The sequence below is a fragment of the Spermophilus citellus genome, assembly GCF_964194105.1.
Source record: "Spermophilus citellus genome assembly, chromosome: 6".
Taxonomy (NCBI): domain Eukaryota; kingdom Metazoa; phylum Chordata; class Mammalia; order Rodentia; family Sciuridae; genus Spermophilus; species Spermophilus citellus.
This window is the reverse complement of record NC_138187.1, coordinates 89,499,258-89,642,413: the sequence shown is the minus strand read 5'-3', so window position 1 is coordinate 89,642,413 and position 143,156 is coordinate 89,499,258. Positions and strand designations below refer to the sequence as shown.

Below are 143,156 nucleotides of genomic sequence, written 5' to 3'. Positions count from 1 at the left end.
TTGTGGGATTACAGGCGTGCACCACCATACCCTAATATAGAAATAATTTCTAAATGTGACATTTTGCTTTATCTTCTAGCCAGTCTTACGCTAGTCATCTTATCTTGCCCTTGGCTATTCCTCCTAAGTACAGTAGATGATCTCATAAGGGTTCTTAAATTTATAAAAATCTTTCATTGGAAATATATTGTTATTTAGAAAAAAATAGTTATCTTCATTATCTGAAACTTCATACTTATATTTTTACAGACCACTGTTTTAAATAAGCCTAGTTATAAGATATGTAGCAGTACAGATCAGGGATAACAGTACTAGAGAAACTAGCATTTCCCTGAGAGTTAACTAAAAGATATCCTGGATTATGCTTACGTTTCTTGTCTTTTTTTTTTTTTTTTTTTTTTTTTGTACCAGGTATTAAACTCACAAATAATTGACCACTTAGCCACATTGCCAGCCCTATCTTGTATTTTATTTAGATACAGGGTCTCACTAAGTTGCTTACGCCTCAGCCTCCTGAGCCACTGGGATTACAGGCGTGTTACCATACCTAGCTTGTATTTCTTTTTATATTTGTATTTCTTTGATCTAAACATCTCCACAGCTTCCATCTGAAGGCCTACTCATTGTATGTGACCTCATCAGGACCTTTGTTGAATTTATACTTTCTTTCTCCAGGAGATTATTGTGGTGTCCAACTTATACTATAGTTGATAATATCTACTGTAAGGACCCTTATCCATTTTCCCCCTCCTAGTGGCACAGTAGCACATAAGATCATGCAGAAGTATGGCTTCCGAGAAGGCCAGGGTCTGGGGAAGCACGAGCAGGGGCTGAGCACTGCATTGTCAGTGGAGAAGACCAGCAAGCGGGGCGGCAAGATCATTGTGGGTGATGCCACGGAGAAGGGCGAGTCTCAAGGTAAGTTCACAGAGAAGTCTTGATCCTTCAACCCAGAGGGAGAGAGATCAACCCTCCCTTCTGGCAAAATACGGTAATTTGTGAATGATGCACTTCTACTTCTGTTTGGGAAGGCAAGAATCTTGAGAATGATCTTCGTTTTTCAGAATAGAGGTAGAGAAAATAAGTTCATACCTACCTTGACTAGACAGAGTCCTTTTAACTTGATAAAATATTTGTTTTCATAGCATTTAGATTAGAGACATGCACATTTTATCAGTGATTATATCTGCTCTACCTCCATCTTCTTCAATAGCTCTTTACTTTTTCCTATCTTTTCATTATAGATGTAGTTGCTCATTTTCTTAGAGATTATTTGCTCTATAAGATCTTATATTACTTTCTAGTCTGTTCTAATTGGTGTTTTTATTTTCATTTGATTCTTATAGTCAATTCTATACTGGGAACATTTGGGAATGAGACAAACATGGCATTTTAAGTAAAAAATTGAGTTGATTTTGAGTTAACTTAGCTGAATTCCCTTTCCTAAAATAGGAAAAAACACTTCTGGTAGCCCTATTGCATAGCTTATATAGGAAGCAGCCAGTCAGTGTAATTGTTAGTACCAGAAGCCAACAGTTATCCCAATATCTGAATTAGCAAGTGGCTAGATAATTAACTGCTTAATGTCCTAGGCTAGTGATCTTGGACTTTAAACTCCAAGGTAAAACTCACCAGTAAGGATTGTAATCCATATGCTCTGTCAGGAAGAGCACAAAGAGCACAAAATTGCAGGTAATGGTAGACACTAGAAACTTCCAGAAAATATTATGAAAACATACCAAAGCAAAGCAAATGTTTTGTAGCAGAGACTGATTGCATAGATGCTTGTATGTCTTAGTGACAAAAATGATGGAGATTGCTGTTGGAATTAGTCATTATAATAGTTCTATAACATGTCTGATGATGTTTTGATACAGATGCATCCAAGAAGTCAGATTCAAATCCATTAACTGAAATACTTAAGTGTCCTACTAAAGTGGTCCTACTGAGGGTAAGAAGCAAAAGAAAGGAACCCCTCCCTGTCTGTCTACCTTGATTTTTGTGTCACCCTGTTCTACTCTATCCTATATGCTTTCACCTCCACCAATGTAAAAGTTAAAAATGAAACTGAAAAAATAATACTTTTGCAAATAATGCCTTTGGGAATCCCATATAAGACTGATTTTTAGATTCGTTTCTAAGCTGAATACAGTGTTTGAGAAGTCAGTGACCAATTACTTTAAAATACTTGAAATTGCTAGAACTTCCACTTAGTTCATACATTTTGGTGCTTGCATAGATGCTCATTTAACTTTTCAAAGCCTAATGTATGTGTAAAGGAATGCCATCTGCTTGAAGGATATATTTTTTATTGTGTCATTTGGGGTTAAGAACAGTTGACACTGAAAAATATTCTTATTTATAAAACTTACATATTCGTAAATTATACTTGTTGAAATTTTTTTTTTTTTTTTTTTTTTTTTTTGTTTATAGAACATGGTTGGTGCAGGAGAGGTAGATGAAGACTTGGAAGTTGAAACCAAGGAAGAATGTGAAAAATATGGCAAAGTTGGAAAATGTGTGATATTTGAAGTAAGAGAGTTTTGGGTTTTTTGTTATTGTTATTATTGTTGGTTTGTTTATAAGTTTACTCCAACACAAATAATATCTCAATTGATAACTTTACTCATTGTACTTTAATTTCTTTTCCAGATTCCTGGTGCCCCTGATGATGAAGCAGTACGAATATTTTTAGAATTTGAGAGAGTGGAATCAGCAATTAAAGGTAAACTGCACAGCTAAATATTAAAGAATTTTTAAAAGTTGAATTTGTGACCCTAATCATTATAATTGAAATGATTATTACTATTTGTTTATTTTAAAGTTATTGTTTAAAGTTAATGCATTGTCTTATAGGATACCTGTATTAACTGACTGTCTTTTTGTTTGCCTTTTAGCTGTTGTTGATCTGAATGGGAGGTATTTTGGTGGAAGGGTGGTAAAAGCATGTTTCTACAATTTGGATAAATTCAGGGTCTTGGATTTGGCGGAACAAGTTTGATTTTAAGAACTAGAGTCATCTCTGATGATCCTTAAATGAGCTGCAGACTGAGCAAAGACAGAAAAAGGCAATGGCCTCTGTGGCTGTTGAATACTGAGACTCTTGGAAGGACTTCTAAGATATATGTTGATTGATTTCTTTTTTATTTTGTGATTTTTTAATATAGTATAAAAATACTTTTAAAAATTCTTGTGTGCTTCTCTTTTTTTTAATTGCTAACTTCTGGGTTGATTCTATTCTTGGTTGAGATTTCATGGTAATTCTCAATTGCTTCAGTGATGATGCAGCACTTATATTTAAAAAAAATATAGAAAGTATTGGGACTTGGGATTTGTATTAAATTATCCCTTCTCTCTCTCTCCCTCTCTCTCCCTCTCTCCCCCCCCCACCTCCTGCCCCTTCTTTTAAAAAAGCCTGCAAGTTACTAGACTATAGCTTCATAAATTCTATTATGAAGTATCATCTTGGCATCCTGCCAAAGGTAAAAATGTCTGTTTTCTCTTACAAAATTCTTAGTGACTCCAAGAAAAACTCTTTGCAGCCTGAACTAAGGTTAAAGAATAGTTCAGATCCTACCATGACATGTTTGGATTAATCATTTGTGGTTAAGCTAAGTTAGAATGTAGAGTTCATGATGGGTTTATGAAGTATGCAGGTGGGCTGGGGATGTGGCTCAAGTGGTAGCGCGCTCACCTGGCATGCGTGCGGCCCGGGTTCGATCCTCAGCACCACATACAAACAAAGATGTTGTGTCTGCCAATAACTAAAAAATAAATATTAAGATTCTCTCTCTCTCTCTCTCTCTCTCTCTCTCTCCTCTCAAAAAAAAAAAAAATGAAGTATGCAGGTATGGAAATCAGGAGTTCAGTTTCTATTCATATTTAATTCCTGCAGGAGAAGAGAGGACTGGAGGGGTTGCTGCTTGTGTCCTAGTCTAGGGGTTTATATAGCATTTGAGTCAACACTGTTAGTCCAAATTTATGCTATTCAGCATTTGGGAAAGTACCAGTGCTATTGGTACTTTTGAACATGGACTTATGTTCAGGTCTGCCCCACTTAAATTTTCCCACTATTCCTGGGAAGTGGAAAGTTGAAGTTGTCAGATCATGAATGCTTGGGGTTCTGAGCTTTGGCACTTTGTGGAACACACATCTGCACCGGCCTGCACCTGGATTGCCTTGGCATGACAGGTTATTACCCCTGGCTCACCTCAGGCCTGCTGTAGCCTCTGCCTGTGCCTGCCACCCGTGTTCCACTGTTCCACCACCATTTCTTAGTGGGGATTATTTGGCTGGCTGTGCAAGTGAGCAGTTGGGGAGCCATGTCACTAGTAGGTACATTGCCCAACTATGTTTTGGAAATGGCAGGTTTTCACTGGAAAAATTAACAATAATGTAAATTCTATTGGATGTAATTTCAAAATTTATAAGAATTCGGCCTTGTCATCTACCTAACTGTACTGCCAACCAAATATAATTCTGGAATTGTGGAAAATTGTGCCTTTGAAGTGCAGTTACCTAGTGGCTTAAAAGTTTAGCAGGATCACAGAAGAGGAAACAGATAAAAGTATTTAGTACTGAGGTTCATTGCCAGGGCAAGAAGTATTTCAAGAATCACTCCTTCCTGTGCTTTTTATGTTGCATTCCCAAGTATTGCATGTGACTTTCTTGAAGCGGCAACTAAAGGACGTGAGCCTGTGTTGTCTTTTGGGTTATTAAGACATTAAAGGGTATTGCCACCTTTAGGGGCAAAGAATTTGATATTTCTTTACATCCATGGACTTGGTTTGGAGACATAAGGAATATTCTGGCCCTTCTTAAAAAAAGAATTTTCTACTATTTTTATTAACAAAAGTAACGTTCTATCTTCTGTGGTGTTATTTTACTGAATAAAATTGGACTAACTGGAATTTTGTGATAAAAGTGCACATTATAAAATAAGTTTGGATTAAAAAGTAAAAGAATTCTAGAGTTTTTTTTTTTTTAAGTATTTTTTAGTTGTTGATGGACCTTTATTTTTATTTATTTGTATATGGTGCTGAAAATCGAACCCACTGCCTCATGCACTTTACCACTGAGCCACAACTCCAGCCCCTCTAGGACATTTTTTAAGACAGTAATCAAAAACAACCCTGGAATTTAGATAGTGTTACCTTTGGAATTAGGTATATGAATATTAATGTGTATACCCCTTTTGAGTTTACACTTAATATTATGATGGTAGTACTCTAATGTGCTTAAGGTATAAGTTCCAAACTGCTTTTAATGCTTGCCTTTTTTTTTTTTTTTTTGCTTTTTAATAATATTTTTTATTTACATTATCAACAACTTACATGATCAACAACTGGAGAAATGCAGAAGACTTCATACCACTTTGATTCACATCACCATGGCACAAACTTAGTGAATGTCTTTCTGCTCAGTCTCTTTGATTGTTCTTTTCTAGATTATCCATAACTGCATTCATCATTTAGTGTGTTCTAAATCTTCTACAAGTTCGTGCTTAAGAAATTTGAAATTACTTTTCAGTATTAACTAAAATCCACATTAACTATAATATAAATTTAAAGTTAATTTTGCTACTATACAGCAATTAAGTTCAACATAATAGACATTAGTGACTCTTGGTGGCCTGTCTATGATCTTTTAAAATTACTTCCTGTGTTTGTGGAATTTCTTTCTTTTACTCCCCGCAAGATAAAGACTAAACATTTGCTTTCCATTCTGTCTTGCAGGTTAGATTAGGGTTGTACACTTGAAATCTTCCTCTAGGCACCCTGAATTACTGTTAAAGATCAGTGCAACTGGCATCCAAAGGAATTTATCCAGTTATTCTTGAACTTCCAATGGCATTTGACACAGCCACTCCCTTCTTAAGAATTGTGACCTCTGTACCTGTTACCCTTTATTACCATTTACCCTCTTTATAGGTTATTTTATTTATCCTCCTGGCTTTTAATTTCTTCTTCTATGTGAATAACATCTTAATCTCACCAGTCTTCATTACAGTACTTCAGAACTATATCCAGCTGCCTATTGATCATCATCTGATCATCAGACAACATTACCTGGTTATCTCCTCACCTCAAATACATGTCCTAAACAACTCACTTTCATTTTTTAAAACCCATCATATTAAATTCTCTAATTTGGAGGGAAGCATCTATTATTCAGTTATCTAACTTAGAAACCTTGGCATCTCCTTAGATGTCTACCATTCCTTTTTACCCAGTCCAATATGTAATTGAGACCTGTTGGTTCTGTTTCTTTTCCATTTTTCATATTAACCCAGTATAGTTCCTTTGATTTTTAGACCCTCCTCATCTTCTTCCTAGAATAGGCCAGTGGCCTCTGTCTGCTTTCCTTTCTCTAATTGGGTAAACAATTCCTCAGTTGTTAAGCATTCCCATATATGAAAATCTTTAGTTATTCTCCAAAGCCAATTCTATACTTTGGGGAGTTCTCAGTATCCTTGTGCTTATTCTTATCCCATCACACCTTGAGTTTTAACAGGCAGAATCACTGACAGTTTTTCTTGCTCACTTTCCCTCTACCTAGAGAATTGTCCCTTTTCCCCGTTATTCCAGTTATCTTGTACCTAGTGTATTGCTAGGCATTCGTGCAGTGATATTGGTACCATAGACCTTATAATGAAAAAAAAAAGTCCTCCACTCTATTCTTCCCCTGTGGTAACTTACCTTTTTTAGCTGGATTGCTTCTGGTCTCTGCCTCCATGTTTCTAAATACATCATTGTAAGCCTTCTTCTGCCTCTTCCTAAGCAGATGTCTCAGAATAGTCTGTACTCAATCTCCACCTCCTTAATTTCCATTCAGTCTTCAACCCACTTCAACTCAAGGAGTAAATCCAGAAAAAGATGACAGTGATTCAAGAAATAGGGAACCCTACACAGGGAAGAGGAAAAGTGATTCCTAAGATAATGAAAAGGAAGTCTTAGTCTAATAACTGGGCAAAGAACCCTGAGTTCATATGGGAGCAGAAAAGTAATCTGGGCTCCCCAGCAGGGAAGGTGGAATCAATTACACGCTATGTCTCCATTCTAGGGAAAACATGGTTATACAGTAATAAAAAGCAAGGTATACTACTGGCTTATAGTAGTATATATAAGCCAGTAGTATACTGATTACAAAGACTGATTACAGGTTTGTTTTTTGATGTTGTTTTATCTCTAACTTGAAAGCATGAATACAAAAGAGTAGGAGGAGAGTCTTGGCAAAACTTCCGTTTTCCAAGAAGTCAATAGATTATCAGAATTCTCTTGTCTTTCCCATATTGAATCTGTGGTGTTGGATCCTGTGTCTGTCTTTCTTTACTTCTTCTTTTTTTTTTTTTTTTGTTTTCCTTTCTCCAATAATTTCCTGAGAAGTAACTCCAGGATACGTTGGATATGCTTTTATTTTTTGAGGTCTTGTGTGTCTGAAAATATCTTGATTCTGTCATCATCCTTAATTGATAGTTTAAATGTGAGATTGATTAAAACCCATTTTTCCCTCTGAATTTTAAAGGCAGTATTAGATCATTATTTTTCTGCTTTACCCTTGATAAAATCAATATTCTTATTTGTGACTGTTTTTTCTCTGGAAGGTTTTTGAAATCTGTGTCCTGAAGTTTCATGATTATGTGTTACCCAGAATTTCTTTTCATTCATCATACTGGGCATTTGGGATGAACTCTTTTATTTTTTTAATATTTATTTTTTTAGTTTTAGGTGGATATAATATCTTTATTTTTTTTTTTTATTTTTATGTGGTGCTGAGGATTGAACCCAGTGCCTCACTGGTGCTAAATGAGCACTCTACCACTTGAGCCACAACCCCAGCGCCCCCTGGGATGAACTCTTTTTTTTTTTTTTTGAGAGAGAGAATTTTAATATTTATTTTTGGTTTCCGGAGGACACAACATCTTTATTTGTATGTGGTGCTGAGGATCGAACCCAAGCCGCACGCATGCTAGGCGAGCGCGCTACCGTTTGAGCCACATCTCCAGCCACCCGGGATGAATGCTTTTAATGTAGAAGTTCGTATGTTTGATTTTGGAAGACTTTTTTTTTTAAGAGAGAGAATTTTTTAATATTTATTTTTCAGTTTTCCGTGGACACAACATCTTTATTTTATGTGGTGCTGAGGATTGAACCCAGCGCCCCGCGCATGCCAGGCAAGCGAGTCACCACTTGAGCCACATCCCCAGCCCATGGAAGATTTTATCACTATTTCCTTGATAATTTCTTCCCCTTTCTTCATTGTATTTCTCTTTCTGGATCTTTCATTAGCCACTTTATTTCTGGGTTGATTTATTTAAATCTTTCATTGGTTAACATCTTAAGGCACTTAAGTTAAGGAAGTGGTTGAGCTCAGGACCATAGTCTTTGGAGTCTAGATGTATCTAAGTGATGGAGCTACACATGTTTTATTTTTTTAAAGTATGATATTTTTAAGATCTTTTAAAGAACAATGAACTTAATATTGACATTTTATGTAAACATGTAAATGCTAACAATATGGGAAAACTATCAATTTCCTTCTAAAGTATATTCCTCTTAGTATTCAATTATTACAATAGAGATGTTATTTACTAAAGGAAGAGTAACAGGACCCTCTTCTGTGAAATGCTGTTTAGGTTCCCTTTGTTTTGGTTATCATTAGACATTGACAAAATAGAAACAGTTTTTAAAAGTAACCTAAAACTTCTTTTTTTCTAAGTGTGATAAAGGGAGGATTATAGAAATATTTTATTTGAGGTACTGGGATTTATTTTCATTTTGAAACAGTCTAAGTTGCCAGGGCTGACCTCAAACTTGTGATCTTTCTAGTTGAACCTCCAGGTTGCCGAGATTATAGGTTTGCGCTACTGCTCCCAATTAGGGAAATATTAAAATATGCCTTGAACAAAGAAAGACAATATTGTTATGTTAGTGTCCCTTTAACAGATACATGATCTGCTGATATTTTTAAATAGGCTTTTAGGGCACCAGCAATTTCCGGATTTGGTAACAGCTGGGTTTTAGCAACCACCTTTTTTCCTTCCTCTGTATTCTTATAGTATTAAAAACACTTCTTATTACATTTTGTTATCCTCTTTTCCTGTTGTTTTTCTCCCACATCTTAAGTCTGTCTAAACAGTGGACACATGAAGTTTTCAAAGTTTCTGAAAAGCTACTGTCTACCCATTGATAGGTTTGTAACAAACCCACATGGGTCTATAGTTTGCTAAAACCAGAATTTACATAAGGGGGAGGAAATGCACGATATGAATGTAGTTGCTAAGGGAATTTTACTGATAATTCTGAAGAGGAAAATTCTGAGGTATAAATGGAACTAGGACTAAGAAACAATCATATGAATGTTAAATCATTTTAGAAGTAAACTGCTTGCAATTCAATGAACCATCCTATATGATTATGATCATGGGAATTTTATGAAGATCTATCTGCTTTAAGTTGTTGCAAACTGATTTTTGCATAATTACGATGAAAAATTGGGTTGAAAGGTAAGTTCAGGGTTATTGTTATTTCTATTTTCAGTTTTTGATTAATTTTGATCTTTTAAAAAATAAATGTTTACATAATTATAAAATCAACTGAATACTCAAAACCTTGTAGCAAATTAGATCAGATCCCTGTCCCTACCAGTCCTCAAACAAAACACATTCAACTAATTTAACTCTTATTATGGCATTTGTTTTCCTATTTGTAACTCATTTACTTATAATGCCATTTATTAATGTATTATCTTTAGGCATTTTTTTTTCATCATTTTCTGTTATTGAAAAGGAGGATTTATGTTAACCCAACTCATGGCCCATTTCTTCTTTCTCCATTCTTCCAGTGTATTCACATCAAAATTTGTTGTTAAAGCCATGGTCACTGCTAATTCACTATTACATAAATATTATCCACTTATATAATTTGTAGCATATTTTATTATATAATAATAATTACCCAGTCTTTAAAAATCATTTAGTTTAAATAACTGAAAGTTTCTTCTAATTCTTTTACCACATTGATTTTCTTTTTCTTTTTCGTTTTGGTAGTACTGGGATTATTCTCATATTGTAGATAAGTATTCTACCATTGAGCTACATCCCCAGCCCTTTTAAAATTTTGAGACAGGATCTCTCTAAATTGCCAAGGTTGACCTTGAATTTCAATTCCCCCGCTTTCACCTCTTAAATCACTGGGATTACAGGCAGGCATCCCTGTCCCAGCACTTTCTGTTGGTTTTTTATGTACCATTCAATCCTTTTTTCTCCCAGAAGGTCAGGTTTATCAATTTGTCTTACCAGTTTTGTATTTTTCCTGAAGAACTCTAGCATTTTGACCAGTCCAGACAGGTCACTTTCTCTGTTGCCTGTTTCCAACTTGAGACTTGCCTTTGCTGTGTTTCTGGATCTCTTATTTAGAGTCTTTTTGTCGCCAATATTGGCCCATGTTGTTTTTAAATGGAATTAATCCCTTCTAGAACCTTCATTTAGATGATTTTAGAGCTGAGGCTGTAGCTCAGTGGCAGAGCACTTGCCTAACAAGTGTGAGGCACTGGGTTCGATCCTTAATACCACATAAAAATAAAACAAAGCCAAAAAAAAAAAAAAAGATGATCTTTAGTTTTCTCATGTCTCGAAATGTTTTTATTCTACTCCCATTCTTGATTTTTATTCTTAGTTTGTGTGGCTGGGTTTTAAGTTGTATTCCATCAGACTTCTGAGCTGTTATTTCATTTTATTTTAGTTCGTATAGATGATGTTGAAGAAGCCTAGTGCTATCAAATTTTACTTTAAATGTGACATGTCTTTTTCTCTCTGGAAACATTTAGAATCATTTCTTTGTTCCTAGTGTTCAGAAATATTGTGATGTGGTTGGCTTTTTCAATCTAGAACCTTGTGACTTTGAGATTGTGAAATGAATCTTTTGTATTATGATGATTTTAGCATCATTGTACAGTCTTGTGTTTTCTTTCTAGAACTCCATTTAGTCATGTAGTAGAACTTTGGAATTGGTCTTTTTAAAGCCTCATCTTTTCTTTTTTTCACTTCTTAGAAGTTTCTTTGTCTTAAATTCTCATAGAAATGTTATTTCTAATACATTCTGTCTTCCTTTATTCCTTTTGTAAAAACATGGTGTCCTGGTCTTTTTTCCCCCATACTTTGTCTCTTTGAGGAAATTAGGGTTTTAAAATTGCTTTCAGCAAATATTTATCCATCATCTCCTTTGTAGCAGACAGTGAGTGGCCTGAGCATCTGAGATGTACAGATAGACAAGGTAAGCCAGGTAGGCCACACTAGCTATGAATGATTACCAGATGCCCACATTAATATACATTCAGTCCTTTCTTTACAAATAGATCTCCCAAGTTTTAGCTGGACACAAATTGTCGGGGGTGGGGGGGAAGCTACATTACCCTGCTGGTATTCTGGGAGGTGAGTAGGGTTTCCTCCATTTAATTTAGCAAACAATTTTCTTTGCAACTTCTTGACTTCAGCTTGAAGTATAACCTTCACCCTCCAATGCATCTGATATGCTCAAGCCCAGAACTGCTCTGAATTCCTTGATATGCAATACAAAGCCTTCTGATCTAATTTTCTGTTTACTTCTCCATCCTCATCTCTGACAACTCAAGAACTTTTACCTTTTTATTCATTGGAAGCATTTTACAGCTTCTCCTTGGCATTATCCATATTGTCAGCATCGATACTCTTATGCTTTGGAGCATAAAATAAGGATAATATGGCAGTCTTCCTGATAACTAAAATGGCTACTAAATAACTGGCAGATAGTGTATACAATGTGGATACACAGGACAAATGAATGGTTGACATCTAAGTGGGACAGAGCAGGATGGTGCTGTGAGATTTCAGAACAGTGTACAATTCAAAACTTAAAAATTGCTTACTTTTGAAATTTCCTCAAATTTGGATCACAGTTGGCTGCAGGTAACTACAGAAGGTAACACTGAATAAGGGACTACTATATTAGTTGTTTATCTCTTAGTCACCTAATTTATAAATTAGGTACACTTACAAATTTATTGGAGGTATGTCTATATAGGAAAAAACACAGTATGTGGAATTTGGCATTGCACATGGTAAAAAGTATCCACTGTCAGGTCTGGTCCTGCAAATGGGTCTCTAAGTTGCCCCGCCTGACCTCCAACTGATCCTCCTGCCCCAAGTTGTTGGAATTCTAGGAGTGCACCACCACCCCTAGCATGAACTAAATTTTTAAGAGACGTGCTGACACATTTTCCAGTCTAGGTGTATAGCTAAGTCCCTGCCTCCCTTATGTATTCTGTCCCAAGATGCCCTCGGGTCTCAGTAATCAGTGCTCCCACCTATCTGCATGAGGTGGTAGAAGCATCCCTGTGCTGCTGCTCTTGCAAATCACTCTTTCCTGGGCCTTCTGTAAGACCATATTAAGCCTCCAAAGCTGAAGAACGAATTGGGATTTCCCAGAGAATCGGCTCCTTCACATTGACTCTTATTCTCTGACTCACTGCCCATTTCTTTGTTGAACTGTCAGTGTAGCTGCTGAGGTGAGTGTCCTAGCTACAAAGATCACACTCCTGTTCAGTTCTTCACATTTATGTCTTCTGCCATAGAATGATGCACAGTTGGGGCTGGGGTTGTGACTCAGTAGTAGAGTGCTCGCCTAGCATGTGGGAGGCCCTGGGTTCAATCCTCAGCACCACATAAAAATAAATAAATAAAGGCTTAAAAAGAAAAAAAAAAGAATGATGCACAGTTGTCACGGCCTAGCCACTGCTGATTGAAAAATTTCCCACTATGAAAAGCTCAAATTTTTCAGCTCAGGGTTGTGGAGGTGGGGATGACATCAGAACTAGGGTGAACAGATGAAAACAGTGCAGTGGACAAGCACTACATTGCGACTCCTGCTCATTGTCCCAAGGTAATTCTTAAGCATTTTCCCACATGGTCTTGGAGTTTAAAACACTGAATGGCAGGGCATAGTGCAAGATGGCCTGTTCCTTGAGGTGTCTTCTCACCAATGAATCCCATCCTTGTCCTTGAGAAAATACCTGAGAAGCCAAGTACAGGGACACGCACCTATAATCCCAGTGACTTGGGAGCTGACACATGAGGATCTCAAGTTGGAGGCCAGCCTCAGCAATTTAGTGAGCTAAGCGACTAGCTCACTAAATTGCTAATCAACTAGTGAGACCCTAAGCAACTTAGCAAGATCCTGTTTCAAAAAGGACTAGGGATGTGGCTCAGTGGTAAAGTGCCCCTGGGTTCAATCCCCAGGACCATACACATAAGAAAAGTGAGGGAAATGCCAGGCATGGTGGTGCACACCTGTCATCCCAGCAGTTCTGGAGGCTGAGACAAGAGGATTGTGAGTTCAAAGCCAGCCTCAGCAAAAGTGAGGCATTAAGCAACTCAGTGAGATACTGTCTCTAAAAAAGACATACAAAATAGGGCTGGGAATGTGGCTCAGTGGTAGAGTGCCCCTGAGTTCTATCCCTTATACCCTACCCAACGGCCACCAAAAAAAAAAAAAAAAAAGTGAGGAAATATTTTTCATTCCTTTTTGTTTTGGAGATGGGATCTCACTGTGCTGCCCAGTCTCGTCTCAAAGAAATCCTCTTGCCTCAGCCTCTCTAATAACAGACTGTTGGTGCACACCACCACACCCAGCAGATATTTTTTTTTTATTTTTAATTATTTTTTTTTCAGATGTTCATTACTTTTATTTTTTTTTATTGTTGGTCGTTCAAAACATTACATAGTTCTTAATATATCATATTTCACAGTTTGATTCAAGTGGGTTATGAACTCCCATTTTTACCCCGTATACAGATTGCTGTATCACATCAGTTACACTTCCATTGATTTACATATTGCCATTCTAGTGTCTGATGTATTCTGCTGTCTATCCTATTATCTACTATCCCCCCTCCCCTCCCCTCCCCTCCCCTCCCCTCTTCTCTCTCTACCCCCTCTACTGTAAATCATTTCTTCCACTTGCATTATTCTTCTCTTACCCCTCATTTCCTCTTATATGGAATTTTGTATAACCCTGAGGATCACCTTCCATTTCCATGCGATTTCCCTTCTCACTCCCTTTCGCTCCCACCTCTCATCCCTGTTTAATGTTGATCTTCTTCTCAAGCTCTTCGTCCCTACCCTGTCCTTGGTTACTCCCCTTATATCAAAGAAGTCATTTGGCATTTGTTTTTTAAGGATTGGCTAGCTTCACTTAGCATAATCTGCCCTAATGCCATCCATTTCCCTCCAAATTCTGTGATTTTGTCATTTTTTAATGCAGAGTAATACTCCATTGTGTATAAATGCCACATTTTTTAATCCATTCATCTATTGAAGGGCATCTAGGTTGGTTCCACAATCTTACTATCGTGAATTGTGCTGCTATGAACATAGATGTAGCAGTGTCCCTGTAGCATGCTCTTATTAGGTCTTTAGGGAATAGACCAAGAAGGGGAATAGCTGGGTCAAATGGTGGTTCCATTCCCAGCTTTCCAAGAAATCTCCATACTGCTTTCCAAATTGGCTGCACCAATTTGCAGTCCCACCAACAATGAACAAGTGTACCCTTTTCCCCGCATCCTCTCCAGCACTTGTTGTTATTGGACTTCATAATGGCTGCCAATCTTACTGGAGTGAGATGGTATCTTAGGGTGGTTTTGATTTGCATTTCTCTGACTGCTAGCGATGGTGAGCATTTTTTCATGTACTTGTTGATTTATTGTATGTCTTCCTCTGAGAAGTGTCTGTTCAGGTCCTTGGCCCATTTGTTGATTGGGTTATTTGTTATCTTATTGTCTAATTTTTTGAGTTCTTTGTATACTCTGGATATTAGGGCTCTATCTGAAGTGTGCGGAGTAAAGATTTGTTCCCAGGATGTAGGCTCCCTGTTTACCTCTCTTATTGTTTCTTTTGCTGAGAAAACACTTTTTAGTTTGAGTAAGTCCCAATTGTTGATTATAGTTGTTAACTCTTGCGCTATGGGTGTCCTATTGAGGAATTTGGAGCCCGACCCCACAGTATGTATATCATAGCCAACTTTTTCTTCTATCAGACGCCGTGTCTCTGATTTAATATCAAGCTCCTTGATCCATTTTGAGTTAACTTTTGTGCATGGTGAGAGAAAGGGATTCAGTTTCATTTTGATGCAAATGGATTTCCAATTTTCCCAGCACCATTTGTTGAAGATGCTATCCTTCCTCCATTGCATGCTTTTAGCCCCTTTATCAAATATAAGATAGTTGTAGTTTTGTGGATTGGTTACTGTGTCCTCTATTCTGTACCATTGGTCCACCCGCCTGTTTTGGTACCAGTACCATGCTGTTTTTGTTACTATTGCTCTGTAGTATAGTTTGAAGTCTGGTATCGCTATACCGCCTGATTCACACTTCCTGCTTAGCATTGTTTTTGCTATTCTGGGTCTTTTATTATTCCATATAAATTTCATGATTGTTTTATCTATTTCTACAAGAAATGCTGTTGGGATTTTGATTGGCATTGCATTGAACTTATAGAGAACTTTTGGTAATATCGCCATTTTGATGATGTTAGTTCTGCCTATCCATGAACAGGGTATATTTTTCCATCTTCTGAGGTCTTCTTCTATATCTCTCTTTAGGGTTCTGTAGTTTTCATTGTATAAGTCTTTCACCTCTTTTGTTAGGTTGATTCCCAAGTATTTTATTTTTTGGGGGGATATTGTGAATGGAGTAGTTGTCCTCATTTCCGTTTCAGAGGATTTGCCGCTGATATACAAGAATGCATTTGATTTATGCGTGTTGATTTTATATCCTGCCACTTTGCTGAATTCATTTATTAGCTCTAATAGTTTCTTTGTAGACCCTTTTGGGTCTTCTAGGTATAGAATCATGTCATCTGCAAATAGTGATAATTTAAGTTCTTCTTTTCCTATTTTTATGCCTTTAATTTCTTTCGTCTGTCTAATTGCTCTGGCCAGTGTTTTGAGGACTATGTTGAACAGAAGTGGTGATAGAGGGCATCCCTGTCTTGTTCCAGATTTTAGAGGGAATGCCTTCAATTTTTCTCCATTCAGAATGATGCTGGCCTGTGGCTTATCATAGATTGCTTTTACAATGTTGAGGTATGATCCTGTTATCCCTAATTTTTCTAGAGTTTTGAACATAAAGGGATGCTGTACTTTGTCGAATGCTTTTTCTGCATCTATCGAGATGATCATATGGTTCTTATTTTTAAGTCTATTGATGTGGTGAATAACATTTATTGATTTCCGTATATTGAACCAGCCTTGCATCCCAGGGATGAATCCTACTTGATCATGGTGTATAATTTTTTTGATATGTTTTTGAATCCGATTTGCCAGAATTTTATTGAGGATTTTTGCATCTAGGTTCATTAGAGATATTGGTCTGTAGTTTTCTTTCTTTGAAGTGTCTTTGTCTGGTTTAGGTATCAGGGTGATGTTGGCCTCGTAGAATGTATTTGGAAGTTCTCCCTCTTTTTCTATTTCCTGAAATAGCTTGAAAAGTATTGGTGTTAGTTCCTCTTTAAAGGTTTTGTAAAACTCTGCTGTATACCCATCCGGTCCTGGGCTTTTCTTAGTTGGTAGTCTTTTGATGGTTTCTTCTATTTCCTCTATTGTTATTGGTCTGTTTAGGTTGTCTATATCCTCCTGACTCAATCTGGGCAGATCATATGACTTAAGAAATTTATCGATGCCTTCACTATCTTCTATTTTATTGGAGTATAAGGATTCAAAATAATTTCTGATTATCTTCTGTATTTCTGAAGTGTCTGTTGTGATGTTGCCTTTTTCATCCCGTATGCTAGTAATTTGAGTTCTCTCTCTTCTTCTCTTTGTTAGCATGGCTAAGGGTATGTCGATTTTATTTATTTTTTCAAAGAACCAACTTTTAGTTTTGTCAATTTTTTCAATTGTTTCTTTTGTTTCGATTTCATTAATTTCAGCTCTGATTTTAATTATTTCTTGCCTTCTACTTTTTTTGCTGTTGTTTTGCTCTTCTTTTTCTAGGATTTTGAGATGAAGTATGAGATCATTTATTTGTTGGTTTTTTCTTTTTTTAAGGAATGAACTCCAAGCAATGAATTTTCCTCTTAGAACTGCTTTCAATGTGTCCCATAGATTCCGATATGTTGTGTCTGTGTTTTCATTTAACTCTAAGAAGTTTTTAATTTCCTCCTTGATGTCTTCTATAACCCATTGATCATTCAGTAACCTATTGTTCATTCTCCAAGTGATGCATGATTTTTTCCTTCCTTCTTTTGTCGTTGATTTTCAGTTTCATTCCATTATGATCAGATAAGATGCATGGTATTATCTCTATTCCTTTATATTGTCTAAGAGTTGCCCTGTGACATAATATATGATCTATTTTTGAGAAGGATCCATGTGCTGCTGAGAAAAAAGTGTAACTGCTTGATGTTGGGTGGTATATTCTATATATGTCAATTAAGTCTAGGTTATTAATTGTGTTATTGAGTTCTATAGTTTCCTTATTTAACTTTTGTTTGGAAGATCTGTCCAGTGGTGAGAGAGGTGTGTTGAAGTCTCCCATGATTATTGTATGGTGGTCTATTAGACTCTTGAACTTGAGAAGAGTTTGCTTGATGAACATAGCTGCACCATTGTTTGGGGCATATATATTTATGATTGTTATGTCTTGTTGGTATATGGTTCCCTTGAGCAGTATGTAGTGTCCCTCTTTATCCCTTTTGATTAACTTTGGCTTGAAATCTATTTTATTATATATGAGTATGGACACTCCTGCTTGTTTCCGCAGTCCATATGAGTGATATGATTTTTCTCAACCTTTCACCTTCAGTCTATGTATATCTTTTCCTATCAAATGCGTCTCCTGTAGGCAGCATATTGTTGGGTCTTGTTTTGTGATCCATTCAACTAGCCTGTGTCTCTTAATTGGTGAGTTTAAGCCATTAACATTTAGGGTTATTATTGAGATATGGTTTGTTCTTCCAGCCATATTTTTTTATTAGTGTTACTAAACCTTATTTGTTTTCCTCTTTGATTACTTTCCCCCTTTTACTGTCCTACCTCCCATTGTTGGTTTTCATTGTTATTTTCCATTTCCTCTTCCTGTAATGTTTTGCCAAGGATTTTTTGAAGAGATGGTTTTCTAGCTGCAAATTCTTTTAACTTTTGTTTATCGTGGAAGGTTTTAATTTCATCTTCCATCCTGAAACTTAATTTCGCCATATACACGATTCTTGGTTGGAACCCATTTTCTTTCAGTGTTTGAAATATGTTATTCCAGGATCTTCTAGCTTTCAGAGTCTGTGTTGAGAGATCAGCTGTTATCCTGATTGGTTTACCCCTAAATGTAATCTGCTTCCTTTCTCTTGTAGCTTTTAAAATTCTCTCCTTATTCTGTATGTTGGGCATCTTCATTATAATGTGTCTAGGTGTGGATCTCTTATGATTTTGCACATTCAGCGTCCTATAGGCTTCTAGGATTTGGGATTCTGTCTCATTCTTCAAGTCTGGGAAGTTTTCTCATATTATTTCATTGAATAGATTGTTTATTCCTTTGGTTTGGAGCTCTGTGCCTTCCTGTATCCCAATGACTCTTAAGTTTGGTCTTTTAATGTTATCCCATATTTCTTGGATGTTCTGCTCATGGTTTCTTAGCAGTCTTGCTGAGCTGTCTATGTTCTTTTCAAGTTGAAATACTTTGTCTTCATTGTCTGATGTTCTATCTTCTTTTTTTTTCTTTTTCTTTTTTAAAGAGAGAGTGAGAGAGGAGAGAGAGAGAGAGAGAGAGAATTTTTAATATTTATTTTTTAGTTCTCGGCGGACACAACATCTTTGTTGGTATGTGGTGCTGAGGATCGAACCCGGGCCGCACGCATGCCAGGCGAGCGCGCTCCGCTTGAGCCACATCCCCAGCCCGATGTTCTATCTTCTAAGTGATCTACTCTGCTGATAGTATTCTGAATTTTGTTTTTAAGTTGGTTTATTGCTTCCTGCATTTCTAGGATTTCTATTTGTTTGTTTTTTATTACCTCTATCTCCCTGTGTAATTGATCTTTTGCTTCCTGGATTTGTTTATGTAGTTCCTTGTCAAAGTGATCTTTCATTGTCTGATTTTGCTGTCTCATGTCTTCCTTGAGACTCCAGATCATCTGAAGTATGCATATCCTGAACTTTTTATCTGACATTCCATCTGTTGCAGCTATTACCTCTTCTAAAGTTGAGTTGACCTGCATTGCTTGTGGTCCTTTCTTTCCTTGTCTTTTCATACTGCTCGCATTTCTTTCTGCTTGGTGAAACTGTTGTGTTTTTGAAAATTTCCCCCTATTTATTTATATTGCTCTTGTATAGTTGGAAAATATCCCTTGCAGGGCGGGTAGTGGCTGTGCTCCTCCTCTAATTAGGGTGATCTGTCTATCACGCTGGTCGGTCACAGGTCTGCCCACCCTGCGGGCGCGGGTGGCAGCTCTGCTCTGCCCCCACTCCAATTGTGGTGACGTGTGACGTGTCTACCACGCTGGCAGGCCTCTAGGCCTGTTCCGCCGGTGGGTCGCAGGTCTGCCTACCTTGCGGGCTCGGGCGGCAGTTCTGCTCAGCCCCCACTCCAAATGGGGCTACCTGACTGCCTCTCCAACGGGTCACTGGGCCTTTTCCGGACACGGGCGGCGGCTCTGCTCCACCCCCACTCCAACCAGTGTGACGTGACTGCCTCGGTGCTACGTGTCCACCACGCTGGCAGGCTACCGGGCCTGTCCTGCCAGTTGGTCGCAGGTCTGCCTACCTTGCATGCTCAGACGGCGGTTCTACACAGCCCCTACTCCAAATGGGGTGACTTGGCTACCGCGCCGTCGGGTCGCTGGTCCTGTTCCAGGCGTAGGCGGCTACTCTCTTTGGCCCCAGCTGCAGTTGGGGTGTCGTGATACCACGCCGGCAGGTCACTTGGCCTGTTCTGGGCGCAGGCGGCAGCTCCCCTCTGCCCCTCTGGCCCCCACTGCACCCAGCAGGACCCGGACCGAGAAGCAGTTACCACGGGGTCCCCGTCCCTGGGCCAAAGCCACTCCGGGAGCCAGAACCCGGCCTCTCCGAGCCCAGTGCACGCTCCGCTAGGAGCAGGCTCCAAGGAGTGATCTCCGCGGGTTCCCCAGCCCTGGGCCAAAGCAGCTGCAGGAACCAGAACCCGGCCGCTCAGAGCTCGGTGCACGCTTTGCTAGGAGTATTCTCCACAGGTTCTCTAGCCCTGAGCCTGAGCGATCTGTCTGCGAGACGCAGGCAAATGCCAGCCTGAAATCACCTGTTCCGTAGCTGAATGAGCTGAGATCAGTAGAAAACAGGGATGATTCCATCAGCTCTCCAAGATGGCGGCCGCTGCCCTCCTCCGTGGTCCGACCGGTGTCGAGAACCGAACTGGACCTCTTCTCTCCTCTGTCTCAAAGCCAGAACTCAGCACTAAGCCCGGCCATTACGCCGCTGGCAGGAGCCCCCAGAATCCGCATCGCTGCGCCCGCTCCGGCACCTCGCCGCTTCCCAGCACTCGCCGCAGACTCCAGCCGTGGGGCTATCTGTAGATCAGGCACTGACACCCTTCGTGTGGAGAAATCGCCTGCGTCAGAGCCCCCACAGCCCGAACCTCGCGCGATGGAAATCCCTCTACTAGATTCTGGAGCACCTCAATTTCGCTGGAATTTCCCAACAAGACAGCCTTCAGCTGTTTCACCTCGTCTTTCTCCCGCACAGTGACGCGGCGCACGGGGGTGATGCACCCCTTCGTCGCCATCTTCTCTTCTCTCTATTTTTAATTATTTTTAAAAAAAGTTTTTAGATGGATTCACTGTGTTTCCCAAGTTGCCCTTAAACTCTAGATCTTGATTTAGCCTTCTGGATAGCCGGGGTCACAATCTGACTTTACCTGAGGAAATGAATAATTTCCACTTTAATAATGAATACCAGGTTTCCTGTAGACCTCATATGGACAATTGCTTTATAAAATTTATGAATACACTTAGCCAGAAGGGTGGCATATAATTTCTACATTTTGCTACATTTCACCAATTATTATTTTTATAACAATGACTCTGCAGGAATAAGGTGATACTTAACAGCATTTGGACAAAGCATTTTTTTTTTTGAGAAAAATAAATCTTCCTCCTCACATGTCCTTTCAGGCTTCCCACCAGTCACCCACACAGCCTTTCATTGTGCATAGCAAGTCCCCTCCTGCTAATGACAACCTTTGGGGCAAACCCAGAAGTAGTTTGCAAAGACTGAAATAACATCTCTAATTGGTGGTGCCATCAAATTTGCTGTGCTCTTCAGTGGCCCACCCAAGTTTGTGCTAAAACACATCATCTTCCCAGGGTGCAAAGGGGAAGAAGAGGCTGTGGTGTGCCGTTGAGCTTTTTGATATTTCAAAAATATGAATTAAAAATCAGGTTAAGGGAGACAGAGATAGAACCTGCTTTTCCCAGTTGTTTCTTCTACGTAGAGCAAGGGAAATTTTTTTTTTTTTTTGTGTGTGTGTGTGTGTGTATAATTGTTTTATACCAGTTAACATCAAAGAGGTTTTTTTTTTTTTTTTTTTTTTTTTTTTTTTTTTTTTATTTTTTATTTTTTAATTGGATGTTCACAACTTTACAAAGCTCATGACCAATCATATTTCATAAAATAGAATCAATTGGGTTATGAACTCCCATTTTTTCCCCAAATACAGATTGCAGAATCACATTGGTTACACATCACATCAAAGAGGTTTATTAAATGCTTCTATGAGTTTTTTTTAAGTATTAGATATTACAAAACCATGTGGACATGGTTCTAAAATATGTGAACATTGATGCTAGTAAACAGATAAAGGTCTAATATATTTGGCCTGAAAATACACGTTTGGGGCTTAGAGAAATGACAACTTTTTCTCCTTACAACTTGTATCACCTTAAACAAAAAATTAAAATGAAAATTCCAAAGCACAAATGCTTTCTTGAAGCCATTTCCATACCTAAACTTTAACTTAAAATGTGGAGTTTGCATGGTTTTCCTATTCCCCCCCCCCTTTTTTTTTTCCTTTTGGTATTAAGGATTGAACCCAGGGGTGCTTTTCCACTGAGCTACATCCCCAGCCCTTTTTTAAAATTTTAACTTATTTACTTGGTACCAGGGATTGAATCCAGCAGTGCTTAACCACACTGAGGTATATTTCCAACCCTTTTTATTTTTTATGTGAGATAGGGTCTCACTAAATTGCATAAAGCCTTGCTAAGTTGCTGATGCTGACTTTGAACTTGAGATCCTCCTGTCTCAGGCTCCTGAACCACTAGGATTACAGTTGTGTACCACACCCAGCTTATTTTTTGTTTTGAGACAGAGTCTCACTAAATTGCTGAAGCTGCCCTCCAACTTGTGATCCTCCTACTTCAGCCTCTAAAGTCACTGGGATTACAGCATGTGCCACTGTGTCCTGCAGTTTTCCTGATCTTGAAAGGCAAATATTAAGCCAAAGGTAGATCCCTAAGCATCCTTGATCAGGTGGCAAAGCCATGACATTGAACTGACCTACAAAACAAGTAAGTTCATTTAGTAAAACGTTTTAAAATTTACTCAAAGCAAATGTTTTAGACAAGCATTTGCTTTGAGTAAGTTTTATGAATCAGGATAAGAGAGCACCTTAAATATACCAGCTTTGAGTCATTTTGAACAGGCCCTAAAAAGCCATGAGAGCTGTTCCTTATCACACAGGTGGCCATCTCTGAGCTGGTAGCATGCAAACCCAATCGCCTTCTTGTTAGCCCTCTGCTTTTCCAGCTGCTCCAACACGATATATTCTTTTTGTTGAGATAAAGTAGAAATAGCTGGGATCTTGTGGGAAAAGTTGTTACCTTCCTGGTAAAAAGGAATGTATGGCTGGTGCTACTTCTTTATTCCCAGCTTCAACCTTGAATGTGTGGACTGATGCCTGGAGACACAGCAGTGATCTTAGACTTCCCAGGTCATCATGGTTGATAGAATAGCACATAACTGAGCCTCGCTTGCCTCTGGGCTTCTTATACAAGAAGAGACACCTTTTGTTAAGTGACAGTAAATTGTGGTTTCTGTTACTTAAAAACAAAGAATCCCTAACTGATAATGGAATTAGCTGTCTGAAGAGTGTCTCCAGTGAACAGATCCTAAAATGTTGCATCAGCTAAGTGGAGAAGGTGATAGGCAGGAGAGTTTCAACTGTTTTGAGGATGGAAGTTTAGGAACCCTTGACATTAGATGGTAAATAGTTACACTGTCACCTATTGACAGACCCAGAAATTAAAGCTACAGTGTAAGGGGAAACAGAAAAGTTAGATTGTTGATTTATTTATTAAGTGAAGTCTCTGCTATTGGCCTGCAATCTAAATTGACTAAGGTCCCAAGTATGGAGACTTGCAAAGAGTGAGAAAAACCTCAATGTGTCCGAATATGGAGCCAATTTAAACAAGGTCAATTAAAAGTTGTCATTCTTTATTTGATGTGTTGGAACAGACTACTTGTCTTTTAGCTGCAATTGATTGAATCATAAGGATCTAAATCTAGCCTTAAAGAAGACTGAATAGCATCCATATATGCAAGAGTCAGTAAGTTGAACGGAATAACTTGCCATGACTCTGGGCTAGTCTTCTAAACCCTTAAGGAGGTGGTGTGTTCTATATAAAGAGGACTTGGACAGGCTTCTGAAAAGTCCAAACCAGTTCTCTTTCCCAAACCTTTCTGTATTTTACTTTTTAGAAACATTAAGTTTCTAAACTTTTGCAACTAATCAATAAGACAATCAGAAATCTACTGGAGGAGGGGTTCCAGGAGTACATCCCTTTCCAGACAAAAGGGACAGACTGCTGCTATGCATAGGCCAAACATAGATGTGATGTTTGTCACTTAGCAACCATGTTGTAACCTTGAGGGAAAGGTCAAGTGAATCACAAAGAGGATAGCCTTGACATTATTGCTATCAAGCAGTCTCAAACTTGCTACCTCCAGACTTTCACCTGTGACAAAATACATCACAATTTGTTTAGGCCTCTGTAAGTCAGAATTTTATTTACATGTTGCCAAAAGCATTTCTGACACACACACACACACACACTCTCACACAATGCAAGATTCCACTCTATTGGCAAAGACCATTAGGTTAAGTTAGTGAACCTCTCTGAGCCAATACTGGTTTCACATCATAAGCTTCTTACCCTGGAGGGAGGTTTGGGATGAATGGGGAGGCCGCTCCCCACCCTCAAATAATCCCCTCAGTCTGATGCCTGAACTCCTGCCTGCAGAGTCGCATAGGATTTGGGTGTGGTGTCTAAACAAACACACAGCCAGAATGGGGTCCTGCAGCTGCCGTCAGAAGGATAGCACCCCAAACCTTGTCCGACTGTGGTTTATCCAATACTGATCCTCTATCCCAGAATCCTTATCTGAAAATTTCCACAGATCTCCCTTTCAGAATTCTTATAGTCCTCTTCAAGCATTCCATTTTTGGTGCCTTTAAAACAACGGTTTTCTCTTCGCCTTATCTGCAAGTCACTCCTGCAAGTCTCTGGCCTTTTCTACCTGACCCTTCTCCACCTGCGTCTCGGGAGCCCCTCAATGCTCGCACAGTGCAGACCAGTCTTCAGTATTCTCTCCCGGAGCTGGGCTCCGCCTATTGCAGTAAAAGCAGCGCTTTTGCGATGACTGGTGATCTCTAGGATCAGCAGAGTGTGTGGTGCGGACCTTTGTTCTTTACCTTTTTTTGTGGGCGTGGCGGGGTGTATGTGTGTGCTGAGAATTGAACCCCGGGGATGCTACCGCTGGGCTACATCCCCAACCTTTTAAATTTTTCTTTTCATTTCCCTTTCTTTCCTCTCCCTCTCTTTCTTTCACTCCTTCTTTCAACAAGTCTCTGGCCTTGAACTTACCGTTCTCCTGCCTCGGCTCCCCAAGTCGCTGGGATTTTTTTCTATACTTTTGTTCGTCTGCATTAAACCCAGTGTTTCTGGCGGGGCTGGGGATGTTTTTCTTTCTCTGGAACAGAGAGAAAATCATATGATGTAAAGATATAAAGATCCCAAAGATGCACAGGCACTTTACCATCACATCCTTCCCACCTTTGGCCGCCTTTGCGCCCGACTCCCTCACTTCCCGTCTCATTTCACTGTCTAGTCAGTAGTTAAATTGGAAGGGTCCTTTCCTAATTCCAGATTAAGCAGAAGGAAAACGCTGCTAGACTGATCTCTTTAGTTGGAATTTTGGCAATGATTTATTTGCATACCAGAATTAATGTAGCCCCGCAATTATTCTGTGAGGAAAGGAGCGATTTGGTTTTCTTACATCTGCCCTAACATAGCTGTGGGGCAAAGGTGACAAAGAAGGTTGCTGTTCACTTTTCCACACTCGGTTGATGATAGCCTGAACCAGGGCATGGTCGAGTACAGTGATGACTACAGCAGGCACCCACTAGTTAACGCCTCCCCCATCCTGGCGCTGAATAAAGGTCGGTGGGTCTGGAAACCTGAGTGGCTAGGGCTTTCTCCAGTGGAAGACAGAACTCCTGGCATAGTGGCTCCAACACTATCCTTTTTTGTCAGAAAGTATTAATTTCTAGGTAACCTCTTTTCCTTTTAAGGGTCCCTCACTTGTTGGTAATGACATAATTGTTTCTTTATTGGGTAAGTTTCTTTTGATATTGGAGAAGTTTCTATGTAAGTAGAGAAATGTGAAGTAAACTCACTGTTGATATTTTAGGGTTAAATTTAGATCATATATGTGTACTTGGCTTTTGTGTCGCCCTGGGATTGAAACCAGGGCCTTGATCATGTTAGGCAATGCGTTACCACTGAGCTACATGCCCAGTCCTATATTTTGCATTTAAAGAATTTGAAATTTTAAGAGAATAGAGCATATTGGAGTATGCTACATTTAATTTGTGATTCCAATTTAAATTGAAAAATTGAGTAATTGATATTGATTTGTGATTTAAACTAAAAAATTAAATATAATTTAAATATTATGAGCAGTATGGGATCAAGAGAAGTTAAAAGTGACCATATTTAATTGATTAAGTATAGTTTGAGCGAACTGAAGTAATTAAAAGGACAAAATATTAATTTCATAAATGCAGTTAAACTCTTTAAGGAAGTTCAAATAACTAAATTTCTGATAACTAAATTTCAGTTATCAATGTTTCCCTTAACAGTGACTATTAATTTTTTCTATTTCATAAAATAAAGTTATAAATACAATCACAGAGTTTTAAGTTGAACATAGGGGCTTAAGAAAAAGGATCGGGGGCTGGAGATGTAGCCTAGGAGTAGAGTGTTTGCTTGGCATGCACTAGCATGCACAAGGCCCTGGGTTTGATCTCAAGCACCGAAAAAAAAAATTCAAATTTTGAATTTGAATAAAATGAATATTGATCAAAAATTAAAATAATTCCAAGCAGTCTTTTGTATATATAAAAGCCACCCTTAATTATAATAAAAACATAAAACTTGATTTTTTTTTTACAGTTTTTAAAAGTCATTTGCTTCTTACATTTGGCCAATGACAAATACTCTGCATTTCATGGGGAAGGAAACAGGTAAAGGAAGGAAAAGAGCAGAAGCCCCGAAAGGACAACAATGTCCTGTGTTAGATTTGGTCATCTCCTCTCCCCTTTCTTTCTTTCTGTTTTTTTTTTTCTTTTTTTTTTTTTTTAAAGAGAGAGAGAGAGAGAGAGAGAATTTTTAATATTTATTTTTTAGTTCTCGGCGGACACAACATCTTTGTTGGTATGTGGTGCTGAGGATCGAACCCGGGCCGCACGCATGCCAGACGAGCGCGCTACCGCTTGAGCCACATCCCCAGCCCTTTTTTTTTCTTTTTAATAGTTTTAGTTGTAGATGGACACAATCCTTTATTTTGTTTAGTTTTTTTTTTTTTTTAAATACTGTGGTGCTAGGGATTGAACCCATTGCCTCACATGTGATCTACCACTGAGCCACAACCCCAGCCCACATCCTCTCCCCTTTCACCCACTGGCCTGGCTCTTGTCTGTTGTTAGTTTGGCCGTTGTTAGTACAGGTAAAATGAAATGCTATAACAATTACCTTTTTCTTCTGGAAGTGTGCTATGGTTTGGATATGAGGTGTCCCCTAAAACCTCCTGTTATGCAGGAATATTCATAGGTGAAATGGTTGGATTTCGAGAGCTGTAACCTAATCAGTCCATCCTACTAGTTTGAATGGACCGAGTGGGTGTAGGCAGTTGGAGTGTGGCTGGAGGAGGTGGGTCATTGCGGGTGTGCTCTGGAAGGGTGCGTCTTCCCTATACCCCCTCATCCCCTCTTTTCACTCTCTTTGCTTCTTGGCCACCATGTCTTGACAGCTTTCCTCTATTACACCCTTCCCCAACAATGTTCTGATTCCCTTGGGCCCAGAGCAATAGACTAGGTTGACTATGGGCTACACTCTGAATTGTGAGCCCAAATACACTTGCCCTCCTCTAGTTCATTGTTTTGATCACAGTGATGAGAAGCTAATGCAAGATGACTATATGGTTAATTTGAAATCACTGTCTGTCTTCAGAAGACAGTATCCTATTCTTGGAAGTAAGGCTATGGAAAGCAATCACTTAGCCCCAGAGACTGATCCTGATTCGTGGGGGAAAGCCAGCCAGGCTCCTCAGCCATAAACAGAAAACTAAGACTCTATTCACAAAGGCCAAAGGCCCTGGGTTCCCAGCTAAGCTAACACCTGAGAACTGTGATGTCGTTACCTTAGGACATGGCTGGAGGAAAGAACAGAGTTGCCGGGAGAAAGGCCTAGACTGAGGGCTCTGTTCTGTCCTTGTCTGACTGAGCAACCAGGGCAAGTCACTCCCCTAGCTGAGGCCAGCTTCATCCTGAAATGGGGTGAATGTTTGCCTCTCCCTGAATCACAAGTTTGTCAGGGTGCTATGAAAAAAAAAAAAAAGACAAGCATGAAATCTCTCTATAACATTAAAAAGAAAGAGAAAACTTCACAGCAAAAGAAATGAGAGAAGAGCCAGGTATAATGGTGCATGCCTGTAATCCCAGCAGCTCAAGAAGCTGAGGCAGAAGAATTGAAAGTTCAGAGCCAATCTCAGCAATTTAGTGAGGCCCTAAGCAACTTAGCAAGACCCTGTCTCAAAATAAAAAATAAGGTCTAGGGTTGTGGCTCAGTGGCTAAGTGCCACTGAGTAAAATCCTTGGTACAAAAGAAAATGGAGAAGAAAAAACAATCTACAGAATGGAGGAAAATATCTGCAAACTATACATCTGACAAGGAGTTTCTATCCAAAATATATAAAGAGCTCCAGAGAGTGGGATTGGGGGCAAAGAGAAGAGGAAAGAATGAAAAAGAAAAACATTTAAAATTAGATAGTAGGCTGGGTGTGGTGTTGTCACCTGTAACCCTTGAAACTCCAGAGGCTGAGGCAGAAGATCACAAGTTCAAGGCCAGCCTCAGCACCTTAGCAGGATCCTGTCTCAAAATACAAAATAAAAAGGACTGGGGATGTAGCTCAGTGGTAGAGTGTCCCTGGGTTCAATCCCCAATATCAATCAATCAATCAATCAATCAATCAATAAAAAAGAAAAGAAAGAAAAATAACAAGAAAGCCTGGTTTCCATACTCAACGCCAGGACAAGCCTTCCAAGAGAAGACTGGTTCCAGTTGAGAGTCCCTCAGGACTCTGATGCTTTCAATGGCTCCATCTTCAGTGCAACCCCATCCTTTGGTTCAGTGGCTTCAAAGGCCCCAAGCAAACCGTGTGAACAGCTTAGAGCTTTCCACTCACTTTGAAGCCTCCCAGGAGTTACTCTTCCCCTCTGCAGTGTGTCAGCTGAGGGGCATGCATTCCCAGCTGCCCTGGCTGTGGCTGCTGAAGTTGCAAGGACAGCTGAACAATAGGCACAGCGTGCTCCCCTCCATCAGGAACATTAATCACAGATTTGAACTACATCCTGATCCTGGAAATTTCACCTAAGGGCAGGAGAAAGGATAATTGATTGCATTCCACCAGAGCCAAGGCTGTACATAGGAGCTCAGTTCAAACAGGAAGATTAATTGGGAGAAAACTGATACATTCTCTGAGAGGCATCTTTCATAGAGGCCAGTCAGGCTCTCCTGGGTGCACTGGGGAGCCCACACACTCACTGCTTGGGCTCATTCCCTCCCAAGGTAATCCTGTGTTATCAATTAATAGCTATTTATTTGGTTTAAAGAATTATTGTGTATAGCTGCGTGTGGTGGGCATGCCTGTGATCCCAGTGGCTTGGGAGGCTGAAACAAGGGGATCACAAATTTGAGGCCAGCCTCAGCATTTTAGTGAGGCCCTAAGCAACTTTGCAAGACTTTGTCTCAAAATAAAAAATAGTGCTGGAGATATAAATTAGTGGTAAAGTGACTCTAAGTTTGATCCCCAGTACCCCTTCCGAAAAAAAATTCTCTCTAGTGGCAGAATTCTAATAAGACTCCCAGATTTCCAGGGAGTTCTTGTATATAAACCTCTGCCTGAGTATTTAGTCCAGTGCCAACTAGGTCTGGCCCTGAAGAGATTTGCAGATATAACTAGATGCCAATCAGGTGACCTTAAGATAGGGAGAAAATATAGGTGCCTGAGTTCTGTAAGGCAGAGTTTTCTCTAGCAGGACCCAAAAACTGAGGTCAGAGTTCAAAGTACAGGAAGGACTCAACTGCCCCTTGCCACTTCAAGAGGGATGGTGCCACATAGCAAGGAATGAGAGTGACTTCTAGTAGTGGACCCTGATAATAGCCAACATGGGAAAAACAGAAGAGTGAGGGGAATAAGGTGTTCTTTTTTGTGATTTGTGGTTCTGTGGGTAGGTCTACCAAAAGGGAGGGCTGCCCTGTATAGGGGATCTTGAACCCTATGCATTTCCTCTTTAGTTCTCGAAGCACCAAAAGTAACAGAACTACTGCTCTGGGAACTCTGCCAGAAGGCTAGAGATGCAGATCCTTGGGACCTACCCAGCACTTACTTACTCACTGAGAAACCAGGGTGTGGCCCCAGGAGCTGCTTAAACAGCCCTTCAGGTGATTCTCATGTCTACTCAGTTTTGAGAGCCTCCAGTAACCAAATCACTACTTAAGGTGACCATTTGTAAAACAGAACAGAAGGAGGTAGAGGTTGGGGAGCCCGTGTTGAGCCTGACCAGCCATTCTTGTAGCTTACCCGTACTTCCTAGCAATTATGTTAGATTTTAAAAACACTTTGATATGCTAAGAGTGCCTTAGGAGCAGAGGAGTATTCAAATCAATATCCATTAGAGTGAGAACAGAAATGTCAGTGGGCACATGTCAAAGTTCGGTGAGTAATGGTGAAATTACATGGTTCTGTGACTCATAGCGTATTGTTGAAGAAGCCTCGGGATATATTGTCTTCTCTTTCATTTCTTTCTTCTTTTCTGGTACTGGGGATTAAACCCAGCTGTGCTTTACCACTGAGCCACATCCTTAGCCCTTTTTATTTTTTATTTTGAGAAGATATTTCACTAAATTGCTTCGAGCCTTTCTAAATGCTGGCTGGCCAAAACTTGCAATCCTCCTGCCTCAGCCTCCGTAGTTGATGGAATAACAGGTGTGCACCACTGTGCTCAACTTGGTGAGATACTCTCCATTTAAAATGGTTTCAAATATTTTTCCTGGCCTGCAAATTAGAGGAACTTCCCCACCACCGTGTCCACTTCCTCCAGAACTGGCTGTGAGTAGATGGGTCTTCAGCCCTGGCTAGCTCTGAAGACTCAGTTCTCTACTGCCTGCCCATCACAGGGTAAATCTGCTGAGGCTGCTCCTTTCAGGAAAAATCTGTGTGCTGTTATCTGAACAGGGAAGAGAAAGAAGCCAGCAAACAGTTACATTGTTATTTTTCTTCTACATGGAATTAAACAGATTCAAAGTAGAGAGATCAGAACACAATAGTCTGAACTGTTTTTATTCACAACTTTTCTGAAACCACATGTGTAGGTTTTTTACTTACCGATAACCAGTTCTGGAGCCCAGACAGACAGCCTACAGTCCAATCCAATTCTGACCCAGCCTGAAGTAAGATGTCACAATTTCAAGAGTTCAGTACCACAAGACCCAAGGAAATATTGGTACCCAGCTTACCCTCACTTCTGTCCAATTTGGCTACAAACTTCCTTCACCTACCAGCCTCCCACCTTTCACTTCATGTTTAGTTTTGCTAGAACAGCTCACAAAGCACAAGAAATCATTTTGCTATTACTTTGGTTTATTACAAAGGACACAACTTGGGAGCAGCCACCAGGAAGAGATGCAGAGGGCAAGGTAAGTGGGAGTAGGGCAGGAGTGTCTATGCCCTCCAAGTGTTCACCAACCATGGAGTTTTCTGAGTTCCCTCTTTAGGGTTTTGAATGGAGGCTTCACTGACTATGCATGATGGGTCAAACCATTCACTGATGGTGATTAAATCCATTTCCAGCCCCTCTTCCCTCCCCCAAGTCAGGGGCTTGAGCTGAAAGTTCCAACCCTTTCATTAGGCCTTAGTTTTTCCGGCCACCAGCTCCTATGCTGAAGCCACAGTTCCCAGTTCTCACAGGAGCATATAAAGGACACTTATCACTCTGGAAATTCCAGGGGCTTCAGAAGTGTTGGGTCAGGAACTTGGATCAAAGACCGAGTACCATATATTTTTCTTCCTGTATCACACCAGCCACGTTTCCCTGTGAACAAGTGAGTCCATGGGGGCAAGGTGCCAACTAGAAGGAATGAGACCCACCCACATCAGAGGGCAGTACTGTGGCTTTACTGAAAGGGTGAAGTTTCTAAACTGCAAAGCATGGGTTAAATTCCTGAGGCAGTTAGGACAAGGCCCTACTGGCCATTTAGTTGAATTATGGCCTGGGGTCCTGTGCAACTCCCCACGTAAGCATTCAAGACCCTGTGCAGCTTGTCACACAGATATTTAGGGTCCAAACCAATCAGTTTAAATGTAACCCCCTCCTTAGGAATGACCTATCACTCCAGCCAGCCCTGTTCCCGCCAATGAATGTACTAATCAAGTCTAAAAATTATTGTTTGATTTTCCCGCGATGTAAGGTGATTTGTTAAAGGAGACTGTGATGTATGCAAAGCCCCCCCCCTCCCCAAAAGGTGTACTTAAGCATTGTTCAACCCCTGCTCTGGGCTCTGGGCTGCTCTCCTTTCTCGAGTGGGCACGGAGCCCTAGCATGCTGGTTCAATAAATCCCCTTTTGCCAATTGCATGAAGCCAGTCTCTTGTGGTCTCTTCCTCCGACGTTTCCCCGGTCCCTTACATTACTATGACAGCCACTGCAGCACATCTGACCCAATCTTTATCTAGACCAGGTGGCTTTAGATAAAATTTGCATTCTGTGACTACCAAGTCCCTGGAGCTAAGTCCATGTTCACTTGACATTATAATTCAGCCAGGGAAAAGGGCAGAGGAAGCTGATAATCACTGATAGCACTGAATCTGGGTCTGGTCCCAGGAAAACCCACTTCCTGCTTTGACACCCACATTGTCAATGAAGGTGGGCTGAGAGCACATGACCCAGCTCTCCAGCCAGGTCCAGGAGGCAATGTTTGTTCAGAAGGCCCTGCAGCTGTATTCCAGGTTAAGTAACAAGATACTGTCTAAGGCCATATTACTTCCTTCTCATTGGCATTATCTTTCTTCAAAATGTAGGGAAAGGTGGTGCACACCTCTAATCTCAATGACTCAGGAGGCTGAGGCAGAAGGATTGTGAGTTCAAGGTTAGCTCAGGGGGCTGAGGATGTGGCTCAAGCGGTAGCACACTCGTCTGGCATGCGTGTGGCCCGGGTTCGATCCTCAGCACCACATACAAACAAAGATGTTGTGTCTGCCGAAAACTAGAAAATACATATTAAAAAAATTCTCTCTCTCTCTCTCTTCTCTCTCTCTTAAAAAAAAAAAAAAGGTTAGCTCAGGGAATTTGGCAAGATTCTGTCTCAAAATAATAAAAATTTTTGAAAAGGGGCTGGGAGGGATGAGGATGTAGCTCAGTACTTGCCCAGCATGCCTGAGGCTCTGGGTTCAATCACCAACACTGGGGAGGGGGGAAGTAGGGGTGGTACTACAGTGGTAGAGAATACCTGGGTTCAATCCCCAATAGGCGAAATGCAGGCGAGTCATGTCAATGGTTACCCATAAAACATCACAGGCTAGGAAACCAATTCTAATAAAAAAGAAGAAAAATGCCACCATGCTTACTGGCTGTTAACTTTCTAACTCAGCTCACCAGGATTGTTCCCTTTTTTCACTACATGGAGAGTGGGCCAATTGCTGTCTGCATGGGCGTTTTAAGTATAAGATGAGGACACTGTTACTAACATCACTTCTTCAAAGTGCAAACTATAATAGCACTCCTCACAGGAATTAAATTCCCTCTTAACGGACCCAAAAGAGGATTTATCTTTGAGACATTCGGGTTCCCCAAACAATAAGACATTTCCTCAGGTGCTGGCCTTTACAAAGGCAAAATAAGTCATAGGGTGAGGGCGACCCCGCCCTCCCCGCTGAGCCCAAGTGACACTAATAACTTCTCTTGATGGATTTACTGAACCCCATAAGGGACTGTATTCAGGCTCTGGGGAAAGAGTAGTGACAAAAGAGAAAACAAGGATTCCCTTCGCGGGTCTTACAAACAAGCAATTGTTAAGTTTATTGGAGTGGCAAGTGCTAGGGCAAGAAGCAGAGCGCGGGGACAGTGCTAAACGGCAGAGGGAAGGTTACCCATTAGGAACTAATGTCCTTTCTGGGCTACTCCCGCCAGCCCTCTAATTTGAATACGAATTAGCCATTTGGGTCCCCTGTGCCCGTCTTCTGTGCCCAAAGAACAGGAAGGTAACAATGGGATAGAATTCCCCAAGTCCCTTTCCAGGATGACCGCCCGAGGGAGACTATGAAAGTGCTGGTTTTCTTCCTGCGCAGGAGGGTTCCTTCCGTTTTATAGCATCTGCAAAGACTGGTAGCAGCTCCAGGGCCCCAGCGATTCCGCCTCTGGGGGTGTCGTTGGATCAGGGCGCGACCCAGCGCCGCACCCCGGCCTCACAGCGCAGCCCGCAGGCGACCGGAGCGCACGGGTGACGCCTCCCGCGCTTCCTGCTTCGCCGCGGGGCCTCCTCCGCGCAGTGACGCGCCAGGCTTTGACCAAATATGTTCCTTTCCCCTCCCTCGTCTGCCCCATCACCCACAGGCACCCCGAACCGCGGGGTTGCCGTTTGGACGTAGGCTTGCCTGTGTGTCGCGGGCCAGCCCCGCGGGGAGCGCCCCCTGCGCGATGCCTTTCAGGAAAGGTAGGGTCCCCCCTGGAACACCCCGCCCTCCGCTCCGGGGACCTGCGTGGTGCCTGCGGGCAAGGGCGGGCTCGGGTCCCTGTCAGGTGCGGAAGCCCCGCTCTCGGGGACAACAGCCGTGCAGGGGCTGATGCTGAGACCGCGCCGCTCTGTCCCCGCGGGTCCCACTTTGTCCCCTCGTCTCTGCACTGTCTCTCCAGCTGTGCCTTGGCCCTTTCGCCCCCTCACTGTCCCCTCCGGCGACTCCGCGGCGACACCACGTGCCGGAGCAGGCGGCACACAGCGCCGGGAGTGAGTCGCAGCACTTTCAGCGAATCCAGGAATCCCGCTGCTTAGGTCCTAAAATGCAGACGGAATAGAGGTCGGGAATTTTAGGGTACTCGCTGCGGACGGTCGATTCTGGTGGCTGGAGCTGTGCCGCTTAGTGCGGCTTAGAGCTGGGCTGCGGAGGGGAGGTGGCCACTCGGATGTAAAGCAGATCTGTGCCAGTCCGGTCACTGCCCATTCTCGCCTTCGGACCCCGGGGAAGTCCACCTAGGCTCAGTGCCTTCCTTGGCAAAAATGAGCGCACGAAGAAGGATTGTAAGGACCGGGCGACAGGGCACAGCGAAGTAGACCAATGCCCGAGTGAGGTCAGCCTGGCAGCCGCAGGCAGTACTCATCTTATTCTGTTTCTATGGGCGCTGCGTTCTGCCATGGCCCCTGCATCTGGACTCCCCAAGGCTTTCTCTGCACCTGGTGCAAAGACTCCCAGAAAAGCCCAGAAATGTCTATAGGCTCCTGGAAAGGGTCTCCTGTGTATTTGGCCCCATTTTAAGGTAGGGCAGCGGAGGCCCAGTGACTCCCTCAGTCACAGCTTAAGAGCTGGCCTGGAAAAGGTGTATCCGGGTGAAATTACAGAAAAAGAGAAGAAATATGGTGATAGGGGTAAAAGAGAAAAGGAATACAACCACAGAGCCACCTTCAGAGCACAGCCCAGGGATAGATGTGGGGGGCAGCAGAAATGCTGGAAGAGGGGGGCTCATTTCACATTCAAACCAGGTCTGTGTGACTCCTGCGTTTTCTTTTTGTGTTGAGAGAGCTTGGGCTCAGGTTACCCTTTGTCGCTCAGGACCCAAGACTCTCCACTCTTCTGGGTATGTTGCTCATGGGAACTTAGTGAGTTCTGGAACTGTGTCCTGTGACTCTCTGATCCCTCCAACCAACTTCTTTGTCTCTTATAATTTGGGTCAGTTGTCAGGTTAGTTAGTGCTTTGGTTGCTGGGAAGCTGTATTGGCCTTTGTCCCTTAAGCAGAGGGTACTAAGGTACCATTGTAAACTTCTGGCTGTGAACAGGGCTGACTTATGCTCCCTGGAGATAGGGAGTTAGGGGAGGTGGTGAGAAGGCAAAGTGCTGGTCAAAGAGCAGGGGTGGAGTTCTGTCCCATCCTCAGTCAGCTGTTATACTTAGGCCCACTGTGGCTGAACTCAGTGCCTTTGTTGTTCCATGTGTAAGGGGGCCACTTGGTCTCTTGGCTGTCCTGAGGCTCTCAGAGTCCTGCAGTGTGAAGAATCACTTCTCTAGGAGTTCATCACTTCTCTTGCTAGCTTTGAGCTGTGGTTTCTGGTTGCAAACTCCTAGAAGGCAAAGACATCTGTTCACTTGTCACAGGGTTTGGGGGTTTGCCTTATGAAGATGTCACTTTATGAAAGTACATCTTAGAGTATTATTAGATTACATAGGTCAGAACATGTGCAAACTGCCCCATGAGTTAAGCTTTGCTTCTGTTTGTTGTTTTACTGAAAAGGATTGTAGCATGGTGAAGAGAGGATCACCTTCCCTTCCATGGATGCTACTTCCTAAAGGTCCTGGCATGTGAGAAACAGTGCTTGCTTGGAATCAGTGCTATCTGAGTATTCCAGAAACTATGGTGTGAGCCAACGCACAAATTCTGACAGGCTTTGAGTTGAAGATAGCGCTTCCCAGATTGATTGAGTGGTGAGCTCTTATTTAGCAAGTGGGAATTGCAGGAAATGAGGGTGTGGTTCTCTTGGTGTCCTGAAGCACTGTCCTCTGGGGACAGAGCCCATAGTGAGAGGGAACGCAGCACCCTATCTCTGTGCTGTTCAGAGGATGGGGAGGTATATGTGTACATACTCTTCTATGCTTTTTGAGTTTTGAGCCCTCTGAATGTATTAACTATTTAACATGTGATTTAAAAAATAGGAAATGAAAAGACTTTGCTGCCTTCCTCCCAAAATCAGCCAGATGGAGAAGGCTTCCTCAGTGGGACGGAAGCCCAGAAGGATGGCTGCTAATCCCTTTCCATGAGGCATTTCTGTGTCTTGACAAGCCTCAGACTTGGGATCAGCTTTGTCAGGGGCCTGGCAGAAAACACCAAGTAACGGGCAAGCTGAAAAAAGTTTAATGAAGGGCATATTACAAAGGACTGGGGAATGTATAGGGAGGCTCCAGGGGTTACTGCAGAACCCTGGGCATTCTGTCCCAGGTCTAAAATGTTGAGGGGCAGAACAGTTACTGAGAACAGCTGCCTGATGGGAGCCTTCTCAGAGAATGCAGGCAGCTTATAGGCCAGAAAGTAGGAGCTGGGAGAACTGACACCCATACCTTATCCTCTGCCCCTCTGATCTCATGGCATTGACAGTCAGAGGGCCAGAGCCTGATGGTGTTGTCCATACAGGTTAGCCTGCTGGGACATGGTGCTGGATACTGGAGAGTGGATCTGGTGGGACAACAGATAATCACTCAAAGATCTTAGGTCCTGGCAAGGCATGGTGGCACATACCTATAATCCTAGAGACTCTGGATGCTGAGGCAGAGATGAAGGCCAGCCTGAGCAACTTAGTGAGACCCTGTCTCAAAATAAAAAATTAAAAGAACTGGGGATTTAGCTCAATGTTTTAATCCCTTGTCCCAGGGAAAAAAGAAAAAAATAATTATGTCCTGTGCCTTGCCTTTGGAACAAACCCAATGACATCTACTGAATTTCATTAGAGCAAAATTGCGTGAGTATATGCTACCTCATTCATTTATTTATTCATTCATTCATTTTTTTTCCACTGGGGAGTAAACCCAGGGGTTCTTTATAATAAAGTACATAACCAGCCCTTTTTTTAAATATTTATTTATTTATTTTTGTGTAGTGCTGAGGATGGAACCCAGTGCCTCACACATGCTAGGCAAGTTCTCTGTTTTTTTAAAGAGAGAGAGAGAGAGAATTTTTTAATATTTATTTTTTAGTTCTCGGTGGACACAACATCTTTGTTTTTGTATGTGGTGATGAGGACCGAACCCAGGCCGTACTCATGCCAGGCGAGCGCGCTACTGCTTGAGCCACATCCCCAGCCCATAACCAGCTCTTTTTAAAAGATATTTAAAATTTTGAGACAGTGTCTTGCTAAATTGCTTAGGGCCTTGCTAAGTTGCTGATATTGGTCTAAATTTGCAGTACTCCTGCCTCAGCCCCCCAAGATGCTGGGATTACAGATATGTGCCATCGTGCCCAGCTCTCATTCCTTCACTCTCTACATTGAGCACTTACTATGTGCCAGCATGGGCCAGACACTGGGTGAACACAGAAATATGGGGTCCCTACCTTGGAGTTCATCTCCTATGTTCCCCGACAAGTGCCAGGAAGAGTTATTCAGAACACAGAAGTTCTGAGTAAAAAGGTCCCAGCTAAGGGGACTGGACTCTGGATTGAGAGGGATGTGGCCCTGGTTAACCTCACTGGACTGTTGCAGACTGTGGTTCTGGTGGCTGGAACTGAGCCAGAGGGACTTAAACCTGGTATTCTATTTTTCCAACATGGACCAAAATGCTGTGGTACATGCTAGGTAGAAACTGTAATTTGGGGCAGAATAAATGGTAGCAGCTGGAATTGAGCCACGTTGCCCTTGTTCACTTAAGGCTCAAGCAGCAGCTATGGAGGAAAGATGATAGGACACCGTGTTCAGTGCACACTTCTCTTACTGTCTGGTCTCCAGGGTGACCTGGGCAGCAGCTGGAGGGAAGGGCGCCTCCCTGGCTGAGCTGTCTAGGAGAAGTGGGTCTCTAGAAGTTGATTCAATTGGTTTGAATACTGAGAAGTTCGTGTCCTGACATGAAACATGAAAGAGATCCAAGAGAACAAAAAGGAGCAGGAAGCACATCAACTAGACCTGGAAGGAAAGCCATAAATGTCATGATTCAGTCTGGGAGGCTGTGAGGGAGGCTGAGGCACTTTATCCTCTATGAGAATTTTGCCCCTTAAAAAATGAATCTCTTCAGTGGTATAGGTGTGGCTCAGGCTGGGGACAAGGGTCTTGAGGTCTTTCTCATGTCTAGAGTTCTATAAAAATATCTTTGGAAAATGATTTTCTAAGTTTTCTTTGTATGTCCCCACTGTCAGAAGGAACAACATGGAATAATAGCTGAATGTTCTAATATTGTTCTAATAACAATAAGAAATAAAACTAAACTTAGGCGGTCCCTTCTGAATGCTGGGAACTGTGCAGAGTACTTTATGTGTTTCCATTTACCCACCCACCCAGCAGCCCTCAAAAGTTCTTAGTATTATTGCTTCCGTTTGAATGGTAAAAGGAGACTGAAAGACATCAAATAACTTGCTGAGGTCCCTCAGCAAAATCATGTGATAAAAAGAGGTGGGGCTTAAACCTCTTATTCTGCCTTTTCAACAAGGACCACACTGCTATGACATAACACAACATGACATGACATGTGATATCAGGCAGAAATCATGTACAAGAATTCTGCCAATAACAGTCAGCAAGGTTTTACATTAGGGACAAGCAGAGAGACATTCAGACGCCTCAAGTCTTCTGGATCTGTGGGAGGTGCATGCAGATGGAAGCAGACAGAAACAGCCCTGTGTTCTGCATCTTCCCTGGCAGGATGAGGGGGTCCCCAGGCACTGCTGTCATAGGTGCTAAACTCATAAACCCCAGTTGGGATATTGTGGAGAATGAGCCATCCGAATGTCAAGGCCATGGCTACACGATGCAATAACTGGTCACCCTTTGACCACAGAGGTTCGATGGTTGCTAAGGGAGCATGAGGGACAATAAGTGACAGTGTCACCTCCAGGGATGTAGCATTTCTGGAATTTCCGTAGGCCAGATGCTTGCAACAGGAGCTCAACAAAAGCTATGCCAGCATTTTTGGACCCCCCCAATTTTTTGTTTCCTCACTGGTGCAAAGAGCAGATCCTGAAAAGACATCCTTGAGGAGGGAGGCAGGCCAGACACTGATTCTCTCACCCCTTTCCTGGCCACTCTTTTCCTTAGTAGGGTATGTTCTGGGGACTCTCTGTTCTCTCTTGGTATCTAGGAACCTGCTGGCCATGAATTGGGTTCCTTGGTAATTTCAGAGACTTTCTGTAACACCAACTTTAACATGCTCCCCTGGGAAAGGATACCCAAGGAATCAGTTTTGGGAGGGCACCTGACTACCCAACTTAGCCAAGTTTCTTTTCAGATCAGGGTCTTCTGTCTCTAGGTTTCCTTTCCGCTGCTTATCACCCGAATTCCCTGCTGACAATGTCTTTCCAGGCCTTTAATTATTTAGCTGTGTCCACCTAACATTTCCTCGTCACTCTGAAGTGTTCAGGTAGGTTCTTCAGTGTCTAACAGTATCCACCCAGGACCTCCACTGTGTGTGCTAGCTCACCTGTTTCTTCCCTCCTCAGACCCAGCCCACCTTACCAAGTGACTACCACACATCATGCTGTATTACATGCACACACAAATCCATGCACATACATGTGAGCACACTTTTAAAAATATATTTTTTAGTTGTAGGTAGACACAATATCTTTTTATATTTGTATGTGATGGTGAGGATAGATGCATGATAGGCAAGCACTCCACCACTGAGCCACAATTGCAGCCCACATGTGCATACTTCTGACTACTCCTGAAGACCCTTCCTAAATCCACATCTTTTCTGACACCTTTTCTGTTTACTCTAAGCATATGGCAGCTTTTACAAGTATATCCTATCCCATAACCATAATTTAATATTCATTTGTTCTCAAGATGCTTCCTGCATCCAGTTTTGTAAACTATTTTAGTTGGGGTCCCTAACTCATATGGGCCAGGTGGTAGCGAGTGCTTCATAAACTCTGTACTTTGTTAATCTTGATTAATCCATCAACAACTCCATTTTCTTTTGGAATGGGTAGCTGCAGAGCCAAGTTAGGATCTTTAGAAGCCCTAAATACTGTGTCATGTCCCCAAATGTAATTTAAAACAAAGACAATGTCAATAAAAGGAGATGTCAAGTTCTAAACGACATCACTATCTGGTGCCACCAGCATGAGCATGGTCAGCATGCTGGTTAATTCATACTTGGGGGGACTCCTTCAGGTTGGTTTCTTGTAGAGAGCTAAAAATACAAGCTGCTTATGAAGTCCTCAGGAACTGCAGATGTCTGAAATTCCCAAGCTCACATTACATTCCTTTCACCCCTGCAATGAACTGTGAGTCTCTCCCTTAATTTCCTAGGCCAATGGAAATTCCCTGGGTAAGGCCGCCTCTTCATCTGTGATCTAGTACCCACCAGATAGACACTAGTGGTCTTCCTGTTGCATTAGTATCTGTTGTTAATGCCCCTTGGGATTGGAAGGCTCATCACTGTGTTACCCATCTTTCCCATCTGAATGTATGTAGACGAAACTGGAAGTGAATACAGGGGAGATAAGCTACAAAAGTCAATTCAAGAAGGGCAGGGGCTGCTGGGGCTGGGGCTCAGCAGTAGAGCACTTGCCTGGCATGAATGAGGCATTGGGTTCAATTCTCAGCACCACATGTAAATAAATAAAATAAAGGTCTATCAACAACCAAAAAAAGTGGGGGCTGGGGATGTAGCTCATTAGTAGAGTGCTTGCCTCGTATACACAAGGCCCTGGGTTCAATCCCCAGCACCACAAAAAAAAAAAAAAAAAAAAAAAAAGAAAGGCAGGGGACCATAGAGGTGGTGCCAGCTACTTGGGAAGCTGAGGCAGGAGGATTACAAGTTCAAGGCCAACCTTAGCAACTTAGCGAGATCCTGTCTCAAAATAAAAATAAAAAAGGGGCTGGGAGTATAGCTCATTGGTAGAGCATCCCTCAGTTCAATCCCTAGTATTGGGAAGAAAGGAGGAGGAGGAGAAAAGAAGAAGAGAGGGCACAGGCAATGGGGTGAGGTCATGTCTATTCCTAACACCAGCCCTTGCTTGCTCTTCTTCAGGAGTTATGTTCTGAGGGAATGAAAGAGCCTTAGGGTTTGTTTTTTTTTTTTTTTTTTTTAATAATTTCATCTGCCCAACATAAGCAAGGGCTCCTGGGTGACCAAATGTAGAAGCCACTCACTCATTCCACAGGCCCATGGTCATGTTTGCAGATCAGTCAGTTTACAAGTACATTAATCATTTGCCCTTGTGGGACAGTCCTGGAAGCTGCTCAGGCAGGTTGGCACAGGCAGTGGAGGCTGTGATGCGCCATGAGAGGCGGGCTGAAGCACTGGGGCAGTGTCAGGAATGTATACAAAAGTGCCATGGTATCAGGGAGCAAACAGTGGCCTGGGAGCCAGGAAACCAGGTCGTGACAGGTTCACCAGCATTGGGTGTCAGTTGGGTGATCTCAAGAAAGCCACCACGGTCACTGGCCTCTGTTTACCCATCTATCAAAAAAGGAGGTGAGCTAAGATTTCCTTCAGCTCTGGTTGTGACACTGATGTTCCCTAGTTGTTTGGATGCTTGTTACATACACCAGATGTCCATCCTCCCAACTTCGTGGCTAGGCTGCAGGAGACAAAAGGAGTTCCATTTGCACCTGTCCTCCAGAGTCTTTGTCCTGGGCACCTTGGCCTGGTATCTGTTGGTATCTCCAGGTGAAAGGTTAAGTTCTCAGGCAAGTGGCAGAAAAAGAGGTCATGACTGCTTTGGATTCCATGTGCTTGTCTGGCTTTGACTTGAGGACTGAAATTTACATGAAAAGGGCATCTGTTTAGTCAGCTTTTCATGGCTGTGACCAAAAGACTGACAAGAACAACACAGAGAAGGAAAAGTTTATTTCAGCTCCCAGTTTACAGATTCAGTCCATGATTTGCTGGTAGTTCTGGGCTCGAGGTTGGGCAGAACATCATGGTGGAAGGATGTGGCAGAACAAAGCAGTCAGGATACGGCAACTAGGAAGCAGAGAGAGTCCTGCTCACCAGGGTCAAAATATAAACTCCTGAGTCATACCGCTGGTAACCTACTTCCTTACAGCCCAGTGAATCCATATCAGTAGGTTAATCCACTAATGAGGTTTCACCTCATAACTAATCATTTCACTGCTGAAAATTCTCACATTGTCTCTCACAATGAGCTTCATGGATGCAAAGCACATTATCCATATCTCTCTTACTAAGCCTTGTGGAACTGTCTTTTTTGTCAGGCCACCCCAAGCATAAATCTATGGTTCTTCAGATGGCTTCACTGAAAAGCATCTTTTTTTTTTTTTTTTTTTTTTTTTTTTGCCTTCAGTACTGAGGATTGAATCCAGGGGCACTCTACCATTGAGCTACATCCCCAGGTTTTTTTCTTTTTTTTTTTTTTTTTTGAGACAGAGTCTAGTTAAGTTGCTCAGGCTGGCTTAGTACTTTGAACTTTTAATCTTCTGGCCTCAGCCTCCCAAGTTGCTGGGATTACAGGCCTGACCACTGTGCTCAGCAACAAAGCATCCTTTGATAGACTCACAGAATCTAAAGTCATCTAGAAGCAGGTCCCGCTTGCCTTTCTTCAGGAGGGGATGACTATGCACTTTTACAAATGGCTGGAGGAAGAGATTTAATTAATTTTGAAAGTTGGAAGCCTTAGTATTTTCTTTACATGCTTAATTTGTAGGTAAATTAGAAAATGCAGAAAATGAAGATGAACACAAAAATTGCTCATCTTTTTATGACCTGCAGAGGAATAATCCCAAAATTTCCTGCTGGGTGATTAAGACAGTGGAGGGGAACAACACTGAGGAGGGCAATGGAGGATCAGCCTCAATTTGTTGACTGTCCCTCTTCCTGTTTCCCCCAAACCTGTGTATGGCTCCTGACTGTCTTGTGTGCAGGGTCTGAGCATGGCAGCCAGCTCCAGTCCAGGCCCTGGTGGAGGAAGCAAAGGGATGTGTGAAGAACAGAAGGGTCAGGGGGTTGTCCTGCTGCTCCTGGAGCGGCCTCTCCAGATGTTCTCCCAAAGGCATTCTGATGTGACTGCTCTGCAAATACTTCTCTGGCCTGAGGGTTAACTAACTTTGTCAGAAAGGAGAGCCCCTCTAGCCCTGTCCTTGGCCAGATGTATAATAAGTGGATTTCCAGAGGCACCAGGACCCTTGTTTTGGCTCTATTCCCTCACATGCCTGCAGGCTGAGGTGCTGCTGGTGCTTTTTCTTTTCTTTTTTCCTCGCAGTACTGGGAATTGGACCTAGGGATGCTCTACCACTGAGCTACATCCCCAGCCCTTTGATTTATTTTAAAAGGGGTTTCATTAAGTTGCCCAGGCTGGCCTTGAACTTGCAATTTTTCTGCCTCAGCCTGTGTACAAGGTGAGAGTACAAGTTTTAACCTGATTAGTGGCTCTGCTGATGCTTTTGATGAATTCTGCTCTCTCCCAAGATACCGGTTTGGTGCTTTGACTGTCTGCTTAGGATGCTAACCCTGGTGATGGGATCCTGGAAGCTCTCCCCTTGATGATACATAAGCCATCCTAGAGGCTTGTCCAGTTAAAGGGATAGATAAAAAGTCTAATCAGTCAGGGGTGGTAAACAGGAAATTGAGTAGGTACCTCAAAGGAAGTGTGGACTTTGAAACAGGAAGAGAGAAAAAGAAGGTCTGGCCTGGGCATGAGAAAGAACGCTGGATGCTGACAGACTTCAGAGAAAGGTTTGCCCTGTGACTGTCAATGTGGCCAGATGCTGGCTTAGATCCATGGGTGCCAGACTCCTGAGGCTCTTGTTCTGTCTGTACATTATAATCAACTGGAAATCTTTTAAGGGAGTTCAGTTCCCCAGAAATTCTGATTAATAGTTTTGGATTGACGCTTGGACAAAGTTTCATGAAATAATACTTAGACTATATAGTACACTCTGACATTTTCTAGTTTATTCAATTTCATTGAAAAAGAGGCTGCTTCTATTCCAGTAAATTGACCTCAAGATTGCTAATGGACTATAATCCACCATCTGAAGCTACTCTTCTGTGTGTGCTAATTCTGAAGAGGCTGGGAGCTATAACCTCCCTCCTCGGGCTCCCCTGCACCTAGGGCTCTGTTTGATTTAGGTCTGTGGCAAGTTCTGGAAGGTCCAAGGGAGATAGAAGCCCTGCCACAGAGCTTTGCTCCTGACCCTCCTGGAAGCTTTCTGAACCAGGCTGTCACGGGAGGGAGCCGTGGATCTGGGTAAAGTGGGAGTAGGTACCACAATAATCAGCTGTCTGCAAGGGCCAAATTTCCTTAGGGATATTTACAAAAAAGAATTTTGTGAACACACTAAGAAAAAGAAGGTTATAGACCAAGTAGCTGAGAAAATTTGGTAGAAAAAGCAAGAAACACAACAGGAAGCCACTCGGCTTCTCTTTCCTGCTAGTGCCTACCCTAGTCCATGATGAGACTGAAGTCACTTCCGTAAGTTCTGCTATGAATTGGGTGTTTCCTAAAGTCCCATATTTTGAAGGCTTGGTCCCCAGCTCGTGGTACTATTGAGAGGTAGTGGGGCCTTGGAGTGAGTTAAGTCACTGGTGTGCCCTTGAAGGGGATATTGGGACCCCAGCCCCTTCCTCTTCTTATCTTTGCTTCCTGGCTGCCATGAAGTGAACAGTTCCTTCCCCTACATGCTTCCACTCTGATGTATTATGCTGCCACAGCCCAAGAGCCACAGAGCCAACTGTTAATGGGCTGACCAACAGTCAAAAATAAACTTTATCCTTTTTTTTTTTTTTTTTTTTGGTGTTACAGGGGATTAAACCTATAGGGTCTCTATCACTGAGCCACACCCCCAGCCCTTTTTATTTTTTTTTGCAGTGCTAGAAATTAATCCCAGGGCCTCATGCATGGTAGGCAAATGCTTTACCAATGAGCTGTATACAAAGCCCTTTATTTTGAGACAGGGTCTTGCTAACTGCCCAGGCTGGCAACTGCCTCAACCTCCCAAGTTGCTGGGATTATAGGCATGCACCACCTAGCTAACCTTTCCTCTTTATAAGCTGAGTATTTTTCACAGCAACAGAAAGTTGACTAACACACCTACTAATGGCAAGTAATCCAGGCCCAGGGGTAAGTGTTGAGGACACAGAAGTGAATAAAACAGATAAACACCCTGGATGAACAACAGTAAATAGACAAGTAAGTGAATGCAGTGTGTCCAGTGGGTCCAAGTGCCAGGAAAGAAATAGCAGCAAAGAGGCGGGAGAGGGAGAAAGAGCATGGGGGTGGGAGGGCTGCTGTTGTGAGTAGGATGATCCCTGCCAGGTGGCAAATAGGCAGAGACTGAAGGGAGGAAGTGGACAGTGTCCAGTAGGGAAGCGTGAGGCAAAGGCCTGTGGCTGGAGCAGGCAGACTGAGCATTGGAGGCATCTGTGCAGCAGCAGCACAGTGTGTGTGGGAGCTGGGTGGATGAGGGCTCAGGGAGGTAGTGGGCAGGTCATTTAGGTCCTCATCTGCCATGGTAAGGTCTTTGTTTCTTACCCAGAGGGCAGTGCAAAGCCCTTGGAGGGCTGTAGTGGAGATATAACATGAACTAACTTGATGTTGTAAAACATTATGTTCATGGTTATTCTCCTGAGCACAGATTGTAGGGTGATGGCAGTGAAGCAGGGTGCGCAGGTAGGAGTCACTAGGCATCATGCAGGTGACTTTGATCCGAGATGACAGTATCTATGGAAAGAATTAGAAGTGGGATGAGAGGGAGTGCATCAATATGAATTTTAAAGAAGCTGAGAACACTAGTTTCTTTCTAAATAGCTGCACAAGAATTGAGGTGGCATACTGCAGAGAGACCCATTGGCTATAAGGGCAGCAGCCACTTCCTCCATCCATCTTTGGTGGATGCCTTGAAGAGCCTGTATGAGGTCACTGTGACCTCCCTGAGCACCAGTTCAGGGTCAGTGCATAGTTCAAAAGTATTGGACTCAACAAAACAGCCTTCCAGAAAGATCCACTATGCTGAGGGACAATTACCAGACAGACTTCATTTTAACTAGAAAGTGGCTCCTAGGCTGGGTCCTAGCAGTGTACAGTGGTGCCATCCAGCGGTGGGAAAAAGGTGGGTGGGGAGGGGGGGAGAGAGAGAGAGAGAAGGAAGAAACTGGTTTTCGAATTCAGGGCTGATGATCACTGCTACACATAAGAACCTAGGAAAGTTCCAGTGTGGTTTACTTATAGGTACTGAGCATGATATCGTCCAGTGTGGGAGGAAAGCATTTACTACGTTTCCCAGATTCCCATGTTTCTGTGTATTGACAATTAAATTTCTGTTCTTTCCTCCATTTCCATAAACTGTGAAGGGCTCCATTGAGGTGAAGGGTAAAATCCCCCTCAGGAAGGCTTCCTGAGTCAAATCAGCCCAGCCTGGAGCTGACTAAGACTCCAAACTGAGTGACCAGTTTATTCTGGTTTCCAGGACTTACCAGATTTTAGCACCAAAAGTCATAATTCTAGAGACCCTTTTTTCCAGGCAAACCAGAGCAGTTGATCACTTTGACCTCCAGCTAACCTTTGTGCCACAGACTTGGTGACAGCTAGATGTCCTGAGAATCAGTTAAAAACCTCATTCATGATTGAAAAATAAAAAAGAAAGAACCCAAGTTAATTTTATGGCTGTGGACTACCAACCTGAAATTATGGAAGATATTTTCCTAATCAATTTTGCTAAACTGGATTTATTAGAAAATCAAAACAAGAATTTTTATCATCAACTTATTGCTTCATAACAGCAAAGTAATCTCAATCTGATTTTCTTTTTTCTTTTTTAAAGAGAGAGTGAGAGAGGAGAGAGAGAGAGAGAGAATTTTTTAATATTTATTTTTTAGTTTTCGGCGGACACAACATCTTTGTTGGTATGTGGTGCTGAGGATCGAACCCGGGCCGCACGCATGCCAGGCAAGCGCGCTACCGCTTGAGCCACATCCCCAGCCCTCAATCTGATTTTCTTTGTGAAAAATTTAGACTCGAATGTCATCCCTTTATAATAAAAATGAGTCAGCATGCACTCTCTCAGACATCAAATCTGCTATTGTCACATCATTTCCTGTGGCCTAGATATAAATGGAGAATGATAAAGGGAATCTACTTCAAGCTGAAATCATGTTTTGTTTAAATCCTGGATTATATATAAAAGCTTTTTCATGGAAAGCATTTGAATGAAGTGAAAAGGTCATACTGTCACTACTGCTTTATAGGAAATAGATGTCTTAACTGTATAAACTTTTAAAAATCCATTTTGGAATGAACACCAATAAGTAAATCCTAATCCATATTATAGAAGAGCCAACTCTACTTAGCAATGAGACAGTCCTTTTTCTCTCCGAGGCAGTGTACTTTCTCTGTTTTTATAACAACTAATGAGTGACTGTTAATGCCTTTTGAAAACTAGGCAGTGAAAAATAAAAAAAATTTGAATGTCATAACATTTGAGTTTAATAAATAATAAAGAAATTTAACCTCTTTAGTGACAGGAAGATGAAGATCAAGACTACAATGAGAGACACATTTGACCCCTATTTGGCTGGCAGAAATGAAAAGGTGAGATAATTTCACATCTTGTTCAAAATGTGGGTTAAAAAGGTCCCTTATAAATTGTTAGTGGGAGTGGAAATTGAGTACCTTGGAGATAGTTTGGTATTATCTTGTAAAATTGAAATTCACACATCCTAAAATCAGCAATACCATTTGTAGGTGTAGGTGTGTTACTGAGAGAAATAGATGTTAGATGTGATGTTCATAATAATAATAATAAAACACTTTGATAGGAGGATAAATAATTCTTGGTATGTTAACTCAGGGGACATATGTTTATATTTATTTTGTAGTATTAGGAATTTAACTCAAGGATGCTCTACCATTCAACTATACCCTCAGCCCTTTTTTATTTTTGAAATAGGGTCTCACTAAATTTTGGAGGCTAGCCTCAAACATGCCATCCTCTTGCCTCACCCTCCCAAATAGCTGGGATTACAGGTGTGCACCACCATGGCCTTTATTATTTTTTGCAGTACTGGCAAATTGAACCCAGGGGCGCTCTACAACTGAGTTACATCCCCAGCCCCCTCCCCCTTTTTATTTAATATTTTTAATATTTATTTTTTAGTTGTAGTTGGACACAATATATTTATTTATTTTTATGTGGTGCTGAGACTCGAACCCAGGGCCTCACACATGATAAGTGAGCACTTTACTGCTGAGCCACAATCCAGCCCCTCCCCAGCCCCTTTTTAATTTTTTGAGACAGGGTCTTGATGAATTGCCCAGGCTGCCTCAAACTTGTGATCAATCCTCTTGTCTCATCCTCCTGAGTACATGGGATTACATGCATGTGCCACTGCACCTGGCTTGCATCAGCATTTTAAAAAAGGAAAAGCCACTCAATCCAGGAGACATGCCTTTAAGGAGATGGAAAATATTTTAATGCCAGCAGTTAGCATTCTATTGTAAAGAAGAGCTTTCCTCCCCATCAACATTTTGACATGTTAATTTTGTTATTTATAATAGTAGTTATATTATCAGCATGGACTCAGGGATTTTAAAAATTATTGTTCCATGTGTTACAACTTATTTGGAACATTATTCCTTTTGATGCTCAAATTGTCCCAAATTTGGCTGGGAGCTTCTTCGAGCTGGCTATTGTGCTCTTTTGGTACATCCTCATCATTTTTTTGAGTTCCCCTTTATTTATTTATTTTTGCGGTAATTGGGATGGAATACTAGGGTGCTCTATTACTGAGCTATATCTCCAGCCCTTTTTAATTTTTATTTTGAGAAAGGGTCTTACTAAGTTAACAGAGCTGACCTAGAACTTGTGATCCTCCTGACTCAGCCTCCAGAGTCTCTAGAATTACAAGGCATGCCCACCATGCCTGGCATTGAGCTCTTTAATTCCTGGTGTAATCAGATGTTGCAGGCTTGACTTGCACTTCCCAGTCTCAGCCTGGGATCAGCCACTCCTCAAAGAAACTGCTTGCTTTTAGTGGAAAATGATACTTAGAAGCCAGGATCTGGGCTTTCTTGCTTCTGGGATATCTTTGCAGATGTAGAAAACATATTTTTAAAAAACATAAATTCACTTTTTAGAATAAATAAATCTTGAAAAAGTAAAATAGTGTTAAATTCATACTGATCTCTTATTCCAGTTCAGCAACACACAGTTTACCAACACACAGTTCTTGTTCTCTCCTTTCCCCTTTCATATCTGTATTTCCATTTATTTTTATGTTTTCCCTCGGAATATTGTCTTCATCTTGGTTCTCCTTTGCTGCTGGCTGTATTCATTAGAAAAATAACATTCCTCAGGATAACAGCTGACCCCCACCCCAATGAGCGATGGCACTGAGTAGACAGAGATCACACATTCAGTAGTCTTCCTGGGACTTTATAAAATATGCAGGAAGGAGAGTCTGGAAGTACCACTAGCAATATTTTATGTTCTTTCAATTATGGCATAATAAGCGTATATAATTTTGATAACAAAAAGGATACTTCAAGGCAAGAGAGAGAGAGAGAAGCCTATACAGACTGAGTGTTAACCCTTAAGGCCTACCTATACCTGTTGGGAGTCGGGCATTGCGGGGAGGGAGATGAAGAAATATAGGAGAGGACCAAGGACCAAGAGATGGGGACAGCGCGGGGCGCTCCCGCAGAAGGTCAGGACGCTGTCTGTTCAGGGACCTCCCCCCTCCATGCTTTGGGGATACTGAGGCGCCTCCACTAAAGTCTCCCGCGATGAAGTCAGGGGGCCTCACTGTGCTGCACTGCAGAGCATCCCTCCGGAGGTCAGCCGAGGACTCGCGACGGCGGCGGCCGCGGCGGCGGCGGCAGGAAGGGGCGGGGCCTGGAAAGGTTAATCCGCGCGGATTGGCTGCGGCGCGGGGTGCACGAGCCAGTCATCGCGCGCCTCGCCCCGTCGCGGTCGCGCCGCACGCCGTGTTCACGTGCTGCCGCGCCCTGCCCGGCGTGCACCGCGCCGCCTGCCGGCTCCGTGAGCACGGCGTGGACCTGGAGCGGGCCCGGCGTGGCCTGTCGGCTGTCTGGTCTCCGCGCCCTCCTCCTGCGGTCAGGTGTTTTCCTGGCCGGGGGTTATTTTCTGAGAACCCTTGGGAGCGACTGTGCTTAGTAAACACTCTAAAAGAGTCGGACAGGTCCCCGAGTTGGGTGGGGCCGGGATGGGCGTGCGACCCGCGGAAGAGGAAAACAGAGTACTCTGAGTTTCTGTTTTTGCGCTGGGGCGTCTTGGACCGGGGAGGTTGCGTAAGAGCACGGAGTATGTTTATCTTCGGCGTGAGAGTAATACAACTGTTTGGCTCTAGGGTGATGCGCATCCGCGGCTCGTGGACACAATGTTGTGAATAATATCCGTGTAAACCACCCACTGAGACCCCCGGGAAGAGAGTGGGGGCCAGAAAGCACAGCTGTGTTCTGGGTGCAAATTCTGAGAACCCACAGACTGCTCCTAGCCCCTGGTTTGGGGTCCAGACCCCCGCCAAGGACCTAGAATGAATTGGGTGTGTGGCAACACCTGAGTCTTCTTAAAGAGGGCCTGAAGTTGATTTGCGGGAGAGTTACTAAGCTGGGGAGGGGTCAGGAAATGTCATGTGAAGTGTAGTTGAAAGAAGTGGAGATATTTAACTCAGACAAGGCAGCACTTAGGGACATGTGACCTATGTCTGCTAGTATTGGAGAGACCGTGTAAATAAGAGGTTAGACTAATCTCAAGGGGTTAGACATCTTGTTCTCCCTCTGGACAAAACAGATTTTTAAAATTATTTTACAAGAGGTGAATTTGAGGTCAGTTATAAATACTGAGTAGAAATGAACACTTAGGAAGTTAGATCCTGGAGCCAGGTACTGCTATATGTTTTCACTTACTAGCGAGAGAATAGTGGAGCTGAGATTCAATTTTTTTCATCTGCCAAACTCCAAAGCCTTTGCCTTTCCAGGATGCATCTATTTCAATAGAAGAGGTTACTTTGTGAATAATGAAATAGCAGAATGGTTTCTGGATTGATGAATCACACTGTACTGGAGGATTTGTCTGCCTCTGTTAACCTGTGTGATGTTTATCTCAGGTAAAGAGGGAGATTGTCCTGGGCTAGGGGAAGATGCCAGGGCTGGTTACTTAGATGGAGGAGGCATCCAGTCTCACTAGAAAGTTAGACCTTCATTGGTGGATATCTTGTTCTTATAAGTCCTGTAGCAGTTACTAGAGTAATCTTGACTTTGAGTTTAACAAATGTGATCATAGTTATCTCATTGCCTTCCATTTATCTCATTTCCTCCTAGCCTACTCCTCAACCCTCACCCTGACACTTCTTCCCTTTTTCCTCCCCATCTGCCTTTATCAGACTAGAAATGAGACCCATCTAAGGACCAGAGTGAGTAAATTTTACCTGACTACAGTGTAGCCTTTAGGTAACACCATATATAGCAACCTGTAAATTCAGGGAGAAATGCCCATGCTGGTTTGATTCAGCTCTGTGGTCCCCAAGGGTGGGACATTTAAGACTTAGCCTGAAAACAACAACAACAACAAAAAAGTCAGAATAAGAGCAACTAAAAAAAAAAAAAAGACTTAGCCTGTATGGATGCATAATGGAGATAACCTTCTATAAGGGTTTGAATTTAATTTGTTTTATGAATTAAGAGCTTCATACTTTGTTTTTTTAATTTATTTTTAATTTTTTGTGTGGGGGCAGTGGGTGTTGGGGATTGAATCTGGAGGTGCTCTATCTTTGAGCCACACCCCTAGCCCTCCACCCCTTTTTTTGAGACATCATCTGACTATGTTGTTGAGGCTAGCCTCAAACTTGCTATCCTCTTGCCTCAGCATCCCAAGTAGCTAGGATTGTAGGATTACAGGTGTGCACCACTGTGCCTGGCTAATAGCTTCAGAGTTTCTGAAGACAAGCACTTTAGAAGTCTTTTTTTCAAGGGGAATCGAACTCGGGAACACTCGACCACTGAGCCACATCCCCAGCCCTATTTTGTATTTTATTTAGAGACAGGGTCTCACTGAGTTTCTTAGCACCTCGCTGTTGCTGAAGCTGTTTTTGAACTCTTGATCCTCCTGTCTCAGTCCCCTGAGCTTCTGGGATTACAGGCCTGCACTACTGTGCCTGGCTAAAAATCATTTGGTCTCTACTGTGGTTAATTAAATTGTCAAATGTAAACTATTTTAACATCCATTGGAAGAAGATGGGAGTTACAGTATGTGTATAAAGAGGAAATACCTGTTTTTTTCTTGGTTCCTGGCAGGCCTGGTTAGAGTTTCTTATCAAGGAAATGCCAACTAATTCCTTTTCCTCTGGAGGGATGTGCTCAAGGCAGTTTTGGTGTCTAGTCCTGTCTCTGCACTGAGCACTACTTTAAGAGTTCCACAAGGTAGTTCTGAAGATTCTCTTTCCTTCCTTTCTGGAGGTCTCCTGTATTATTCATTCTTAACCCCCTTGGTCTCTTTCCTATCCTCTGCTCTCAGGGTATTAAGGAAGTAGAGATACACTGAGGCAGCCACACCCAGCCCTAAGCAATACTGTAGAGAAGGTGAAATGGTGTTTCTGTTTCTACTGCCTCTTTCTCCCCTTGGAAAGTCCCAAGATTTTTCATCTTTTTCTGCTGTCAAGAGTCCATACTCCTTATTTGTATCATCTTTGAATAGTAAATAGTTGTTTAGTTTGCAGATTGATCTCTAAGGTTGTTAACCCTAAGATGATGTTAATGATGGGCTTTAGGACATCAGCAGTTTAGAGGTGTTGGGACCTAGGTTTAGTCACATTGTGTTATTTCCCTTGCCTGACCCACTGTTCATTTTCATACAAAAGGGCAGCTCATGTAGGGACAGCCATGGAGATGATGGGAAGCCTAGATAGTAATGAGTCAGCTGAACTGTAGAATCTTCTGCTCTGCTCCCACTTACTGAGGTAGATTCCTGGTCATGCTGACCATTTTGTATTCATGAGCCATCATGAAGTGTGCTGCCTCATACATGTATAAAGGTAGGGATTTGTTCAATAGGATTGAATTCCAGGCTTTGTGGTAGAGTGCATATAAAAGAGGCAGAATGGTGGAATGTTGAATATAGGCCTGGAGTCAGCTTCCTGAGTTCAGGTAGGGCCCCACTTCTAAGCAGCTGTGTGGGTTTAGAGAATGTCCCTAGTCTCTCTGCTTCAGTTCCTTAATCTGCCAGTCTCACAGGGTTGTGAGGATTAAATGAGCTACTATATACCAGGTGCTTCAGCCTCCTTGCAGATGCTTGGTGCTTTCTCAGTGGTTATTTCCAGTCTTAAGAGGAGTTCACAGTCCACCAGTGACAGTTCTTCAGTTTCTGCAACCACCTTCTTTATGTGAGTTTAATGGCTGGGAACTAAAAAGACAGGATGGTGAGCACAGCAGCTGCCCCTGCCCCTAGGTATGAACTGTTTTTTCATTTAGCCTCCTTGAAGTGGGGGAAAGGGGTGAACCAGGCCATCTCTAGTGTCTAAAAACTTTCCTCACTCCTCCCAAAGTGCCTCTTCTTGTCTTTCCAGAAGTTTTCTAACAGGATCTCCATTCTTGAACTTCTTGAAACACTGACCTGCTTGGGCAGTAGATAAACCAGGCGTGGGAGTGGAGAGTGAGCATCATCTCCATTTTTTCTCTTGGTCTTGAAGAAGTGTAATGTGGTCTTCCTGGCTACAAAGCAGGGCAGGATCTTAGTTTTAATGAACAGAGGGATACAGGTGGCTTACAACTTGATGATAGTAGGAGATAAGTGTCATTGATGAGTACATAATAGACCTAGTTTCCTTGGGATATTTGATTTTGATCTTGGGATATGCATATCTGTTCCCCAGACTCCTCATGTAATCCTTGGGTTGGATGCAGATGAGCTTGCCATTGCCCTTTGGTACAGTAGAGACAGTGGGCAAGGAACAGGGAGTGTAACCAAAAGCTTGGTCCTCGCCCTCACACCAATCCAATAATGAAGACAAGGTCTTGAGAAAAAGGAAAAAGAAGGTTTATTGCTTTGCTAGGAAAGGAGAAATGCTGCAGTCTGGCTGGGCACAAAATCACGAGCCACTCACAGCCTTGTAGATTCAAACAGCAATTCTTTATTGCTGAACTCACACCGGCACTCTACACACGTTCTGGGCAAAATCCACGTAATCCACCAGGCTCTTATCAGCAGGATACGTCCTATTCCCAGCAGGGTACACCTTAAACCTGGAACCGCCCTAAACCCAAGGAGCTAGATACTCCCTAAAACCTGATCCGCCCTAAACCTGGATCCGCCCTGGTCCTTGAACAAGGTCACCTTACTCAAGCATACCTGCAATGTCACTGCAAATGTCCAAGGCAAGTCCATTTCCACGAGTTCTTCCTCTAAGCAACATGGGGTACGCTGGAAAGGAAATTGTCATACCTACTTGGCTAATGGCTCTCAGCAGAGAAACATAGGGGACTCCTGTCCCAAAGGCTTTGATTCTGCCCATTAGTAGAAACAGGGTGGCTTTAATACAGGTGATTCAGAGAAAATGAGATTAGGGAGGAGATATCAGGAAGGAGAAGTTTAGGGAGAAGAAGATTGGGAAAAAGTAAAACAAACATACAAACAAACATATAAGCTTCAAAGCCACAAGGGATATATATGGTCTAAGCATCAAGTGAACCCTGTTACAGGAAGAGGAGGCTGCTGGTGTCTGGAGGGGCTTACAAATATGTGGAATCTTTAAAAGTGATCCTAAGCATTTGACATCTCTAAATGTTTATGGGCTAGGGAGAAATTCTAGTTATTGAGCTGTGTGAATAAAACTGACCATGTGGCTCAGAGACTGGAGGAGACTGGCTCCTGTCTAACTCCCAATTTTACAAAGTTTATTTCTTGCATATGCATTTCCTTCAGTTTTTCCCAGCTTCTTTTATTTCAGGTTCTTGGATATTGAGAAGATTGAAGTATTGATAGTATGTCTTACCCTCTAGAAAGACTTTTTTTAATTATCTACTTGTAGTGACCTCAAGTTAGTAACATTCTGGAAATCTTTTTTGCATTGAATTTCTTCTGTTTGGGATTTTTTTTTTTTTTTTTGAAGTGGGAGTGGGTCTTTAAAGGGCAGTGTGCCTTGGGCCCACCCTATGGTTCTTTAATGAAGAGACTATCAGGGTCTTTTGTTTTTGTTTCTTATTTATTTTTTAGTTGTTGATGGACACATTACCTTTAGTTTATTTATTTTTATGTGGTGCTGAGGATCGAATCCAGGGCCTCACAGGGCTAGCAAGGGCTCCATCACTTGAGGTACAACCCCGGCCCTGTTTTTAATTTTTTAAAGCAAAAGAATCTTGTTTACCAGAGCTCCAGAAATAGAAACTTAATCCCCAAACATTAGGTGGTGTTCCTAGAAGCAATTTTAAAACCTGTCGTTTAGGTAGTCACTTTATCTTGAGTGACTTCTAAGATTGTTCAGTGATCTAAAATGAGAACAGAAACTGCTTTAACACTAAGGAAGTGGGGGTGGAGGTTGGGTAGAAGCTGGGAAAACCACTTTATGTGAAGCTGGGTGGATGGATCAGAGGAGCAACAGCCTGGCAGAAAGTGCTTTCAGAAAAGCCGGAAGAGATTCCAGATCCAGGGCCAGAATCTGCACAGAGGACTTTCCTCTTAATCCAGCAGCTGGGAAGGCAGTACATGCCTCAAGTCCTTCCTTTGTAGGAAAAAAAAATATTACAACTTACATTTTCATTTTAAGTTTACCCCTTTTATTTATGTTTTATTGTGCACATAAAGTATCAGTGCAGCAGTATGTATATAATTTACAAATAAATATCTTATTTGAGGTTGTAGTTTGTGGTCTGAAAAATTTGGATACCTCTGCTCAAAGTAGTGATGAGAGGGTAGGGAGAACACCAGCACTCCTCAAGCTTGAATGCCTGGGAATCATCTGGAGAATGTGTTCAAATGCAAATCCTTGTTCCATAGGTCCTGGCTCTAGCCCAAAGTTCTGCAGTTGGAGGCTGACTCAGAAAGCATGAATTAGTGCTTTTCCCGTTTTTTGCTGTGGAACTCCATTTAGAGTCTTAGTCATCAAGGGAAACCCCAAAACCACTGGGTATCAGGGACAGACGCTATGACGTCTCCTCCTGGAACACCCAGTGCTGTCCTAGAGACTGAGGAAGCCCCTGCTCAATGCTTACTTCCTTAGTGCAAGAGAATTTGCCAGGATCTTTTCCCATCAGGGTTGTGTCATGTGCTTCCTCATGTTGATTTGCTTCTTGGTCCAGATGGCTTCTTTAGCCCGCTTCAGGGGAGGAGAAGGTACTGGTGAGGAGGAGTGGGCACCGGGCGGCTCAGGGGAGCAGGGAGCAGAAGTCAGGAGCCGCAGCAAGGTTCCTCTTCTACTCTCCATGCTGGGCAGACATGAGTGCTTTACTTTCCTTCTTGCCTCAGACTTAGTAGTCTGTCACACAGCTGCTTCCCATGGGAGCTAACACTGGGAAAGCACACTTAAACACTTCCTTAAAATTGTAGTTCCACCTGGCTGTATTCTTTTACCATTCTCTGTATGAACTGAGGCACCAGTTACTTCACCGATGAAGTAACTTATCTAAGATCACAAGGCAGAACAGGTACTATTTCTTTCTGGTACTTCTATTTTAATTAAAAACTGCCTCTGTTTGGGAGTCAGATTATTAGATTTGAGTTTTGAGATTTAAATTCTCATTAATCAAGTAAGTACAATCTGTCCAGTACTATCCAAGAATTCAGAGATGACTGTGACATAGTGCTCGGCCTTAAGGACTCATGGTCTGCGGAGAGAGACAGGTCAGTAAGGATGTGTTTACAGACTGTTGAGTGCGGTGATGGGTGAGGTCACTACACCAAAGGAATCTTGGGAGGGTTCCATTTCTCTAAGAAGCAGGGTCTGAGAAGATTAGCTGAAGGGAGTGTCCAAGCTGAACCCTGTCAGGTGAATAACCAGCTAGGTACAGATTGGGGAGGGTGTTACCAGCTGGAGGATCAGTATGCAAACATCAGGAACATCTCAATTAAACCAAAAGAGAAATGATGATAATCTGAATAAAGAAGTCTAATTACTTATGCTTGTTTACTGTCTGCCTTCTTGATGTATTGAGCCATTTGCCATGAAATACCCCCCTTCTTTAACGTAGTGAGTATTCTTCGTTTTGATTTTTTTTTGGGGGGAGTGGGGATACTGGGTATTGAACCTGTACAGGTGCTTTATCACTGAACTGCAACCCCAGTCCTTTTATATCGAGATAGATTCTCACTAGGTTGCTTGAGCCTCTTCCTGTCTCAGGCTCCAGAGTGGCTAGGATTGCAGGCATGTGCCACCATAGCTGGCTGGACTATTTAATGCAATTATTAACTGTCTTCAAGCGCACAAGAAACAGAAGTCCCTGTCCTTCCTTATTCCTCTTGGGAGAAAGGTGAGGGACAGGTGTTAGAGGAAGCTATTTTTTCAGTCTATTCTGAACCCTGCAAGTGTAGGTTTAGGTGTGGCCTGCTTTCTAATGATTTCCTCAGTGACAGGCACTGACCTGATGACCTTCTGTACATGGGATTTGCAGAGGGGAGTCTTCAGGTTTGGGGTGCTGGTCACCACACTGTTATGTTTTAAATCTTTTTTGCCACCATGGATTGAATCCAGTTGCTCAACCACTGAGCTACATTCCCAGCCTTTTCTAAATTTTTAAATTTTGAGACAGGGTTGCCCTGAGTTGCTCAGGGCCTTGCTGAGTTGCTCAGGTCGCTTTGAGTTGCTAAGACTGGCTTTGAACTTGCTATCCTCCTGTCTCAGCCTCCCAAACTGCTGGAATTATAGGTGTGCACCACTATGCCCAAACATTGTACTTCTTGTGGCAGGGGCTGGTGGGGAACAGAGTCAGCCATGGGAACTACTGTACCTGCTCTACACCTACCATGGGGCCTCTGTTTTTTTCCTCTTTAATCCCATTCTACCCTAAAAACCCCACTGACCTCATGGTGGCATGTTAGGATGAAGAACTTGTCAATTTACAAAGGGTTTACTTATAAAAGAGGTTCATCGGGAAGTCTCTTGAGAGCAGAATTTCTACCTTTCACTCCAAGCCTAGAGTATACTGGCCAGGAGTGGTTTGACACATCCTCAGTGTGGGAAAGGTGAACATCCTCTGTCTACATCATTTGCATGGAAGGTGTTCTCCTGGACAAATAGTCGCATGCCCTCTTGGTGTGTCCTGTCCCTAGGCAGAGCAGTTTCCCCACAAGTTTCTCAGATCCCTAACAAGTCCTAGTGGCCAATAGGAACGGACTCCTTCATGGTCAAGCTGTGAGAACCAATATCTAACATTCTAAATCTGAGCCAAAGGTGCTGGGTTCTAAGGACCCAGGGCACTTAAGATATTAAGGGCATATGCAGGCCCTTTAAAAGGTTCTTTTCCCTTGTGATCAATGGGGAGATAGAATAAAACCATTCATCTTAAAAGACTGAGGTGGGTGAGGACTGGAGCAATTGACAAGTTCACCCAAGGCCAGATACCTTGTCCGGGAAGAAAAAGAGAACTAGATCTTCCACTTGTGACTGAGATGCTGGGATGTATCTGTCCTGTCTCTCCCCAAAAGCAGGTTGCATTAGTCAGCTTTTTGTGGCTGTGACCAAAATGCCTGACAAGAACAACTTGGAAGAGGAAAAGTTTATTTTGGCTCACAGTTTGAGAGGTTCAGTTCATGGTCAGCCAGCTCCATTGCTTGGGGCCTGTAGTGAGGCAGAACACCATGGTGGAAGGGTGTGGTGGAAGAAGGCCCTCAGCTCCTGATGGCCAGAAAGCAGAGAAGGAGAGGGGAAGAGGCTGCATGGGTAGTTTCTGGGCAGGGAAAAATAGAACCAAAATATTGTTTCAGGAAGATTAGACTGTGGTGTGTACAGTGTATTGGAAAGGAGAGGCAGCAGAGAAGGAGAATGGGAAGAGATGACCTAGGGCTCTAAGTTAGACTTTTAGAGTCAAAATATGAGTGGCGATAGCAGGGATGGAAAAACATAGATAACTGATAAAGGAAACATGGTTGGGCAAGGTGGTACACACCTATAATCCCAGAAACTCAGGAGGCTTTGGCAGAAGGATCACAAGTTAGAGGCCAGCTTCAGCAATTTAGCAGGACCCTTAACAACTTAGCAAGACATTGTCTTAAAATAAAAAATGAAAAGGACTGAGGATGTGGCTTAGTGGTAAAGCACCCCTGGTTTCAGGACCAAAATAATATGAAATTAAATACTTTAAAAAAATGAATAAAAAAATCAAAAAGAATGGGGATGTAATTCAGTAATAAAGCACCCCTGGGTTCAATCCCCAGTACAAAAGAAAAAGGAAGAAAACTAAAAGAAAACATATGAGATAGGATTTGGTGACAAATCAGATATGGGGATGGGAGGGGCAAGGTACCATGTAATGTCAGACCTTCCTCCAAAGCCTAAACTGTTAGGTCATCCTCGTAAGCCTTAGTTTCCTCATCTGAGGGTAAGGGTGTTGGATCTCTGATTCATTCTGGTTTTCTAATTCTAAATACATCATTCCACTGACCCAGACTTGTTTACCAGAAGAAACTGCGACTTTCCTGACCTTCCCCTACCTAGTTGTTTAGCTTAGTTTCTTAATCCCGGGTAAGAGTTCCTAGAAAAGTTATCTTCAGTAAATAATAAACAAGCTGAGTTCCCGTCGGTCTCACAATGCTCTGTCCACCTGCCTGACTGCATCACCCCAGCAGGCAGGGGACGTGCGGCCGCCAGCTCAAGTTCTGCAGGGTGAGGGATTCCATAGCCCGGGCTGACCTCCCAGTCCTGTTGGCTGAGGGCTGCCAGCCAAGGAAACCAAGACCTGAGCCTTGCTTGCCAGGCTTGTCTGCTTGTGGGGAGCCGGGCGACTGGACCACAGGTACCCGGTTGACTTGGGCAAGAGCCAAAGCCTGCATGAGACCTGATAACCTGGAATTAAGTCCTTCCTCTTCATTTCCACTAGAGAAAATGAGGTGCTCAGCAGTACCGTGTGTTCAGGGTTTGGTTCACTTCAGGGTGTGGGAGGCTACGTGGGCTCAGGGATCCTTTTCCACGAGACTCTGCTGGTGGTGCTTAGCAGTGGTCCTTGTGAGTGTGAGAAGCATGAGCCTCAGGAATAGCTTCTGTTTTCTTTTCACTTGAGATGAAATTATCCCTGGCTTCTCAGTTTTACTTCCTCTTTAATTCATGTGCACAAAGAAAATGTCTCTTTCTAGAAGGGAGAAATTTGAAGTTGCTATTAACTGGTGATAAATCTCAGAAAATTGGGAGCTTTCATCTCAGTCTTGTTCCACCACCTGTTGAATTTTACAACTCTTAGTGTTGGTGTAACAGTAAGAATCCCCACTTATCAAGTACTTAGTATGTGCCAAGCAGTACTCTGAGCATTTGTGTGTAGTAACTATCCAAGCTCATGAAATTATGGTGCTAATGAACATCACCTCCATTTTACAGATGGCACAGCTAAGGCATGGGTAGGAGTGAACTAGCTCAGGAATATAGCTCATCAGTGCCAGAGCTGGAACGTGAATCCAAGCTCTGGCTCCAGAGCCCCTTGAGCTTCTCCTGGAATCTGTCTCGTTCCTATGTGTGTAATGCACACTGGGGAAATAATGCAGTGTGTTCCATCAACGTGAATAACTAATCTGTGCTGTCTTCGTGCAGTGAAAGTCTATAGAAGGACCCAGAAGAACAAATCAAAGCTGTCAGGCCAGTAGAAGAATCCTGTGGGCAAATTGTTGAGTGAGTGAAGCCACCAGAAGACATAATGTGCAGTTCCACTGATAGGAAGTTCAAAAACATACCAAGGACTCCACATTGTCAAGACCCTGGTTTCCGTACAGATGGTGATGGGAAAGGGCCCCAGAGCTCTAGTGCTGACCTGGTTTTGGAGCCAGGTGAGGGTTTCACTTTGGAGTTATCAGGCTGTGCATTTTGTATGGATGTAATACTCCAATAATGTTTATTTAAACAATGAACTGGGGAATGGGGGCATAGTTCAGTGGTAGATCCTTGCCCAGCATGTACAAGGCCTTGGATTCAGTCTCCATTATTGGGGGGGGGGACCAAAATAGGTGACAGGAAACCTGGGTTTTACTCCTAACAAACTTGTCAGTGACTCAAACAAGTCACATCTGGGATACGAATGACTTGGACTATCAATACATTGCAGCTCCTATGTCATCTCTTCATACAAACCTAACCTAAAATCTGACTATCAAAAACAGATCTAAGGTGGTGAAGGGACACAGCCTATAATTCCAGCTTCTCAGGAGGCTGAGGCAGGAGGATTGCAAATTCTGGGCTAGCCTCAGCAAATTAGCAGGACGCCGTCTCAATACAATTAAAAAAATGGGTTGGGGGTGTACTCAATGGTAGAGTCTCCTGGGTTCAATCCCTAGTATTGCAAAAAAAAAAAAAAAAAAATCAATACAACAAATAAGTAAAAATAAAAAATAAAATTAAACAGCAAATCTGTGAATTCAGGAGGGGAGTTAGCCTGGGCTCTGGCGAGTGGACAGGAACACCCTGGTTTCAGGCTTTTGCCACTGCAAAAAGTGAACTTCTTGCACCAGGAGGCCACCTCCCAGGGCCTGGCCAACTCTGGGACCCTGGGATCTCCTGATAGCCAGTGTCCTCTTTCAGCTCTTAACTGTTCCCTAGTGGTTTCCTGGAGGCGCATTACTTGGCTCTGCAGAAGCCTGTCATAGGTGGGGCTTGGCTTACCTCTGGTATTCCTCAGAGGGGACAGAACAAAAACACAGAAGGTCCCTGGTGACAGATCCACCATTCACATCTCAGTATGCATTCCTCTTATCAGATAGTTTTTTTCTCTTACATATTCAATAAAATGGAGCTCAATAAAGTAGGGCTTTTGATACAGGGATAGTGTGGAGATTGGTTTTTGGAGCATGGAAAGCTACTGGGAAATGGAGCACATGACGGAGAGCTGTGTGCACCTCGGAGGGTAGGCTGAGGGTGGACACATGTGGATGGCCATATGTGGGTTACAAGGAGGGACAAGTCAGGATGGATACTGTGAAGACCTCAGATGGGAGGGGCAAGGTACTCAGAGAAAACCCCAAGGCTGCAAAGTTGGTTTGGTCCCAACCTTGGTAATAATAGGGAATCTAAAGTCCAGTGATGCCCAGACTTCAGGAAAGAACCTTCTTTATTCAGATACTCCTGTGTCCTTCAGTCTCAGTGGCTTTGGACCGCTATGAGATCCCACAGGCTCATGCCCACCTGCACAGCCGGCCTGTCTGCCTGCCTTCTTTCCCTCCTTCCTTCACTCAACGGATATTGATTGTGCATTATGTGCTGGGCTGGTTTTAGATATCAAGGATCTGTCCGTGACAGAAACAGATAGAAACATCTCAGTCTTCATGGGGAGACATGAACATAAACGAGATAATAGGCCAAACACCTAGGATGTTACGGGTGACAGGGGCCTAGGAGAAGGGAGTCAAGCATCAGTGAGCGTAAGTCCTAGATGACGAGGCCAGGAGGCCTAGCTGAGAGGTGACTCATAGGCCAGAAGCCAGAGGACCTACCTGGGAAGATCAGGGATGGGAGGAGCATCCCAGGCTGCTGTAGGGGCTGTGTGGCCAGAGCCTATTCCCAAGGTCCCTTTCCTCTTCGCCCTCAGGACCAAACATAGCAGTGTCCAGAGAGGGCTCTGGAATGCACCTGGGCATTATTTTGGTGTGGGGCCTGGGGTGGGCATCTTTGCCTTGACTTTGATCTCTGTGTAATGAAGAGGTGGACTTGTCATTAAGGCAATGGCAGCCTGCACTTTGCCAGTTGAAACTGGGGGAAGGTTGAGGGGAGAAGGGCCCTCTGGGGCCCCTCTGTGTGTCTGTCCCACCTCCTCTGTCCAGTTGTCTCTCCTGGTCTTCTGCTTCTGGAAAGTGGGTTAATAGGACAGGGACAGAGGGCACTGGTCACTACCTTTGAAACTGCCTCTGGAAATGGCCTCTGTCCCAGTTTCCCACCAGCTATGGCCTCTGTGCCTCTCTGCCACTTGGGTGTCCTTGAATAGGTATTTCATCTCTCTGAAATTGTTTTCTTATCTCCAGAATAGCAATAACCTCTACCTGGTTAGGTAGTTCTGAAGATTAGAGACAATCTGTTTAAAGTACCCAACACAATGCCTGGTACATTCAATAAAAGGCAGCTATTATTAATATATCAGCAATTAATAAAAACAACAAACACTTCTTAAGATCTGTTGTCTCTCTTGTTTTACCAGGTAGGAAAATGAGGGCACAGAGACGTTAAGCTATTTCTCCAAGGTCATGCATCTAGTAAGTGGGGAAGCTGGAATTTGAACCCAGGCAGTCTGGTTCTCATTTGGGGAGGGGTGACTGATGAAAGGGGAGCTGGCAAAAGCCTGAAATCATACATGCTGTGCTGCTTTTGAGCTGTTTGTTCAAGTTCTTTATTCTTTGCCTAGACCTTTCTGATTACGTATCAATTAACAGTTTGGAGTGGGGACATAGCTTAGTTGGTAGAGTGCTTGCCTCACATGCACAAGGCCCTGAGTTCAATCCCCAGCACCACCCCCACCAAAAAAATTAACAGTTTGTTTGTTTCCTTCTGTGCTGAAAGACTCACCTCTACAAGGAGAAGAAATGGGACAGGAGGCTAAAAAATACATCACTCTGGTAATTGACCAAGAAGTGCTTGGGGAATGATCAGAGAATTTTTCTTCCACTGTGGGATATTGTCATCCTTGGAGACGTTCAGAGGGCTGGTGTGGAGGCCCTGGAAGGTGGTAGACAAGGCAGAGAAGAGAAAGAACCCCCTTACTGCCCACCTTCCACTGTCTCGGGCTTTGCTTTCCACAGGTGAACCAAGGAGCTCAGGCCACCTGAGCAGGATGGGAAGGCCTGCTATTGTCTGAGCAGCTGGCACCCAGAGAACAGAGAGAGAGAGTGTGTGTGTTTGTAGAGGGGACAGGAGGCAGGCAGAAGAAACCTCATTCAGGCCCACTGTAGCCAAATGTGCTAGCTACAGGGTGGAGCCTTAATCCCAGTGTGTGCTCTCATTTGGCAAATGGTGAGGAGACCATTGAGCTACCTGAGTGACAGCCAAGTATATGACATACCTGGATTCTGCGCTGGGGGTGGAGCTCAGTGGGAGAGTGCTGCCTTCAACCTCCAGCTCTGCAAAGGAGGGTGAGGAGGATGGGGGGAGGAGGGAAGGAGGAGGAGGAGGAGGAGGAGAAATGATTGGACTCTTCATATTCAGATTCTAATTGTTCAGCTTCTAAAAATACCTGTGATTAGTTTGGATGGATGGATGAATGTGACAGCCCAAATTCCGGGCCCACAGATGGGTCTAAAGCAATCATATCAAAAGGAGAAAAAGTAAAACATTTTTTTGGTGATAATAACAGTACAAGACCTATTGTAAAAAAGGAAATACCAAGAAAGAAAGACATCATCCACAATTCCACAACAGAGGCATACATTATCAACATCACAATTTAATTCTGCTTTTATTTTTTAGACCTTTATTTTTAAATATTTATTTATTTATTTATTTATTTATTTATTAGTTCTTTTTTTTTAATATTTATTTTTTAGTTCTCGGCAGACACAACATCTTTGTTGGTATGTGGTGCTGAGGATCGAACCCGGGTCGCACGCATGCCAGGCGAGCGTGCTACCGCTTGAGCCACATCCCCAGCCCATATTTATTAGTTCTAATCAGTTATTCATGACAGTAGAAAGCTCTTGAATTCACTGTACACAAATGGAGCCGAATTTTTCACTTCTGGTTGTGCATGAAGTAGAGTCACACCATTCATGCAATCATATTTGTACCTAGGGTAATGATATCCATCTCATTCCACCATGTTTCCTGCCCCTTTGCCCCCTCTCCCCTCCTCTTTGCTCCATCCAAAGTTCCTCCACTTAGCCCATACCCCCCCCCGCCCCCCCCCCCCCCCCCCCCCGCCACCCATGGATTAGCATCCACTTATCAGAGAAAACATTTGGCTCCTGTTTTTTTTGAGATTGGCTTACTTCACTTAGCATGATATTCTCCAACTCCATTCGTTTTCCTACAAATGCCATAATTTTATTCTCTTTTAATGCTGAGTAATATTCCACTGTGTATATGTCTACAGTATCTTTACTCATTCATCTATTGAAGGGCATCTAGGTTGCTTCCACAGATTAGCAATTGTGAATTGTGTTGCTATAAACGTTGAAGTGGCTGCATTAATATAGTATGCTGATTTTAAGTCCTTTGGGTATAGACCGAGGAGTGGGATAGCTGGGTCAAATGGTGGTTCCATTCCAAGTTTTTTTTTTTTTTTTTCCATTCCAAGTTTTCTAAAGAATCTCCATACTGCTTTACAGATCAGTTGCACCAATTTTCAGTCCCACCAGCAATGTATAAGTGTGCCTTTCCCCCCACATCCTCGCCAACACTTATTATTGCTTCATACATTATTTATTTATTTATTTATTTATTTATTTATTTTTATGTGGTACTGAGGATTGAACCCAGGGCCTTACACATGACAGGCAAGCGCTCTACCACTGAGCTACAGTTCCAGCCCCTGCTTTTTTTGTGGGGGGTGGGGGTGGGTTACCTGGGATTGAATTCAGAGGCACTTAGCCACTGAGCCACACCCCAGCCCCATTTTGTATTTTATTTAGAGACAGGGTCTCACTGAGTTGCTTAGTGCCTCGCCCATTGCTGAGGCTGGCTTTGAACTCACGATCCTCCTGCCTCAGCCTCCCCAGCCACTGGGATTACAGGCATGTGCCACCATGCATGGCTCTTGATTTTGTCTTCAAATTGTCCTGCTTTTAGTGATTCAGAGGATGTTCTACCCTGGGTATCAGTTCTATGCTAAACAACAAAAGTGTGGAACATGTGCCTGAAACTAAGACATGCTCTGATGTAATATAGAGGCCATTGCTGACATTCTTTAAAAGACAAACGTTTGGAAGTGAAAACAAGGACAAGAATAAACATTTGCACATCCGTGTTCACAGTGGCACTGTTCACAGCAGCAAAGAGTTGGGAGAAACTCAAAGAGTCCATCAAAGGCCGGGAATGATGGCTCACATATAATCCCAGCTACTTGGGAGTGTGAGGCAGGAGGATTGTAAGTTTGAGGCCAGCCTGGACAGCTTAGCAAGACTCTGACTCAAAATAAAAAATAAAAAGGGCTGGAGATATAGCTCAGTGGTAGACCATCCCTGAGTTTGCTCTCTAATACTTAAAGAAAAAAAGAAAAGGAGTCCATCAAAGGATGAAGGGATAACCAAAAGATGATCTGTGTACATGATGGAATATTATACAGCCTTTAAAAGAGAGAAGTTCTGACACGTGCTACAATATGGTTAATCCTGGACAAGGTCATGCTGAGTGAAGTAAGCCAGTCATAACAATATCTTACATGAAGAGATGTCATGAAGTAGAGTCACACCATTCACACCATGCTACTGCATCGGTGGTTACCAGGAATTGGAGGAGTTTCCTGTTTAATGGGGATATAGTTTCAGCCAGGAATGTGAGAATGTTCTGGAAGCAGATGGTGGTGATGGCTGTGTGACAATTTGAATGGACTTAATCCCTCTGAACTATATGTTTAAAGATGATTGAAGTGGTAAATTTTACTTATGTATATTTCTCTACAATATACATAAGTAAAATTTACCACTTTAATCAAAAAAGACAAAAGAGCTGGAGCGGGGTTCCTGCTTTCTGTCCTCACACCTTGCCTAGGGAGATTCTTCCCCCCTCCTGGAGTTCTTCCTCTAACTCCTCCCCTGGCTTCTCTGGCCAGGGTAGCAGCAGGTGTGTGACAGGTGAGCCTGAGAGTGAGAACACATCATCCTGCAGCTGATACTGGGCGGGAAGAAGGGCAGGGTGGTGCCAGCCTCTATGTCCTGGTGCTGTCCATGTCAAGGGGAAGCAGGAGTCTCTCCAAGATCTCACGGGCCTTCCCGACGTGTTCCGCTCCAAAGTGCAAAGCACTAGGCAGAGTAGCAAGCACTGATCTAGTGGGCTACACACAGGCCTTGACTGTGTGATGCAGCCTTTTTAAAGGCTGTATAATATTCCATCATGTCACCCTCAGCCAGGTCTCCTCTAGGCTTCTACCATGCCCTGACTGACAGTCCCTTGGTTGTATGGCAGGGGGAGCCAGCAGAAGGGGAAGCAGGACCATCCTGCACCTTACCGACTCAGCTGGATGATGTCCCAATGTGGGTGAAGTTTACCATCTAGTCTGAGGCCTGGGGCCGGGGCAGTGGGGGCAGAGGGCAGAGCCTTTGCCAGATACCGTGATGCCTTTCCCAACTCCCCAGGGCCCCACTTGCTTCACAGCAGGGGCAGCCAGAACTGCTGCTGGTCCCCACAGACTCGTCCTGTGGCAGGCCTGGCAGGCGCTGGGGCTCCAGAGCACCATGCACACTCACACGCACACATGTGCACACTCACCCAACCCCATCACTAGGAGATTCAGTCTTTCTTGGCCTCACTTGCTTTTCTTCCTGGGTACTTCCATTGGGTCTCCAGCAGGGAACTTTCTCTGGAAACTCCCTGGGAGTTGAGTATCTTAAGAATGTATCCAGGGCTGGGTATATAGCTCAGTTGGTAGAGTGCTTGCCTCACATGCACAAGGCCCTGGGTTCAATCCCTAGCACACACAAAAAAGTAATCTCAACTTTTGGGCTGGGAATATTGCCTCACATACACAAGGCCCTGGGTTCAATCCCCAGCACAAAAAAAAAAAAAAAAAAAAAAAAGAATGTATCCAGGCTTCTTTCAGAAGGTCAGCTCGGGTTTAAGTTCTCCAAAAGCTACAAACAAAAAAGCCGTTCCGTGTTGCTTCAATGGCTTCTCTGAAGCCACGTGGAAAATTCTCAGGCTCAGCATGGACACCAACCTTAGGGGTCTGCTTGTTCTAGACTTTTCTCGCCAGTCTGCAGAAGCCGCTGAAGTCTTGTTCACTGACGGCTCCCAGCACATCGGGCTCTTGTTTCCTCAACAAGGAATACAATCCTTGCAGCTGGTTACCACTGCCCAGCCTGAAGCTCGGTGACAAGACAGTGTTGTGGCTGGGATGGTGGATACGCCAGCCTTCACATGGCTAGACTTTCCATTCACTTGAGAAGCTTTTAAAAAATTGCCAAGCCTGAGCCCCTTTCCAGGGATGTGACCTTATTTGGCCATGATGGGCTTTACGCATTTTTAGAAGTCCCCCAGATGTTCCAGGAACAGGGGTTCACTTGATTCTTTGACTATATCCCTGGTTGCTTTGAAACTTAACATTTTTTTTTTCTTTTCCCCAGCCTTCTTCTTCTTGACCTCCTCCTCCTCCCTGATCTTCTTTTCCCTGATCTTCTCCTTCCTGATCTCTCTTCCCTAATCTCATTTTCTCTGAACCACCTCTTTAAAACGCTTACCCAGTTCCTGCTGATGGGCAGAATCACAGCCTTTGGGACAGGAATCCCCTGTGTGTGTTTCTCTTTTGCTAACAAAGCGATACACCGTCTTCTTTTTTTCTCAAAAAAGTGTCCTTGTTATTGATTGCATTGGCATTGGGGACAAGGACAGAGCTTTCTGCAACATCCACCCCCCCCCACCCCCGCCCCCACCCCAGTACTAGGGTGGAACCCAAGGTCCCATGATAGGCAAGTGCTTTACCATTGAACTACATCCCTAGTCTTTTTTTTTTTTTTTTTTTGGTGGTGGTACTGGGGATTGAACCCAGGGCCTTGTGCATGTGAAACAAGCACTCTACTAACTACTGAGCTACATCCCTCCCCTGTCCTTTTAAAACAATTTTTATTTTGAGTTAGGTCTCACTAAGTTGCCCAGCCTGGCCTCAAACTTGCTGTTCTGCCTCAGCCTCCCAGGTAGCTGGGAGTATAGGTGTGTGCCACCACACTGAGCTCCCCAGATGATTCTTATGTGCCTCTGTCTGGTGTTGGAAATCATTGGTCTCTGTCATGTTCAGCTTCAGTAGTCAGCTTTGCGTGTTCACTCTTTTTCTCCCCCAAGATTTTTTTTTTGGGGGGGGATACTAGGAATTGAACCCTGGGGCACTTTATCACTGAACTAAAAGCCCCTTTCTTTCTTTCTTTCTTTCTTTCTTTCTTTCTTTCTTTCTTTCTTTCTTTCTTTCTTTCTTTCTTCTATTTTGAGACTAGATCTCACTAAATTGCTTAGGGCTTCACTAAGTTGCTGAGGCTAGCCTTGAACTTTAGATCCTGCTGTCTCAACCTCCATAATTGTTGGGATTACAGGCACGTGCCACCACACCTGGTGGCTTTCAGCAAATCAGGCTGGAGCTCGATTTATCCAAGTCCAGACACAAAACCCTGACTTAAATAGCCAATAGCCAGAGGGCCAAGTTCTTGTTTTCCAGGAGGACTCTTTTGGAAGAAGTACCCAGGTGACCAGAGAGTACAGCCAGAGGGCTTCCCAGTGACCTGGAGACACATGGCTATGCCTTCCAGCTCTGTCCATGGATAAACCTCCAAGTTGTTTATCAGTCAACTCATTGATCATTTAACAGGAGTGAGGATTAGATCCTTGTATGAAAAACATGTTTTAACAAGGATGAGGAGAACAGGGCATCAAGGGGGTAAGGAAGAAAGGAGGGGGAGATCTGAGTCTCCAATTTGTTCTCCTCTGGTCTCACCAGTCTCCAGCCTGCTGTTGCTGGTCCAGTGGTCCATCCTGAGGCTCAGCTGAGTCACTGTTGGGCTCAGACTGTCACCTGGTTGTATTAGATCAGGATTTTCTCCTCCTACCTGGTGACTTGACTTGACTGGTTTGGAAGTGCTGGAGCCCTGGCCAGGTTTTCTAGGGCAGGTCTGATTGAAGTGCTGGGGACTCCTCTCGATTTCAGAGATACAATGGGCCAAAATAAAAAGTTATTTGGTGGGGCTGGGGATGTGGCTCAAGCGGTAGCGTGCTCGCCTGGTATGCGTGCGGCCCGGGTTCGATCCTCAGCACCACATACCAACAAAGATGTTGTGTCCGCCGAAAACTAAAAAATAAATATTAAAATCTCTCTCCTCTCTCACTCTCTCTTTAAAAAAAAAAGTTATTTGGTGGTGCCATTTTTGGTGGTAGATGTTAGGGAATTGATTTCAAGTTGAGCTGTCTTGTTTTTGACTATATTGTTAATATTCTAATTGTAAAGTTCCCATGGATAATAACAAGAGTGGCTTAAAAGCTCTGAGCTGACAAAGGAGGGTGGCTCAGTCCCTTCACCACTCATTCCTGCAGATAGGATGAGAAGCCACCTGCCCCGAAGTAGGGGGCCTCTGCTCCCTGCTTCTGCCACACCCAGCTTTAGTCAGCTGACAGTGTGGGGTGGGTGCAGGGCTTGCAGTGACATATGCCAACACGCTGCTTCACCTCCAGAGTTTATAATGCGGTTAAATTTACTTTAGTTGTGTAAGGAAAGATAACTTTTTGACAGGTAAATTCAAGAAGGTATTGTAGCTGAGCATGGTGGTGCAGACCTGCAATCCTAGTAACTCTAGAGGCCGAGGCAGGAGGATCTCAAGTTCTAGGCTAGGCTGGGCAAATTAGGGAGACCCTGTCTCAAAATAAAACAAAAAGGGTTGGGGATGTAGCTGAGTGGTAGAGTGTCCCTGGGTTCAATCCCCAGCATTGCAAAAAGAAAAGAAAAAGAAGAGTGTTTGTTAAAATTGTGCTGTGTAGGGGCTGGGGATGTGGCTCAAGCAGTAGCACGCTCGCCTGGCATGCACGGGGTGCTGGATTCGATCCTCAGCACCACAGAAAAATAAAATAAAGATGTTGTGTCCACCGAAAACTAAAAAATAAATATTAAAAAAATTCTCTCTCTCAAAAAAAAAAAAAAAGAATTGTGCTGTGGAAAAAGGACATTATAGCAGTGACAGCTAGCATAACCTGAAACTCATTCTGCCATCTTCCTTAATAGTAGCATCCTGGGCAGTTGGCCCGGCTCAGAGGCCACATTTGCCTCCATTTCCCAGCAAGAGGTGACTCCATGGCTAAATCTGATCAGGGACAGAAATGTGGAAGTGTTATGTGGATTTCTGAAAAGTCATCTTCAGAGTGAAAAGGTCAGGGCCCTTCTGTCTGCCCCACCCCCAGCAGTTTCTTGGTATTTAAGTAGTGTTGCATGGACTATATAGTTTATATTCTGCTATGTAATATGTAGTAAAGATGAGATGTCTTAGGATGCTTCTCTACACTACAAATGATGGTTTCACATGTGGCAGGTTTTTGTTTTTGTTTGGTACCAGGGATTAAACCCAGGGGTGGCTAACCACTGAGCAACATCCCCAGTCCTTTTTATTTTTTATTTTGACACAGGGTCTTGCTAAGTTGCTTAGGGCCTCACTAAGTTGCTGAGGCTGACTTTGAACTCTCTGTATCCTTCTGCCTCAGCCTCCAGAGCTGTGGGGATTACAGGCATGTGTCCCTGCACCCAGCTGTATGGAAGATCTTTCCAGTAAATGGAAAATCGAATTAAGTGTACTTGTCATTATTTTTCAACATGGGATATTGAATGATCAGAGTTACCTCAATTCCTTGTTTATTCAAAATCCATAAGAATTTTGACTAAATGTATGCACTTTTGCCAAATCTGAGGGAGAGATTTTTGAGGTGAATGTGCACAATTATTAAGCTTTGATGCTCTGTGTGAACTTTAACATTCTTGAGTTTTGACTTTGCGTTTTGTAATAATTTCAGGCTTAATAAAAAATTGCAAAAATAGTGCAAAAGGTTCCTGGATAGCCTTAACCCAGATTCTGCAAATGTTGACATTTGACTGCATTAGCTTCTTCATTATTTCCTTCCCTCCCTTTCTTTCTTTCTTTCTTTCTTTCTTTCTTTCTTTCTTTCTTTCTTTCTTTCTTTCTTTCTTTCTTTCTTTCATCCACCTATATATCTCTGTCTTATCTCAGAGAAAGAGATAGAGAAGATGTGTGTGGGGGTATGTGTACAGAGAGAAATACAATTGCTCTTTGGAACTGTTTGAGAGCTGGGTGCAGACATGATTTCCTCTGCTTTAAATAAAAACAAGGACAGTTCTATGATCAAAATCAGAAAAGCAGTATTGATACTGTAATATTATCTAATAAGCAGACTTTCTGTCTCACCAATTTCCTGCTCATATTCTTATTTATAGAAAGAGAACAGCATTTTGACCGACTCAGGATTTTATCCAGGCTCTCAGGTTTGGGCGAGTTGTCGTGCCACTTCTGTTTCCTTCATCTAGAACAGCCTTTCCTCTTTCCTGCCTCTCACGGTCTTGGTTTTTTTGAAGAGTATATACATTTTTTAAAAAATAATTAAAAATTAAAGTGTGGTAAAACTTGTAGCACAAAATGTACCATCTTGCCCATTTTTAAGTGCGCAGTTCAGTTGGGCTAAGTATCTTCACATTATTGTGCAACAGACCTCCAGAATTTTCCTTCTTGCAAAACTAAAACTTTTCCCATTAAACAATTCCTCATTTCCTCCTCCCACCCTGGCAAACACCACTCTTTCTTTCTCTATGAACCTGACTAATCTAACTATCTCATAAACATAGAAATCATAGAGTATTTGTCCATTTTTTGACTGGCTAATTTCACTTAGCATAATGCCTTTTAGGTTCATTGATGTTGTAGCATGTGCCAAATTTCCATCCTTTTGAAAGGTGAATAGTATTCCGTTGTCTGTGCTTTCTATATTTTGCCTGTGCCTGTGGACGCGTGGCTGTTTCCACCTCTTTGTTATTGTGAATAATGCTGAACATGTGTGTGCAAATATCTCTTAGGACTCAGACCACTTGTTCCTTAGAATATCAATTTGTATCTGCCTATAACTTCTTTTTTGGGGGAGGGAGGTTCTGGTTATTGAACTCAGGGGCACTCAACCACTGAGCCACATCCACAGCCCTATTTTGTATTTTATTTAGAGACAGGGTCTCACTGAGTTGCTTAGCACCTCACTGTTGTTGAGGCTAGCTTTGAACTCGATCCTCCTGCCTCAGCCTCCCGAGCCGCTGGGATTACAGGCGTATGCCACCACGCCTGGCTGCCTGTAACTTCTTTATGATTAGATTCAGGGGCTGTGAGTTGGACAGGCATGCCAGAAGGCATGGTGTTCCCTTCTTAGGTTGGTGAGGTTAATTGATCACTTACTCAAGGATGGCATCTAGCGTGCTTCTCTGCTGTGGGGCTGCTATTTTCCCCTTTATGATTAGTAAGTGTTTTGCGAGGAGACCACTTGGAGACTCTGCAAGTATTCTGGGGTTTTTAAAAATCAAACTTCTACCCACTTTATGATTCTTGTGTGAAACAATAATTCCTATGGTGATTACCAAACGGTGACTTACAAAGCCCAGCCTTCCTTCTTCATTTGTTTATTGGTGCTCCAATAAAGAAGCTTTCCCTTCTTCATTAGTTTGATTTACATTTGAATGGATTCGTGGGTTCTTATTTGTGGGTTATAATTTCTTACTATCATTATTTCATTGTATCAGATTTGGCTGGTGGGAAGTAGGCTCTTGTCATTTTTTGACACATCTTCCTCATCATCTCATTAACTTGTATTTTAGCATCAGTTTTTCCTATGCACCCTACTTTTAAACAGTGACCAATTCTAGGTGCACACTAAATAACTCATATTAAATCAATTGCAAACTCTAAATGGCCAAAGACCCAAGGCAGCTATAGGGAAAAGGCTTAAAGAAACATGTATTAAAAATTCATTCATTATTAGGCATGGTGGGGTATGCCTGTAACCCCGGTGTCTTGGGAGGCTGAGCCCAGCCTCAGTAATTTAGCAAGATCCTGTCTCTAAATTTTAAAAATGAGGCTTGGAAATATAGGTCAGTAGTAGAGCTCCTCTGGGTTCAGTCCTCAGTACTGCTGGAGAAGAAATCCAAACATTCATTGAATAAAAATTAGAAAATAAAATAGAACTGTCTCTAATTGGAGTGTGAACCCCATGTGACACTTTGGAGTCCTTCCAGCAGGGATGGCTCAAGAGCCATTGCATTCTGAGGGGCTTGTCAAAGGAATGTCTCACCCAGTGTCTTCTGGACCCTTCCTGCTACCAGAGATGGTAAATTATATGGCTAAATGCCAGATCAGCAGTTTTATACCTGATTTCCACAACATTGCAGTTACAGGCTCAAAGACTTTAACTCCAAGAAGAGCCCTGAGATGTTCTGAATCTGACGTGCAGGCAAGTGTCTCGTGAAAGTCACAGAGTAGGTGAGAGGTAGAACTGGGATGGGGGTTCAGCACCCCACGACCAAAATCACAGGATCCTTCATTTGCAGGGCTCTGTAGAAGCCAGCTAGTTTGATTCCAGCTGTGTGGGCACCTTCTAGAGGGTTTGGATAGACCAGCATCTGGCTGCAATTCATGATGCAGCAGGTGCTCGCTATTTCTCTGGCCTGTCGTTATCCATTATACAGGAAAGCTTCTGCTAGGGTTTGGATCTGGGATGTCCCCCCAAATCCCATGTATTGAAGGATTGGTCCCCAGCCTGTGGTGCTCTTGGAAGGTAATGGAATCTGGGAGGTGGAGCCTCATGGGAGGAAGTTAGGTCATTGGGGGGGGATGCCCTTGAAGGGATATTGGGACCCAGGCTTCTCTTTCTTTTACTTCCCAGCAGCCATGAGCTAAGTAGCTTCCTCCACCACACAGTGATGCCATGATGTCCTGCCTTGCCACCAGCGCGAGAGCAACTGGGCCTACTGATCTTGGCACAGTAACAGAAAGCTGCCTAACACAACATGTCCTTGTACCTTTGAACCAGCATCTGATTTCTGCTTATGGGGCAACATAGTGCAAAACGACTAACTGCCCATGTATTTGTAAGCAGCCGTCATTTTATCTCTCAGTCATTTTATCTCACAGTCTTGTTCTTTATCTCACGTCCTGGTTGTTCAGCTGTTCTTCACAGGATGGTGTCTTTTTAGCTGGTTGCCTTTCTCGGGAGGAGTGTGTTGACATTCCCCTAAAAGGAGTCACCCAGAACTGCACAGGGTCCTTCTCCCCAGTGCCATCACAGATGGTCTCTTTCTGTGGTTTGAACGCTGTGCCTGGACAGAGCTCAGCTGGTTGAAGTCATCCAACAGTTAGTCAGTGTTACTTTCCCAAACTGCTCTTCCCCCCCCCCCCTCGATTCGGCTCTATTTTTAGGATGTTTTCCACTGGGAGAAAGAAGGAGGACAGGGGCGCAGAGCAGGGAAAGCCAACTCTGCTCTGCCAGTCCCAAGTTGCTCCGCTGCCTATGTCGGCAGCCACCAGCTCAGTCAGCTCTTGCTACACCCGTGCCTGTCCCCTGCTTTCTCAATGTGGCTTCTTTGTACGTCATCAGGGCACACTTTTCCGCACTCAGCAGAAGGGACGGTCTGATTCCAGTTTCTCTTCTCCCCAGTTTAGCAATCTCAGTTGACTTGACTTGGACTCTTCCTGTCAGCCTCATGTGGGGTGTGTGTGTGTGTGTGTGTGTGTGCGCGCGCGCGCGCACACACACACGTGCGTGTGCAAATGTGCAAACACCTATATGTCGGGGGGATGTCATTGATCTGCTGAGGAAGCCAAGAGGTGGAAACCAAATTGCAGAGCTCTCAAGAGTGGAAGAAATTCACTCAGACACGAGTCACCCACCTGGGATGGACATGGACAGTTTACAAATACTAGTTTTTTATTTTATTTCATGGAGAACAATGGGAGTCATTGATCTTTGCCATCTGAGGAGTGGAGGAGATGCTTAAAGACCATCTGGATGCCTCATCAGCAGATAGGAGAACAAAGGTCCAGACCAGGTCCAGACAGGTCAGGGCCAGGGTTGGGGCTCCAGACCCCCGGGCCATATCCCCAACCCCACACCACAGTTTCTTCCCTGTTCTCCCATTCCTTCTGGACAAAGCTGGGAGCTGCATTAAACTCAGATCATAATGGTTGATTGTTTAACCTATAATTGCTTTTTTTTTTTTTCATCTGGCACTGAAAATTTAACCCAGGGTTTTGGCACATGCTAGGCAAGTGCTCTACCACTGGGCTATATCATCAGCCACTGCCTTTTTTAAAAATTTATTTTGAGACATGTTCTAAGTTGCCCAGGCTGACCTTGAACTTATGATCCTCTATCTCAGCCTCCCAAATATCTAGGATTACAGGCTTGCTTGACCATGCACTACTCTACCAGAATTGCTTGTGTGTGTGTGTATGTGTGTGTGTGTGTGTATGTGTGTGTGTGTGTGTGTGTGTTGCTGAGGTGTGAATCTAGGGCCTCGTGCATGCCAGGAAAGCACTCTACCACTGAGCCACAACCACAGCCACAGTCCCTAGAATTGCTTTTTGTTATAGTATTTTGGGTCCTTGGCTCATTTTGGCATTTCCTGTAGGTCTAATGGTGTTATTCAACATTGATCTCTCCCTAGATCCCAACTCTTTCAACACCATGAAGCAAATTCACTCTTTAGTGAACAGCACAGTCTCTTTGCCATCTGCTGTGAGAGAAGTCTTTCCACCATCCTAAAGTCAAGGTGTGCTCCTTAACATGCAGAGCACATGGGAATGCAATGCTGCTTACAGATACTTGAGGATGAGCATCTGCTGTTGGAAGGGGCATAGGTATATTTTGTTTTTCAAGGGTTTTTTTTTTTTTTTGTACTAGGGGTGCTTAACCATTAAATTACATCCTCAGCCTTTTTTTTTTTTTTTTCCAATTTAGAGATTGAGTCTCACTGAGTTGCATAGGGCCTTGCTAAATTACTGGAGCTGGCTTTGAACTTGTGATCCTCCTGCCTTAGCCTCGAGAGCCACTGGGATTACAGGCCATCGCCACTGTTCCTGGCCATAGGTGTATTCTGTTTCCAGCAGCAGAGGGAGAATGAAGCGGGGAAATTTGAGGAAGATCAATGTCTTTCTATCCAATAGTGCTGTCTACTAACAGAGCTGAAATTCTGGGGGGTTGGGGGCTCTTGGGCATTATGGCTGTCCAGTTGGCTACATCCCACCTTAAGCATCTGTCTGCCCTCTGTATCCACCATGACTGATGGCTGAGAGATAGTTTGTCTTACCAGTGAATAAACAACCTAAACTATCAAATCAGTGATGCCAGGAAACGTCAACTGGTCCCCCTTCCACCGACCCGTATACAATTTATCTACTGATGCCTTAGAAAACTTTTCACCTGGTGAAGGTCATAGAGCACTTTTCTTATGGAAAAGATAGTTTTCTACTCCTTCTTATTTTCCATCCATGATTTGAGAGACCTCAGACAGGAGACATCAGAGTGTGGTCTAGCAATTAATTGTGGCCAACATGGCTTAATCTACCCTAGAACAGGTCTTTACCCTGAGCTGTCCTATCAGTTTATATGGTCTTACCACATTTCTTGATTTTATTTCAGTTTTTCTTGGTGTTATCTCTGGGTCTACAGAATATTGCTGCTGAAAAACTTTTCTGTCAAGAAACAAAGCCAATTGTTTTCTAAGACATCCTTCTATGGAAAATCAAGATTAAGTGTCGACAGAGAGCTGGCTGGACCCTCAGTCATGCCTCCCTGGGTAGCTGGCCATACCTGCCTGAGGTCATTTTGGTCCAACATCTGGCCCTCAGGTTTTCCTGTTTAGAAGTTGGATTTTGACAGTACACACAGATACAGTTCAGCTCAGGGAAACTGAGTTCCAAATCAAACTGGTTATGAGAATCAAAGTATTAAGCTGTTTTCTGTTACTCTGATGAAATAGCTGAAGCTTGGTAGCTTTATAAGAAGAGAGGTTCATTTGGCTCATGGTTCTTGTCTAAGGTCAAGGGGCTGCACCTAGTGAGACAGCACAAAATGTCACATGGCAAGAGGAAAGGAGTATATGTGTGTGTGTGTATATGTGTGTTTTCCTCTTTTGATCTCTTCTTTTTCTTTTTTGGTCCTGGGGATTGAACCCAGGAGATCTCTACCACTGAGCCACATCCCAAACTCTTCCTTCCTTCTATCCTTCCTTGGTACTAGCAATTAAACCTAGGGACACTCTACCACTAAACTCTTTTTTAATTTTGAGACAGGGTCCCACAAAGTTGCTTAAGTTTGCTAAGTTGCTGAGGCTGGTCTTGAACTTGTGATCCTCTTGCCTCAGCCTCCCAAATTGCTGGTATTACAGGGGTGCACCACTGCACCTAGAAAATTAGGGCATCTTAAACTCTCTGAGAAATACAATAGCCCCTCCTGATTCATGTCTTCAATTTCCTTAGTTTTAGTTACCTGAGAATTGTAAAGGAAAAATTCCAGAAATAAATAATTCATAAGTGTTAGATACTTTTCACTATAGTATGTTTTTAAAATTGTTCTATTTTATTATTAGTTATTACTGTTAACCTTTTACTGTGCCCAAATTGTAAATTAGACCTTCTCATAGGTGTGTATGTATAGAAAAAATACAGTCTATATACAGTCTGGCAGTATCTGAAGTTTCACACATCCACTGGGGGTCTTGGAGCATATCCTCTGTGTTTAAGTGGTGATTGCTATATACAAGAAGACCAAGGCTGCCTCCACATTTTTTTTAATGTTTTAATGGTGATTCATCATTAACATTAATGCCATTTCTTTTCATAAAACTGTCATTTCTTATTAAATCGACCTTAGTATACTTGTAAAGCATGTGCTATTTGTAAACCACATCTACACCATGCTCTCCAGGTGTGACTACTAAAGCATACAGGTGCATGAGTCTCTCTGAGAGGCTGGGTCGCACTTTCATGTGAGAACACTTTCCATTGAAACATTATTTGGAAATTTTAAATTATTAATCTATGTGATTGTTTCTTTTTTATTGGTGTCTTATAATTATACCTATTAGTGGGATTCATTGTGTCATATATAGTTTCTTAAGATGATTCTTATTTGTACATTATAAGTGAATACGAGATAACTCAGAGATTATTTTAATCCGCTTTTTTACTGCTGTGACTAAAAGACCTGACAAGAACAATCTTAGAGAAAAGTTTATTTGGGAGCTCACAGTTTCCGAGGTTTCAGTCCATACACAGCGGGCTCTGCTGCAGTCTGGCTGGGCACAGAATCACGAGCCACTCACAGCTTTGTAGATTCAAACAGCAATTCTTTATTCCCGAACTCACACCGGCCCTCTACAAACCCGTTCCGGGGAAATCCACATTCTGCCGCAAAATTCACGTACTCCACCAGGCTTTGAATCCCAAATACTTTCTGAATCCCAGGAGAACTCAACGGGAACTCAAGGATCGGGTGTGCCTGAGGCAGCAGGATACGCCCTATTCCCAGCAGGGTACACCTTAAACCTGGAACCGCCCTAAACCCAAGGACGGGATACTCCCTAAAACCTGATCTGCCCTAATCCAGTAGGATCCTCCCTAAACCCGGATCCACCCTGGTCCTTGAGCAGGGTCACCTTTCTCAAACATACATGCAAAGTCACAGCAAATGTCCAAGGCAAGTCCATTTCCACGAGTCCTTCCTCTAAGCAACAAGGGGTACGCTGGCAAGGAAATTTCGATGCCTCATTCCTACTTGGCAATGGCTCTCAGCACGGCTCCATTCTCAGAACTTGAGGTAAAGCAGAACACCATGGTAGAAGAGTGTGGTGGAGGGAAGTGGTTCACACCCAGATTAGACAGCAGAGAGACTGTGACCTACCTCCTCCAGCCACACCCTACCCACCTTCAGCCACTACCCAGATAATCCCATCAGGGGATTAATTCACTGATTGGGTTAAAGCTCTCATAACCCAATCATTTCTCCTCTAAACCTTTGCAACATTGTTTCACTCATGAGCTTTGGGAAGACACCTCATATCCATACATAACAGATTGTCATCTAAAACTCTTGGATCCAGACTTTTGTTATTAGCCTTATCATTGGGAAGGAGATATTGAGCATTCTAGTTGCAAAGTGATTGAACTGGGACAAACACAAAAGAATACCAAACTAGCTGAAGATTTTGTTTTTTATTCCTCAGCTTAACGGCTATGTGACTACAGGATATTTATTTAATATTTCTGAGTCTCAGTTTCAAATCAAGGAGGAAAGGTAGGGGTGTGTGTGTATATGTGTGTCTGTATGTGTTGAGGAGACACATTCAAAAGCGAATTCTTTTTTTTTTTTTTTAGGTGTAGATGGACACACAATATCTTTATGTGGTGCTGAGGATCGAACCCAGTGCCTCACACATGTGAGGCAAGTGCTTTACCACTGAGTTACAACCCCAGCCCCAAAAGGGAATTCTTAATTCAGAGAAGGCACATAACTTGCTTGACTTGATCGCCCTGGCCCAGCTGGTGCTTAGTGAATACTTTTTGCATGCAGAAATGAGAGATCTTGACTTTGGGTTCCACATGCCTTCAGACTCAGTGAGGAAAAAACACTGAAGAACAATGAGATGCATGTGAAATTCCCAGGTAATCTGCCTCCAGTTAAGGGAATTAACATCCGGTATGGACTTCCCTTTCACCTGCATTCTTACCTCTCCCTCTCTGAGTTCTCAGCCTGATCCATGGACCTTTCTCCCTTTATTCTTCAGCTATAAGCTCTTGGGCATAGGAACTCTTTCTTGGTAACAGTCCCTGTGAAGCTCGGTTTAATACCAGGATGATGTCTCTCTGATCACTTTCTTTTGGCTGGATCAACGTGGTAACTGAGATTCCTCTGCCATTTCTTCCTTGCAGGTTCTGAGACACAGCTACAGCTTGAGTGTCTAGTAACTGCTAGCTACCTGCAGTAGTTAACTATTTTTGAGACACTTTTCACCCCAGGGAAAGAGGTTTAGCATAAACTTCTCAGAATCCTCTACAGAATTCTTTGACTATTTCTTTCTGTCTTAAGCTTGTCCACTGGGGACAGGACACAAACCCACTGATATTTTCCTAAAGATCTATGCAAAGTTGAGAAATAGAACCCACCCTCATTAAAACATAGCCAAAGCTTTATTCTCTTTTTCCATAGGTGCAGGATTCATGCAAATTCCATGTGTACATGTATGTGTCATTTGCAAGAAACAATGGTGTTGTCAACACATGCAGATCAGTATGGAGTTCTTGACCATCTTTCTGCCAAGTCTTTCCCCCTCAATGCCCAAATCTACACAATCTATATACCCCCCTCCAGAATTTGAGCAAACAGAGATATCACTGCTTTAAATATTTTTTAAAAAGTTACCTTTTTGTTTTAAAACAACTATAGACTTAAAAGAAGTTGCAAAGTAATAGAGTCCCATGAACCTTTCACCCAGCTTCCTCCAATGTTGACATATTATGTAACTGTAGTAAAATATGAAAACCAGTCAACTGATGTTGGTATTACACTGCTAACTAGATCATAGGACATCTGATTTTAAAAAAGCATGACGATTTTGAACTCAAAATATAATACTTTTTAACAAAAATACTCTTATGTCTTGATGTTGGGTAAGGATCCTTATCCAGACCCTAATACCCTCTTGAAGCAGCAGGGTAGGGTGATGCTGGATATGAAACACTAAGGCAGTTTCAGGAGCATGATCCCAAGCTCAGGAGTGTCATTAAAAAAAGGCAAAAGACCATACCAGGTGGAGTAACATGCACTAAGAAGAAGGAAATGGAAACTTGGGTTTGGTGGGATGTGGTTCACACAATTTGAGTTGATTGACCCAGAGCAAGGCTTTGGCCACAGTGGACCCTCTTTACATCTCAATAATGAGATAGTGAAGTCTACTTGGTTGGAGAAAAAAGTAATGACCTGTGTAGAAAAAGAATGAATTATTTCCTTTTTAAAATAGATGTGACTTTTAGAGCCATTTTAGGTTCACTGCCAGATCAATAAACATCTCTGCCCCTCCTTACTACAGCATCTATAGTTGGAATCTTACAGTCAGTACCTTTTTCAGTTTGGCTTTTTTTTTCATTTAGTGATATGCATTTAAGGCTTCTTTACATCTTTTAGTGGCTTGATGGCTCATTTCTTCTTAGCACTGAGTCATACTCCATTGTCTGGATGTACCACAGTTTGTTCACTCATCTAACAAAGGATATCTTGATTGCTTCCATGTTTTGGCACATATGAATAAAATTGCTAGGAGTTCATGAATTGCTTTTGTTTTTTTAAAAATATTTATTTTTTAGTTTTAGGTGGACACAATATCTTTATTTTGTTTTTATGTGGTGCTGAGAATCGAACCCAGTGCCTCATGCATGCTAGGTGAGCACTTGAGCCACATCTCCAGCCCCTCATGAATTGTTTTTTGAATCGAATGTGTGACATTGTATGGGTGGTCTTGAGTCTCTATTCCCATTCATGTAAGTTACAAATATTTTATTTAAAAAACCCCTCCCCCTCTTTGGATGGATGGTGATAGAAGGGTTTGGTTTTGCTGTTTATGTGGTATCTCAAATTTACTCTCTCTCATCCATGGGATTTTTTAGAGGAGAGAATAATGACACTTTGTGTCTAATTAGCAACTTCTGATTGCTCACAGCCTGCCACAGCTTGTTACCCTCTTTCTCTCCCTGGGGAGGAGGTAGGCACTGGCATGGTTTAATCGTTTAAATCTAACTAGTTGGTGCAGGATCATGCAAATGATGTCACTTACTGCTGTCGTGATAGTCATGGCTTGGAGTGCTGGTAAGGGTTAGATGACACCAGCCAGCAGAGCAAACTAGGAGTAAAGGTCACGGAGGGAAACTACTTCCATGTCCTTTCTCTAAGAGTGGACCTGGCTCAGTGAATTCTGCTCTGCAAGCACTCCACCAAGCACTTGGTAGCGTTTTAAGTAATTGCCCTGCTAATGTCTTGTCTACACAATGACGGTCTTTCTCTGCTCTTTGCTTCCAAACATCTTAATTGTTCTGGGTGAGATCACTGTCGGATCTTCCCCTGCTTGAGGATTCCTCTCAGCAACCTGGGTTAGGGTGGATCTACAATGAGTCTGCCAGTCTGCTGTCTGTGTCAAGTAGAAGATACCTACTCCCCAAACAAACACTGTTCCTGACTGGCTTTCTTCCTTAATCTTTGACCTGCTTCCCTGACCTCTCTAATCGCCAAACCTCCTTTTACTCCTTCACATGAAGCATGGGACTTTGTCTAGATGGACTTGAAGACCTCATGGCTTAAAAAACAAAACAAAACAAAACAAAACAAAACAAAAAAACCCTCATGGCTTAAATAAGGTAGAGGGCTGTGACCCAGAATCAAAAAGAAATCCTGTCTGCCCAAGCCCTTGGAGTTGTTCTGGCTGTAAAAATATCATGTACTAAAGAAATGGTTACAATCTTGGTACCCTTTTCTGACAGGCTGCACTCATTGTATCTTTCCAGTTTGGGGACTTGGGAGTTGGTGGAGCTCTTGAAGGCCATGTTTGAGAAGATAGGGAGCCATTAGCAGAACTAGGTAAAAGAGTTAGGAGGCTCTCTACACCAGGAAACTCAAAACAGCAAGTACTTGGAATATAGTTGCAGTTGGGTTACTTCTAAGCAATTTGGTAGTGAAGTAGTTTTATCTCCCTGGGCTGTCATTTAGTCAGGCCTGTAAAGGCTTCCAGCATTTCAAGCTGGCCATTAAAAACTCTCTCAAGTGTGAATTTGTCCTTGTCCCTCATGCACTCTGATTGCATTTACCTATCCTAAGCAGCAGGGGGATTAAATTGACTTCTGTTTGCTTGCTGCATAGCTGGTGCAGGAGGTGACTGGGCAAGAACCAGTCTTTTTTCTGGAGGTCCACAACTTTATTGACACACAAGCAGGGAAAGTGCCCTGTCTGCACTGGGACCTCTGGGGATGTCAACTGTCTAGTTGCCTGATTGCCAACCCTGGTCAGATGCTGTTATCTAGGTCAAGAGATTAAAGATGTGCCTCCTCTGGCACAGATCCCCACCCTTGACTCCCCTGAGCTGAAACCAATATTGTGTTCAAAATCTTGGAGGGGGGAAAGAATGCCACTTGGTCTGCTTACCTGGCCTATAAGTGTGCAAAATCTTAGTGGGCAAGCAGCAGGCCAGCAGGTGCAGGGTGCTGCCTTGGGCAGTCTGACTCCCTCACTGACTCCTGCAAATCCTAATGCTTGGAATGCTTCCTTGTGGTGCTGGTACGCGCTGACTTGTTTTCCCCTTTGGGTCAGCCCACTCTTATTTTGGGAGTGGAGTGGAGATCTCTTCTCACTTGGGAATTCTAGGCTGTCACCTCTGGCATTTGCTCCCACTGCAGAAAAACAAGTACAAATGCAATGCATCGGGTTTCTGAACAGCTGCCGAGCACGGAAATCAGACAGTCAGCAAAGTTATGTGGGGAGCTGGGGCTCGGGGGGGGGGGCGGCGCGCCAGGGTGGGGTGAGGGAGTCGGGGTCGCAACCCGGAGACCCCGGGGACACGGGCCAGTTAGGTGCCTGGGCGCTCAAGGCCCCTCCGGGCGACCCGGATGCTGGAGAGGGCGGAGGCCCGGGCGGGGCTAGAGAGTGGGGCGGGAGCAGCTGTGCCCGCCGCCAGGGAGCGGACGCCCTCCCAGACGAGCATGCAGGACGTGAGCGACGTGTGGCAGCCTCTGCGCAGACTTTTCCACTGCACTGTGGGTTTCAGCGAGCGCCGTCTCCTTCCCTCCAATCACAGCCCAGCCTCTGCGCAAAGTGTGCACCCCTCCGCAAGGCAGGGCTACGCTTCTATGCCGAGACTTCGCTTGCTAAAGCCATTCATGTTGTGCCCCTGCTAGGGCGGTGGTCCTCATCCAGAGTTCCCCAGACCTTCACCGAACAGCCTCAGATCTGACTACAAGGCTGTCATTTATCACGAGCCGATGCAAACCGTGAGGACCGATAAAGCATGGCTCAGACATATCAAAATGTGGCGAGGGAAGGCTGTAGTGTGTGCAGGGAAAACTACATACATTTTGAGTTTGCATTACCAAGGTGTTGCCTCTTAATAGTAACTCAGGAGTTTATAGTCTGGTAATGGATTTCAGGTGGGAATGAAGTCCCAATTTTATTTACTACACGGAGAAAGCTCAGAGGTCTGGGCTGCAGGGGTTGACATCGCACTAGACAGCGCACCACGTTGCTCTTCTCCCAGCACAATTCAGGTTAGGGACCAGAAATTATTCGGAATTATTCAGGTCTTCTTAAGGGGTAACCAGAGAAAGGTCTAACAAGGGTAAAGAGCAAGCCAGGGCTCCGCATTCTCCTAGGACCTGGGACTAGATAGCAGGAGCAGGGCGTGCTGCTGCTGCCCGCCCGCAGGGGGCGCTAGCAGGCCGCCTCCTGGCTCGCCTATCTTCTTCCCACGTGAAAGGGGGCTGGGACGCAAAGAATGCTGCCCGCCCAGAGCTGACGTGAGCTGTGCTGCCGGCCCGGATACTTTAAAAGGCCGGGCGCTGCGTGTGGCATCCTGGTAAAGCTGGAGAGCAGGCAAGCGGGCGTGCTGTGCGGCGGGATTGCGGCTGTCATTGCGCCCGAGCATCCCGGGGCTTTCCAGAGCAGACAAGCCGGCCGTGCTGGCAGCCACAGCTCTGCGCTCCTCGCAGAGTCCGCCGATCCCCCTACGGGCTAGCGTCCAGGACTTAGCACAAAGCACGTTTCCCAAAGCAGCACAGCGAGCGCCCGACCGCGCGCCGGCGCACGCACCCCTACTTTCCTTTGTTCCCGGGGTCGGCGGCCGTCCTTCTCCCCACGTCGGAATCTCCTCCCGGGGTGGCGGGCCGCCGAGTGCAGCTGCGAAGATGCCCTTGGAACTGACACAGAGCCGGGTGCAGAAGATATGGGTACCCGTCGACCACCGGCCCTCGTTGCCCAGATGTGAGTGCGGCTGCGCGGGGGCCACGCTGCAGATTGCGCCGCGTGCAGGGCCTGGCCATTGTGTGCGGCCGCTTTGTGCCGGTGCTCCTCTGCTGGAAGCGCGCTCGTGCGGGCGCGGTCGGCGGGGCGGGGGCGGCGGCAGGCTGCGCCTCCGTGGATGGACGGCGGGGGCGCTGTGGTCCCGGAAACGGCGAGCGTGCCCAGGACCCGGCTGCGAGAGCTGAGGCGGCGGAAAGCGTGCGCCTAGGGGACTCCGGGGAGGTCGGTCCGGGCGCTCCGTGCCTGCACCAGCGGTTGACTGCCGCCGGGGCGCGGCCCGCCGCTCCTTCGCTTCTCTCCTCCGGGCACCCTCGGGTTCCCCGTCTCCCTACCTTCCTCCGTTCTCTGCATTTCCATCTCCTCTCTCCCCTTGCCATGCATTTGTCTTCTCTGTCACCTGCACATTGCTCTGTCTCTGTCTCCTCTCTTTCTTTACCCTCACCATAAATTTATGTTTTCTCTTCGTTCTCGATTCCTGTCTCCCACTCCTCTGTCTCTGTATTTCCATCCCTCCGCACTTTCCACGACTTCAGGAACGCCCAGGCTGGGGGCGACAGCCATCCGGAACCAAGCCTTTTGCTCTGGGTTTGGGAAGGGTCCCTGGGTTGGTGGCTGCGCAGTTGGCGGCGTTTCACAAGTGCACACACACACAGCAAATTTCCGAGCTCAGAATTTGCTGGCAGTTCGCCTCCTTGCCGCGCCAGACGCCCTGGGTAAACGATTTGGAGGTTCCCTTGGGCTCCATCTATAGCTACAGAGAGTCGTCTCTTGGGCGGCTGAACGGTAGTTGAAATGGTGCTGCCGTTTCAGGTAAGTCGTTCAGAAAAGCCCAACAAGTGCAGAAGGACGAGCTACGTGCTGGGCGTTTTTCTTAGCCCAGGTCGGTAGCCTGAGAGGCAAGGGTGGGATCCAGGTGCAAAATTCTGGTGGCTTGCGGTCATCTGAGGGCAACTTAGTTCCAGGTTGCCACGTTTCTCAGGATGGCCACCGCTGACAGTGACAGCTCACTTGAAGGTTTGCTGGGTCTGAGTCACGACTTCTCTGCCCGAGACCTGCTCCCAGCGGGTGGCGCTGGCCCAGCCAGCAGGTCCTTTCTGTTGGCTTGTGGGTTTGCAGGGAAGAGCTATCCTGCTCTCTTCCTGGGCAAGGTAGCCAGGAGGGACTGGCAGGCTTCTCTCTTTTCTCAGCCTTTTCAGATAATCTGAGGCTTGTTTACTAATCTGGGGCTGGGTGAGGTCTTGATTGTCTTTCTATAAAAATACCCCCAGGGAGATTTGCTCAGGGCCAGATGCAGAAACAAGTCCTGTCCCTTTAGAACTTTTGAATACAGTAAATGTCATCTGTAGAGTACTTAGTAACCTGCAATTGGCCACACAATATATGAGTTGTTTTCCTGTATCCATGTAAGTCCAGGTGATGGTATGTATGTATGCACACATACTCCCTGAATGGTCCCCAGGTTTGGGTCTGAGAGGACCATCCTGTGTTTCTGAGTGGACACTGAGGTTGGTTGGTGATTATGACAGACTGGCAGCATGCAGAAGACATTTTTCAGGCTTCAGAATTCAATCCATTAGTCTCCCTGAGCCTGCACGTATCTCACGCAGATGAGAGATCTGCCCAAGAAGAAGAATCATTGTCAGAACCATTCAGAGCTTGAGGGGGAGGTGTGTCTGCCAAAGCAGATGGATTAAGATGCTTGTCCGTGTCCCACCCGCTCCTGGAATCCTTGTGTGTGGCTCTGGGGTGGAGTCTCCAACACATTCCTTCTTACAAAAATATCTGCAGCCTGGGTATTTATTACACATCCTTATTTCAAGAAGTGGTGTCTTTCCCAGTTTATGTAGTTATATTTGTCTTTTACTGGACTGGGGGAAAGTGAACACTTCTTCTCTAGTAGCATTTGGAACACTGGGTGGGATTTCTTTCTCCTAAACCTGTTACCATCTTCATCAGTGGTCTCCTCCTTGGAGGTCTGCAGCAGATCCCTCTGAGGTTTATTACTAATAGAGGACAGAGGCTGGAGTTGTGGCTCAGTGGTAGAGTGCTCGTCTCATATGCACGAGCCACTGGGTTTGATCCTCAGCACCACATAAATGTAAAATGGGATATTGGGTCCACCTAAAACTAAAAAAATATATATAAAAAAAAGGACACAGGGAATGTTTCTGTTCAGGTACAAAGAACAGTACAACAGCAAAAAGCCCCAGATGGATGAGCCCAAGATGAGTGATATTACTGCCCCTGAAGCACCTGAACTTGGTGCCCTGTTGTCCCACTAACTGTGGTAAGAACTTTGCAAAATAAACGGCTTCCATCAAATGCAAATGGAGACTTGCCGAATTTGTGAATCAGCTGAATCAATTAGAAGTAAGTTCTTGGTTGGCAAGGGTCTCCTTTTTAGTTTATCATCAAGGGTTGGCAAGGGTCTCCTTTTTAGTTTAACCTCCCTACTGATCTAGATGGTTTATTAGTCACTTAGAACCTCAGTTTCCTTGTTGGTAAGGTAAGTTACATTCTGTCTACTTAATTGGGGGTGAAGATATCTGTCCCTCTCAGTGCTGTGGTCCTGAGTTAAGACCTAGCACTTAGGCATTAGATAAGTTGTCATTTCATTGGAGCTTAGAGGGTATTATCACTGGTCAGTGCAGTGCCTTAAACAGTAGGTATAAAGACCACATCTTTTTTTCCTAAAATATGTGTGCATGAGACAAATCCAGTTTATCTTTGCTTAGGATTTAGAACAGGCTGCAGAGGATTGACTGTGGTGAAGATAGGGGGATGTGATAAATTTTCTTCTAGAAGTTATTCCTGTTGATGGCATTGTAACTTAGGGAAGATGGGTCAGTATTCCAGAGAAATCTGTGCCTTGTCCTCAAGTGACCCCTGCAGTGATTCTCAGCTGAGGCTGCCCATTAAAATCATTTGGGTGAGATTTGGAAAAAAAAAATCCATACTGGAGCCTCAAACCAAGTTCAGAATTGCCCCAGTCAGAACCCAGTTAACTTAATTTTTTAAAACTACTTAGGCTTAACCACTTAGGAGAGTCACTCATTTGGGAAGGAGTAGGTGAAGGATTCTGAGAGGGAAAGACCTAAACTGAGCCGTTTGTCATTCAAATAGCCATAATGGTCCATAGGTTCAGAGGACACTGAAGTGAGCAATTCATGTGAATTATGCTGCGGTTCATTCTTACAATAGTGTCTATGGAGCATCCCTCCATTGTACAGAAAAGGAGGTGGAGACACTGAGACAGGAACTTATCCAAGGAAGTGGGGAGGCCAGGCTTCAAACTGTTTATTGACTCCATGTCCTCTGTGCTTCCCATTCTGCTATTGTATTGCCTCCTAAGGTTGCTGAAGAGTCACTATAAAATACGTATTGCCACTGCCTAAGATCATATGGGGCTGTGAAGGTTTAAGATTAGGTTGACATTGGTTAAAATACATATGCAAAGTAATTCATGTATGCCAACGCCATCGAACAGTGCAGAAGAGGTTTTGAAAGAGGTGTCTGTTAGCTGCATTCTGCTGCTGTTCAGTAGACAGCATGCTTCTCTGTGCTGACATTCTGGTCTCCCAAGAGCCAGCTGGGTTAGGTTTGTTTTTCTAGAAACAACTTCTTAGAGTGGTTGTGTATTGCAAGGTCAAAGCAGGTCTTTTTGCACAGCTTGATGCTACCCTTGCTTACGGGTAGGTCAAGGTGGTCCCTGTTAATGAACACAATCTCAGTTTCCTTACATACTTGAGGGAAATGGGTCCTTTCTTGGTTCATAGCTCTCATAAACAGTCCCTTACATTTCTTCCCCTTGAACTTGTTAATTGAAGTGTCTCACCTAAGAACAGATGACTTAGCATCTTTTTATTGTTAAGGTTTACATTTTGCAGAGCCTCCGAGTAGAAGTAAGTTCAAGGGAGGTGGAGGGAGACACGGCAGAGGGTCTTGCCAACCATCTATTTTGTAGTGGTGAGTCTAGTGTCAGGAGGGCAGTTGAGGGCAGCTGTCCAGTGTCTGCTTTTGTCCACATGTTGCATGTTCACAGAGAGGCTATTCACTTCATCCAGGGAGTGATGTAGGACAGATAAGGCTGGACACCCGAGGAGTTTTCATGAAGCTGCAGCAGTCCAGAAGGGCTTCAGGAGGAGAGCTGGATTGGGGCTCAGGGCTGCAGCCTTTCACCCTAGTCATTTTGGAGACAAGCACTGTCTAGGTGGGGGAATCTGCCCGTCTGACGACTTTTTTCATAGTGTATTTCCCCAGTCACTGTCGCTGCAGATGCATGCTGACTTGCTAGCCCTCTCGCTTTCATTTGAAGTCCAGTGTAAGTTTACAGGGCACAGGTAGCCAGCTTGTGCTGTGAACTAACAGAATGATATGGCCAGCTATTGTACACTCAGGGCTTCGCTCAGTGGTACCCACCACTTGGTGACATTGACCCAGATTCTTCCACACATCTTCCTGCCCAAGCATCCAGAGCAAGTGTCTTGTGAACATATAGGGTGGAGGTTCATTCTTGAGACTTGGTGATTTTCTGTGAGTTCTTACTCAAGGGACTGTGGCCTTCACCATCAGCAATACTTTTAGCCTGAGTCTCCCAGGCTGTAATCAGTGGTCTTTAGACAAGAGCTTCCTTCTCCATTACATAGTGAACATGTGTATTCTCTTATACTTTTTGGGGGGTGGGTACCAGGGATTGAACTCAGGAGCACTCAACCACTGAGCCACATCTGTAGCACTTTTTAAAATTTAGCGACAGGGTCTCACTGAGTTGCTTAGCGCCTTGCTAAATTGCTGAGGCTGGCTTTGAACTCATGATCCTCCTGCCTTAGCCCCCACAAGCTGCTGGGGTTATAGGTGTGTGCCATGGCGCCCAGCTTCAAAGACTGTCAAAAATTTAAAATGTTATGCATTTATACAAAATGAAGTGAAAAAGACTAGTATACCTTAGAAAATCTTGTGTTAAAGTCAGTACTCGTCATGCCTCATCCTTTGTGCTATAGCAGAAGAAAAGGCAGGGATCCAGGGAGGGCAGTGACACAGGTGTCAGGATAGGTGGTAAAAAGGGACCATATAGAAGAGACGAGACTGAGGGTCTAAGGGGATTCCGGCAGGGATAGGAGATTATAGACTCATGCAGGAACTTGAGATGTGCTTTGAGTTTAAAAAAGGGTAATGGGGTGCGGGGTGGGGGTGAAGAATAGTAGCCAGAGATTTTTTATTTTTTATTATTTTATTTATTTATTTTTTTTAAAGAGAGTGTGAGAGAGGAGAGAGAGAGAATTTTTAATATTTATTTTTTAGTTCTCGGCGGACACAACATCTTTAGTATGTGGTGCTGAGGATCTAATCCGGGCCGCACGCATGCCAGGCGAGCGCGCTACCGCTTGAGCCACATCCCCAGCCCAGTAGCCAGAGATTTAGTTGAAAGGACATGTGGTTCCGTCCTTTGGCTGAGATCCAGGGGACTTTGGGTGGAGGGAAGCTGCAGCCCCCTTTGAATCTCAGGCAAGAAGCCCACCCAATGGGAAGAATGGCTTCCACCTTGTCAAGGAGGGAGTGATGGTTTCTTTGGATTTGAAATTCAACCTGACCTTTTGCCTAAAGGCATTGACTACTGTGGTGATCGTTTTTTTTTTTTTTGTTTGTTTGTTTTCTGCCTCCCAGATAGTCTACTGCCAGAGGAGATTTGTTCCTGCGATTAGTGGATAGACATAATCCCCGACTTGATAAATCAGTCAGCTTCTGCCTCTGCTTCCTTGGCCTAATTCCAAGAGAGATATTCCATGTGTGCACAGCTGTGTGTCTCCGTGCATGTCTGGATGCTCTTGGGTGGTGGCCTGTGGGGTCACCTGATGAGGATGGGTGCTGGTCTAGGGGAGGGATCAGTGGATGGATATTGTTTCAGGGCACAGGTGAGAAGAGGTCAGCTGTAGCCCCTCTGTGATTTGTTAACTGCAGCTGCCTGTATTATTGGGGTTGGGGTTGGGGTGTGTCCTACGCCCCCCTGGCTCTTAGGGAGGCTGCCCTCTCTCTGGGGATAGCTATGTGGCCCCTTGGTGTTTGCACAGCTCAAGTGCTTATCACCTATGGGACTCACCTTGTCAGCGATAAGCATCGGTTTTCTAGGAATCTGTTTGTTCCAGGGCCTCTGGAAACTGAGGGAATGTGACCACAGGCCTTCAGTGGCTTCTGAGCCTCTGGGAGGCTGTGGTGGCCCTACTTGGTCCTCCTAACTCAGATCCTGAATATTAATGAGTAGGAATGGGAAGCAAAGCACCTGCCTGCCACTCAGGCACTCCACCTCAACCCAGCCCAGGCCCAGGGGCACATCCTCGAGTCCCTCTGTGGTGTGTTCAAGGTGACCTCGGTTGTGATTGTGTTGGGTGTCCCACTTGGGCCTGTCCTCAGGGCTTGGCATTCCTTCCTTCTCACCCAGCTACCTTCCATCTTAGACTTCCCCTGGAGTCTGGGCTTCTGTCCAATTCTAATGACCGCCTGGGCTGGATGTAGGGCTTTCATAGCTCCTTCTGCAGGTCATGGGCCTGTGCCAGGAAGGGATAAGGACAGCTGGGCTGGAGTTGGCAGGTGGCCTTTGGCTTTTGGGAGCTGGCTTGTCACTGGGATATAGGAATTCCAGGAGTCTCAGGGGCAAGATGATGGCCCTAGACCTTCAGTTTCTAGAATAGGCTTCTTTTAGCTGCTTTCTGAAAACCTCCTTCCCTGTGTTCTGTCTTGTCGAGATTCTGAGGCATATGGGACAGTCACTCAGCAGCGGGGGCCAGAAGGGAAATCAGCATTCTGGGTCCCCGACCTACTTTCATTTGATAAGCTCTGGCTTTTAGAAATTGGCTGTTGATTTTTTTTTTTTTTTTTAAAGAAATCCTGCCTGGATTTTCTGTGAGGAGGTTAGAACGTTGACAGTTGGCTTCTCTCTGTCTTTTGGCTCACTGGACCACCTACCTTGTCCCTTTGCTGCCTGCCCCCTAATTTGCACACTGGTTGGAAAGGGCCTCTCCCCACTGCTGACTTTCCCCTCCCTGAGCTAGGGTCCCTTCCTCACACCCCCCAGGAACGCTGTTCCACCCTGCTTTTGCTAACTGGGATCCCCGGCTGGGTCAAGACCCTTTCCTGTCAGATTGAGAATTTGGGACTGGTACTATTTTTGCCACCTTTGTAACTGAAAGGGAGACTGAGCTCAAGGCCTCACTGGGGCTTTGGCCACCACAGGGCTCTGGTCTGCTGGCTTGTTGGTTCCGGGGCTTTGGAACGGGGAGTAAAGTATGTAATTCAGTGTCATTCTTCTAAGTTTGTTGTTGGGCATCGGACTCTGTTCATGAACTTGTGTCACCTGACCTGTGACCCATCTCTTGACTTCTCTTTCCAGCTTGTGGGCCGAAGCTGACCAACTCTCCGACGGTGATTGTCATGGTGGGCCTCCCTGCCCGAGGCAAAACTTACATCTCCAAGAAGTTGACTCGCTACCTCAACTGGATTGGTGTCCCAACAAAAGGTCAGTGGGGTCCCCAGCTAGGCCGTTCTGTTGAGTGCTGCAGCCTTGCAAGCCAGACCCCCTCAGCTGTAAAAAACTTGACCTTCACCTCCAGTAACTCCTGCCTGTGGGCAGGGGCAGGAGTGGCCTGTTCTGGGGCTTGGAGTCTGATCCCAGCCCCATCCCAGCTGTGTCCCCACCATACTGAGTCATCTGCCCCTCCTTATCCTTTAGGTTTTGTCTCATCGGCCATTCTCTTTTTTTCCCACTCCCCTAAATCCTGTCTGATTCATGTGTCAACTCCTCCACGAAGCTGTCTCTGGCCACGTCATTCTGTGTGCATCTTTCATGAAATTAGTGTGGCTCATAGTTGGACATTCCTCTGACCTCCAGTGCTCCATACTTTCATGCTGTCAGTGATACTTTTATGAATCTCTGTCTGGTCTTCCCAACTAAATGAGAAATATCTTGAGGATGAGGGACAGTGTTTTATATTTGTTGTCTCCTGTTATGCCCAGTCAATTTTTCTTTTGGTTCTGGGGCTTGAACCCAGGGCTTTGTGCATGCTACAGTTGCACTCTACCACTGAGCAAGGCACCTACTGCCCCTTAACTATCCCCTTGGCACCATTATGAGACCCACTCACTTGGGGACCAAAGGCAGAAATCATTATTCCTATTTTTGCTAGACCTGTGGCCATCCCCTCTTCCACCATGTCATGATTGACTGGAGGCTGGCCACGTAAGATGCCTCAAGTAGAGCCAGTGGCAGTGGGTACTGTAATTTGTTCTGGGAAACAGAGCTGCTTGCCTCTAGGCAGGGGGTGATGACCTGGGACTGGGAGGTCCACCCTCTGGCTTCCATGCTGGATGTCGTTGTATTCACTGGTGTGTGTTGGTGGGGAGTTGGTTTTCTCTTTTGGTTGAGATGTGTTTGCAGTTGGCTGCGGGCCCCTGCTTCTTGCTGGGTCATCCAGGGCTGTCCTTGTCTCTCTGTCTAGTGTTCAATGTGGGTGAGTACCGCCGTGAGGCCGTGAAGCAGTACAGCTCTTACAACTTCTTCCGCCCCGACAATGAGGAAGCCATGAAAGTGCGAAAGTAAGATGCGGGCTGTTTGTTCGGGGTGTTGGTTTGCTCAGTGTCCAAGCCAGGTTCTCTAAGAGGGAGGGAGAGCAGGCCTGCCGTCCACTGGTGGTCTTCAGCTCCATCCAGTGTTAGGGTAAGCCTCTCGGCGTCTCTGAGACTAGTTTAATCAGTTCCCAGATGTCCTGAGGGAGCTGATGTGGGACAGACCAACAACAGCAGCCACATCCTGAGAGTGGACAAAGTCCTTTTCTTTGGAAATCATCTGTTGTGTTTGCAAAGGATTTCTTGTTAAGCCCGAGGCCTCCTGAAGCCCTTGGGTGCTGGTGTTCAGCCGTGGCTGCACCTTTAGACTCAGCAGGGGAGCTTGTAAAGATTCTCATGCCGATGCCAGGGCTCCACCCAGGCCAGCCTGGTGAGGATCTGTGGGTGGGCTCTGGTGTCATTTTAGTAGCTCCCCTGGAAGAGATTCCAGTGTGCAGCCAGGAGTGAGCACCATCTCCCAAGGGCGCCTTTAACTGTCTACACTGGGCCTCTGACTGGAAGCCTCTAGGCCCGGAGAGGCCTGGCGGGCACCTGGCAGCATAGAACTTGAAGGGCAGGTTCTCGTATTGGGCGAGTGGGGGTGCTCGGGCTCCCCATGCACGACCTGCGCTGAAGTGCGGCTTCTCTTCCTTCTGTGTTGCAGGCAGTGTGCCTTGGCTGCCTTGAGAGATGTCAAAAGCTACCTGACAAAGGAAGGGGGACAAATTGCAGTAAGTCTGGGGAATACAGCGGCGTGGTCTCTTGTCCCCCAGCAGGGTGGTGTCCTCACTGGCCAGAGTGGTGCTGAGAGCCCTCGTGGGGGATAATAGAGAACCAAGAGCCTCTGGCCCTGAGGGTTAAGAGAAGCAGGTGATTCAGGAAGGTGGTCTTGGGATGGCCTGAGATGCGACCCTGCTCTTCTGTCTCCTGCCCCTTTCTGGGCAGCTGGATACCTTCATGGCAGGGTCTGGGTTGCTGCCAGCACTATAGCCAGTGTCCCTCTGTGTCCACCCTCCCACTTCATGTCCCTGCTGGTTTGTTTGCTTTTCCCACTCCTCCCCTCCTGTCCCTGAGAGCTGCAGCTGTGAGAGAGGGAAGGGCCACTGGGAGCATATCCCTGTTCCCTGCAGGACAGTCTCCTGAAGCACATTTTTAGGCTTATTGTTGGTAAATATTGTCAAACTCAGATTCTTTTTCCTCACTTTTCTCTATCAGGTGTTTGATGCCACCAACACTACTCGAGAGAGAAGACACATGATCCTGCATTTTGCCAAAGAAAATGACTTCAAGGTGAGCCAAACTTCTCACTTTGTCCCAATAAGCTCTAGGAAGAGGAGGACACCTCAGAGCCCAGCTCCTTCCCTGATCCCTGCTGGGTCCTTTGCCTCCTGCCACCTGAGTTTTGCTGTCTATAGATAAAGCCTTCCTGAGGCAAGGCTCAGGTTGGGGAGGTGCTCCTCTGTGGGGGAGGGGAGGGATCCACTGCAGGCAGGTGATTGTTTTATGTCTTCCGGACAGTCGTCCTTGCTTCTCGTATGTGGTAGTGACGTTGGAATTGGCCCTTTGTGATGTTTGTTGTGTTAATATATCTGCCTCACTTCTACCAGGCGTTTTTCATTGAGTCCGTGTGTGATGACCCTACAGTTGTGGCCTCCAACATCATGGTAAGACCATCAGGAAGCCCCATGCACTTGCAGCCACACTGACTGCAAGGACATTTGTAATCTTAGAAAAGTAGGAGCCCAGGTTGTGAGGTGGACATGGGGCAGGGGCAGAAGGACACCGGGATGTGTACCTCAGGAGCTTGCTGTCCTGGCTGGCTCTACTCAGGGTCCTTGAGGAGACTTGGCAGGATAGTCTTGTTGGGGACATGAGAGATTTCCAGTGAGGAGATGGAGAGCAGTTTCTGCAGGTGACAGGAGCTTGGCAGTAGAGTGGCCACGGGTCTGTCTGGGATCCAGGGCAGCTGACCCCTCCAGATGGGATAGGAAGCAGCAGGCTGATCTCCTGTGCTGAGAAAGTCTCTTGGGTTGTGTATAAGCACACGTCTCTAGGACTTGGCCTACTGAAGGCAGAGTCCCCAGGCTTGGGAAGAAGGACTGTAGTAAAGCTGTTCTCCTGCTAGTACAAAAATCTAACAGACTTCTCCAATGTGAGAGGGAGCTAGAGGGTACTTGGCAGCATAATTTGATTAATTCTTAATTTTATCACTTGATAGCAATGTATTGTACATAGAAATGGTTTGTGTGAGGACTTTCTCTTAGGTCACCTCTTCATATTGTAATTCATAAAGAAGAGCAGTTCTTTTTGGAGAGTGAATGCTGTGGTATTGCTGCATACAAATAGATCTTTTTGTGTGTGTGTGGTGCTGGTGATGAAACCCAAGGCTGTTCTGCCACTGAGCTAGATCCCCGGCTCTATTTTATTTTATTTTATTTTATTTTTTAATATTTTATTTTTTAGTTATCGGCGGACACAACATCTTTGTTTGTATGTGGTGCTGAGGATCGAACCCGGGCCGCACGCATGCCAGGCGAGCGCGCTACCACTGAGCCACATCTCCAGCCCTATTTTATTTTATTTTGAGACAGTGTCTCACTAAGTTGCCAAGGCTGGTCTTACACTTGCCATCCTCCTGCCTCTAGTCCCTGGGGATTTCAGACATGTGCCCCTGCGCCCGGCACGAATACGCATTTTTAAAGGGGATTCTAAACACACATTAGCTTCTGATATTGGTCCTTTGCTCCAAGGCAGAGGATACACTTACAGGTGTTGGTAAGAAGTGAGTTCATATTTCAGGAAGAGCTCTTTGAATTGAGGAAAACCTGTTCAAATGAGTTTTAGTGGGTCCAAAGGAAGAGGCTCAAAGTACAAGGAAACAGAAGTTGCAATAATCTGAACAAAGGCCTTTGCTGTTTCTTTGGCTTGACTTTCCTTGTTCCATTTGGTAGAGAAGTCAGGTGCAGCTGGGAAACCATTTTCCCCAGTAAGTTGTTACCAATGTGCTTAGCTAGCAGTTTTTTTTTTTTTTTAGATGTTCATAGACCTTTTTTAAATTCATTTATTTACATGTGGTGCTGAGAATCGAACCCAGTGCCTCACACATGCTAGGCAAGTGCTCTACCACTGAGCCACAACCCCAGCCCTTAGCTATCAGTTTATCTTTTATCTTTTAGTGTTAATGCAGCTTGTCATTTCCCCCAACCCTTTGGGTACAGAAGTCTCTTGCTTTGGTTAAATCTTGAAGCAGCTTTGCAGGTTAGGTGTGAGAGCTGGTGAACTTATTTATTTTTTTATTGTGTGATACATGTTACCATTTTAGCGGCTTTACCAGGCCTTTCTGTCTGCCCATCTGTAACTGCACCATGAAACACCAGCTACCCGTTCACTGACTTGGAGCCCTGAAGTGCCACTGTCTCCTAGTTGTGATGGTTGTCAAGGAGAAAGGAAGCACAGGCATTAAAAAATCCTGAATTTCCCCTAAAATCTGCCTGGTTCCTTGGACCTACTGTGCCATTACAGGAGAGGGCAGCTTCACTCAGGAGGGCAGCCCTTGGAGAGGTGTGGCCCCAGGTCTAGTTAGACAAGCAGTTAGTCACAGACAGCCACAAGTGGGTGCTGCCTCTGTCCAAGTGAATGGATAGCACACTCAAGGTCAGGGGCATCCCTAGCAACTATTAATGTGCCTTTTGACTTGCTCCTGGTGTGGGGAACATTACAAATGCTTATGTGGGATTTAGCTCAATTGAGGGCCAGGCTATCTGGTGGTGACTCAGTTACGGGACTGATCCTGACTCAGTGGTCTATTGAGGTGTTCATTATGGGATCCTTGTGGATTTCCTGTGTCTGTCCTTGCCGCCGGTGATTCTGTCTCCCCTGGGCATTCTCCCAATGTAATCATGGGGCTCCGAGTCAACCCCCAGTTTCTTTTTTTTTTTCCCCTCTTAAACGCTGGGTAGGATAATCTTTATTCTGAGCCTTTCTGGGCTTTCCCCTTTTGAAAGCTCCAAATCCTGCTTTATCTAAGCAGAAAGCCTCCCAGCGTGATTCATCAGCTGCCTCTTTGTGGCATTACAGGAAGTTAAAATCTCCAGCCCGGATTACAAAGACTGCAACTCGGCAGAAGCCATGGACGACTTTATGAAGAGAATCAGTTGCTATGAAGCCAGCTATCAGCCGCTGGACCCTGATAAATGTGACAGGTAATTCCAAGAGGTGTCTGTCTCTGAATTGCCTCAATTAGGGCTTTTAATGTTTGCTTGATGTTCCCACAAAGCATTTGCCCCTGAATACTTCCATAAACTCTCCTTAAAAAAATCATGTGCCTGTACACATGACATAACGCATCCCACTATTTATAGTGTACCAATAAAAAATGAAATTATTAATGTCTTTAAAAAAAATCTTGATTACAAACAATACAAACATTTTTGTCAGCTCGTAGAGGTGGAGGAGGGGTGCCCACTTGAGCCCTGTCTTGCTCCTGTCCCCTGAGACTTCCCTCATTTCTTTTCCATTCTCTCGCTTTTCTCTCCCCCCTTCTCCTGGGTGGCCAGCCAGCTTCTTGGCCAGACCCTGCTGTGGGAACCAGCCTTGCCCTTACTCTCTGGCTCCTGGAGGGGAAGACGGAGTCTGCCCTGCAGTGTTCGGTCCCGCATTGCCATTTTCCCAGGGAGCAAGTCTCTGGAAGCCAGCCCAGGCCCAGGGGTGGGTGTGTTGATGGTGATGTCCAGGGAGGCCCGAGGGGTGGTCCTCAGTGGTGTTTCTTTGTAGGGACTTGTCATTGATCAAAGTAATCGACGTTGGCCGGAGGTTCTTGGTGAACAGAGTTCAGGACCACATCCAGAGCCGCATCGTCTACTACCTAATGAATATCCACGTGCAGCCCCGCACCATCTACCTGTGCCGGCATGGCGAGAATGAGTTCAACCTCCAGGGCAAGATCGGCGGGGACTCAGGCCTGTCCAGCCGAGGCAAGAAGGTAGGAGGAGAGTGGAGAGCAGGGGCTGGGGGCTGATGGGTGGCAGGAAGGGGCCGGCTCCCATGTGTAGGAGGGTAGTGGGGAGTGCCTTGTCTCCTGTCATTGCCTCACTATGGTATATGTGTGTTTGTGTGTGTGTGTGTGTGTGTGGACTAGGAGGGGACAAGCAGAGCTACGTCTCCTGGGCTCTGAGGAGCTTGTATCCTATGGGGTCAGCCACCCTCAGTACTGTGGGTCCGTGTCAGCCCAGCCCAGCATGGGGGGTGTGAACCCTGCAGGAGCCCGCATCACTGTGCCCCTTCTCCCTGTCAATTGTCAGTTTGCCAATGCCCTGAGCAAGTTTGTGGAGGAGCAGAACCTGAAGGACCTCCGGGTGTGGACCAGCCAGCTGAAGAGCACCATCCAGACGGCAGAGGCGCTGAAGCTCCCCTATGAACAATGGAAGGCGCTCAACGAGATCGATGCCGTGAGTCCCTGGACCAGCGTGGCCATGGTGGGGGAGGGTGGGGGCAGAGAGGTACCCGTGTCCCTGGGGCATCCTGGGTGGCCTCCGCAGGTCTCCTGCAGAGCCTCCTGCCGTGTTCCCTTTGGGTGTGTTCCCTGGAGTGACCGCGGGTGTTTCCATCAGGGTGTGTGTGAGGAGCTGACCTACGAGGAGATCAGGGACACCTACCCTGAGGAGTACGCGCTGCGTGAGCAGGACAAGTACTACTACCGCTACCCCACAGGCGAGGTGAGCTGGGGGGTTGCCTCCTGTCCCATGCTGTTTGTGGGCCTTTGTTCGTTTCCTATGAGGAGGTTGGGCAGGTGGTGAGTGCTGTGGGTGGGCTTGGCATAGAGAGGGCTGTGGCTCCCCATTCTGTTCCCTGCAGGCTCCTTGTTACCTCTGCCAAGGTTCCACTTAGGAACTTTGCTGTTTCTTTGGTTTGACTTTCCTTGTTCCACAGCCTTAGGGGAAGTGCAGTTATATTCTCCCATAAGAGAAAGTGGGGGGTGCATGGATTTGACTCTACACTCTTAGTGACGTGGGACAAGGCTTCGCTCGGCACCAGAGCTTGAGATAGCAGACAGGCCAGGCCCCAGGATGTCATCTAGTATCACTGGTGCTGGGGTCTGAGCTAATGCTGGCAGAGGGCATTTCCCCTTGTGCAGCCGGTCACCCTGTGGTACTGTGGGAGCCTGGCCAGGCCCCTGGTGGACACCTACTGGGTACCCTTCCTGGACATGCCCTTTGAGCATTTGTCATACCGAAATCCCTGGTGGGCAGCATGCTGCCCTCTTGTCTCATGCTTGCCCTTGCTCACAGGGCTGCTGGTTAGGAGGAAAAGGAGGGTGGGAGGGGCCCAGGTGAAGAGGAGCTTTGCAGATCTTTATTTAGAGACAAAACCATACCCCTTTTTGTTGACGAAAAAACTTTAACCATGTCAGTGGGTTTCAGTAGACAGTTGTCCCTTGGTATCTTCAGGGAATTGTTTCAGAACTCCCTGAAGATACCAAACCCTGTAGATAGTTGCTCAAGATATTATTTGCATATAATCTACACACATCCTCCCCTGTACTTGAAATTATCTCTGGATTGCTTACAATACCAGCATAATGTAAGTGCTCTGTAAGCAGTTGTTAAACAGTTGTTTAGGGAATAATGACAATTTAAAAAAAAAAATCTGCATTCAGTCAGTCAGATGCAGTATTTCCCCCCTACACTAGGTGTTGAACCCAGGCCGCCCACATGCTAGGCAAGTACTTTACCCTTGAACTATACCCCCAGCCCTTTTTTATTTTATTTTGAGATGGGTCTTGCTCAATTGCTGAGGCTGGTCCCCCTGAGTCACTGGGATTACAGGTGTGCCACTGTTCCCAGCTGCAAACTGACATCACCTGAATATTTTCAATCTGCACTTGGTTGTGGAACCCACAGAGTCAGGAGGCTGGCTGTATTCACAGTGCCATGTCACCGTCACCACTCATTCCAGAACATTTCCCTCACCCCTAAAGGAGACCTCAGACTTGTTAGCAGTCATTCCAGATTCCCCCAGCCCCTGCCCCTGGCAGTCATGAACTTATTTTCTGCCTCTGGAGTTGTCTGTTCTGGGCATTTTGTAGAAGTGGAGTCATGCAGTAAATATGGACTTTTGTGCTTGGCTTCTTTGGCTCAACATAAAAGGTTTTGAGGTTCCTCCATTTTGGGGTGTGTGTCATTCATTCCTCTTTATGGCTGAATAATATTCTGTTGTACAGTCGCACTTCCTCAACCACCTCTCTCCCTCACCCCCCAGGAGAGGTGAAGGAAGAGGAAGGCACTCAGAGAAGCTGGCAGGTGTATGTTCCCCTCAGGATTTTTGTGTTCACCTGAACACTCAGGGGATGGGTTGATGGGTGGATGGGTTGAATGACCAATACTGAGCTCTCATCCATGATCACAGAAGGTTGGTGGCAGTGCTCTTCCCTAGGTGCCCTCTGCTCTAATGTGGTGTCCCATTCCTGTGCTTAGTCCTACCAGGATCTGGTCCAGCGTCTGGAGCCTGTGATCATGGAGCTGGAGCGCCAGGAGAATGTGCTGGTCATCTGTCACCAGGCTGTCCTGCGCTGCCTGCTGGCCTACTTCCTGGATAAGAGTGCAGGTTCGGTCAGGCAGTCTGTGGCCTTGGGAAGGAGTGGGAAGAAATCTGGCCCTTGAGTGCAGGTGGCTACAGACCCGTGGTTGCCCACCCTGCTGCGTGTCTGAGTGTTAGGAGAGGCAGGACAGGGCTCTGGCTCCCAGCCTGCAGCAGGATCCTCTCCTCCCAGAGCCACCTTGCTGTCCCTTGGGAACACTGCTCATCAGGTCAAACACAGCCTACCGGAAGCCCTCAGCTCCATACATAGAAGGGCCTTTGTGTGTGTGTGTGTTTGTGTGTGTGTGTGGGAATGTATCTCTTCTCATCAGTCCATTTCCAAAGAACAAAGAGCCCAGAGAATGCTAATGAGAATCTCACGCCCAAGACCCAGATGAATCCCTAGACAGACCTGAATTTTTAGGAAAATAGTTTTTTTTTTTTTTTTTTTTTTTTTTTTTTAAGAGAGTGTGGGTTTTGGGTTTGTTTTTATTATATTCTTTTGGATAGGTGTTTTTTCCTAGGGCCACCCGCCTTGGACAGGATGACCTGAATATTGGAATGAGATGCCCTTTCCCCAGAACGGCTTCTGGGGCTCCTGGTGTGGGCCCACAGATATCCCTTGATTCTTCCTTCTGCCTCAAGTCTTGTACCTAATTGTGGGATCATCTCTCTTTTTTTTTTTAGAAGAGATGCCCTACCTGAAATGCCCCCTTCACACTGTCCTGAAACTGACACCTGTCGCTTATGGTGAGTAGCAGCCCTTGCCAAGCAGTGCCTCTGGGGTCTGTGTCTCTTGGTGGCCCCGGGAGTTGTAGGCAGGACTGTCCCTTTAAAAGAAGCTGTTCTCTCCCCCATCCTTCGTCCCCCCAGGTTGCCGTGTGGAATCCATCTACCTGAATGTGGAGTCAGTGAGCACACACCGGGAGAGGTCAGAGGTGAGTGGAGGTCTCTCGATGGAGGATGCCCCCTTCCTGGCCTTCATCATGGGAGGCCTGGGGAAGGCCCCATGCAGTTCTCGCGGAGCAGCTTGGCCTGGGTGCCTTCCCTGGTCAGGACCTCTGTGCTCCTGTCCGTCTTTCCTGTGGCTTCTTAGGATCTATTTATTCCTTTTCTTTCTTTCCCTGCTCTCTCTCCCCATTTCTCCTTGACTGGAGAAGTGCAATTATCTCCCGTTGAAACCTCACCCTAGCATAGTGTCTGTGGCTTTTTTCAGCCCCTAAAACTGCTTTCAAGTTCCAGAGTCCTGGCTGTGACAGGATCAGCCCATCTTCAGGTCATCTGCATGTGCTTAGGTTCAGAATCAGCAGGAATTTAGGTGGGAGACCAGCAGGAAGGATTTCAGGATACCCAGAGCTTGGTCGTTTTTGTCTTCCTCGGGGAGTTCCTAAGATTTTGGGGTCACTCAGGGCAAGTCTCTTACTCAGCAGATTTCATCTCTGTCCAGGAGTGCATTGTAAAAGTGAGTTTGAATTTGTTTTCTACAGGCTGTCAAAATGCGTGCTTTGCTAGTGTAGTCTTATACCGACCGTGACTTTCTGTGGAGTCCCCCATCTAAGGAGCTTGGCCATCAGAGTTTGGCATGAAGAACACATGAGATGTTAGACAGTTTACTGCCCAGCTTCATCTGTGGAGTGAAACGAGAGGCCGATGTTCCTCCGCCGCCTCACCCTGCCTCTGTAGCCCTTCCCCTCTGAATGAGTTCACTGAATCTGCACTGCCTTAACCCTGTGAGGACAGCCCTGGCCTGGCTGCGGCCTGCTGCTCCAGACCTGGGGTCTCAGAACACTTGCTTGCGGAGCACCAGAGTGGTGCAGTGACAGAGAGACCTCAGGGCAGAGGCTCTGGGCCAGGGCCTGTGGGAGTGATGGTGTCTGATCCTAGCTGGCAGACTCTGCCTAATGCTGATTTTCCTAATTTTGGTCTCCTGGCTGGTTTGGAATTCCCCGAGTCCTGTCCTCTGGCAGGGTATGGCCCACGAGAGTGTTCAGCAGATGCACATGTGTTGCAGGTCCTGGGCAAAGGGAACTGGCACCGACACCTTTCTCTCCCTCTCCTTTGAGCCTCAGACCCAAGTGTTTCTCTTGGGGGCCCTTCGGGGGCTGGAAGCAAGGTTCTTTTCTCTGACCTCCTTCTCTGCTGTGATTGAAATTATTCTTCTCCCTACTGTGCTCACATTGTCTCTGTCATGTGGATGCCCTTTGGAATGATCCAGGGAAGGAATGGGAGGGAATCACCCCTGTCCCCGTTCGGAGGTCGTGGCACAAACACGGCCCACTGCCACTCACTTGGTCCAGCTGTGGTTGTGTCCATAAAACTCAGGAGTAGGGGGACTTTCATGTGGCTTATCTCCCTCCCTTCACTCCCTGTAACTGTCGCCTTCTCTCTTTTGTCTTTGTCTCGCTTAGGATGCAAAGAAGGGACCTAACCCGCTCATGAGACGCAATAGTGTCACCCCACTAGCCAGCCCCGAGCCCACCAAAAAGCCTCGCATCAACAGCTTTGAGGAGCATGTGGCTTCCACTTCTGCTGCCCTGCCCAGCTGCCTGCCCCCGGAGGTGCCCACGCAGCTGCCCGGACAAGTCAGTGACTCCCCTTTCCTACCTGCCTGCGAGGGAGCGTGGCTGGGGCAATGGCCCTGGACCCAGGATGTGTCATGTTTGTGAGTGAGTGGAGTCTGTGAGAGTGTGTGTGCCTGCGTGCACATGTACGTGTGTTGGGGGAGAACACAAGAAGCCCCCTCTGAAGACCTTTCCTTGCTGACAACTGTAACTGCACGTGTCCTTCTGAGGTTGTGATCTTTCCTGGGCAGAACTGGACAGAGCAGAAGAAATAGTGAAATGCCTAAGTCCTGTTTACGTTGGTGATAGTTGTTTCTAAAATGGAGTCGATGGCCGTCCCCTAGTCCCGAAGTTCTGTCCTACCCTATAGCTGGGTATTTCTCTGACTCGTCCTCCTTGCTGTCATTCCCATTACAGAAGAGCTGGCCCTGGTGTCCGTCCAGAGCCAGTGTGGTCCCCTTAGAACCAGGCAGCCTGTGCAGGCTGGACAGCCAGGAAGGAGCCACTTCCTCACACAGGTGGTCAAAACCAAAACAAATCCAACCCACCTGCATTTCACTATTTTCACTAGCTCAGAAAAGTAAAGGCTGCAAGTTTTTGTTTTTTTGGGCATTAAGATTTGTTTGCAGAAAACAAGTACTTTCCTAAAAGGTAGCCAAGAAGCTTTGCAAATGTGTGAGATACAAAAACTCCTGGGTTCCAATTTAGGTGCCACCCAGAGGGGGGTCCCTCACCTCTACCCCTATGCTTGACCTCTCACAAATCAATATAGGCTGAATTTCGAATGGGCTTTGTTTGTGACCTCAATGCTAGGGTGCCCTGGAAGTCCCCAACTCTTCCTGCCTTCCTCAGAGCTTCCTTAAGTCTCCTGGTGTCTGGGATGTGATGTGGGAAGAGTGCTGCAGCCTCTGCAGGTCATTTAACTTTCCCTGGCCTCCGTGTTCCCATCTGTGGAATGGGGGAATAATACCATAGAAGGTAGATCAGATGAGGTGATTTTGTTTCCCCCATGCCTCTAACCTGTTGTCTGGCGCACAGAGCTGAATACAACGAGACAGCAGTGTGTCTGGGGTTGGCTGTAGTTCTGCCACCAGCGTGAATGTGGTTCTTAATGGGCCTGACCCTCAGTCTCTTTGGCTTTGCTGATGAGGAGTGGGGGAAACCTCTGATAAAACCTCTGATAAAATTCCTTTCATGTCTCAAATCTGAGGGTTTTTAAATGAAAATCAAGCAGAACTGAAGTAGTCTTTCTCTGGCATTTTATTCTGGTATATCCCTGGGTCGTCTTTGGAAGTGCAGAGGTGGCTCTCACAGATACTTTAGGATACTTGCCTCAGCAGGGGCAGGTGACATCTTGAGCTGCACTGTCCCTGGTCATGTAGGACACTGTGGCAGGAGCCCTGTCCTCGCTCCCCACTTCAGAGCTGCCCCGGCTTTGACAGGACGGTCCTCCAGGATGGCCTGATCCCAGAGCAGTGGGCTGGGCCAGGTGTGGGGGTTAGCCAGGGCTTGTCCTGCCAGGTGACATTCTGCCTCCTGACTGACTGCTCTCTTTCTCTCTACTTTTTCTCCTGCAGCCTTTGCTAGGGAAGGCCTGTCTGTAAGTATTTCTCTGAATAATTCTGCTGCTTATACTCCTTCCTTCCTGCTTGCCAGTTTGGCCTCCTGCCTGTTAGAACACTGAGGATAAAGACAGGTTTTGTAGAAGTCTGAAGTCTCCCTTGGGGGAGGAGGGAGATTAGGAACATTTTATCGAGGAATACAAGAGGGATTGTGGCCAACCAAGGTTCCTCATGGGCCCCTGCTGTCGAATCCACGTGTGCCCTCTGAGGGTTTGGTGACATGCTGGGTCTAGGCTACCATTGCCTTTTATGTCTCCACCCCACCCCAAGAATCCTTTCATTTTGAAAGGACAATTTAGCCAGAGCCTAATCTTCAAAACAAGGACACACCTGGTGGAGTGTGGCAGGTTGGACTGGAGCCCTGCTTCCTTTCCCTCCCTCCAAGGAGCCCCATTGCTTCAGAAAGATCTTTGTGGACCCTGTACTTGGGGATCCTGTTGTTCTTTAGGAGAACCCACTCAGCCCTAAGTTGCACTCAGGACTGGGTGCAGCTTTGACATCAGACCGTGGGGTTGCCTTTCCCCTTCCCCTGGAAGGCTCTGCTGGAACCTCTGGTTCAGCATGGGCTCTGGCAGCCACTGGGGAGAGAACGCAGTGCTTCCACTGCTCTGGTGAGTCCTGGCTGCAGACCGTGCCAAGGCCTTCATATTGCAGAGTTTTAATAGCTGCCACTGTACAATGCCACCCTCCCCACTTCAGTGACACCTTCCCCATTGATTCCCTCTGCACTCATTAGGTTACCTTCATGAGTTGATGTTGAAACTGGGGATGGTTCAGCTGGACAGCAGGAGGAGCTTGGCAGCATGCCTGGGCTCTGGTGGCTCTGCAGTCAGAGGTACCTCCTAGGGCGGTACAGCTCACAGAGAATGTGATGGCTCATTCCCCCACCTCTCTGGTCCTTAAATAACCATAGGAGGTGGCCGGGCCAGTTCCTCCCCTGCTTAACAGATGGGGGCTGATGTCAGACAACCTGCCCACAGCAGTCCAGCTGGTATTCAGCAGAACTCAGACCCAGATGGACTTCCTGCCTTGTAAGGCTGGTGTCTTCCTCTCTGCCAGCCTCTCAGAACAGCTGGGATACTTGCCCTAGGTCCTTACAGCCTGTGGGGTACTCCTAGCTGCTCTTGGTTTCTAGTTAGGTCCCAGAGCCTCTCACCTGCAGCTGCTTCCTTGGTTAATGATGGCCTGTTCTTTAACATCTATCTTCTAAGAGCAAGAGGCCTCACAGTGTGCAGTGTCCTTTGTCCCTTTGGAGCCAGGATCCAGCACATGGGCTACTGGAGGACCAGGGTTCTTATATGACAGCCTGCCTTTAGGCTCTGAGCCTATGGTCTTGCACATGCTGTGTTCCTTTTCAAAGAAGGCTCCCTACTGGGAGGGGGGCATTCAGGTCCATGCTCCCACCCTTCTAACCCTTAGCTTTCCCAGCTCTAGGGTGAATCTAATAGTGCTATGGGCTAGAATCTCTCCATTTCAGTAAAAATACATACCATAGCCCATCCCCATGACTGGTCAGAATTCTATCCAGAATCCTAAAGTCTAGCCCCGCTTATGAGAGTAACCCCATGAATTGGATCATAGATAGGTCTGATTCTAGGAATTAATCTGGACCCCGAGACCAAAATTTATTACAAAATTTATTATTAGAATCTGACCTTGCCAGGTTTGCATCTTGGTTCTACTACCAGCCCTGACATTGGAACTCTGAGCAAGTTAAAGCAATTCTAGGACCTAACTTCATCATCTGTAAAATGGAGAGAACTTTACGAGGTTTTTTTTTTTTTTTTTTTTTTTTTTTTTGGTGGTATGGAGATTGTACCCAGGAATGCTCTACTACTGAGCTAAACCCCCAAAACTTTTTCTTTTTTTTTTTTTTTTTTTGAATTTTTAATATTTATTTTTTAGTTCTCGGCGGACACAACATCTTTGGTATGTGGTGCTGAGGATCGAACCCGGGCCGCACGCATGCCAGGCGAGCGCGCTACCGCTTGAGCCACATCCCCAGCCCCCTTTTTCATTTTTATTGTGAGACAGAGTTGCTTCATTGCCCAGGCTGACCTCAAACTTACCAATCACTGGGTTTATAGGCATGTATGTGCCTGTGCCTGGCTTATAAGGCATTTTAATAATGAGAATGTAGATAAAATACTTAGCAGTATATCTAGCACCTATGCAGGGCCTGATGGACAGTGGCTGCTGTTATTATTAGGGAGGGACTTGGTACCCTGGGCTTCAGACACTTCCTGGCCTCTTCGGGTCTGAATCTGCATTTTGGTGCTCCTGTGTTTCTGCCTCAGCCTGGTGGCTTTTCTGCCCATGAGCAGCTAGAGTGCTCAGACTTGGGTGGAAGGGATCCCCTGGGTGTGGGGCCAGTGATCTTGGTTTCATGGCTAAATTGGCCTGATGGTTCAGACCCTGTGCTCTGCAGTGTCTTCCTGGGGGCTGTGCAATCCATGTGAGGTGGAGAGACCACCTGGCATTCATGATTACGTTCTTCGTTTTAAAATTTCATGTGCATTCTAGAAAAAATACTACTGAAAGATTTTTTTTTCTTTTCCAACCTGTTTTTTTTTTTTTTTTTCTCTTCCCCACTATGCTTGAAAGACGAACTGTCTGTCACATTTTCTCAAAGTTTTCTCCTTACTAACCTTGGAAAGGTAAATGCCTGGTGCATGTCCCTCTGTCCCCTCCTGCATCTCCAAGTCATGGCATCTTAGCTGTAGGGCATCTCGATCTGTGTGCAGAAGGCCATTGTGGCGTATGTGGATCATGTGTCAGTACCCAAGGGTATTATGAGCAGTGCTATCGTTGTGAGGTTTGTCTTCTCTCTCTGTGTGTGTCCTGAGCCAGGGGCCTCATGACTGAATGACATACACATGACCTGCCTTGTGGTACTCCGTGTTGTCCTTGCATTGTCTTCATACATGAAAGCTGGGGGCCTGTGGCGTCCATGGTAGAGCAAGGCCACGACCCCTCACTCTCAGATCCCATGGCTCTCTAGATGTGAGGACTAGGCCACTTCCAGAGACCCATCCTATCATGGAGGGTGTCAGCTGCCTGGGTTCCTGAGTCCTACTTGGACCTGGGTGGTAGTTCTGCTGCTGTCCAGACCTGTGAGGCTCCTCTCTAAAGCTGTCTCCAGCTGGGGTGCTCAGGGTGAGAGTGTGAGAGGTGATCCTGCATACGTGTCTGCCTGGGATCTGTTCTCTTCTCAGTGTTGTTGGAGACACTGAGAGTCGGAGAGAATACTATAAAAATTGTGTTTCTTTTTTTTCTTGAGGGGCAGATTAGGGAGTTCAGGGAGAGACCCCTGCTTTGCAGTGGCAGCAATCATGTGTCCCTAAGTGATTGAAGAATATTTTTAAGGAGGTTTTGATACGAGCCAGTGCCTTAGGGATAGCACTTCCTCCTAGGGTCACTTTGATCAGAGCTGGAGCCTCCTATGCTTGGCTCCTTGCCATGTTCAGCCATTCCAATTAATCCCCTGTGCACTCCTCTTGAGCGCTGGGCCCAGATCCCAGACACCAGGGCCCAAACCTGAGTCAGGAAACGGGACCTGTGCTGCTTCAGGTCCCCCAGCTCAACCTGGCCTGCCTGTGGCCAGCAGGGAGTCCCTGTGTGGGTGCAGAGAACAGCCCTGGGTTCCTATTTGATCCACTGGAGCTTTGGGGTCCTGAGCCACATGCCTGTCCCATCTTCCTTCCCCACCTCCTTCTGGCAGGAAACCAGCCTGTGTCCGCCCCGTCTCTCTGAGCTGGGGTTATTCTCTGTCATGTTCTGGATCTACCTGGGCACTCTTCCACCTGTTTTGTGATGATGCCTCTCTTGGGTTTTGTTCTTTGTTGGGATAGAGGGAGGGGAAGACATCTCATTGGCATGGCCTTGTGCTAGAGAAATGCAGTTGGATACAAGTCCTGATTCCCTCCCCCACCCCCTCTTTCTCCTGAAAACAGAACATGAAAGGCTCCCGGAGTGGCGCCGACTCCTCCAGGGAACACTGAAGCAGACACATCCGGTTCCGTTCCATTTCCACTTCTGCAGCTTAGCTTGTGCCCACCTGTCTGCCTGAGGCCAAAACAATCCCCAGGACTTCTGGACCAGGCGGGGGTGGATGAGAAAGGGAGACTGCTGGCTGGAGAGCAGCTGCACCCCTCGGTTCCCGGATGGCCAAGGAGACAACAGCCATATGGATCCCTGCTCAGGCCACGAGCTGCGGGCCTCCCCGCCCTCCATGCTCCAGGGCCTTCCAGGGTGTCTGGCCTCAAGTTCTTCCACCAGGCTTGAGGACGACAGTGTGTAGAGGAGGAGGTGAGAGGTGGGACCCCAATGGACCCCACTATTTGGTTTTGTTTCTGTGATCCTGGCCTGGCATTTGCTTAGCTGGTGAGATTCGACTAGCAGAGAATCCTGAAGTTAAAGGAGGGCAGATCCTAGCTGCAGAAGGTGGAGACTTCACGTGGCTCTTTGGTGCATCTTGGCCTGGGAAGGTGCCTCATGGAGAGAGACTTGGCTGCATGCAGAGTTGGGACTTCTCCTGAGAAGTCGCAGAGCTGATGTTCGCCTGTCAACAGAGCAGTGATGTGCTCGGACTTCCTGTATGTCCACCTGCCTCCTCAGCCCTGAGTTCAAGGACAGACTGGCTTGTGTAGGCAAAAGGAGGTGTTTTGCGAAAACACAACAGATGAGCAGGGCTCCCCCCTCCCCAAGGGCCTTGGGGTCCCTTTGTTCCCTACATGGACCTGGAGGTGCCTGAGTGCATTGCTCTCCCGGAGCTGCTTGCTTTTGCACGTTTTAAGGTGACCTGAAAGTCACACCTCTTCAGGACTTAGAGGCTGGGGCGTTAGGCCCTCAGGGGCTTGGAGCCTCTGGACGTGAGGAGTCGGGCAGACCCATGAGATGGGGAAGCTCAGAGCATTTGCATTGTTGCAAAGCCAACTCTGTGCGATGGCATGGAGAAGAGCCAGGCCCCCTCCTTCTGGGCGCTTGTGACCCATGTCCCTAACTGGGGTCAAAAGTCCCAGCTAGGCCCATTTTAGGCTGCTTCCTCCAAGAGGTTGTCTGTCAAGTGTCTGCTGTGTCCCTGGCACCACTCTGGGTACCTTGGGGATCTCAAGAGTGGAATGTCATCTTTGCCTTGTGTCGATGGCATCTGTGACATGTTTGCAGGTATTGCTTGCAGGGCTTATGGGACACGTGGTTCTAGATACCTATAGTTTCTGTCTGTTAGTTTCTCCTCCCTTGTTGCCTCAAAAAATGGGGTAGGAGAGGGTATCTTACAGAAGAAACTGGAAACTCAGCAGTACAGTTTGTCCAAATGACCCTTTAAGGATGTCTCAAAGCTGGTGCCAAAGGTCACTTTTCTTCCCACCTTCTGCTGTGGATCCTGGGACCATGCCCTTTAAAGGGACAGGCCTGGGGTGAGGGTGGAGACCCAGACACCTGAAGCTGAGCATGGAGAGAAGAGCTGCTTTGTTCATTGAGAGGAGCCCTTTAGAGACTGCATGTTTCCCTAACTGGGATTAAGTGGGACACGGGGACAGGCTTCAGATACTGCACGATTGAGGTTTGTATTTTTCACACCTTACCCTTCAATTCCTTCCTGCCCCGCCCCCTACCCTTTCTTAATTGGCAGTCTTCCAGAGAGCAGGACTATCTAGGTGTACAGTCCTTACAGCGTAAGACTTGGGGTCCTTCCTTTCCCCAGTATTTTGAGTCACGTCAGGTTGTGTGTGCGGCACATGCATGTGCATGAGTATTTAGGCTGGTCATATTTTTGGACCTGAGAGCCTTGTAGCTTTGCACCTAAGGGTGGTCTCGTAGCTGCCACCCTGGCCCTATCCTGTATGAGCTGATACAGGTAGGGACTCCTTGAGTGTGTTCCCCTCTTACCCCTGGGGACCCGGAATCACATGAAGAGGATTTTGCCTAACATAGGACTTTAGTTTGGTGGGAGACTAGATGGGGAGAGCATGTGGATAAGGTCAGGGAGAGGAGATCTTGGAGAAGGGAGAATTCTGCTTCATTTGAAAGCCAGTAACCTGACTTTTGAAGGGGTGTCGGTTGGTGGGTGCATCTGACATGCAGTCATGGAACCTCTGCTTCTCCTGTCTTACCCCCACCCCAACCTCCAACCACCCAAAAAGAACAAAACTGGGACCAATTTTTTAAACTTTATGCCATATTTTTTTGGGGGGGTAAGTTTCCCCTTTTCTTTTAACCATGGGCAAAGCATTCTGGGGAAGAAAAACTGTTTGAACCACACCAATGATATTTTCGTTTGTAATACTTGAAATTTATTTTTTTATTATTTTGATAGCAGATGTGCTATTTATTTATTTAATATGTATAAGGGAGCCTAAAAAATAGAAAGCTGTATAGATGGGGTTTAATTGTTAACGGTTTTGGGGGCCTCTTATGTATGACTTATGACTCCTGTGTTCTGTATATTTGTCTGAATTAATGACCTGGAATGAAGCTGTGCTAGCTTTTAAACAGGGGATGCTTTTGAGAAATTTGTATATTTTGCATTTGCCGGATCAATAAAAATAACTGTTTGAAATACACTGAAGTGGACCCTTGTTTGGTTTGGGGGGAAGGAGAATCTTTTGACATTCATGGTCATGGGACCTCTCAGCTCTTGACCTACCCCACTTCATTGTCTTCCTTTAAACATGACATTCAAATGCAGACTATGTGCTGAGTAAGATGTGGGCGAGTAAGATGTGTCAATTTTAAACTAAGAAAACTTTTTTTTTTTTTTTGAAGGGCTGAGGCTTGAACCCAGTCAAGGCCTTCTGTAAGCTAGCAAGCACCCTACTAGTGAGCTACATCCTCAGTTTTGTTTTGTTTTGTTTTAATTAACACAGAGTCTTGCTTAAGTTGCTAAGAATCTTCCAAAATCCTGAGGCTGGCCTAAAACTTGTTAATGCTCATGCTTCAGCTTCTCAAGTTGCTTGGATTACAGATGTGTGTTACTGTTTGGCTTAGACTTTATTTTTTTCTTCAATAAGACATTTTAAACATTTTTTTTAGTTATACATGACAGTAGAGTGTATTTTGACATTATACATACATGAAGTACAATTTCTCATTCTTCTGGTTGTACATGATGTGGAATTACTTTGATCAGATATTCATATATGAAACATAGGGAAGTGATTCATTCTATTGTCTTTCCTATTCCCATCCCCCCTGTCTTCCTTCACCCCCCCTTTGTCTAATCTAAAGTACTTCTATTCTCTCCTACCACCACCCCTTATTGTGAGTTAGCATCCACATATCAGAGCATTCAATCTTTGTTTTTTGGGGGGATTGGTTTATTTCTCTAAGCAAGATAGTTTCCAATTCCATCTATTTACTGGCAAATGCCATGATTTCTTCTCTTTATGGCTGAGTAATATTCCATTGTATTTATATACCACATTTTCTTTATCCATCTGTTGAAGGGCATCTAGTTTGGTTCTATAGTTTAGCTATTGTGAATTGAGCTGCTACAAACATTGATGTGGGAACGTCACTGTAGTATGCTGATTTTAAGTTCTTTGAGTATATGCCCAGGAGTCAGATAATTGGGTCAAATGGTGGTTCCATTTCTAGTTTTTAGACTTCATTTTTAGAGTAGTTTTAGGTTGACTGTAAGTTCCTGTGTAGGGTTCCTGTATATGCCGCCTGGTCTTATATAGTCTCCTTGCTTATTCACATCTTGTGCCAGTGTCGTCTGTGTGTTGGGACTGATAGACTGAAGTGGGTACGTTATTAGGAGCTAGAGAACATGGCCTGCCTTAGGGTTCATGCTCTGTGTTGTGCAGTTCTTTGGGTTTGACAGATGCATGGTGCTGTTGTCTGTCATTGGCGCTTGGGACGGTGGCCTGTCAGTATTAGTCCCTTTGTTCCATACCCCTTCTCCTCCTTTTTCACACAGTGAGTCTCAGGCCAGCACTGTGTCACATAACAGGCCCCACAGCACTGTAGGAAGCCATGCTTCATTTTAGTTCCTCTCATTTCCCACCATTCCCCACCTGCTTCTAGTCATTTCCAAACAGAGAAATACTTGATTACCTTCAGTGATTTCTTTGCCTCTTATTAGTTGCCAAAAATTCAGAGACCTTATTTTCACCCTGGAGCCTTGGTCTTCATCTCTGCAGATTAGACCAAGTTAAGGGCTGGATGAGCACTTGTGGGCTCCGTCTAAGCACCCACTGAAGCATCCCAGAAATAGCTCTGACTCCCAAATCAGTCTCTCCATCCATCCCTTCCACTTTGCCAACACTAGCTGTGAGGAGAACAGGCACCCTCATTTGGCATGTCCGTAAATGAATCCTGGATCTGGGATCTGGAAACAGCATGATAGGGAGCGTAGTATTTGATGAACTTGAGGCCACGTTCCCTGAGTTCTAGGCTATGTTTAAGTTCACATTAGACTTTGAGTGCAGGGGACATTGCAGTGATCTTGATAGTCTTTGTCCCCAAATCTGGCCCAGTTTTTTAGGATTATCTTCCAAGAAAATTTGAAGACCCCTGTAAAAGATGATGTGTACATACTTTAAAGTACAGAGCTACTGGGTTGTGGGAAGCTGCAATGGATCCAGGACCTTTGGGGCAAGCTCTGAGATTCACTTGGGTGGCCTTGGGCTGGATCTCCCACCATCCACTAAACTAAATGTTGAAGAATGAGTAAACAGGCAGATGGCTTTCGATTTGTATTTCAAACTAATTTGGAGGTGAAATTTGTTGCAAATAGTTTCTTAGCATGCTGTTTTCCTCTTTGATTTACAATGGCTTTTGATGACCTTGATCTCTAAACATTTTTACTTTGGAATCTCAGTAATTCCTTTGTAGTTTCTTTTGCTTTTTTTTAAACTTGGTGTTTTCCCAACCAGGACTAGATATCCACCAATACTCTTTTTAATAGTCTGATTTTTTATTTTATTTTATTTATTTTTTATTGGTTGTTCACAACATTACAAAGCTCTTGACATATCATATTTCATACATTAGATTGAAGTGGGTTATGATTTTTAAAAAACACTTAAGTGATGTGTATGGTGTGGTGCTATGACCAGATCACCACCTCCCCCCACTCTTAGTTAACCACGTCTTCTGGTGCTGCTGGCTACGTAATTTGAAGTCAAGGCATTCTCAGTGGTGTCTGTTGAAGAGCAGAAAATGAGGCTGAGGGTGGAGTGGGACCCCCGTGTGGAAGTTCCTGCTGGGCTCAGCCCTGGTCTAGAGTGGGGGCCATTTTGCTTTGAGGACATCAGGCTCTCTCAGTCCAGGCTCCAAGAAGAGGGACACCTGCAGCTCCATTTTCTTTAGAGATCCTTGCATGGGGCAACCAGCCTTCCTAAGCACCCACTCGCTCACTCTACGCTCTGCTGGTCCCACTGCTGCTTCCACGCATCTCATCACAGTGTTCAGACTCGTTCTGTCAACCTTCCAAGCTGAAGTTGCTGGCAACAGGCACCAGCTTCCGCCCTTGGGAGAGCGATTGTTTGCAGTCCACCTGGCCCTGGAGAGCTTTGTCGCTTTGAACAAAGTGCTTCCCTTCATAATTGACAGGGCCCTGCTTGGGGACAGCTGGATTATGCCAGTCCTGACCCATCAGCCTTTTGACCCCTTTGCTGGGGCCCCAGCCAAATGGGACGTGCCTGAGCAGTTAGATGTCAGGGCTCATCTGCGTGAATGAATTCAGTTGTTCTTAATCAGAGTGGCACAACACAGTCTCCTAGAGAGGTTTCCCCAGTGCACACATCCTGGTCTCCCTCCAGGAGCTTGGGGTTTGTAACTGAATGCATTACAAATCGGTGTTTTTGGGGGGAGGGTTTGAGGTGTTCTAAGATCCTGAGAGAGAGTAGGTGAGAACCACTGGCCCAGACTGACCATCATAAGTAAAAGGGAGAGTAGGGAATATCCCTCCACACCAGGTATCTAAGATGGTTAGACTCAGAAGCAGACAACAGGACGGTGATTGCCAAGGGCTGGGGGAGGGAAACATGGGGGTTTGTTTATGGGGAGAAAGTTTCAGTTATGCATGATTAAAAAGCTGTAGAGATCTGCTGGGCAACATGAACCTGTAGTTAACAGTACCTTATGTGCACTTCAAAGCATGCCCAGAGACCTGATCTCAACTTCTTACCACACATCTAAAATATCCAAGAAACCACAGAACAAAATGACATTTCAGGAGGTGAAGAATATGTTTAGTATGTTGGTTGTGGTGATGGTATCATGGGTGCAAGCCTAATGTTTTGGTAGACCAATTGTAGCCCAAAAATAAAACAAAGAACACTAAAAGAACCACCACCACAACAAATGCATGGATTCTATTGCAAATGTCTGTCACTGTGGGACACAATCTTCTTTACACAGGTCCCTGGGGTAGGGGTGGGGCCTCATGGTGAAAGAACAACCTCGACTGCCCAGCAGTTTACTGTTTTGGGTGAGAGGGGTTTGTGAATGTGGAAGCATGGTTTCTTAAAATGTAAATGTGTGTCTTTTCTCCTCATGGCTGTACTGTCTTCCAAAAATCACTGTCTCCCTAACATTTAAATCAGGTGGTCAGGGCTGATTTCTGACCTCAGAGGTTTCTGCCAGGTAGAAAGCTGAAGCAACCTAAAGCACCAAACCCCATCTCCCAGTCTCTTAATTGTCTTTATTTATTTATTTTAAGAGTTTTGGGTTTACAGAAAAATTGAGCAGCAATTCTGTGTTTCATAGAAGGCTAAATATTGCGATAGAGGGGGTTCAGAATTTCCATCTCAGGATAGAGGCCAAAGTCTAGGCCTCCTGGAGTACCAGCACGCCATTCTGGCTCCATTTGCTGTGTGATCCCAGTTCCTTACACTCTTTCTCATTCATTTTGCTCTTGCCTCTCGGCCTAACTCAGTCATTGAACATGGGAATGTGAGTCCAACTCAGGGCCTTTGGGCTCACCATTCCCTGAGCCTGGAAGATCTCCCCAGGTATACAAGGCTCTCACTCCACTCTTCCTCTTGATCTCCATTCAGATGTCACTGTATCAGAAAGGCCTTCCAAGGCTATGTAAAAAAAAAATAAAAATAAAAATAACAACAACAACAACAAAAAGCAAGGCCCCCCTGTCTTCTAAATCACTGTGTCTCCCCTGCCCTGTATTGTTTTTCTATATGTCACTGTTTTGCAGAGTTTGTAGTAACTTATTTTCCACCACTAGATTGCAGGCTCTTTGAGAGCAGAACAGCTCACTGCCCTTCCTGCTGCCTGGAAAAGTCCCCGGTGGGCGCCCGGCAGGCTCTCGGTAAGTATGGTTGAACACATAATTGGTCTTAAGCAAGAGACAGACCAGGTGTTGAAAGTACACACTGAGGAATTAATGTGGCTTGGTGAAGGAAGTTTAGGACGACTATAGAATAAAGGAAAGCTGAGCAAAATTTTATTGAAAAAGATGTTAATAATAAATTCAAAGCCTTGTTGAGTTTTGAAATTCTGAATTACAGAATAAATTTTGAGTTCTGAAGATTGTTTTGTAATATTCACTTTAAGCTCACATTCTTCAATTCTGCGTGTCTGAGGTAGATTAAAGTAGCCTCCAATTTCCTGAAATACAACATAGGCAGCAATTACCATCTGATCCACACACCAGAGGTGTTATCTGCAGCAAAATTCATGTGAGTATATTGCTTAGCTACATGACCTCTAAAATTAGTGATAAAAGCAAGTAACTAGAAGCTTGTATAGTTAGGGGTTTATGCAGTGTGTATTTTTCTCTCCTCCTTACTTCTCTAAAACAGATCATCATTTTTTGGTATACTTTCCAAGGGGTGTATCTGCCACAGATAGATCCTCACCGTTCATATTTTCTCTTTTCTAAAAAAGCCAGAAAAGTTTTCTTACATTTATAATAGTCTTTCTCTGCTTTTAGGAAATGAATGAATGAATGAATGAATGAATAGGACAAGCCCCTCATCCACTCCAGAGGCAAATAAATAAATATAAATAAAGCAAGCAGATGTCCAATGAGTATCTAAAAGTAGGATACAGCTTGGCATAAGCCTTTACTTGGTATCTTTATTACCTTAACAACTTTGTAACCTGCTTAGCTCTGCATATAGATACACTAATCATTTAAGGAGTATTCTTCTAACAACTGCTAATACAAGCTTTATTATCCCTAAATTTGCCTTACCTATCTCATCCCCTTTCAAGACTGGGACAGGATTTTCAGGGCATTTACAGTATCATGTTCCAGACTCCTGGAGTGGGATCTATGTCTCCTGTCATTGCCTATACCTTCCCTGAACAGTGTAGCTTTGCAGGCACATGGTCTCACAGTGAGATTGTCCCCTGCACGGGAGCAATCATCTCATGGGGACCCGACTTCCCCCTTCTGAATCACAGGTCTGATAGGTAACATTCTGCATCCTGCACAGCAAATGAAGACTGCCCTCTCAAGTGATAAGGACTTTTCTAGAGCCACCCATAGAATGAGAACTGAGAGGATGATCAACCAGGATTGGTTTGATCAAGACTTCTTCATTACACATACCTCTCACCTGCCTCAATTCTTTCTCTAAGCCTAAAGAAATCTCATGACAGTAATTGGAAGACAGGACTAAGATGCTTGATTTCACTTTGCCTTCCCAGTATGGTCCTAGTGATGAAGGCTCCTTTCCTGCTTGCCATCCTTCCCTTTTCTGTTTGGTTTTTGGGATGAGCAGCAAGACCTCGTCCATTGGAATCTCTGGTATCAGAGTCTTATTCATCTCAGAGAATGCAAAGCCCACTCAACTCACACCGCACACCAGTCTCACAGCAAATAACGTGGTGACAAAATTCCCATGTGGGAATTCCCATCCTTCTCTTCCAGGTGACTTATATCTTGTGAGTTAGCTTTTCAGGCTGTGACCAGAATATCTGACATAAACAACTTAAAGTAGAAAAGATTTATTTTGGCTCACAGTTTCTGAGGTTTTGATTCTCAGCTGACTGGCTCCATTGATTTGGAAAGGGACGGTGGAAGAAAACTGCTAAGTTCATGGTAGCTTGGAAGCAGAGAAAAATAGATCATAGGAGAGAAAGGGGCCATAACAAAATATACCCTTCTAGGGCAGGCCCCCAGGGACCTCATTCCTTCCACGAGGCTCCACTTCCTTACAGTTTCTACCATCTCCCATTAATTCATTGAAATGATTAATCCTCCAAGTGGATTAATCCACTAATGAGGTTAAAAGCCCTCATGATGCAATCATTTCCGAAACGTACCACCTCTACACATTTGAAGCCAAACTTTAAGTAAATGAGCCTTGGCAGACATTCCGGATCTCAACCATAATAGTTGCACCACCTCCCAAGAGGAGCTCCACAGGCTGGTGACCAAGGGTTTAACACAGGCCTTTGGGGGACGTTCTAGATCTTAACCAAAGGTAAATACCTTTGATCTAAACTAAAAGACAAATGCCTTTTTGTCTTTTACCAACCAAATTGCTTTTCACTTGATTAATCAAACATCATATTCTTGGTTGCCATTTTGATCATATGATATTTATCAGATGCTACGGTTACTGCCAAGGGGAAAACCAGAAACTACTAACTATGCCTTCCCCTTTGAATCCCAACTCTTGATCCTCAACAGTCAGAAGAGGACACATCATCTCCCCAGTCTCTTCTAAGAACCTGAATTCAGTTTCTCTCCTTCCCCAAGGCCATTCTCTGCCCAGACAACCATTTGGACAGAGTCCTTCAAACTGGCAGCTTAAAAGGAAATATTTCTAAGAAGTAAAGGAAATAGCAACAGTGTCTAGCAATTCCCAGATTTTAAATTCCATATGCATCCTTTTGTAGAATGGGTGTACCTAAGAATGCACGGCTTACCCACTTCAAATCTTACCAAATTGCATTGCCCTAGCAATGTAGAATACCTCAAGGACCAGCAACAGAGTAAGACTCTCTCAGTGGTTAATCAAGTACATAAACCTTGGGATTTGTATCTTACACCTGCCTTTGGTGTAAGATAGAGTCATTTTGTTAGAAATTATTCTGCATGGCCTATGGTGAAGTGGTGGAAGTAATGATAATTTTATTTCTGTGTCTTGGTCTCCTGTTTTCTACTACTCTCAAAGGATATATCCCGTTTGAATGAGAGTTCCTTAAGAGCAAAGCATAGAACATTAATAAGAAATATTGAATGCTAAATATTAAAAACATATTTAATCGTAGCAGTTACTATTGGTAGTGAGAACTGTAAAAGAGATGGGGTCTAGTTGAAGAAAGCAAGTCGCCTGTGGCATGCCCATGATGCATATATCTTGTCCTCAGCCCTTGCGCGCGTTCTCTCTCTCTCTCTCTCTCTCTCTCTCTCTCTCTCTCTCTCTCTCTCTTTCTCTGCTTTCTGGCTGCCATGAGCTGAGTGGCTTTCCTCCACCATGCCTTTCCACCATAATGTTCTCCCTCACCTCGGGCCCAAAGCAATAGAGTCAGCTGACCATGGACTGACACCTCTGAGACCATGAGTCAACATAAACTTTTCCTCCTTTAAGTTGTTTTTTCTTTTCAAGAATTTTGTCACAGTGATGAAAAGCTGACTAAAACAAAGTAAGAGCAGAAGTATTCTTTAGAAATGTAATGACATTTTTTTTTTTAGGACTAATGGAACTTCAAGAAACATTAAAAAATACCAACAGATAAAACTTCTATGTCTTTTCTCACTCTACTCTGAAATTTTAGGTTCATGGTGTCTCAAAGGACTAAGTAAAATTTACACACACACAAACACACACATGCACACATACACCTCACAGAGACAATGATACACGGAAAAGATGTTAAAATAGGTAGCTCTCAATAAAAGTAATGAGTTGTTTTGTTGTTCAGTTTCCACTCTTGCAACTTTTCTGTATGTTGAAAATTATTTCTAAATAAGAAATAAAAACTTTTACCTGAATTCTTTGAGTATCTCTCTGCATCATTTTATATGATTGTTAATACCTATATTTATCACCAATCTTCCTTTTACTTTCTTTTTAATGTATAGTAATGTCTACCTCCTGGTAACAAAAATTGAAATTATGTGTTAGCTGCTAGAAACTGTGTAGATTGTATCCTAGTTTTCTTTTTCATTAGATATGTGTAGGGAAAAATCTGAACTTCATGGTTAGTGAAAGGAAATGAGTTACCTCTGATTTCTATATTCATTTAATCGTTTCCTGAAGCCCCAAATTAAGCTTGATGCACTCATATACACTTTTACTATATATATCATTTATAGAACATCTCCTCCATAAATAACTTACATTTTTATGTACACACTATAGTGAATGATTATAAAATAACTAATAATACAGTAATTTATCTTGTTTTATAACATGAATCTTAAATTATTTCTATCATTGTATTTTTCTTTTTAATGGATCATTTTTAGTATTCTTATGCAATGTAGTCCACTAATACCTTTCATATGGGGTATTTATAATATGCTTCAAAATGCATAGTTTCTATTTCTAGTGACTCCCTTCCCTTCTGGAAGGTCTAGTGATATCTTATTGTGGTTTTAATAATCACCTCACTAAAAACTAATGATGTTTCATGTGCTTACCCATCCATCTCTTTTCTTTGGTGAAGTATCTACTCAAAGCTTTTGTTCATTTAAAAAAATTGGGTTATTTTTTTTCTTATCATTGAATTTTGAGGGTTTTTTTTTTATTTGTTCTGGACAGAAGTGACTTGTGAACATTTTCTTTCTGTCAATGACTTGTTTCGTTTTGTTTTGTTTTCGTAACACTACCTTTCAAAAGGCAGAAGTTCTCATTTTTTATGGCATTTAATTTGCCAATTTTTTCACAGATCATGCTTTTAGTGGTGTAGCTAATAAATGCCTAACTCAAGATCATAAAGACTTCTGTCTATATTTTCTTGCAAAAGTTTCATAGTTTTAGGCTTTACATTTAGGTCCATAATCTATCTATAATAGTACATATTAGTAATTTACTGCTACATAACAAAATTCCACAAACTTAGCAACTTAAAACTTCTGTGGGTCAGAAGGCCCGACATGTGATAGCTGAGTTTTTTTTTGCTCAGAGTCTCACAAAACCAAAGTCATCTGGAATGTGTTCTTATCTGGAGCTTGGTGCCTCTTTCAGGCTGGTGGAAAAATTCAGTTCCTTGTGGTTGTAGGGCTGAGGTCCTGTTTTTTTTTTCTTGTTGGCTGATGACTGAGAGCCACTCTCAGCTCCTAGACATTGCACTCAGGTCCTAACAGCATTGCTGTCTCACAACATGGCTGTTTACAATACCTATTAAAAACCATCGGAAGTATCTTTTTCCAGATGGCTATGACAGATTTTTTTGCAGCTGAAAGAGAAGTTATGTAATGTAGGGTAATCATGGGAATGATGATGCTATTAACTTTTTGCCATATATTTAACCTAATCAAAGAAGTGACTATTCTGTGATATTCCTAGGTCTGGAAAGGTGATTTAGCAAGGACATATATACAGGGGAAGGAATCTGGGGGATCTTTTTGTAATTCTTTCTACCACAGAATAAGAGGCGTGGATTTCTAGCTTAATGCTATCTTTTATAAACAGAAGTTCTTTATTCAATGTGCTTAAATTTTTTATTTTTCCCTTTTATGGTTTTCTTTTTAAAAATATATATGTATCTAACCCTTTTATACTCCAAGGTCGTAAGAGGACTCTATTACAGTCTCATCTAACAGTTTTACAGTGTTGTCTTCTGCATTTAGGTTTCTATCTGGCGAGAACTGATTTTTGTGAATAGTGCTATATGGAAGTCTGATTTTACTTTTTCCTTATAGGCAACAATATGTTTTAGCACACACTGAAACATCCACCTTTCCTCATTCTGAAATGCCTAGACTGAAGCTAGTGTTCAATATAGGAAACAGTTGACATAGTTATCCTTTTGAGTTTTAGGATCTATGAACATGATATATGTATCTCCATTTGTTTTTTTTTTTTTGATACATTTTATAATTTCCTTCTTCACAGAATGTAAAGAAATTTTACCACATTAAATCTGATCAATGTCTTTTGTTTTTCCTGTTAATGATAAAGTCATTGACCAAATGAGCACTGTGAGTCATTGCAGCAGGCAGATGCCCCTTAAAGGGACTTCAAAGGCTAAAAGACAGGATGTTGCTGAATCCATGAGGGAAAAGAATGGGCACCAAACTTTTATAATATTCTCCAATTCCATAGAATTTCAGCCCCGAAAGCCTGATAAGTGTTTATAAATTGGTCAAAATGCTTGTGGTCTTGAAGCAATGTCTGAAGTCTTTCGAGTGGAGTGGAAACGGCTCCTGTTGTCCCTGAAAATACTGCTGCTGCACTATGGGTTGCAAACTCTAGGACGCTGTTGTGCCTTTGGAGAAGGCAAGAAAAATCCTCTTGTAGACCAAACAAAGTGCCAGGGTGGTAGTTTTCTGCATTAATGGGGGAAAGATTCTGTAATAAAAGTGTCAAAATCCATCCCTCCTTGATTTCAGAGCTACTGCTGACAAAGGAAATGTGAGATGGCTACATTGTAGCAGCCTCACAAGTCATACTTCATTTCACCAACATTTGTAATGTGAGGTGACATATATTGTTTTGAAGATGTTAGAATCAGTGGTCTCTTTGTGTGAACTTCTGACCCCATCACGTGGCTTAAGATCTTGAATTTTTTTTTCTTGTCATATGAGCTGAGCCTGGTGATATGGGGGCTGATTTTTTTTTTTTTTTACAACTTTCCTAATTTCTTCCATTGTTACTAGTTTGTTAATTTCTCTCTTCCAGAGTCAATTTTGATAACTGGATTTCTATGGCCCTGGGTCCTGGCCCCATGCCCCAAGCAGCAGACCTGCAGGACAGTGGCGAGTATGGCTACAGCATCTGCTATTCTTCACTTTCTGTTTTTTCTTTTAAAAACAATATTTTAAAATCTCCACATCATCACCACAGCTTTCATGCAGTCAGTGTTTGTATAGACTTACCCAGGACTAGATGTTTAGGATACCTGAATTCTGGAGGTAACTTGGTTCCTCACTAACTGTTAGACTGAAGTCCATGTAACTAAGGAAAAAACTTGTATTCCTGGTGCTAGGATTCTGGACATTTACAAGTTAACTTTCCTAGATTTCTTAGATGCGTGAGACTAGATGGTTCTTGAAATATATATATTTTTAATTTTGAAATAACTTTCCAGAAGTTGCAAATATGGTAGAGAGACTCCCATACATCCTTCTGCCAGTTTCTCCTAAAGTCAGTATCATATAAAAATGTGGTGCACTTATCAAAACTAAGAGTTAATATCCCAAGGGCTAGGACTGTGGCTCAGCGGTAGAGCGCTCGCCTAGCACGGGTGGGACCTGGGTTCGATCCTCAGCACTACATAAAAATAAAAGCATGGTTTTGTATCCATCTACACCTAAAAAAATAAATATTTTTTTTAAAAGAGTTAATATCCTTAGAATACAATTAATATATAAAATTATAAACTTTTTTCAGGTTTTACCAGCTTTAGTTACTATCCAGCCTAGAGGGACTTGTAATTATTCCTGTGAGATTTCTACAGTCTGTCTGGGGGGAGGCTGTACCCACAAAAAGTATCTCTTGAATGCCTGGTATAGGCAGGTCCTTGTTCTAAGAATTGGAAATAGAAAATATTTAAAGACTTGGTAGCACACTTATTAGCTAAGGGTCTAACTGATTTACTACAAACTTTCAAGACCTTAGAGTTCTTCCAAGAAATCTGTGTGAAGAAAGCAAGTGTCTCAGAGGCGTCTCATTAAAAGGGAAACCAAAAAGAGACCTCTTTAGAAACTGCATTGAAATGGTTGGAGATGGAGGGCTGCTGACTCCAGGCAGAGCTGGTCCTGGGACAATGTATCTAGCTCCAGAGTTTAAGGGACACTCAACCCAAGACTTTCTTTACATTATAATTGAATCCCAGAATGCACCAATGATGAAGTCAATTAGGAACCACAAATAGAGAGAGAGGAACAGAGGAACACTGAGATAGCTGCAGAGATACCCTCTTGCCTCTGAAAGGAAACAGGGCTAAGCCTTGACCATGCTGGCCTCTGGGTGCCCTCTCTGGAATCTCATCCACCTGAGCCAGCCATTTCCTTCTAGGCTCTCCCTCGGAGCCAAGACTGTTTTCTGCTGGGACTTTTTTTTTCTTTTTCTTTTCTTTTTTCATCTAATTGGCATGTCTCAAATGGGGTGGGGAAGAAGGTGTGAGAGAAATTATTTATTCTGTCATTCTGTAACTTCCAGGGCTTTCTATCTATTTCCCCCAGCTCACTGAGGGGAGAAGTTGGTCTCATTGGATTGGCGGTGACTTTGTGGACCCCAGGTGTCCAATGCAGAGCAGACATTAACTCACTTGCCAGGACTAAGAACGTGGCCCACGCAGGGAGCCCTAGATGAAGAACTGAACTCTCTATTCTCCATCCTCTACCATGGGTCACTGGAATATGGCTTCTGTCAAAGAGAAGGGAAATTTCTGCAGACACCTGGTCCTTCTGGACCAATTTGATGGCTCACTCTCTTTTTGAGAAACAGGAGCCTTCGTCCAATTTGGACCAGGTCTGAGAGTATGGGCACAGGACCCAAGAAAAGCTGTCTTACGCAGGTACTCTGGGTCAGGTGACCCTAAAGCTTATCTCAGCCCAGTCAAGGATCTGAACTTTCTCACAGAGGAGTAAATTGGTTCAACTGTAAGCAGGTTATATCTGAACAGGTAGTTCCTTCTTGATCTTTCAAATCAGCAGGTCACAAAAGAGTAGGATAGAATTAGAAACTTAAGGGCAGTTGAGGACAGATGCCATCACTCACAGACAGTGCCATGTGAGAAACACTGAGTTCAGTCAGGTTCGTCACTCATTCAGAGTTTATGACGTTTCTGTTATTGTCCAAGAATGTACTAGATGCCAGGAGGAACTTTTGCAAGAGTGAGAAAAGACATCGGTTCCTATCAAAGAGAAGCATGAACTCATAAGATGACCTATATTGAGTCTTAGAACCCCAGATTGCTAGAGCAGAGACCTTCAAGATCTGCTAGTTCAACTCTCCTACCTCATAGATGAGATGTTGAGGCTCACAGAGCAAAGGTGACTTGAGGTGTCATGGCAGCTGGGACTGAAACAACCCTTGATCTCTTTCTTTACAGTGAGTTACTTTCCTGGTAAACAGTGCCCCAGGATGTATCAGAGACTTGTCGTGGCATTGAGAAAAAAATGCTCTAAACTGCCAGATGCAGCAACAGCTACTAACTGAGGCCAATTTCCTTCTTCCTTCTGTGGGCCCACTCTTCTTCCCTTTTCTCACAGAGGGTCTGTCTGTGCTGTCCCTTCAGCCTCCACTCACCCCGTTGTCCTCGTGGGCTGCTGTTGGGTGGTGTCTGTCCCCCTGCTAGATCCCCAAAGTCTCCTGTTTAAGCAGTGAGTTTGCCACGCCACTTGCAGGAGAAAACTTTGGCAATTTTTTTTTCCTAAAGAAAAGACAGAAGCAATTTACATTCAAATCAAAACCACAAAACACAATCCTTTAATCCCAGGACAATCGTTTTAGGCAGGCTCTAGAACATCAGAGAAAAGTGTCAGTTTTGCGAATTGGGTGCCAAAGGAGCCTCCAGGAAGGGCAACAACTCCCACGTGGAACCCAGAGACTGGGGCTCTTGCTTCCCTTCCCTGTTCTTCTGGCTTCATGTTCCTGGAAATGCCACAACGTCACCAAGTGAGGTGGAGGGCGAAGGCCCTTATGGAGCTAGACCTTGGCTTGATTCAGTCCCTGGAAGTAGAAGCAAAGTGTCCAAAGCAACTATCCTCATCGTCCGCCTTGCTGGCAGAGGTCTCACCTCCTGGTACTTGGATGTTAATACCCATGATGGCAGGGCAGTATTTCTGTTGGGTGGAAAACTTGAGTTCAGCTAAACAGGAGGGAGGAAGTGTTGTCAGCTAAATGAAAAGGAGGCAATATTTCTTCTATTTCTGGGGCCAAATCTTGATCTGAAATGGAAAAGCTTTGCCTCTCAGACAGCCTGATTTAATTGTTGAACAAAGCCCTCTTCTTGTGGGGAAGAAAGACAAGGATGCCAACAATTAGCCCTCTGAATGTAGGTCTGTCCAAACAATAGGGAGGAAATCGACAGTGACATCCATCCTCCCACTGCTTTTCGGTTAGTCCAGGCCAAGGCAAAACAAAGGAAAACACATGCCGTTGGTTCAAGAGTTCAGCTCTCTCTGCAGCAAGAGAAAAGCTCACTTCCCTTTCCCTGGGCACTCTAGATCTCCGTTCCCACTTGGCCGCTGTGGCATCTTCTGGACCCCCTCTAACAAATCCTCTCTCATTGGGGGAAACTTTTATGAACTTAACTTGATTTTCTCACCAGGGAATGTAAGAAGGGTCCTAAAGAACTAGCAAGAATAACATCTGAAAGCCTGCAGGGTGTTTTAGACTAATAGTATTACATTCAACTGTCCTCTTGGTGAGCTCGTTATTGCCCTAGCTTCAGCCATCAGACAAAAGAAAATCCAGGCTCAGCGGTTAAAAACTTTTGTTCCTCATCACACAGGTGATCACAGGTAGAACAGGGAGTTACCAGGTTGATACAGTTCCCAGGTGAGCATGAAGCCGATGTCTTTGTTGTATTGCTGGATCCAGTTTGATTAGAGAAAAATCTGTGAGTCTCCAGGAAGGCAAGAGAGCCCAAGGGAGCAGAGGGTCTTGTGAGATGAGAAAACTGACCTTTCGTTTTTATTGATATGATTTTCCTGGTAATTATTCACTTCCAGTTTTTCTGGGTCAGTATAAATGTATAAACATTAATTTTTCTGGCTTGAAAATGTCATTCTCTCTTCTTTCTTTTTTTTTTTTTCAGTATTAAATTTGTGGCTTAAAAAAAATGTGTTCTGTCTTTGGTGCTGAGTTCCTAGAGACTGGTTCCCCTGGGAGTGGCTGAACCCACCACCCCATGAGCATGCGCTGGATACCTGCCACAGGTAAACGCTGTGTTGGGTGCTATGGAAAAGACAAGGCAAACTAGAAGTCAGCAGCAGAAAGGATACAATCTGAATTATTTTAATACATAAAATGTGAGGGATGGCATGGGTCGGGTGAACTAAACCAGAGCTTCTCAATGTCACTGCTTTCTCAGTCCACCTGTGGCCTTCCAAAGAGATCATTTGGGTTGGTCTGGATGCCTGCTTTACTTAACTTTATCATCACTGTGATCAAAAGACCTGGCAAGAACAATTTTAGAGGAGTAAAGGTTTAATCTGGGGCTCACAGTTTCAGGGGTCTCAATCTCTAAATGGCTGACTGCATTGCTCTGGGTCCAAAGTGTGGTAGGAAATCATGATGGAAATGTGTGGAGGAGGAAAGCAGCTCAGAACATGGCACCAGGAAGGAGAGAGAGAGAGAGAGAGAGAGAGAGAGAGAGAGAGAGAGGCATCTCCACTCGCCAGGGAAAAAATATATACCCCAAAGGCACACTCCAGTGACCCATCTCCTCCAGTCACACGCTACCTGCTTACAGTCACCACCTAGTTAATTCCTCTCAGTGGATTATTAGATTAAGGCTTTCATAGCCCAATCAGTTCACCTCTGAGCTTTCACTGTCTCACACATGAGCTTTTGGGGGACATCTCACATCTAAACCATAACATTGCCCTTTGCCCCTTGTCCCCATGGATATTTAAAAAGTTCTCTAGATGATTCTAACATGACAAAGTTGAGAAACTTTGAACCAGACAGAATAACTTAAAATAGCCTTTCCAGTTCTAAGATCTTGTAAAGTGAAAAGAATGTAAACAAATCTTGAATGTTCAGAGGGCAGAGAGAAGGGTGGGTAGAAAACACTAGACTTATCTAGTTTGCTTCAGTTAATCTTGGTAAAATTCCTGCTTCTCCCTCAGTCTGTGGCAGACTATCCACATCCATCCTGACTCAGCCATTGCCTCTGGAGCGGTAACCAACTCAATCCACCTAGGAAGAGTCTCAGTCTCTCTGGAGTTCTTTGAATCCACAGCCCTTCAGTGGCTTTTGGGGGGTGGAACACACTGGGGATTGAACCCAGGGTTACTATACCACTGAACCACATCCCCCACACTTTTTCTACTTTTATTTTGAGACAGGGTCTTGCTCAGTCACTGAGGCTGGCCTCCAACTTGTGACCCTCCTGCCTCCATCTCCAAATTGCTGGAATTGCAGGTGAGTACCACCACACCTGACCCCCAGTGGCTTTTAGAGAAATATGTGTTTGTTTATCCAGTTTTCTTTTCCTCTTTCAGTTGTCATAGTGGTGGGTCTGTTACAACATCCTACATTCCAGAGAGAAGGCAAACTTTCCCCTTTAGGCATTGGAGGAAACTGCAAGAGCTGGTGTGTGAACTGATGTGTGGGAAAGATGGATTTGTTGGCAAAGGCAGGAAGAGGTCCATCTAGGAGAGCCGGGATACGTGCAAAGGATGCTGTGACAACGAACAAAATAGGGAAGATGACATGGGGGAGCACTTTCAAGTTGTCAGACAGATTCAAATCTGTGTCTGTCCAACTGCAGAGCCCAAGCTTTTGGTCATCCGGTCTGTGAAGTTGTATCCCCGAGAGTGGCTGATAGAGAACTAAAACTCTTTGGTTTAAGTGGTTCTCCTGGTGTATTTGTGAGACATACTTTGGGCTTTGGGGCTTCTGCATTCAACTTTGTTTTACCTGAGAATGGCTAAGAAGGTTCCCAAAACTCATGTCAGACTCATGACTTTCATTGTAAGTTTCCTTTGCAAGTTTTTAAAATGTAGCTTGTGATGAACAAGAGTATAGACTGTCTAAAATTAAATTTATCGTAACTATACAAAACACATGGCATTGTACATATTTGGGGGGAACTAGGTGATATTCCCATATGTATAAACATTTTATACATTGTGTACAGTGCATACTTTCTGATTGGTAACTGGATAAATTAAGCATGAAAATCTTTTTTAAAGTTCTTTTTTTTTAAATTGTCAATGGACCTTTATTTTATTTATTTGTATGTAGTGCTGAGAATCTAATCCAGTACCTCACACATTCTAGGCAAGCGCTCTACCATAACCCTGGCCCCCAAGCATGAAAATCTTGTTCTGATAAAAAGTTTATTTCTTTTTCTCCATTGACTTAGCTTCTAGAAATCTGTCTTGAGGCATAATTGCAGACAAAGTCTTATGTGGAAAGTTATGTATAATGAGCACAAATTCAGAAAGGACTGAAATGTCTTATATAAAAGAATGATATATAATATACATATTTAATAATATATATGACTATAAACATATGTGAATCATCTCACATGGGGCCATCAACATGGGATTGGTTAAAATAATTATGTCATAGTTATGCTATGGAAAACTGTAATAGTTCAAAACACTGAAATAAACATACATGCACGAATTTGAAAAATCTCTGATCGATATTGTTATATAGTGTGATACATCCATGTCTCTCTAGCTGTGTATGTGTGCCAATGCCTAGAAAATACGAGAAGGACACATATACTTTTAATAAAGGTAAATTAGTTTTGTAGAATGTGTGTATATGTGGGGGGTGATAAAGTAGGAATTTTATAGTTTACTCTGTATATTTCTGTTTTAGTTAGCTTTTGTGTCATTGTGACCAAAATACCTGACAAGAACATCTTACAGGAAAAAATTTTATTTGGGGTTTACGGTTTCAGAGGTCTTAGTCCATATATGGCTGATTCCACTGCTCTAGGCCCAAGTGAGACAAACATCATGGTGGAAGGGTCCAGTGAAGAAAGTTGCTCAGATCAGCTCAGGTTGGGGGTCAGGGAGGACAGAGAAAGAGAGTGGAGCAGAGGGGCTGAGTCACTGCAGGGAAGATGTACCCTTCCAGGGCATGTCCCCAATGACCTTCTCCAGCCATATCCACCAGCTTACAGTTACCACTCAGTTCATTCAAACTAGAGGCTGATTAGTTCACAGCTTTCACAATTCAATCATTTAACCTCTGAATATTCCCGAAGTAACACAGAACATCTCATATCAAAACCATAACAACTATATTTGGATCTTTTACAATAAGAACATTTGTATCTATTGTGTAATTAAAAGTAATAAGATCTTTACTCCTTTTTATTTAAATAATTTTTTTCTTATAATACTTTTATTCTATTTATTTATTTTTATGTGGTATTGAGGATTGAACCCAGGGTCTCACACATAGCTCTTTATGTCTTTTTAAAAAGGCATGACTTCCAGTTTTCTTTCTTTGCAACTTCTTTGAAAGCTTGGATACATATCGAAAGGTGAAAAAGACATTATCCTCTCTTTTCTAGGAAACTGAAGTGGTGTTATAAAATTTTGTGACTGATTAGGTAATTGCTTTCAGGTGAACCAGCTACCCAGTGAGGTTAAAAGCAAGTTTGTTAAGGTCCTGTCACCATGGGGGGCAGGACGTGGTATCCTAAAGTAGCTGGATCTGTTCCAGGCCAGGGTGACAGCTACCGGCCAGATGGTGGGGCGTGTTCTGTGGCTTGAGTCCTTATCTCAGAAACACCTACCTCCATATTTAGTTCCAGCTTTCTTTTACTCTGACTGCTGGTGCCAAGAAGACAAAGAAAATGAGGTGTTGGCCCTGCCTGGCAGAGGGGGATGTGAGGCAAGGAGGAAAGTCTGTGGTTTCCCTAGCAGGAGAAGGAAGGTAGCATGGAGACAGCCTTTGCTTGGATGTGACGTGCTCACTGGGATGAGCAACAGAGGGTCTTTTAATCCATGCACTTTTGGATGTCTACTGTTTCTTCTTTATCTTCCTCTGATTGTCAGTCAAGACAACCTACCATGTGCTTCTTCTTGTTTAGGAGTTAAAGCATGGAATTAGTTGCTAGAAGGGACCCTGGGCCCAATTCTCTGACTGACAGAAAAGTACCTAGATTCCCGGAGAGGGGATCCCAGCATCCGTGGCCAGAACTGGGGTCACACCAATATTCTGGTTCCCACACTGGGACTTGTACTCCTTCTTCACTTCTCTGACTCTGTTGCAAGTGGCTCCATTGTGATTTCTGGCTGAAAGAAACTGCATTAACCTGAGCTGATGACGAGAACTTAGAGCTGTCCTTGTTCTGCGGTCCTTTGGGACTTTCTAGGGTCAACGTCAGTTGTGTAAAAAGTTTGAGTGCCTTTACTTCTGGGCTTTTCTGTGCTTATACGGGCCAATTGAAATGATCACATTCCTTTAACTTTGTAAGAACATGACCTAGAATTATTTGTATTTAATTCTCTGGAGCCCCATTTATAGAATTATGGTGTGTGAGTGTGTGTGTGTGTGTGTGTGTGTGTGTGCGCGCGTGCGTGTGGTTACATTTATTTTTATTTCTTTCTAATTCCCATTTAAATGAAATAGTCAATCGGTTTTTTTAAAATTATTTTTTTACAGTATTGGGAATTGAACCCAGAACCTGGCATATGCTAGGCAAGCACTGAACTACATCCCCAGCTCTTTCTAAATTTTATTTTAGCACAGGGTCTTGCCAAATTTGCCCAGGCTTGTCTCAAATTTATGATCCTTTGCCTCAGGCTCCTGAGTAGCTGGGATAACAGACCTATGTGACTGTGCCTAGCTCAATCAATTTTTTTTAATATTTATTTTTTAGTTGTAGTTGGACTCAATATCTTTATTTTTTTTTGTTTTTATGTGGTGCTGAGGATCGAACCCAGGGCCTTGCACATGCTAGGTGAGAGCTCTACCAGTGAGCCACAACCTCAGCCCTCAATCAATTCTTTTAAAGAACCAATCGATTATAATATAAAAAAGCAAGCTATATTTTTCTGAATATAATTATTTCAACAGGTGGCTTCTTTCTCTGAGGCAACTTGATGATGAGGGCTTTCCCTGAGCCAGTTTGTATGTGTGCGTCTGGCTGGTGATGCTCCGGTTTCTAGGCCTGGAGAGTTGGCCTGGGAAGCCCTGATGCTAACCTGATGGAAAAGTGCCCCCACTGCTTCCCCTTTGGGGGCTTCAGATTCACTGTGTGTGAGAAAAAACGTGACCACAGCATTCTATTACCATTATTGCCATCATCATAATTAAAGAGACCCTGGCAGGATGGTAGGGCAGCCTTGACATTTAGCCTGTTCTCTCCAGTCTTCTTTGTGTTTCTAACAATATTGGCAACAGTGTTCTAGTGGAAAGAGCCCCAGGCCAGGAGTAGGGGAAGCAGACTTGCCACTAATGAGTTGATTTGGGGTCAGCCATGTCAATTCAGAAAACTTGTAATTCCTTCCTCAACTCCATCATGGGCTGACCTTAGGTTCTCCTCTAAATCTCAGAGTTTAGGCCCCATCCCCTTTGAACTCAGTTTACTTTTTATTCTTGGCATTGAGATTGCAATCGTTTTCTGGAGAAGACTTAATTACTCTTCTTCCTAAATGACTTGACCCAAACCCCTTCAACTAGAAAACATGAACTCACAGCACTAATTGAGAATCTGTTTTCAGGATAGGAAAGGCGGTGATTAGGGTACATGAGAGGTGTAGGTAAGTCCAGTTTTAGACTTTGTCATCCCTGATTGGAAGAAAGAGAGGGGGAGAGAGGGAAAGAGAAAGGGGGGGGGCGGTGGGGAGAAGATAGCATCTGAGCTTCCAGGCATGTGTATGATAACCCAGAGAGAACCCTCTCTACATCTGCCCCCAGCTGGTCCCAGGGTTGTGACAGTTCCCAGGTCAGCAACACCATCTCATATTCTGTCTTCTGGCCAGCTGTCATGCAAGTAGGGGGTGGTAACTGTCACACCTCTTTTCTCACATGATGCTGTGTTGTAAGTGCACTGACTTCATTCATTGCCCTGGAAAGAAACCTTCAAAAATGAGGTGGGGCTCCTACCAGGCATATTTGATGTGAATGGAACTGTTGTAACCCTGAGACTTCCTTTAGAAACTATTTTTAAATATAGAAATCTGTATTTAAAAATGAGAAGGATTTTCAGGTAAACCTGTCCATGAGGAGGGAGAAAAGAAAGAGTCAAATTATTGCTGTGTTAGGTTCTGTGCAAAGAGACCTGGGTGAAGGGAGCCTGGTGATTCCCCAGCGTGAATTTAGTTTATTTCCAGAGTTCTCCTAAACAAAAGGGTTCTCAATAGATCTCCATATATCCTAGCTCCTCCTTTCAAAAAAGAAATATTCAATCTTTTCAGAGCCTTTTCTTTTTTGGAAATTTCCAGAAATTTTCACAGCATCATCATAAATGAAGTCTTTCACCAGGCATAGTGGCATACACCTGTAATCCCAGGGGTTTGGGAGGCTGAGGCAGGAGGATAAAAAGTTCAAGGCCAGCCTCAGCAACTCAGCAATGCCCTGTCTCAAAATAAAAAAATAAAAAGGGCCGGGGATGTGGCTTAGTGGTTAAGCCCCGCTTGGTTCAATATCTGGTAGCAAAAATTAAAATAATAAACAAAATCTTTCCATCATCATTTCATCTTTAGTTGAGGCCCATCCCAGGAGCTGGAAAGAGGCAAATCGCATAGTTTCTCAGACATAGACCCTTTCTGAGTCATTGATCTCAAAATACATGAGCAGGATCTAGCCTGTCATGTCCAGGGTGTGTGATAACCATTGATTACTTAGGAATCTGAGACCAGGGTGGTTCAGGAAGTTGTGTGGGCTGAACTTTCTGATCTTAACTCCAGGAAAAACAAACAAGCCTACTGAGTCATTTATCTTCAGGGTCGATAATAAAGGTAGTGGGTTCCTTTCTGCCGTGTTTACATTCTTATTTTTAAACTCTGACAGCCGGAGGCCAGACAACTGACTCGACCACCAAAGCACCTCACTGAGTGGCCAGAGCCAGGCATGATTAAGGACTCTGGTGTAGGACCAGTGTGCAGATCTCTATCCAGCCTGGTCTGGGGTAGGAAAAGTCAGAAACAACCATCTCTTAACAGGGGACGGGTTAGGTAAACTATGGCACATCAAGTACCCTGGAATAGTGAGCATCTTGGGTCATCTGCCCAGACACACCCTACCTTGAGAATGTCTGTGCTTGTAATTTATTATGGAAGTGTTCCCTGGACAACCCAGTCAAAGAGTAGAAAGGCAGGTCAGGAAGGTAGCAGAAGCAAGTCAGGCTGTGATTTCAGATCAAGTCTTGACACCACCTGATCCTTTTGGGAGATTCTGGAGTAAACATTGTGCCATCTGGGGAGGGGGGCTTTCACAATGCTTTGGGCCCTCCTGGTTCTCACTTGCTGAAAAATGACTTCAGAAGCCCAGGGGCAGGTCTCAGAAGACAGCTGCAGTGGAAGCAGCTGATCCAGAGAAGCCTGGGAGGGCCACGCTGAAACGGGGAAAGGGTTGGGGGCACAGGGGCATCGTGTCCGCATTACCACACAGTACCGAAAATAAGGAAATAGGGATGTAAGTGCCTCACCCAAAGTTCTTAACGATGATGAGCACTATGTGAAAAAAGCAAGTTACTCAATAGCATGTATAGTTCAATCTCATTTTTTAAAATCAAGAAATATGTATATATGTTTGTTTGCTAGCCAGGAAAAAAAAATCTAGAAAGGAAAGGGACCTGAATGTTTATTATGTTTCCAAGGAAGGAGGGGTAAACGGAGACACTCAGATTTTACAAGCAAAGGTGTTTTGTTTTATAATAGGAATTTTTAAAAAATGAGGCAGCACAGGAGGCTCTGCCATGAGATGGGAACAGACACCTGTGCAGACGATAGACTTCTCTGTCTCCAGTCCCAGCAACCACAGAGGCAATGGGAGGTGGACCACAGGCATCGCTTGGTGAATTTAGTGATGTTTCCCTTGAAGGAACAAAACTTTGAAGTCTGCAATTAGATAGAATATTGGCCTGGAAATTGTGGCTTCGCTGGTCTCCATTCCCAGTGCCTGTCATTTTAGGCCGTCTTAGGAAAACATGCTTTTAGCTGAATGCCTCCTCTTCCTGCTTCAGTCTCCACTGGATGTTCATTAGTTTGGCTTCTGCTCCTGGTGGGTGGAGACTGTCTGGGTAGAAAAACAGCTCTCAGATTTTTGCTGCAACCTGACTTAGTAGCCTTGGCATAACATTAATTTTGCAAGTGAAATGAACTCTCTTCTCACCTAGATCTTAGAGACCCAGGTTGAGATAAGGTTTTCCTCTCGTTGTTAAAAACCCGCAAAAATGCTCACTAACTTCCATTACTGCAAAGTCTGAAATAAAACCTTTGGCATAAGGAGTTATGCCACGCTCTGGGAAAAGAGAATTGCGTGGAGGGAAGGTCTATACTCTTAGGACTGCAAGATTTGCTTTAGAGCTTTCTGATCTTAGTACATCCATCCCCCACCCAGCCATCCACCCAGCCATCCACCCAGCCGCCCAACTGTCCATCCACATAACCATATACATTATTATTTTTCCTACACACACGCCTACTATGTGCTGTCCAGATGGTGCTGATTGCTCTGAGAGGCTGCCATGAGATTGTTTCTGGAGGTTAGAACCAAAGTGTGCTGGGGAGGTGCTTGCACCTTGCTTTCTTCTCTCCTCTTGTCTTTGACTCTCCCTCTATCGAGGTCCATTGCTGACTTCAGGGGGGAACCAACTAGCATAGCAGAAAAGAAGAGTCCAGTCCCAGAATCACAGCACAGAGCTCATTCTGATTCTTTCCCCATTTCTCTCCAGTGTCACCTTTGTCAAAAACCTAGAAGGTTTGTTTCTATGCTTCTTATTATGTCCCTTTGATTTATGTGTTTAATCTTGCACCAGTATCATACTACCTTAATATAGTTTAAAAATAAGGTTTAACATCTGGTAAAAAATTTCACTTTGTTCTTTTTCAAGATTGTCTCGACTATTTTTTAAATTTAATGTTTTTAAACATGGTGCCATTTTTTAAGGAAAAAAAACCTTGATTTTGTTTGTTTGCTTGCTTGTTTGTTTATTTATTTATTTATAATGTGCTGGGGATAGAACCCAGTGCCTCATAGGTACTAGGAAAGCACTTTACCCCTGAGCCACACCCCTGATCTTAAGTTTAATATTTAAGATTCCTTTTTAGTTATATATAACACTAGCACATTATCACAAAACCTTAGAACACAACTAGCTCCAGTTTAGAGTTCAGCACCCCATCCTACTACTCCACCAATTCCTCATCAATCCATTTACAGTTTACTTTTTTTTTTTTTAATTAATGTCCTGATGTCTTGACTTTTTTGGCCAATTAGATTTCCTTTTGATTCTGGAAGAAAAATTTAATTTTCATTAAAATCTTACGGGAGTTTTTATTTAGATGACATTAACTCTAAATGACTTTGGAAAGAAAGTCATTTGACATCCTTACAACACCGAATTTTACAATCCATGAATATGGCTTATTCTTTGACTTATTTATCTACATCCCCAGTCCTTTTCTTAAATTTTTAAATTTTGAGATAAGGTCTCTCTAAATTTCTGAGGGTCTCACTAAGTCAGGCTGGCCTCAAACTTGAAATCCTCCTGCCTCAGTCTCCCAAATTGCTGGGGTTACAGGCATGCCCCTAGAACCCAGCCCATTCTAAGGTATTTGTTTTCAAATTTTTTATTCTGAAATATTTTTAGACTTAAAGGAAAGCTACAAGAATAGTATGAAGACATTCCTTGTTCCCTTTTCCCAGATTGAAAATTTTTTAAAAAGCCCCATTTGCTTGATTTTTCTTTCTCATTCTAATAATATATATTATTTTCAATTTTCTGTTTTTCCTTAGTTTGAGAGTAGATTGCATAAATCAGACTATTTTGCCCCTTACCATTTCAGTGTGTATCTTCTAAGAACTGTAGCACAATTATCAAACTTAGGGAATTTAATCTTGAAGAGAATACCTTCATTTAATGCAGTCTGAATTACAGTTTCATCAGTTGTTCTAATAATGTCCTGTACAGCTTGTTAAACTAGCAGCGCAGGAACTAGTTTATAATATATATTTGTATCAGTTGTCATTCTGTTCCTTTTCATTAGTTTGGCACAGTTTCTAAGTTTTCTTTGTTTTTCTTTCATTGCATTGACAATTTTGAATTTTGACACTCCAGTTTTCTTACTTAATGTTTCTCAGTTTGGATTTGTCTCCTATTTCCTCAGGGTTACATTTGTTAAGTCTCCTTGATGAAGTATGGCATAAGTCATATTGTGTCTCTGGGGTATGGTATCTGATGGCATGTGGTGTGCACCTGCCTCTGGTTGGTAGTGATCCCAACTGCCTGCGAAGGGTGTCATTCAGTTTTCCATTGTCTATACTCACCATTTCCCCCTCAAGGCCAATAAACAATCTATGGGGAAACAAGGAGACCATGCAAATACCTTACCCTTCATCCCACTTCCCTGTATTTTTTAACTTCCTTTGATAATTCTTGCTCTGTCAATCTTCAACATAATGATTGCAAAAATATGATTTTTTTTTGAATTTTAATATTTATTTATTTTTTAGTTCTCGGCAGACACAACATCTTTGTTTGTATGTGGTGCTGAGGATGGAACCCGGGCCGCACGAATGCCAGGTGAGTGCGCTACCGCTTGAGCCACATCCCCAGCCTCCCCCCCCCCCCCCCAAAAAAAAGATGATTTTTGAACTCTACCACTTCTGCAGTTTTCATATAGCATTTGATTGGCAGAAAGAGTCTTCCCTTGTTCCCAGTTTACTTGTTTGTTTGTTTTTCAATTATTATTTTATAGACTCATAGATTCCTGTTACTATTAAGCAGTTAAGATCCATTTCTGTTCTCAATGTTTTTTGGTTGCTCAAATTGTCCCAGATTTGGGAAGCTGGAACATCTTCAAATTGGCTCCTGGATCCTTTTACACATTGTCCTCTTTTTTGTGAGTGTTTTCCTGCTTTCTGGCTCAATAAGGTAGTCCAGGCTCAACCTGTGCCTTCCCTGTCTCAGCCATGTATCCGACAAGCCCTTGTTACTGGATGTGGTTGCAAATGAGTCATTGACACTCATTTGTGGTGGTGACACACATTGGGGTGTCACTGCTTCTGGGGTCTTTCAGTGGCCAGAGCTAGTATAAATATATATGTGTATATAACTATGTAATGGCTATGATATGTGTGTAGGTGTGCATATGTAATTATTAGAAACACAAGTTTTCATTGACATCTCCAATCCAGTTCAATTCTTAGAGGTATTTTTTTCCACTTTTTTTTTAATTGGGGTACTCTAGATATACATAATGATGGGATTCTTTGTTATATATTTGCACATGCAATTCTTAGGGTTTTCCTCTGCCATCACCCAGCACTGTCTGCATAATTTGTGGAGTTTAGTGCAAAATAAAATGTGGGAGCCTGTGCTCAAAATTTATTTAGGATTTCAAGGCAGCATCAGCCAAGCATTAAACCAAGCAGGATAAGCTTGGCTTGGTGGCACGCACCTATAATCCCAGCGGCTCGGGAGCTGAGCCAGGAGGATTGCCAGTTCAAAGCCAGCCTTAGCAGCTTAGTGAGGCCCTAAGCAACTTAGTGAGACCCTATCTCTAAATAAAATATAAAAAAGGGCTGGGGATGTGGCTCAGTGGTTAAGCTCCCCTGGGTTCAATCCCTTGTACCAAAACAAACAAATAAATAAAATCAAGCAGGACAGACGGTGTCCCTGCTTGAGTCTTCTGTACCAGCCCTGCCATTCTATATTTGTATCTCTCTTCTTTATGTGAAAATTTCTTTTATTTACTCAGTTGCAACACAGACATATTTTCTAAAATGCATGTTTTCTGAGATATGTGTAAAATGAAAAGGCAGAATCCTTTATTTAAAAAGCAGGAAAAGCCCCATGCAGTGGTTCAAAGCCAGCCTCAGCAATTTGTTGAGACCCTAAGCAACTTAGTGAGAACCTGTCTCTAAATAAAATATAAAAAAGGGCTGGGGATGTGGCTTAGTGGTTGAGTGCCCCAGGGTTCCATTCCCGGTTACCAAAAAAGGCAGGGACAAAGTGTCATTAAAGGTATTGAAACATAAAGCCTTTTTCTTTCTTTTGTGGTCTTTCTAATTGTTATTTTTTTTAAAAAAATGTTATTTAATGTCATACAAAGAAAAGAAAAATTTAAATTTAAATTGTTAGCATGAGTTCTACAATTCACTCTTATACTATGCAGTGACAGGTTTTGTTGTTTTTTGTTTTGTTTTGTTTTTGTACTGGGTATTGAACCCAGGGGCACTTTGCCACTGAGCCATATCCCCAGCACTATATATTTTTTATTTTGAAACAGGGTCTCACTAAGTTGCTTAGGGTCTTGCTAAATTTCTGAGGCTGTCCAGGAACTTGCAATCCTCCTGGCTCAGCCTCCTGTGTCCCTGGGATTACAGGCAGACATGTGCCTTCGTGCCTGGTATTCTGACAGTTTTAAGCACAAGCATAAGAGCCTTTAACTCATAAGACCCACCAGAAGCACACAATTAATATTTCCTAGATTGTACATCCACATGTATTTCATTCTTGCCAGGACAATAAAAGCACATTTCACAAGACTAACTCAAGTGTCCTTATTTCATGGGCTGATATGCACATATTCTACCAACACTGTCTTTGGCTTACTGATGAATAAGGAAGAATGAGAGAAAAAAAGGAACTCTGGGTTTCTCATCTCCCCCTTTCCACCTAAGAAAGGCTATGGCAGAGCTACTTGGTGGTTAGCATTTCTTGGAAAACCATGGCTCTCTTTATGCAGCAGAAGCAAGTTTTGCATCAAATAACAAGTGGGCCTTGGAGTGACAGTGTCCTCACTTACCTAGTTGTAGGTATAACACCTTGTCCTTTTGGTCACTTTGAGTCTCATGAATTCCCATGTACTGTGGCATCAGACTATATTTCCCCAACATCAATTCAAAGATAAAATTAAGAATTTCAAGATGGCGCCTGCAGAGTGTGAAACCAAGCCCAGCATCCTTGAGAGCATAGCACCCTGTATGACAGTATAGTTCATAGTCTCCTAGTTTTCAAGGATTTCTTGTCTCCCCTCCTCCATTCTTCACTCCTGTGGTCTTGAAGCCACGCTGGTGGAGCCCAAGTGGTAGCTTTGTGGAGATTCATGCACATTTCTCTGCATAACTTGAAGCTATTCTGTATCCCACTCCTGATGAAAGTATGTGTGTTGTATTCCTTAATGATCTCAGGCTTCTTTTGGGATGTCATGTGGAGAATTTTCAATTCACGTGACTGCTTATATGCCTCACGCGAGGGACATTTTTTGTGTGTGGTTAAAATGATCTTTTAAAAACAAAACACTTGAATTAAAACTATTTTTGGACTGGATAATGCATTCAGAAAGTTCAAACATAAAGAAGTTTAGGTGTCATTTGAAAATTTTATTTTGTAATTATTTATTTCTGTTAGGTAGAAATAGTATTACTTATTAATAATTGTCTTTATTCACTTACTAGCTCTGGTAGTTCATCTGTGATGTGTTTTTGTTTGCTTGTTTGTTTGCTTTTTATATATACCAATGAAATAGTCAGAGAATGATGATACTTTTATTTCTTCCCTCCTGATTTTTATACTTTAGTTTTCTTGCTTCATTGCTCTCGGGCCCTCCAGTAATGTTGTATGCAAAGGTGAGAGTGGCCATTCTTGAACTTACAACGAAAGCTTATTGCCAATAAGGTGCTTTTTGTTAAAGAACCTTTTTATAATAAAAAGGATTTTTTTTTCTATGTTGGGTGTTGGAAATTGACCAAGGCCTGTGCCTCCTAGGAGTACTGAGACGCATCCCCAATAGTAGGAGTTTATCTTCTCTTCCTATTTTTCTATGCAAATTTTAAAGAAATGACCAATATTTAGTGAATTTTATCAAATTCCTTTTCTGCATCTATTGAGAAGTCGTATGATCGTGATTGATTTTTGATTCTTAGGAAAACCTGGCATTTTGGGAATCTCTCCAGATTGGCTGTGATGTATTTACTTCTTTGTATGTTGCTGGATGTTGTTTATCCTCACTTTCCTTAAAATTTTGTGTCTGTTCACGAGTGAGATAGGTTTGAAGCTTTCCATTCTTGTGATATTCTTAAAAGGTTTTGGGTCATGGGCTGACCTAATAAAACAGAGTTGGAGATGAGTGTTTTTCTTTTCTTGAATAGTTTGTATAAAAGTCACATTATTTCTTCTCTAAATGTTTGGTAGAATTCCCAGAGAATCCATCTGGACCTAGATCTTTCTTTTAAGGAGGTTTTTAATTGTGGATTCAGTTACTTTAGTTGTTATGTAACTATTATATTTTTCTATTTTACCATGCCACTTTGGGCAAATTTTATTTCCCTGGTCATTTGATCATTCATCTAAGTTTCCACAATTTTAAAAGAATAGATCATAATGTTTTCTTAGTATATATTTATGATTGGTAGAATTTTCAGTGCTATATACTTTTAAAATTCTTTACATAGTGTGCATATAGTATCTCTCTTTCAACTATTTATTTATTTATTTATTTATTCATTTATTCATGGTAC

At 44.0% G+C, this 143,156-nt stretch overlaps 3 protein-coding genes and 1 long non-coding RNA gene across 7 annotated transcripts in view; 3 read left to right on the top strand and 1 right to left on the bottom strand.

Annotated features, from left to right (window-relative positions):
* RBM17 (RNA binding motif protein 17) overlaps positions 1-3,187 on the top strand; it is a 25,206-nt gene extending 22,019 nt beyond the window's left edge. Inside the window, exons 8-12 of the mRNA XM_081298997.1 lie at positions 755-918; positions 1,878-1,951; positions 2,434-2,532; positions 2,653-2,725; positions 2,898-3,187. Of these exons, the coding sequence (XP_081155123.1) occupies positions 755-918; positions 1,878-1,951; positions 2,434-2,532; positions 2,653-2,725; positions 2,898-3,001 (514 nt within the window). The 3' untranslated portion in view covers positions 3,002-3,187. The remainder of the gene's footprint in view (positions 1-754; positions 919-1,877; positions 1,952-2,433; positions 2,533-2,652; positions 2,726-2,897) is intronic.
* Positions 3,188-33,984: 30,797 nt separating this feature from the next.
* PFKFB3 (6-phosphofructo-2-kinase/fructose-2,6-biphosphatase 3) lies at positions 33,985-112,872 on the top strand (the record flags this gene model as incomplete). Of its 3 annotated transcripts, none has more annotated exons than XM_081297799.1 (15): positions 33,985-34,317; positions 93,754-93,879; positions 94,859-94,955; positions 95,629-95,695; positions 96,180-96,254; positions 96,572-96,628; positions 99,042-99,166; positions 99,738-99,945; positions 100,265-100,411; positions 100,574-100,678; positions 102,437-102,566; positions 103,227-103,289; positions 103,413-103,477; positions 104,948-105,121; positions 110,676-112,872. In XM_081297799.1, exons 1-15 carry the CDS (start codon positions 34,302-34,304, stop codon positions 110,721-110,723), a joined length of 1,503 nt encoding a protein of 500 aa, XP_081153925.1. In that variant the 5' UTR covers positions 33,985-34,301. The 3 variants fall into 3 exon arrangements, with proteins under 3 accessions (XP_081153925.1, XP_081153924.1, XP_081153923.1); XM_081297798.1 differs by lacking the exon at positions 33,985-34,317 and adding an exon at positions 85,938-86,330; XM_081297797.1 differs by lacking the exons at positions 33,985-34,317; positions 110,676-112,872 and adding exons at positions 86,119-86,330; positions 106,678-106,704.
* LOC308652015 (uncharacterized protein) lies at positions 41,604-50,522 on the bottom strand. Of its 2 annotated transcripts, none has more exons than XM_081299680.1 (4): positions 50,084-50,522; positions 46,012-46,200; positions 43,371-43,436; positions 41,604-42,485 (listed from the first exon to the last, which is right to left on the bottom strand). In XM_081299680.1, the coding sequence occupies exons 1-4, from the start codon at positions 50,099-50,101 to the stop codon at positions 42,384-42,386; spliced, it is 375 nt and encodes a 124-aa protein (XP_081155806.1). In that variant the 5' UTR covers positions 50,102-50,522; the 3' UTR covers positions 41,604-42,383. The 2 variants fall into 2 exon arrangements, with proteins under 2 accessions (XP_081155806.1, XP_081155805.1); XM_081299679.1 differs by having other exon boundaries at positions 41,604-43,114; positions 50,084-50,218.
* A 2,785-nt stretch (positions 112,873-115,657) lies between the features above and the next one.
* LOC308651348 lies at positions 115,658-131,105 on the top strand. The gene is made up of 4 exons (XR_014022525.1): positions 115,658-117,997; positions 128,581-128,701; positions 129,836-129,911; positions 129,992-131,105. It is a non-coding gene; the product is annotated as an uncharacterized lncRNA (long non-coding RNA).
* The last annotated feature ends 12,051 nt before the right edge of the window (positions 131,106-143,156 follow it).

What these genes read in the sequence shown, in the direction of transcription:
- LOC308652015 (XM_081299679.1), bottom strand. An exon ending in GGCTTTGCACTGCCCTCTGG is followed by an intron (nt 43,437 to 46,011) that starts GTAAGAAACAAA and finishes TTCCTCCACCAG; the next exon opens with GGCCTGGACTGGAGCTGGCT. An exon ending in CAGTCAGGAGCCATACACAG is followed by an intron (nt 43,115 to 43,370) that starts GTTTGGGGGAAA and finishes CTCTTCCTCCAG; the next exon opens with CCATTTGTAAAAGTGCATAG.